This window comes from Dipodomys merriami, unplaced genomic scaffold (genome assembly GCF_024711535.1).
Source record: "Dipodomys merriami isolate MVZ:Mamm:240054 unplaced genomic scaffold, mDipMer1.0.p SCAF_16, whole genome shotgun sequence".
NCBI lineage: Eukaryota > Metazoa > Chordata > Mammalia > Rodentia > Heteromyidae > Dipodomys > Dipodomys merriami.
In genome coordinates, this window is record NW_027202937.1 from 1,547,867 (window position 1) to 1,669,762 (window position 121,896).

General features: G+C 43.7%; 5 protein-coding genes across 11 annotated transcripts in view; 2 read left to right on the top strand and 3 right to left on the bottom strand.

Moving 5' to 3' along the window:
• Positions 1–7,220, bottom strand: part of Ankrd66 (ankyrin repeat domain 66) — a 7,964-nt gene extending 744 nt beyond the window's left edge. Inside the window, exons 1-4 of the mRNA XM_070023341.1 lie at positions 7,169–7,220; positions 2,904–3,074; positions 1,527–1,755; positions 1–721 (exon numbers count right to left, since the gene is read on the bottom strand). The exon at positions 1–721 is cut by the window's left edge and continues 744 nt beyond it. Coding sequence (XP_069879442.1) covers positions 487–721; positions 1,527–1,755; positions 2,904–3,074; positions 7,169–7,181 — 648 coding nt within the window. The 5' untranslated portion in view covers positions 7,182–7,220 and the 3' untranslated portion in view covers positions 1–486. The remainder of the gene's footprint in view (positions 722–1,526; positions 1,756–2,903; positions 3,075–7,168) is intronic.
• Positions 7,221–12,794: 5,574 nt separating this feature from the next.
• On the top strand, positions 12,795–38,554 carry Pla2g7 (phospholipase A2 group VII). Of its 3 annotated transcripts, none has more exons than XM_070023588.1 (12): positions 12,795–12,898; positions 22,043–22,182; positions 26,808–26,929; positions 27,839–27,983; positions 28,904–28,997; positions 31,030–31,098; positions 31,746–31,869; positions 32,888–33,001; positions 34,163–34,254; positions 35,419–35,589; positions 37,753–37,901; positions 38,286–38,554. In XM_070023588.1, exons 2-12 carry the CDS (start codon positions 22,074–22,076, stop codon positions 38,396–38,398), a joined length of 1,302 nt encoding a protein of 433 aa, XP_069879689.1. In that variant the 5' UTR covers positions 12,795–12,898; positions 22,043–22,073; the 3' UTR covers positions 38,399–38,554. The 3 variants fall into 3 exon arrangements, with proteins under 3 accessions (XP_069879689.1, XP_069879690.1, XP_069879691.1); XM_070023589.1 differs by lacking the exon at positions 12,795–12,898 and adding an exon at positions 19,051–19,187; XM_070023590.1 differs by lacking the exons at positions 12,795–12,898; positions 22,043–22,182 and adding an exon at positions 23,826–23,908.
• Positions 38,555–40,537: 1,983 nt separating this feature from the next.
• On the bottom strand, positions 40,538–53,160 carry Tdrd6 (tudor domain containing 6). Its single transcript, XM_070023591.1, has 5 exons — positions 46,439–53,160; positions 44,959–45,083; positions 43,417–43,506; positions 41,764–41,824; positions 40,538–41,041 (listed from the first exon to the last, which is right to left on the bottom strand). The coding sequence occupies exons 1-5, from the start codon at positions 52,584–52,586 to the stop codon at positions 41,013–41,015; spliced, it is 6,453 nt and encodes a 2,150-aa protein (XP_069879692.1). The 5' UTR covers positions 52,587–53,160; the 3' UTR covers positions 40,538–41,012.
• A 4,062-nt stretch (positions 53,161–57,222) lies between these two features.
• On the bottom strand, positions 57,223–75,474 carry Slc25a27 (solute carrier family 25 member 27). 3 transcript variants are annotated; one of them, XM_070023592.1, is made up of 10 exons: positions 75,211–75,474; positions 72,847–73,038; positions 71,680–71,764; positions 70,426–70,548; positions 69,447–69,559; positions 67,933–67,980; positions 65,439–65,523; positions 63,344–63,436; positions 62,670–62,772; positions 57,230–58,736 (listed from the first exon to the last, which is right to left on the bottom strand). In XM_070023592.1, the coding sequence occupies exons 1-10, from the start codon at positions 75,314–75,316 to the stop codon at positions 58,692–58,694; spliced, it is 993 nt and encodes a 330-aa protein (XP_069879693.1). In that variant the 5' UTR covers positions 75,317–75,474; the 3' UTR covers positions 57,230–58,691. The 3 variants fall into 3 exon arrangements, with proteins under 3 accessions (XP_069879694.1, XP_069879693.1, XP_069879696.1); XM_070023593.1 differs by lacking the exon at positions 67,933–67,980 and having other exon boundaries at positions 57,223–61,053; XM_070023595.1 differs by lacking the exon at positions 67,933–67,980 and having other exon boundaries at positions 57,231–59,387.
• A 246-nt stretch (positions 75,475–75,720) lies between these two features.
• Positions 75,721–121,056, top strand: Cyp39a1 (cytochrome P450 family 39 subfamily A member 1). Of its 3 annotated transcripts, none has more exons than XM_070023596.1 (12): positions 75,728–76,074; positions 82,603–82,738; positions 83,679–83,853; positions 85,192–85,341; positions 86,483–86,576; positions 89,123–89,227; positions 93,693–93,783; positions 105,085–105,218; positions 106,972–107,067; positions 107,896–107,984; positions 119,534–119,621; positions 120,428–121,056. In XM_070023596.1, the coding sequence occupies exons 1-12, from the start codon at positions 75,892–75,894 to the stop codon at positions 120,497–120,499; spliced, it is 1,413 nt and encodes a 470-aa protein (XP_069879697.1). In that variant the 5' UTR covers positions 75,728–75,891; the 3' UTR covers positions 120,500–121,056. The 3 variants fall into 3 exon arrangements, with proteins under 3 accessions (XP_069879699.1, XP_069879697.1, XP_069879698.1); XM_070023597.1 differs by lacking the exon at positions 75,728–76,074 and adding an exon at positions 77,243–77,351; XM_070023598.1 differs by lacking the exon at positions 89,123–89,227 and having other exon boundaries at positions 75,721–76,074.
• The last annotated feature ends 840 nt before the right edge of the window (positions 121,057–121,896 follow it).

Here is a 121,896-nt window from a genome sequence, read left to right on the forward strand (position 1 = left end):
TGTGTTCCTAAGCCCAAAGGGGGGAAAATAGTTTGAAACTATGCTTTTGTTTTGTCATGGATTGAACTGATGATGCTCGGTTTCATACCACTTCGGATTCCTGTTGTTACTTACTATTTTCTCCCCAGCCCCTACCCAAGTTTCCTTAGCATCTTCTCTTGGATTGCTGACATTCTGCAATTGTGTGCGCGCTGAGGGGAGAGGGGGGAGGGGGAGGGGGGAGTGCTGATGGGGCAAATCCCCAGGGACCAGGCACAAGCAGCTGACCCGCTGGCTTTGTCCCCTCCTGGCTGTTCTGCATACTGCAGGTTTGAGCAACGAAGCACCTGCGTGTGTCTAGGAACACCCAGGGAAGATGCTCAAACTGAACTTCCGGTCCTGGGATGGGTCAGAGGCTTCTAAAGAGCCTCGAGATAAATTGTGGGAAGACCTAACCAGCTTTGCCGGATGGATGCCAGGCAAGGTCCTCAGCCAGAAAACACGGGTTCAAGTCCTGGGACTCCCTCTTCTCAGGCGCGTCTCCACGCCCTGGCGTGGCGGGGCCTGGCGGGGGCTTGGGCTTCTCTCGCTCTTCTTCTTCATGCGGTGGCGGCGGCGGCATGGGGAAGGAAGAGACAGCTCCAGCTCTCGCTTCTTGGTGTGCCAGTCTGCGTCCTGCTCATCCAGACGCAGCCCTGCGTGCTGAGCCTGGCTACGGTGGGCCTGGCACTCCCGCTCCGCCCTGGGAAGGGAGGGTTGGGGCTTCTCAGCACCGTGCCGGCCAGCCTGTCCTGGCGTGCTCTGCGTGCGCACGCACACTTGTGCACTGGAGAAGGAAGGTGGCCAAGTGTGCCCCCATCGCACAAGCTGCTTGGAAGTGGAGAAAAGCCATGGACCACGGGTGAATGAACACGTGGACGCAGAGGGTTTGAAGAAGGAGCAACTCATTAAAAAAATGTTTTATTATTATTTGTGTTGGTACTAGGTCTTGAACCCAGGGCCTGGGTACTGTTCTTAAGCGTTTGTGCTCAAGGCTGTTGCTCTATCATCTGAGCCACAGCTCCACTTCTGGCTTTTTGTGGTTCAATGGAGAAAAGAATCTCACAGGTGTTCCTGCCAGGGCTGGTTTCAAACTGTAATCCTCACTTCTCAGCCTCCTGAGTAGCTAGGATGACAAGGTCTGCTACCAGCTTCTGGCAAGAACAGCTCCTTCTTAAAGTGTTCATGTTCCTCAAGTGTAAAGTAGCCTATGTATTATTGGGAGGCTGTTTTGCTTTGTTTCCTTTTAATTGTAATTTTTCCTTTTTTTAATTTTTTGCTAGTCCTGGGACTTGAACTTGGGGCCTGAGCATGTCCCTGAGCATCTTTTGCTCAAGGCTGGTGCTCTACCACGTGAGCTACAGCGCCACTTCCAGCTTTTCTGCTTATGTGGTATGGAGGAATCGAACCCAGGGCTTCATGCATGCTAGGCAAGCACTCTACCACTGAGCCACCTTCCCAGCCCACCCCTCCCGTCCTTTTTTATTTTTTTATGCAGTGGAACTTACCTCTCCAGGAAGGCCACACAGGCTGTCTGCCCGTAGATCTGTGCAATCCTCTTGGGCGTGTCTCCAAAGAAGTCGGGGGCATCGATGGCAGCGTGCCATGCGTGCAGGGCTTTGAGCACGCTCAGGTGCCCCGCCTCCGCTGCGAAGTGAGCCGGAGTCCAGCCCACGTCCGTCACCAGGCAGGGTCTGGCTCCGTGCTCCAGCAGGAGGTGCGTCACCTCCATTTGTCCTTCAGTATACAAAGCAGACACAGAATGAGGTCAAGAGAAGAATGTCCCCGAGGGCTTAGCCTCGTCCACATGAAGAAGGAAGGAAATCGGCTTTCCGTGTCCTTCCAGCTTGCTATCATCGCCCCTCGGTCTTTTTATTGGGAGAGTCAATGCCCTACCTTCACTCTAAGAACCCCATCCCCACCCGAGATCTGAGCTCTCCACGAGCGTGTTGTAGTCCTTCCCAGGACATTGCTGTCCCCGGTCCTGTGTCCCAAAGTCAGCCCGGACATCTGCTCCAATCGTGGCCCATAGAAACACCAGTGAGCTCGTTCTTGGTTCTGCAGCCCCAATGTGGATGTCTTCAGAGCCATTGGGAACGCAGCCTACAGTATAAGCCCACGAGGTTTCCAGCCAGGTAGACTGAGTTTCATCTCCTGACAGCACCACGTACTAACAAGTGCTTGTTTCTTGGAAAATAAAGGACATGACCACGGACCCATCAAGTCCTAAAGGAGGGCATGTGACGTCACAGAGAAACACTGCACAGCGAGACAGCCAGTGCAGAGCAAAGCAGTTCAGAAAGGGTCATTTGAGCGTGCTACCAATTGCTTTGTACTAAGATTTCTGAAGGAAAATGAAATGTCCCAACTAAGTTTCCCACGGCGGATCTGGCTTGCGGCCGATCCATTCTCTCCCCAGGACAGAACACAGTTACAAAGCAGCATTGACTGTCAGCCTTTCTTCCTTAACATTCTTTGATGGCGCTGAATTGCCAAAACCCCTGACCAGCCAATCAGCTGCGGGTACCCCTGACACCCACGGACAGCCGGGCCTTGGTCAGGCCTGGGGGATTCAGAGAGAGAGATGAAGTTCCTCTCTTGGTCCAGATGAGGGCAGATGAGGGCCGATGATGATTAGGAATGAAGAGCCCGTTCTATATGCAGGACCTTATCTTACTGCATCCCCCTCTCAGGTGCCAGGGACAAACTGAGGCCTGGAGGCTCCCAAGGGCTCATCTGCAGTGCTGAGGCTGCAAGGGTGGGTGAGGAGGGACAGGGTCCACCCACGTTCCTTACGCCCGCCCCACACAGCCTGCAGACTGACGGACTCTCGTGAGCGGTGAACTCAAAGGGGTGAGCCCCCTCCCCCGGCATGCCCCACCCACCTTTGATTGCAGCCCAGTGAAGTGGGGTCCGGTCGTTCCAGTCGGTGTCCTTGTAGTTTGGGTCGCAGAGGCCTTTCTTCAAGATCTTTCTCACTGAGCTGCAGTCCCCGGCGGCCACCGCTTGGTGGAGCTTTGTCATGTCTGACAGCTTGGTCAGTTCTGTGACAGAATCTGTGCAAGAAACCCGCCACTTAGGAAACTCCATACACCCCTTCTTCCTAGCGAGAGCTCCCTGGGTTTCTGTGTCTGTGCTGTTCTTTCCTGCCTGGTGAATTCACATAGAAGGTGCCCTCGCGTGTGCTCTGCTAAGCGGGTGCTAGGAACCTCGCTCCTCTGTAGACCAAATGTCAGTCCTCTACCCCAAACTGCCCATGCACACACCCCTCCGCACGGAATTGTATCTAAACCCCAGACCAGCACTCTGCGTGCAGCTCAAACCACACTCTTGCACCAGCCCTGTTCCAACTTGGACGTTCTCATTGCATTTCCTGAAGTTCAGAATTCTGTCTTTCTCATCTGTACAATGACTTGATTATAGCCTCAGTCCTCCAGGTGGATTCGATGCTGTGAGAACATCCCTAGAGCCAGACAGCCAGAGAAGGAAGACAGAAGGGAATGAAGGAAGGAAGGAAGGAAGGAAGGAAGGAAGGAAGGAAGGAAGGAAGGAAGGAGCTAGGCACTGGTGGCTCATGCCTGTAATCTTAGCTACTCAGGAGGTTGAGATCCAAGGACCACAGTTCAAAACCAGCCCTGGGCAGGAAAGTCTGTGAGACTCTTATCTCCAATAAACCATCAGAAAACTGGAAGTGGCATTGTGGCTCAAGTGGTAGAGTGTTTGCCTTGAGCCAAAGAGCTCAGGGACAATGCCCAGGCCCAGAGTTTAAACCCCATGACCTACAAAATAGGAAGAGGAAGAGGAGGAGGAGGAGGAGGAGGAGGAGGAGGAGGAGGAGGAGGAGGAGGAGGAGGAGGAGGAGGAGGAGGAGGAGGAGGAGGAGGAGGAGGAGGAGGAGGAGGAAAGGAAGGAAGGAAGGAAGGAAGGAAGGAAGGAAGGAAAGAAAGAAAGAAAGAAAGAAAGAAAGAAAGAAAGAAAGAAGGAAGGAAAGAAGGAAAGAAGGAAGGAAGGAAGTCATCCAGTAAGACTGGGACATGAGAGGATCTTTTCTCTCTGAGTCGCAGGCTGGATCCCAAAGAGTAACTAAGGCGCAGTCTTGATGACTGACCATGGAAGATCCCAACACAGGCCACACCACATCTGTGGCAGGAGCCACACGACGTCCAGTGTCAACATTGCCAACCTGAGTGTCTAGACTAAAGGTGAATGGCCTTTGTCTCCACCCGGAGACAGCAGGTATTTTTTAGGCTGAGGCTATTACCTGGGAACTTCCAAACAACTTATATCACAAGAGGGATGATTCCTGTTCCACCCCTCCCCGCGGGCCTTGTCTCCACCTTCCTCCCCCCACCCCCCTCCAGCCCATGGCTTCCTCAAGGCAAAGAGGATAGACCTGGGGTGAGGTGGGGGGCCTGGTCAGGGAGGTGGTCAAGTTCATTCTGTGTTCTCGCACTGCCCGGGCCTCCGTGAGTCCTCTCCCCTCCTGGAGAGGTTTGTCAAGCCCCAGAGCGGCTAAGAACAGAGAACCCCGTGGCTGGAACTATGTGAACTCCACACAGTGTCCCTCTGACCAGTGATGCACTCTTCCTGAGTTTGAGATCCTTAACTGCTGTTACCATCAACACTCTAAGCAGTGACCTGGGGGTGACAAATGCAGGGGTGAAGAGAGTGAAGAGGGAAATTCACACGCCTCACAGTACCAACCTGTGGAGGCCCCAGACCCTTAGATGGTGATCTAAGGTTGCAAAGGTGGGAGCCGATTGGCTTGTACACCATGGTCTGTATGCAAACCAACCACTTTGTGCTTTGCTTAATGGCCGATTCGGATTTGGTGAGACCTGGGAACCTTCCTTAGTGATCGCAACTAGTTCATTCACCAGACTGCAAGATGCGGTATCTTTCTGAACAGAAAGCAGGGGTTCGATGGCAAAGAGGAGGAGTGGAACCTTGCACGAGACAGCAGTTGTTCTCATGAAAATTCATTGATGGATTTTTTTTTAATGAAGTAGCCTAGACCTGAATTCTAGGTGGATCAGACACCAGTTAATCATGGCTCATGGTTACATGTTCTGCAGGTACTAAGTTGGGTTACAGAGAAGACAGCATAGACCACTGTGCTTTCAAAATCTGCTTCAAGCCACGTGCTTGGTGGCTCACACCTGTAATCCTAGCTACACAGGAGACTGAGATCTGAGGATTGCAGTTCAAAGCCAGCCCGAGCAGGAAAGTCCATGGGACTCTTATCTCCAATAAACCAACACAAAACCGAAAGTGGTGCTGTGGCTTAAGTGGTAGAGCACTAGCCTTGAGCTGAAGAGCTGAGGGACAGCACCCAGGCCCAGAGTTCAAGCCCCATGACTGACATAAAACATTGCTTTGATACAAAGCCCTTATGCTGGAGTACTTGGTGGATTAGAAAATGGCAAACAAAAATACTAGTGTATCTAATCCACAGGTGCCATTAACCCTGCACAAATGTACAGCCATGTTTGCAATCACGTCTGGCAGGCATTCTGATTGTCTTCTATGTAAGTCTCTAAACATGTTTACCCTTAAACCAGCCCAATTTGTTCCACATGTGAGTCCACGCCAGTGATCTGGCACGACTTCCTGTGCATGAGTCATCATTCAAGTAGAAGCTGTCCTTGGGCAGTAAAATTATTTCCAGAGAAATTGAAACACTGACCCTAAATTTAAAAAACCAATAAATAGCAAAAGTTGGAGGACTTACACTTCCTGTTTTCAATAAGCAATTCAGCAGGAAAGGAATGGTGAGTGGCTGTAAGCCACAGATAGATGTCCACATGCAAAAGAATGAAACTGGACCTCTACCTCACAAAGAGATAGTCCTGTGTTTTCCTCTGTGTTATGATTTTGAATCTATCATCATCTATATTCTTCTTTTATTCCTATCTCTACCTATTTATATTTATCACTCTACCTATGTTCTGTCTATATTATCTATCTGCCCATCTGTCTATCTACCATCTATCTATCATCTCTCTAAGCAATTTGGCATGTTTTTCTAGGTTCTCAATTCTATTCTGTGGGTCTATATCTCTCTTCTTAGTCCCACAGCAGTCTTTATTCCTGTAGCTTTGTAGTAAGTTTTGACATTGGGAAATGGGGATATTCTATTAGAATGTGCATTCAAAAGAATGAAAATATCTATCCCTATGAAACATTGCACATATGACTAATGCTTATGATAGGTACAAAGTGAAAACACCTCAAATGTCAGTCAGTAGAGTCACAGATAAAATGCAGATTGCCCATGGCCAAGAATGTTATCTGGCCATCACAAGGAGTGAATTGCAACCCGGGCTTCCTGGACGGGTCTGAAAGCAGGCATGTGAGCAGAGCATCCTGTTTTCCTCCATGTAACAAGCCCACAGCAGCAAAGCATGGAGGCCAAAGGGGAATTATTCATTGCCTGGGCCTGGGGTGAGGGTGGACATTCAGAATGACAGCTGAGAAAACACAGGATTTATTTCTTGGATAATGAAATGTCTTAATATTACAATATAGGAGATAATGTTTGCACAACCCTAGAATGCCAAAACCCATGGAATTACACACTTCAAACGAATTCAGTTTTATAGTGAGCGAATTAACTCTAAATACAGCTGTTTTCAAACAATAAATGGGGAGGGATGATGGAACTTTGTCTCACAAACGGACACATGGAACTGAAACACCTATATGCCACCACTTAAAGCCAATGAAACACATTTTAAAATAAACAAATAACTTCAGTGGGGGTTTTTTGAATCAAAAAAAAAAGGAAAACTCTTTTTGCACAAGATGGATATAACTCATTAGCTTATTTTTTGAGGATTTTTTTTGGTGTGTTGGATTAGGTTTTTAATTCGAGACAAGGCTTCATTATATATTCCAAGCTGGTTTTGAACTTGCAAACTTCCTGCCTTCGCGTTGGAGTGCACGTGTCACTGACTGCTACCTTTAGTGAACTTGAGTGCAGCAGCGTTGTGCATTTGAGTAAGTGTGAATGAATTCTTGTCTTTTTTGCAAATGTATCTTGGTTTAAAAAGTAGGAATACAGGTCTTCAATAAACAAATACTAAATGTTTCATAGATATTACCATACCTGCGAGAGTCAACAGGAGAGGGGGAATCAGAAACTACTTACTAGGTTTTTCCATGGAGCTCTGTGCCTCCTTCCAGACTTAAGGACCAGGGTGGTGTTGTGCTCTCTCCATGGAAACTGACCCCGCCTTCCCCAGCACAAGCTGACCTATCAGCTTCAGCTTCCTCTGTGGCTGGTGTGTGTTGGGGAAGCAGGAAGGCTTGTTCCTCTGCCTCACAGGGAAACTCTTGAGCAATCCTGTCTTCTTTAGTCTAAATGTGGTGTCCCTTAACAGATGATAATGGCGATAAAGCCACACGGGTTGACATGTTTAATTGTGTGGGGGCAGGTACCGTTCTTTTCCCTACGATAGACACAAGAAAAGGGAGGGAGGTGTATTCAAGTCCTCTGGTGGATCGGGATGTTTTTATCTGCCCCGCTGTATTCAAATCCAAGTCACTTGGATTTGAAACATCATGGAAGCTAAGACTTCCTGCCTGGGAAATGATGGATTTCTAACCTCAATGTCTATGCAAGAGAAAATACAGCAACGTGGGCAGACGGGTACCTGAGAGCCCGAGCAGCTGAAGGTAATGGAGATTTGTTGAAGGGATGGAGAATGTGTGCAAGGGATGCCTTCTTGCACACGATATTGTTCTCAGCATGGTATTATTTCACCAGCACCAACTCCAGCCATGATTTGTAAGTGGTTTGCAGACATGGAAACTGAGACCCAGTCAATTTAAACAGTCACACTAATTTGCTCTACTTCTTGTTGAATGCTTGAGAGAGCTGATCCACCTCAGCTCTTTGATCTCTGGTATTCTAGAGAGTTCCCCGCATGTTGGAACTGAAAGACAAGAATCAAGTCCCTGCTGAGGTTTCCAGAACATTTGATCCCTTTAGTCTCTACTCACTTTTCAGAAGCTCTTCAAGGCCTGCCTCCTGAGCGAAGAGGACCATGGTTGATTGACATCTTGGACCATCTGTGACTGGGCTGGAGAGAGGGCTATGCTGATTCTAAGATTCCATTGTGGCTGCTGCAGCTATGTAGTGGTCTCCTGGGAGGCTTATGAAGTCTTGTTGAACAGAGTTAATGACTTCCAGGTAGGCCACGTTTCCTTTAAGGTGGTGTTTTGCTAGCAAAGTCTAGGAGCAGAGAAATAGCTATCCAGGAGGCTCCTTCCACCTCTGTGGGTGAGCTGCAGCCTGAAGATGGGTCTTTGTGGCTTTCTTACATACTGACTTTCAGATGGGCTTTACAGAAAGGTTCTATCTTCCTGCCTTGACCTCATCTTACCCCACTTCTGCCCAGTCACCTTGGCCCAGAGACTCTTTTTTATTTCCAGCCTTTCTTGTATACCACAAATACCCTGAATCAACTTCCCTGACGGAATATTCTCTTTGAGGAATGAAGCCACACACAAGAAAGATCATATCTCTCTTTACAAAGGCATTGACCTGTTTGAGGAGGTGAGCTATTCCACAAACTAAGTATAATGAAGATCCTGTTAAGCGTCCTCAGAGAAACATACATGGAAGCATATGTGTGTGTTCCAGACATCTTTCATTTGTCTCATCCAATCCACTCACTATTATCTCCGCCCCAAAGGCTGACCCGCACAGATATCCTTCATGAGCTCCAACACTTCTGCCTTCTAGTCAGGCCTAGATAATTTCCAGCGGGAGACTGAAGGGTCAATAAAGAATGGGATCGGAGTGTTCCCTTGGTTTCCTTCCTACCCGGCTGCCATGTTTGCTGGGGAGGCCATAGTTCTTGTCAGGTGGACTTTTCCATATTGTTACCCTTGCCAAGAGCCAGCCCTAGCGTCCTGTTCCTTCTCCTTCAAGCCCATGGGTGATGAGGCCTCTCAGAGATGCTGCACCGGGACTATTAGATTTCCTAAAGTTTGTTCCTACCTCTGACAAGAATCTCTTGTCATCAAGACAAACCAGTTCAAGTATGGTCCATGCTTCCTGGACTGGACCTGGACTGAAAAAGTAAGCATCTTACTAGCAGAAACAGATGCCAGCACATGAAGTCTTGAATGTTGGAATACAAACCCAGTGGAATATGGGATGCCTCCAGGAAAAAGTGGTTGGGGGCAGGTCCCGGGGAGACCGTAGTGCCACATCAGCATGACTGCACTTTGTCTTCCTAGTATACAATGGAAAACACCGACAAGTTTAGAAAAGAGGAAGTTATATGACTGCAAGTTCATCACTTTTGGAGAAGTACTTTTGCCACCAGACCTTAAGATGTAATCTGGGTTAAAGGACACTTGTGAATGTAACTTAAAAGACCGGACAAGCCAGGTGCTGGTGGCTCATGCCTATCATCCTAGCTACTCAGGAGGCTGAGATCTGAGGATCATGGTTCAAAGCTAGCCCAGGCAGGAAAGTCCCTGAGACTCAGCTCCAATAAACCACCAGAAAACCAGAAGTGGCGCTGTGGTTCAAGTGGTAGAGTGCTCTTGCATTGAGCTGAAGAGCTCAGAGACAGCACCCAGGCCCAGAGTTCAAGCCCCAAGAATGACAAAAACAATAAACAACAGCAACAAAAAAAAAACTGCACTTAATGTCCCTCAGAAAGTCCATTCCTTGGTATTTAGAACAGAGAAAAAAACATTACGAACATGAGCAAACATTCAACTAAGAATACCAGTGGCATACTATTTCAAAAATCATAACTCAAATTTCCACCATTAAGGAGAAATATTATATAGTTTTACAAGCAGATAGCATAGATGTGTATATATGAGCTTTGCAAGATTATTATAATACTATTAAATACTAATAGGACTTTATTAGTGGTTCTCATGTACAATCCTAGCTACTCAGGAGTCGAAGATCCAAAGGATTAGTGTTTGAATCCATCCCAGGAAGAAAAGTCCACTAGCCTCCAAAATAACCAGCCAAAACTTGGGATAGGGGTGTGCTCATGTGGTATAGGATGCCAGTCATGCAAGCAAGCTGAGCAAACACAAGACCCTGACTTCAAACCTCAACACTGAAAAAATAACCCTGAAGTGCATATCTACCTATACATTTATGTGGATGCTGCATTGAATTAGTAATTGAGCATTTTTTTTCCATCATGAATGTGTTTAAGGCATGCAAACAAAGCAGCGTTTTGTGACTATCCAGCATGAAGCTTGACCAGGTGGCCAGGTCCAGCGGGTATAAAGCTAACTCCAAAACCACTGCTTCTGCTTGTACACCTGAAGACAAAAAGCCATTGCTTTTAGCCCATGAAAAGAAACAATAGCGTATGAACATGCAGGTAAACCAGTTATATCCATATGCAGTGGAAATCAACCGTGGTTCATACTTGTCAGCTGCAGGGGACAGGATCATGGTTTGAGGCTAAACCACTGCAAAAAGTTTTGGAGACCCCAATCTCAACCAAAAGCTGGGTGTGGTGGTGTGCATCTGTCATCTCAGCTACTCAGAAAAGGAAATGGGAGGATCGTGAGTCAAGGCTGCTTTGCATGAATGCAAGACCCTGTCTGAAGAATAACTAGGAAGAAGTGCCTTGGGTTTCTCTCAGTCCATCTTTTTAAGACCTTGCTGCAAGGCCAAAGGAGAGCCTTGGAAATCCCTTTGGTAGAACACCACTGTGCACTCTAGAACGCTGCCATTCTGCAAATGTTGTAAGGTGACAATTCACAGAAACCACATCGTGAAAGGATGAATCTTGGAGTTATTTTATTACAGCCGTACCAGTCTGCGGATAGCCAATTGTTACAAAAGCCTGCAGCCCGCACACACACTTAACACTATTAGGAAACAGGCCAGAGAGGAAAGAAAGAGCAAAAACAATACCACCAAACCAATTCAGCTCCATGCAGAGCTGAAGTAGGACACCAAGGTGACTGGAGAAGAAGAGCCAGGAGACAGGAAACAGGACACAGGACAAGAACACAGAGACGTGAGGCATGGTGTGCAGGCATCTGTGTTGTTCCATGCCTAAATAGGGTCAGGCCAGGGGTCAGGGTCACAGGATGCCCCAGTCCCAGGTACTGGACTGACAGGTCCAGCCAAGTGCCCGCCCCTAGCTCTAGGGATCCAGACACGTCCATCACCTGGGAGGTGGGGTCTTCACCTTCCTCCACCATGAAGACAAGATGCCTGACCTTAAATGGACATAATCAGGTACCAGCAGAACTTTTCCATGTAGGGAAGATAGGCCTCAACCTTCTGCATAGGGTATACTTAGAGGCTACTCAGAGGCTACTGATTCACACCATTTAGGGAGCTCATCAACGGCTTCTCTGACCTCTAGGCTTTCCAGCACTGTGAGGAATTCCCTCCACCCAGCCAGAGGCACAGGATGGCTGTTCAGAAGTTACTTAGACTCAGCATTCTTACTTCATGACACTTTCTTTCACCAGGGAATCCAGGAAAATGTCATTAGGCTGAGCAGATGGAATTTTAAAATCTTTTAGTGGTACTGGGGTTTTGAACTCAGAGTCCTATGTCACCAAGCAGGTGTTCTACCACTTTAGGCACGCCCTTAGTCAGTTTTGCTTTTAATATTTTTTTCTAATAGAAGGTCACATTGTTGCCCAGACTAGCCTGGAATGTAAGCCTCTTATTTAAGCCTCCTGAGTAGCTAGGATGGCAGGTGTGAGTCACTGCACTGGGCCTATTTAAAGTTTTGTCCATTGCTAGGTTGAAACAAGTCATTGTTCTAAAGATATTAATATTGTATACCAAATAGGTTTATTTACTTTTTTATCAACTAGCTGTACAAAGGAGTTTCCGCTCCCAAAGGCAAGTTATGAGCACAGTGAATCTTAATCGATATCAGCCCGTCTTTCTCCCCCATCTCTCCCCATCCCATTCCTACCCTCACGTTCAGTAGCTCGATTTTTACACAGTGTACATTGGACACCATGACCTTTCCTCCCTCCATTCTTGTGTCCCCTTCCCCCACATGGTCGAGGCCCCGTGTTTCAGCTTGGATACCAAATATCAAATGAACTTTTCTGCCTTGTGGGCAATCCTCCAACTCCGAATCAGTGTTCAAGGTCAATGCACAATGGACCAAAATGCAGAATTGGCCAGGCCCTGTCAGATTGGAACTGTGCTCCTAGCGATTGAGCACAGAGGGATTGACTCCTGCCTTACTCCCCTAGGCCAGGCAAGACACCAGGATCACACGAACAGGCTTGACCACATGTCTGCCCAGCACATGTCTATCCACCATTTGCCTGTCCGCAGGGACACTGCCCTGGGCCCCCAGGAGACCATAGCTCCCCACCCCCCCTTTTTAATTTTCTGCTTCCTTGTGAAGGCCTATTAAGCCCATCCCAAAATCCAGTCCCTGGCACAACCTCCAAACCCACGGGGAAGTTCTGTGCCCCTCGCTGGCAGTAAACAGTCGTGGCCTGTGGACGATCGAGTCCAGCCTGTTCCTTTTTCCAGATTCTTCCATCTTCCTAGCTAAGCACGTTTTATGACTCCAAAGATCAAGAGTCAAGCAGCGAGGGGTGGGGGTGATGGATGCGGGTCTGTTGGGCGGGGTCAGAGCAGGACATTGGGGGCAGTGGGTGCGTCTGTGGCCAGTGACAGGGTCCTTGCGGGGAGGAGCAGCAGCAGCAGCAGCAGCAGCAGCGTCAGGCAGACTCCTCCCAGCCCCTCCTCGCAGGGGGCGGGGACGTGGGGCCTGGAGGCAGGTGCTCAGCCCCAGAGCCGCTGCCCTGCTCTTTGCAGAGAGCACTGGCCGGGGTGACAGTTGGTGACAGCTGGCTGAGCGTGTTCCATGCTCCTGGGGAGACTCCAGCTCAGGTGAGCGGGGCCGGGTGAGGGCAAGGCGGGGCCCCCCGGTCAGCCAGGGGCCTTCTCAGTGACAGATGGCCCACTTCCCCCCGCCGAACCAGGGCGGGTGGTGAGGCTCTGACCTAAAAGGAACTAAAGCTGTTCCCCTGCGCGCCTCCCTTGAAGAAAGCCGGTGAGAGCTACTCCTGAAGCAGAGTCATTATTGTTATTATTATTATTATATTTATTACTTTTAATGGCCAAATACCATTCTAGTTATTCTCTCTTGAGCCAAACGGGACTTGGAATGGTGGGGGCAGGGGTGGGGGAGGATGCAAACAAAAGCTCAGCAAACCCAGCAAACAGAGGATTGTCCACTTCACCACCTCCTGGAAGTTCTAATGGAAGAGTTTGGTGGTGGGATTGGTTTTGAAGCACTGGCTTTTTCCTTCAGGCTGGTGTTCTTAGTGTCAGGAAGGAAAGAGAGGTGTGTCCCGCCCATGCACAAGATCCTGTCACCTTGGGAGGGACAGGTCACCACATTAGTCGAGTTGCAAATTACCTTTGACCCAGATGAGCATTCTGAGCTGGGAGACTGGTGGGTGAGGAGGAGCTGGATAGTAAGTCCCCTGACACCTTTACAATCCCAGAGGCTGGGAACTGGCCCTGAACTCCGGGATGGGGGCATGTAGTCCATTTCCTTACCCAGACCCTCAGAAAGAGGCGAGACAGCTCACCCAAGTTAGCATCATCCAGCATGCCTGTTTGGGCACCTGGCACAGGGAAACTGAGGCTTGCCTTCCCCTGACCTCGGGGCACAGAGGCTGCTGCTGCTGCACATCAGATGCTCTCTGTGGAAGTGTCCCCAGGTCTCCCACACACACAAAGCTCCCTGCCCACAGAGCACGGAGCGTGAAGCTCAGAATCCTCAGTAAGCCAACCAGTCACGGTGAGAGAGCCACTAATGTGGTTCATCACCCCTTTCACGGTTGAGGAAAGCCTTTGGAGACGTCAGGGGCTGGTCCAGCAACCCAAGACATTTTGCTCTGTTCAGAGCCATGGAAACCTTCCAAGAGTGACCCTAACACGTGCGCCATCAGAATGCAGCGGCATCACAGGCAGAATCCTAGCTGGCTTGGTGAAGGAAGTTAAAGAGACTCGAGTAAAATGCAAAACTAGACTGTTTGAAACTGGAACTGGGGAAATGTGGGACTTTCTTTTTTCTTGAGTAGCTTGACTGTCGCCCTGGCTGTACAGCTGTCTGAGAGACCCGCAGGCTGATGACAGCCCTGGCCACAGGGCACTGATTTCCAGGGCGGGCTGTGCCTGTGGCATTGAACAGGGCAGTCTCCCCAAATGACGTATTCTCCCTCAGGAAAGACTGGAACCACTTCTGTTGACTGCTAAGCTTTTAAGAATCAGGGAAGCCGGGTGCCCGTGGCTCACACCTGTCATCCTAGCTACTAAGGAGGCTGAGATCTGAGGATCGAGGTTCAAAGCCAGCCCGGCCAGGAAAGTCTGTGAGACTCTTCAAGAAAAAAAAAAAACACCAGAAAACCAGAAGTGGCACTGTGGCTCAAGTGGTAGAGTGCTCACCTTGAGCTGAAGAGCTGAGGGATAGTGCCCAGGCCCAGCGTTCAAGTCCTACAACCAGCAAAAAAAAAAAAAAAAAAAAAAAAAACACACACACACACAAAAGAATCAGGGAAGCGTTTAAGGTTGTTTACCAACTAGAGTAGGGGTGACCTTCTCATGACTGGAGCGCCATGTGAGGCAAACCACTTCTCTTTTCTCATTTATTTTGACTTCTTTTTTTTTTTTTTTTTTTTGCTTGTCTTGGTTCTAGAACTCTGGGCCTGGGTGCTGTCCCTGAGCTTTTGTCCTCAAAGCTGGCGCTCTACCACTTGAGCCATAGCTCCACTTCTGGCTTTTTTTGTAGTTCAGTGGAGATAAGAGTCTCAGTCTTTCCTGCCCTCGATGGCTTCGAACCACAACCCTCGGATCTCAGCCTCCTGAATAGCTAGGATGACAGGCATGAGCCACCCCGATGCCTGTTGATTTTGACATTTTTACAAGGACAGGGTGGGTTCGTTTAGAAGAAATTAGGCCCTTCCTTATTTACGTTGTGTGCAAAGAAATGTCCCTTCTTTATGACTTAACAGCTTCTGGGTTGTTCCTTGCTAGATGCTACTAGCTATGTATGGATCGCTAGGCCAGAATTTGAGCTCCAGGTGGCCAGTCTGGTGAAAAGCATACCAGCACTTCTGTTTTGTCATACTGTGCTTTCGTGGGAAGGCCTCTGGGACGGGTTGGGACATCTGTAAGGGACAAGTTATGGAGCTTGGGGCCATCGGTTGATTTTGTTTGGTTCACGGAATGTTTTTGACTATTGATTTGGTTGATACTCCTTAACATTCAATGGTTATTACAGAGAAGTGTACTTTTCCAGCTTAAAAAAAAGTAAAACATAACAGTTTCCCTCGTGCCGAGATCTCATTCCTACATGGGAACAAACCATTGGAGGGGGCTCTTTCCCCCACTTTTGGATGACCCTGTCTGTCACAAGCCCACCAGTCCGTATTCTATACTGCAGAAGCCAGCGTGACTCCTTTAAATGGCCCAGATGGGGGCCAGGCATGGTGAGAGGTGTTTGCGATCCTGGCTATTCACGGGAGGATTATGGTCTGTCTCAGGCGGGTTTAGGCAGAATTGTGAAAACCAAAGGGGGGGGGATGTGGCTCCAGTGAGAGTACTTACTTAGCAAACACAAGCTGCTGGCTTTGAATCCTTACTACCACCATAAACAACACACGGAACAAAACGTTAGCTAGAAGGCTGGTCGACTTGGTTTTTAGCCTCAGGCTAGGACTGGTTAAGACTTTTCCATTTCTACGTCTTCCATTGCTCAGGTCCCTACTTTGGTACCTCTCTGCTTGTAGGCCCCAGATATGTAGTTTGCTTCTCTAGAATGTTCCTACATGTGGAATTTTCAATCTGGGCCAACATAGGCGGTGCTTGGGACTTTTGGTTCAGAACTCCGTCTGCCACACACCATGAGAGTTTTCCTCATCCTTTATCCGTGTGACTTATTGTATAGAACCTTCCTGCTTCTGGTGCTCGCTGGGTTCTTCTTTCTGTGTGACCTTTCATTGATTCAGCCCTTAAAGCCCCAAGTTAAATAAGATATGGCCTAATAGTTATAGCATGAAGCAATAGGCTTGCCTCTCGGTCTCTAAGATGCTGCATTTTGGGTTACATTGTCTAGGATGTCTTTGGGCTAGCTTCTTTTAGGATTTCTTTGTTCGTGGGCTTTTATAACAGAACTGATCCATGTATAGGCATTTGGCTAAAAGTGACTTTTCTTCCCCCAGATGGGTATTTGACAAGTATTGGTTGTCAACTTCTCATTGTTCCTTCACTTGGGGTGGGGCTAGTGCTACTGCCTTCTAGTGGGTGGAGCTGGGTGCCGTGCGGAATCTTACCATGCATAGGGTGGTCTCATGACCGGGGCTTCTCAGCTCAGAATATCCGTAGTGCCAAGACAGGACAGGCTAGATTCACATCCTTATTTAGCTTCTTCCTATCCCTGTGATCTGGGTCATGCGGTTTGCTTTCTCTGTCTCTGTTTTCCCATCTGTATATCAATGGGAATACATCATTTGTGTATTATAAATTGCTCATCATGGTGGCCTGGCACAGAATCAACTATTGTTACTGTTAACGGGCACACAAACAGGCTCTTTCCTTTGTAACTCACTATTCATCTTGGTTTGTCCATGAGACATTCAACAAGTGAACTGGTAAGGTCTGAGAGTCCACCCTTCCTCTCTCTCTCCTTCCCTCCCTTCCTTCCTCCTTCTCTCCCTCCTTTCCTTCCTTCTTCCTTCCTTCTCTCCTTCCTCCTTCCCTCCCTCCTTGTCTCCCTCCCTGTCTCCTTCCCTGTCTCCTTCCCTCCCTCCTTCCTTCCTTCCTTCTTTCTTCCTCCCTCCCTTCCTCCCTCCCTCCCTTCCTTCCTTCCTTCCTCCCTCCCTCCCTCCCTCTCTCTCTCTCTCTCTCTCTCTCTCTCTCTCTCTCTCTCTTTCTTTCTTTCTTTCTTTCTTTCTTTCTTTCTTTCTTTCTTTCTTTCTTTCTTCTTTCTTTCTTTCATCCACGTACTCTCCAGATCACAGATTATTTTATTACTTCAGATAAAAAGATAGTAAAATACATTAGAGAATCCCTTAAAATTCAACTCTAGAGTTATACACCACCTAGGTCTTTTGCATTGAATGTTAACCTAAACATGTCTAAACACTCGAAGGCCTGGGCTCACTGGCTGGGCACAGCTGAGGCTGTATTGAGTTGGCCTGTCTAGGCAGGAGGCTGGAAGCTAGAAGATGGAACCAGGGTGAAGCGAACTTGAGAACCTCCAACGTGGCAGCACACTGCTGAGAACTTTCTAGATAATCTTTACCCTCCACAGTCACACACTGGACACAGATAAGTTTCCCTTTCAAAACAGGAGCTAAAAAAATCACTTAAGCCAACACTTTGGGTGGTATGCCAGTAGTCACAAGTGAAGTAATTGACGTATAATAGACTCTATGGAAAGCCCAAATAGTATACTTTTTTTTAAGAAAGGCTAGGTCAAAACCCAACAATAAGCACCAGGAAAGGAATACACACAAGAGATGGGTGGAGTGAGGGGAGAGAGGTAGATGAATAATGGCAGAAGGAGGGAAGAATGTAGTCCAGATTTCATTGTCTATACCACCAAAGAAAGAAAAGTAAAGGGGGTGCGAATGTTGAAGGGTGGCACAAAGATGCATTCTATCCATAACCCTCTTTGTTATGTGGCACCTCCTTTGTACAACTACTTAAAGATAACAAAAACACTGAAAAGACACATTTTCCTTATAGCTTATAAGTACTTGTACTTGTAAATGACTGTTATTAAGGCATTTCCATGAGAGGAAACTGCTGCTGCTTTTTCTTTTGATGACCCTTTTTGTTCCCCCTGAGGTTGTGAAACAATTACACAAGAGTATTACAGATGTCACCCAAGTGGCAGGCGTAAATGACTCTGCAGATGTCACTGGGCCTTACAAATTGAAGGTGATGCAAGGTGCATCTGATCTTTACATGAAGGGATGAAAGAATGTTCGTAGAGTAGACATGATCTTTTCTCTCATTTCAGTCTTAGCAAACATGGAGTAGGATTTTTCTTTCCGTTGCTGCTGATGCTTTCAAGCGAATCACATCTCTTAGACAAAAAGGGCACCTCCTAGTCCAAGCTCCCATACAACCTGCCCTTTCTTCAGCCTTCCTGGCAGGATCCCATAGCGGTGTCTGAGCCTTCTTCTGACAAGTGAGGTGGCTTTGATGAATGACCCCATTACCAAAGCATTCTTCCTTTTACTGTCTAGGTATCTTCCTCCCTGCAGTCTATTTTGAGAGGAAATAAATATCTCTCCCTCATTAAACAAGGGTGTAGCTGCTCCAGCCTTTTCGTAGTCCACAGTTTCTGAACCTTAGCCTTGTGAACACGTAGAGGTATCTCTGAGCTGTGGTTTTGCATGGGCCATGTGGTGTTTCTCAACGTGGCTTTCCATGCAATATGATCACAAAGGCTTGTAAATCGTCACCTGAGGGGCTGGGATGTAGCTCAGTGGCATGGGTGAGGACTCCATCTTCAGCAGTGAAAGAAAAAAAAAACTCCTTTTGCATTTTCTTTTTGTACTTTCTTGTTCTAAGTGAGCGCACCAAGTCTCTACCAGACTTCTGAGAGTCTGCTTCTGAAACATAAATACAGTTCTAGTTAAGGCATAGCACTTGTTCAAGTAAAAGCCATGAATGTGTGGGAAGAGAACTATAATAATGAAAGATTTTTTTAACCTCATTATCTATCAGCATCAATCAGTTGGCCAAGGGAGATTCACTTTGATATGGCTCTGTATGCATTTGATGTACCTGGATCAGATTCGCCCTCCTTCTCCCCGCCCCTTTCTTCCTCTCCCCTTCCCAAATCAATCTCATCAAGCATCATTGTTCAATTTTCACATGGGCTCATAAAGTAGTTTTGACCAAAATTGTCCTTCTTCACCCTCTCCATTCACTCTCCCCTCCCACTAGTACCCTAACAGATCAGGGTGTGGGTAGGAGTTAAAGATGTGTGTGAATTGTTCCCCTGTGCTAGGTTGCTGAATGTTTGGTGCCCTCCCCTGCATCTCAATGAGAGCTGAAGGTCGAAGAGAACCTTGTCTCAGGAAGCCAACGACATGTGGCAGTGTAAAAGTCGTCGGTTGTTCGGAAAAGCAAGAAGCTCTGTTTCCATAATGAGGTGGGGGGGGATGTTTGGTTATATTTGATTGAAATATGTGATACTTTCCTGGGGGTGGGCAATTGCTTACAGGAAATCACAGGGGACAGTGAGACTGCTCATCCAGGAAAGAATGGTGGAGAAATGGATCCAAAACTAAGAGAATGTATTGATCAGGGATGCTTAAGAAGACAAAGGGTATGGGGACTCAGGAAAGAGATTGGATAAGAAAACAGTTTAAATGTTAAACAGTAATGTACACTAACTGCTTGACATCACCTTTTATCACCTGGTGTACGATTTTGTTCTATCTCCCAAATTTGATCTATACTTTTGCCTATACCTGTTTGCCCTATATGTGGCCTGATGAGTTTTCAACTGAGTACAATATTCAACAAGAGATACTTGGTGAATCTAGACACATATTTTTTGTTACAACTGAGAGAGAGAAGGACATACCAAGTAAATGTTAAAAATTAACCACCCAGGGGCTGGGAAGTTGGCTCAGTGGTAGAGTGCTTGCCTTGCATGCCTGAGGCCCTGGGTTCGATTCCTCAGCACCACATAAGCAAAAAGAAAAAGGCCGGAAGTGGTGTTGTGGCTCAAGTGGCAGAGCGCTAGCCTTGAGCTGAAGAGCTGAGGGACAGCGCCCAGGCCCAGAGTTCAGGCCCCACAAACAGACCCCACCCAAAAAATTAACCACCCATAATATAGTACCTTAAACATAAACTCTGTAAACATTCTGGGATTATAGTCATTTATGCTTTTTCCTGTGCTTGCAAATTACATACTTAAAATAAAAACAAGACTGTACTATGCTGTTTAAAAATATATGTTTCAAAAGGCTGAGTTCATTGATCCTGGCTCTAATTCATATCAATACTTCTTGGTATGCGAGATGAGATAAACTATAACAGTGATTGGCACACCGTAACTACTTAATAAGTGACTATTTTATCTCCTACCACCTTCTCTTTGTTTTTTAACTAGCCATGTGTTTGGATTCCAGAGATCTGAGTTGAAGGCGCCCTACTTCTTTGCTTTACACAAAGAGTAACTACTCGTGAGGGAAAATAAAACCACAGTGGACAAGTGGAGACCCTAGGAAACCATCCAAGTCTTCCCTCAGATCTCTATGATATTTCAGTGGGGAGTTTGCTGGCATTCCAGAGACATGTGTCATGCGGTCTTCTTTCTGATCTAAGACAATCTGATAGAAGTTTTGAAAAGTGTAAAGCTGGCAAAAAAAAAAAAAAAACACCAATAATTCACCCTATTTAAAAACATACCCCAGCAGTTTAGGCTGAGAGACAGTTCTTGACCACAACTGCTTGCTTCACTGTGAGATGCCCTGAGAAGGGCCTGGCTTCGCTGCCCTCCCTTCCTCCCTCCCCCACTCAGGGAGTCATGTTTCAGAGCAGAACTACCTCTCTTCCTACCTTTGCTGTTCACTGGGGCCTAAGAAAGGATGGCAGTCAGGATGGAGCATGTCCTACCTCTCCCAAACATAGAGGTCAAATCACAAGCCATGTTCCTCATGAGTAGACTCTCTATCCTCTCCCCTGCAGGGCTGGGTGGTGGAGACCATCCTCCCCTGCTCCTGCTGAACCTGGCAGTCAGAAGAAGGGGAATAGTCAAGGTGAATTATGGCCCTGGGGTCTGATTTCCAGGACATGAAAACACTCCTTTCTTTCAACCATCTTTTCCCAATGACATGAGATTCTTTTCCTCTCGAGAAAAACTTGTAGCGGCTCCTAGGAGACTGGTGTCTAGGAGATGTTGGGGAAAGTAAAAGATAACTATTTAGTACTGTTTAGGAGTGAGTACATGCTAAAGCCTCGGCCATTTACCCCAGCCTAGTAGGGAGTATTACCAGGTCACAGCTTGTTTTGACACCCTCTGGAAATATGTTTCTGGCAATCCAGACTATAAAGAAGACAGAACCTCTTTCTCCTCATTCAAGAAATACTTACTAGCACTTGCTATATGCCAGGACCTTTGCTCAGCAATGATCATAAAAAGGGCAGAGCACAGAAAGCCTGCCCCCACAGCCACCAGCGTGAGGAGGTAGGGGGCCTGCTAGATGTACGGGGGGGGGGGAACCTACAGTCAGACTGGGCCCAAGCAGGTGAGCCTCTGCTTTTTGCCAAGGTGGGTAGCGTCTTGTCTTTTGGTGCCATTTGAGCAGCCAGGCACAGAGAAGATTCCCTGGCTGGCTTTGGAGAAAGTGGGATGAGGGCTGCCTCCTGGTAGAACATATCTGTCCTGACCTGAGGCAGGGACCAGTGTGGGCCTGTGCACAATGAAAGAGAGTCAAAAGCCCTCACACTCACAAGTGCATGTCAGGCCCACGGTGACACTCGAGCACAACCAACAAGACCTGCCATCTGCGTTTTGGAAGTTGACCGCATAAATGATTTTAGGAATCCCCAGAAAAATTACAATATCATCAATACTAAAAGTAACTGCAGCCATAGCGATATAGTCACTGTATAATTATGATGGGAAAATGAGACCCTGTGTTAGTTGTCTCTATGGATATTTTGAAGATGATAGCGTATGATTGTCATACATCATTATTTTTTTTGATGCTCTTTTTAAATAACCAAACCAGACTGTTATGCAGTGAAGGCACCAGTGACAAAAACTTAATATAACTGTCTGAAAGGATCATTCGGTTGCTCTACAATCCAGTAGTGGAAAGGATTTCACCACTCTAGTACCCATCTAAAACCCACAGCAGAAAATGCACGTTCCATTTTCCCCCAGCTGTCACTGGGCTTTGCTGATTGGTCAGCCCATTAAGCCCTCTTATGGTTTGTTTTTTCTTTCTTTCTTTCTTTTCTTTTTTTAACTTTGGACCATCTGTTTTGAAGGTAAAGCCGAAATCTGTACTCAGCATCCAAGATGGCGCCACCCAAATTGCAAATGCTTTTCTACCTCTGCTGTTGCCTCTCACTGGCTCATCCTTTTTCCTGGCAAGACCTAAATCCTGTTGCCAGTTTCAAGCCATCAGGTAAGAGGTGGATCTGTTCAGAGCCTCCAACAACTGACTCCTTGCCAGGTTCCAAATGACCACAGAGATGTTGTATGGCTGGAACTATTAAGAAAGTCTTACAAAAAGATGCCCACAGAAGCCAGCTTGGTGGCTCAGAAGCTAATGAGATGGCATCTCAACCTCGGGCTAGATGTAATGATACATGCCTAGTCTCCTAGCTAAGGGGTAAATGCAGTAGCGGGGCACTGTGGCATCTGCCAATCATCCCCAGTGATACACAAGTAGGAGAATCCAAGTTTAGGACAGCTTGGGCATAAAGCAAGACTCTACTTTGAAAATAACCAGTGGAAGCCGGGTGCCGGTGGCTCATGCCTATAAGCCTAGCTACTCAGGAGGCTGAGATCTGAGGATCTTGGTTCAAAGCCAGCCCGGTCAGGAAAGTCCGTGAGACTCTTATCTCCAATAAACCACCAGAAAACTGGAAGTGGCACTGTAGCTCAAGTGGTAGAGCACTCGCCTTGAGCTAAAGAGCTGAGGGACAGTGCTCAGGCCCAGAGTTCAAGCCCCACGACCAACAAAAAAAAAAGAAAGAAAATAACCAGTGGGAAAAGGGGGTTGGAGGTGTGGCTCAAATGGTAGAGCACCCGCCTAGCAAACATGAGGTCCTTTTGGGTCAGTCTTCAGAAAGAAATACGAGTGGATTTTCTCCATCTCCTGGGTAGGGGAGAGGACCTTGTTCTTCTTTGTTTACACATGAAACTGAATTGTCTGTGTTCTTGTCATCACTAGCTACAGGATGGATCAGAATGAGGCGTTGTAAGAATCACTGGCATCTGACCTGGCAAGGCCTTGGTGCCCCCTCCCTGCCCCTCTCTGCCCTAGCCCACTCTGACCCAGGCTCAGTAACACAAAGGCTCTGGTGTTCGGCCCAAGGCAGTCTCTGACCTTCTCCATGAAGGGAGAGAAGTAGGTGTCCCAACCAATAGGATCTTGACCAATAGGCACAGTCTTGGCTAGTAGTACATGGTGGCTTGAAATGATAATCTGGGGTCTTGGCTCCAAAGAGAAACGATCTTTCCTACTTAGGAGCGGGGAGCTGCAGGGCACTGGTGGCTCATGCCTGTCATCCTAGCTACTCAGGAGGCTGAGATCTGAGGATCAAAGAAAGCCCGGGTAGGAAAGTTCGTGAAACTCTTACCTCCAATGAACCACCAGAAAACCAGAAGTAGTACTATGGCGCAAGTGGTAGAGTGTGAGTACTCGCTTTGAGCTGAAGAGCTGAGAGACAGCGCCCAGGCCCAGAGTTCAAGCCCCAGGACTAACAAACAAACAAAAAGAGTGGGGAGCTGTGGGGCCTACAAGTCTACAGGACTTCCTCTGTAACCTTGAGCTAAGGAAAGGAGAGGAAAGCATAGATTAGCTCAGGGGTAGTGGCTGGAGTTGGAAAGCCATCTCTAGACATGAACGTCTAAGGCCGGAACTCCAGAGATGATGGACTTGAGGTCATCAGGGACTGTGAGCTGGGCAAGGGGGAGAATGCTCATGGGAACAGGGATCTTCTGGGGTGACAGGAATGTTCTAGAAGTTCTAGAATGTTCTAGAAGAGAAGAACATTCTTGGGGTCACCAAGAAGGACCTTTACTGTGAAGACTGTTTTCCAGCGCGCTGTGAGCTCCTGCCCATCCCATAGCGCAGAGGCCCGTGATGCACGAACTTCCCTATCTCCTCTTCTACAGCGAGATGTGTGGGTGGACCGTGAGTGGTTTCATACTGCCTGCACCCACACAGCCGCACACCTGGGTAGAGGTAGTCGCCCTGGATCTGGTTGTTCAGGCTCAGTAGGTGACTCCTTACCTTAAAATTTACAAAAGGGATTGTGTAACTCAGGGTTACAGAGATTAATTTTTGCTCTGCTTCATGATTGGGGAAACGATTCATCAGTAGGAGGAGGCTGTATCTTATTGTGCACTTGCTCAGGAAATAGAGTCAGATCTCTCGATGCTTAGCAGTCAGTTAAGGCATTAGGATGCCTGGTTGATGAGGAGCTTGCAGTTAAGGAGCCTGGAGTCTAGTTGAGAGGATATTATCTTTCCCACCATCTTTTCAATGGACTGAAGATAGGTAGCACTGCTCATGATGGATGATTTAGTCTGTGGCCTGATTACGTCACCCTCTGCTTGTTGAGATTGCTACAGGGTGAACATTTCAAGATGTATTTTCTGTCCTTTTGTGGCTCTGAGTCTTGGGTGGGGAGACCCCCAGGCTTTGAAGAGCCGGGGCACCCCTACATTATTGGAGAGGCCCCATGGCCTCAGGAGAACTCACCTCTCACGTGGGAAGAGATCCGCTTGTGTGGGATAGTTCTGGAATCATTTCTAGAACGAGTGTCCCGAGGGGGCTACCATGGGGGTTTAGGATTCTTTTGTTGAGTTGTGAGAGCTGTCTGTATCTCCCCAGACCACTCATGTTTAGCCTCATCACGATTCCCTGTGGGTGGTGACATAAAATCTCACTGATGGCTTCTCAGAGGAGAGACAATCTCTCCTACTGTATCTGGGCAGTGACTTGACCTTTCCCCATTACAGCAACAAAGCCTGGCTCCATAGACAGTTTTGAATGGACGAGAAGGAGCCTCTTGTAAGTCTAAATAGATTCTGAAATGTTTACCTACTGGTGAAGTTTAAAAACAAAAGAAAGGCTCAGAGGAAATGCTTTGAATTTTGAATCTGCTCTGCTCCAGCTTAGATCTGCTAAAACTCCTCTAAGGAGTTCAGCATAAAATTTGGCTACTTAGAGTTAATTAGCCCTGGGGAAGGGGACAAATAATACCAGTGGCCTGCCTGGTCCAGGCCGTGTTCTGTGCTAGCTACTTGAGGTACACTACCGTTTTGTCCTTCCACTCATCTTGGAGGCTGGTCAGATGCTTCATTTCCACTTTACTAGGATGGTCAGTGACAGCCAGAACCAGAGCAGTCATCTGAACTGCCATCTGTCAGAGGGTCACCCTGCGTCTAAGGCCCAGGGGCCGTTCAGCTCACCCCACACCCTTTTTTTTGGAATGGTCTCCTATCATTAAACCCAGATTGGTGACCCGTGTGGCAGACCGAGTGAGCTGGAATTTCAGAATGATGTTTCTTCATGGTACTTTAGAATGGTGTGTCTTAAACGTTCATCTGAACCTTTTCTGATTCAATAGAATTAGATAAGGTCTCTAGAAGCCTTCCTTTTCAAGCCTCAGTTGTGCTCGTGATGCTGGCTCGCGCACCAGTGCTGAGGGGAGAGAGGCCCTACCTATCGAAAGCCTGCATTACTGGCACGTACTTCCCAGCTGAGTCCGAGTGGAGGATGTAAATAGGCTTGTTCCCATGACTCAGAACTTTCCTGAGCAATGTCCCATAGCAACCCAGGTGCCATGCCTGGCATAGTTCTTGGGGTCTGACGAGCAAAAATGTTATTGAAAAACACAGAAGTGTGTCCAGCAGAGTAACCCACTGCTAAAGGTCCAATAGAGAGAATGTATAGACAGGCTGCCTGTGCTAAGATTCTGAATAAATTGATCTTTGGACCTAACATCTTAACATAAAACATAGATTTCTGCTTTAGAAAGACAGAAGAAGCTCTACAGGTAAATGGGAGGGTATGGGCACTAGAGAGAGGAAAAGTCTCAGGAATGGTTGGATAAAAGGCTGCACAGGATGGTTTACGAAAAAGATCAAGACCGGTGGCATTTCGATTTGGTTCAGCTCATTTCTACAAACAATTATTGGGCCCTGACTAGGTGTTTGAAAGGGTCAAAATACAATTTGAATGGAATGATGAGAAAAGATTTTAACTGTTTATTGAAGAAACAGAGAGCCTTATGCTAGAGGATCAGAAGTGTACTGGGGAGAGAATTCTAGTTCAAAACGAATGCTAGGAATTAGCAGTTGGTTGAATGGAGGGACTCGGTGAGCCAAGAAGGAGATGGATATGATTGCCAGCTTTTTGGCAGGACGTATGAGACAGGAAATTCTGGACTTGCAGGTGGTGTGGCTAGAGGACAGAGATGAAGATGGCTATCTAGCTTCATTTTGGACATTGTTATGGGAAGGTCCACAGGGGTAGATGCCCACTGAGAAGCTGTCAGCACAGGTCTGCCTGATAAAATTCATGTTCAGGAAAAAACAAAACACAAAACCAGATTTAGAAAGTCACCTTTGACATATTCTAAATGGGAGTAAAAGGAGAGGGCAAGTGCTGGTTTTCAGCAGTAGTTCACGCTTGTAATCCTAGCTCCTCAGGAGGCCAAGATCTGAGGACCATGGTTCAAAGCCAGTCCAGGCAGGAAAGTTCCGTGAGACTCATGTCTCCAGTGAACCACCAGAAAACCGGAAGTGGCACTGTGGCTCCAAGTGGTAGAGCACCAGCCTTGAGTGAAAAAGCTCAGGGACAGTGCCCAGGCCCTGAGTTCAAGCCACATGACTAACCCCCCCAAAAAAAGGAAAGAAAGAGACAACAAGGCCCTTAGGTAGATGGTTAAGACATGGAAGAGTCTGAGCATTTACTTGGATCCCTTGGAAGTCCTTGAATGATAAAGCCTGAGGTATAATGGTGGGGAGGAGCCTCTGTATGTTTACCTGAGATAACCCTGACTTGTTTTTCAGTGTGGCTCTATAAAATACAAGCTCTGATGATGGCTGCAAGTTTTGGACATGCTAAAATTCCCAAAGGACATGGACCTTATCCCGTTGGTTGTACGGACTTGATGGTTGGTTACACCAATGAGGTAATGCTTGGGTTACTAGGAGTCCTCTTTATGAGTTATTGGGAAACACCAGCAGGTGAGAAAGCTTGCTTCCCTCCCCCCCATCTGAGAATGACTCTCCATTTGTAGAGCTCTACGTGAGGACTTGTGCTGACTGACTCACTCCCAAGTTCTTTATTGTCAACTGATTCATTTGCTTATGAACTGTTTTCTCTCCTTCCTTAATGGCTGAAACATGGCTGCCCATATCTCTCAAAAAGTAGAACCCAGAAATAATAATAATAATAATAATGTAGAAATAATAATAATAATAGTAATCATATATGATTCTAAAAGGGGGGCTTTGGGAAAGGCATCCAGAAGGAAGGCAAAAGTTGAAAGTGAATAGGGGAAGTGGCACTGTGGCTCAGTGGTAGAGCGCTTGCCTTGAGGTGAAGAGCTGAGGGACAGCGTCCAGGCCCAGAGTTCAAGCCCCATAACCGACAAAAAAAAAAAAAGAAAGAAAAGAAAGTGAAAAGGATCAAAGAATATTATATATGTATATATAATATATGTATATTTTACTGATGTATGTGTTTGAAAATAGCATAATAAGCCACTAAGTGGAAGGTAGGTGAGTCGAAAAAGAGTAATGCCAACAGGGTAAATTTGACCATTTGTACATTGTAGGTGCCTATATACATAGCACAATGAAACCCCTTTATACAGCAATAAATATACAATGCTAATCATTTTCAGAAGCATATTGCGATTTTTTTTGTCTTTTCTTTCATGACTATACTCATTTGATCACTACAGGGACTTGAAATATTTTCTTCTAGATCTTTTCATGAATTGACAGATTTGGGGGCTCACACCAATAAAACAGGAAAGCTATTGGCATGTAAGAAACAAGTGGACTAAAAGTACATTAAGTTCTTTCCTCAACAGAGTACCTTCTTGCGCTTATATTATCCATCTGAAGTTCATGGCCACTCTGACACCATTTGGATTCCAAATAAACAATATTTTGGGGGTCTTGCTAAATTTCTTGGAACAAAGGACTTCGTGGGTACAATGCTGTGGTACATCTATGGTAAGAAGTCATTGTTCTCTTCTGTCACGGGAACTAGTGTCTAAGAAAACCCTGGAAACAATGAGAATTGCAGAAAGTTAAGGCCAAAGTGGGTGTGCGCCCATCTCCACCTCTAAGATGAAAAGGGCTGTATTTGTCAAAGGCTCAGGCTACTTTGAGAGGATCAAGGGTCCTTGTTCTGCCTATTCTGATGTGACAAGAGTAGATGACAGTGTGAGACTGGCTCTAACATTTTTTAGGACTGTTTCTCTGCTCCCCCTTTCTGTATTCTATGGAGGAAGAAATCATGTGGTAAGCAGAGCTCTGGGTGAGACACCAAGAGAGAAAAACTCACTAGAGGGAGGGGGGTAAAATTGGGTGGGGGGAGGGGGGAGGCAGGGAAGGGAAGTGAAGGGTAAACAAAGGAGGAGGCTGCAATGCTTGGTAAGAAATGTATGCATTATCCTGCCCATGTAATTGTAGCCCCTCTGTACAGTATGTTCTCAAATAAAATAAAATACAATTAAAAAAAAAAAAACAAAAAAAAACAAAAAAAAAAAAAGAAAGGTTAGCCCTCTTTCTCCATCTAAACTTGGAGTTTAACAACATTTGATTTAAAGAAAAAAAAAAAAAAAAAAAAAAAAAAAAAACTCACTAGAAGCCATCCTAACTCCTCAGTTCCAAAACGGAGTCAAAGTTAATGTCTTACCCATAACATAAATGAAGAGTGTCAAAGTTAATGTCTTACCCATAAATGAAGAGATCACACTCTATCCCTTATCCCCAAAGGCTAAGCCTCTTTAACTAGCAATCTGATGTGTATTCATTGTTTAACAGGCCTAAATTGCAGTAATACAGACTCCTTATATGTTTAACCTGACCCTTGTGTAGGCCAGATGGGATCAGAAGTTACTAACTCACATTCCATTGTTGTTGTCTAGGTTCAACAAAAATTTCTGCCAAGTGGAATGCTCCTCTGAAAACTGGCAAAAAATATCCACTCATTGTGTTTTCTCATGGCCTGGGGGCATTCAGGTAATATCTGAGATGATGAATAGTTCTAGCCTCTAGCAATCAATGACTTGAGTACATTTTGTTTTTCCATAACACGACTCGAATTTTCCAGAATGTTGTGTTGGGCCTCTGTTCTCAGGTTCCTCAAGAATGGACTGTGGTCTACTGATGTATCCGTACTCTGTCTTGTTCCCCGTTTCTTGTTCATAAAGATGAGCGTCACAGTAGATGAGAGCAGATGTTACATGTTGCTTTTCCTTCTACCACTGTAATGACGTACACTCTTCAAAGCGTGCCCTGTGCAGCTTAGGTCTTCTGAGAAACAGACAACATGCACTCCTTTTGAAAACCACTCCTTGAAAGGAAAAGGGGAAAAATGGAGAGAGACTTCAGACCATAATTCAGTCTGGAAAAGAGATGGGGCAGGGAGAAGGATCAGGTAGTTTAAGGGTCTTTAATGACACAGAGCACTTCCTAAAAAGGCTGGGCCAGGCCAACAGAAGGAAGGCTTGACCCAGAGTCGCTTGTGCAAGAATTCACATCCAACAGGAATGAGTTTGTGGCAATAACTAAGCCATGTCAAGTCACCACTTAGCTTTCACCGGGGCACAGGGATGGATCTGCAGAGGCAGGATTTGGGCGAGACCTTTGGTAAGATGCATTCCCCATCGCCTGATAACTGAGATGCACACTTTCATAAAATCACATCTGCTCCATTTTCTCCTTCTGTCTTTTCAACTGCTTCTCCTTCCTCGTCTTCAAGGATTTTTAAAAACCTTTCAGGAAATGAAACGTAAACTTTCTGTTGGGAGGGAGTTGGGCAGCACTTTTAATAAAGAATTCTCCTCTTCTCTTTAATTGTGGTCTGCTCAGATATTGGATTTGTATTCGTCAATTAGAATCTGAGCGTCGATGCCAGCCTCAGGCCTATTTCTGTAAATAATGATTTTTATATTGGAAGCTATATCATTGCCTATGATTACTTTGGAGCTACCACAGCAGACTTAAATAGTTATGACAACGTATGACCCACAAAACTGGGAACAATTAGTTATTCTCTGGCTTTCCACCAAGGGTGGAATGCAAAACTTCGCAAACGATTTCTCTCTCCTGGAAAGGCCCTATGTATTTAGCAGTAGAAGCCGTGGTTCCTAGGTACCTCCTTCATATTCTTTCTAAACATTTCCTATTGAATCCATAATGTAAAAAAAAGGTGTACAGAGTGAAGACATGACAGATTCAATTGTTGGGCACGTGATTTTTAACCATTCCACACAATGCACACATTTCACCCTGGTTCCAAGGGGGTTATAAACGCTAAAGACCTATCAATTCCTTTGATCCTTTCCTGTGAGCATTGCCTTTTGATAGATTAAAGAGAGAGAAAGAGAGAGAGAGAGAGAGAGAGAGAGAGAGAGAGAGAGAGAGAGAGAGAGAGAGAGAGAGAGACCTTGCCTTATGTAAGAACCCCTGCTAATAAGTGCTAGAGCCAGGGTTCAAACTCAGGAATCAGATCGAACTCTTCTTCTCCTAATTGCTTACTTTCCTCTATGCTGCCTTCCTATGTGCATTGTCTTGTCAAAATCTTACAACCATTGTATAGGTAAGGCTTTATTCCTGGCCCCATTTTATAAGAGAGGACAAGAATTCAGTAATTACCCCCAAATCGTATAGATAGTAAGTGATGGAGAAAAGATATTATAAAGTCCAGCCCCTCAATGGCTATACTTGTCATCACGTGACCACGGTGGTCATTTTCGACCAGGTAACTGCTTGCTGAAAACTCTCAGGATGATTGTCAGCACCCCTCTATCCACTAGATGCCAGTGGTATTCTTCCCCAGATGCTGAGGATACTAACACTTAGAAACGTCGTCAAATATCCCTTAAAGAGTCAAGTCGTCCCCTTTTGAGATCCACCGCGTTCAGGGCTGTCCCCAGGACACAAGAACACAGTATGGACTGCATGTTTGCAGATTTCTTAGTGGATGCAGATTGCTAATTACGCTCGGAGGCGGGCCATTCACGCTTTCTTTGCTCTCTTCGTTTTTCAGGACGATTTACGCGGCCATTGGCACTGACCTGGCGTCTCACGGGTTCCTCGTGGCTGCCGTGGAGCACAGGTTAGCCCCCTGGGGCAGCCAGCCAGCTTCTTGAGTCGATTGCACGAAGGCAAATGCCCACAGCGGTGCTTCTCAGCATCATCACAGGCAGAAAAGCTGCTGGCGGATTTTACATGCTGATAAAAAAGAAAGGCGATCAAATCCCAGCGTCCAGGTTTCAGGGGAAAAAAAAAAAAAAAGCCCACATTTTCAGAGTATTCCCGGCATGCCATGGGTGGAATTTGCCAGGGCGATGCATGCACCAACTGGCTCCCGTAGTATTTCTTTATCAACAGTCCTGTGAGATGGTTATTGTTGGGTTTTGGTTGAAAGAGGCAGGAAATGAGGGGAAGATGAAGTCATTCCCCCATACACACAGCCAGACAGCTAGGAGATGACAAGAGCTGGAATTTGATTCCGGAGAATGTTCGACGTGGATGACATTACCTTCCAGAATTAATGACGGTGAATCAGCTTTTAGATGAGACTTCCTAAGGCCTTTTCCCTATAGATCCCTTGGTATCCTCTTTGATCAGAAAAAAATGCAGAATAGGAGAAGAAAAGGAAGGCCAAAGATCAGAGGAATGTTCAGTCCTGGATGGCGCTGAGCAAGGTAAGCAAGATAAAGAAGGAACACAGATAAGTAACTACCTTTCTTTGCACCGTAGGGACGGATCTGCATCTGCGACTTACTATTTTGAGGACCAACATGCTGCAGAGTTGGGAAATAAGACCTGGCTTTACTTTAAAACCCTAACCTGGGAGGAGGGAAAGATTATACGAAAGAAACAGGTACATACTCAGCTCCTGTGATAAAAGTGTCCTGAAAGAGTGCACAAAATGATGACATGCCTTCAGATCTCCTACTTTCTTTCCATTGCCAAAAATCTGTCCAAAGTGCCTCTGAAATCCCCTGAACAAAATGTATGGGTAGTGCTAACAAAGAGGCAAAGAAAAAGATCCTGGGAAATGCCAGCAAACAGAATTCTCTTGTAGAAGAGGACGTCTCACTTCAGAAGCTCAGAAGTAATAGAAAATAAGTGAAGAGGGCCCACCCTCTCCCCTAGCTGTCAAAAACAATATTAAAAAGGCTGAAGAGTGGTGGTATATACAGGAATAGCATTATTATTATAATGGACCTTAAAACCCAACAGCCTGTGTGGGAATTCAGGCTCCATTTTCAGTAGGGGTATTCTTGGATCAGTCAACTTCTCATGGTTTTATGTATTATAAAATAGTAATAATATAATAATAATAATAGTAATAATAATTGTGTATTATGGGACCATAAGAATAATTGAGAGACTGCTTTTTTGGGGGGGGGGGTCCGGTTGTGGGGCCTGAACTCTGGGCCTGGGCGCTGTCCCTCAGCTCTTCAGCTCATGGATAGCGCTCTACCACTTGAGCCACAGAGCCACTTCCAGCTTTTTTTCTTTTTGCTTATGTGATGCTGAGGAATCGAACCCAGGGCCTCAAGTATGCAAGGCAAGCGCTCTACCACTGAGCCACCTCCCCAGCACTGAGACTGCTTTATCTTGTGTTACTATGCCTACCCACATTTCATGGAGGTGGATATTCATACAGAAGATTCACTGGTGTGAATCTACAAAACTCTATGTTCATTTGAAATGAGGGGAACCAAAAGGGGTTATGTCAATAAACTGCTGTCACACAGCTGGAGCAGGCATTCAAATCCCTTCTCACTAAGACACTGCCAGGATGAAGCCAACCAGAGTCCTTCTCTGCAAGCAACATGCTGTATGTAAAACCTTTGGCTTTGGCTTCCCCCTTTTTCCAATCATCATGCTAGGTGCAGCAAAGAGCCAAGGAATGCTCCCGGGCTCTCAGCTTGATTCTTGACATCGACCAGGGAAAGCCAGTGAAGAATGAATTGGGTTTAGACTTCGATGTGAAACAACTGAAGGTGAGTTTGTTTTTAAGTCATTTTTCTTGTTTCTTTTTAATTGTTATTATAAAGGTGAAGTACTGAGAGGTCATGGTTTCGTAAGTCAGATAATGAGTATATTTCTTTTTAGACAATGTCACCCCTTCCCTCAGGCTCTCCTAGTTTTTGCCTCTCAGGTTTCTTTGACCTGTGCTTCTCTATTGTTATTTGAATTTTTGCTGTATTACAAGGTTCACCATGCAAAAATGGCTGTAACACACACATACACAAATGTAGGTGAAAAATACAATAGTAAAGGTGCATTACATTGAACTATAACTGAAATTGACAGCCATCAATTTTGAGTTAATCAAGCATATTTCATGTGGTTCAACTTCATTTAACAAGGGAACTATTCTAATTTCTTGAACAGCTTCTATAGGTTCTTAATCTTGATCTTGAAAAGCTGGCCAACACTTTGGACAGAATTGTGAATGGCTAGAAAGGCCTCAGCTAGAGTGGACGGGACTTGTGAGGACTCAGACGTGCTGGAGGATGGCTTGCAGGGGGCAGGGAGCACTAGCAGGACTCTGTGTTGGAGATGAGTTGATGGTCCACACTCCAGATGCAACCAAGAGTGTTGAGGAAAGGCAGGGCTGGAGGCATGGCTCACGCAGTAGAGTGCCCCAAAGGCCCTGAGTTCAAACCCTAGTGCTGCCCAAAAATAAAATTAAACCAGGCACTACAGCTGGTCTCCACGCCTCAGTACCTTACTGCCTTTGTCTAGCGTCCCTTTTGACTTGACCAACTCCTGCCTAATCCTCAAGATCCAAATCAGGCATCACCTCCTACAAAGCTTCATGGGCCCCAATATCCAGTTGGGGCCTGGTTTAACTATCTACCACGTGTGATCCTTGACTCCTCTCTATCCTACATGAGATGCCCTGTGTGTCTGCGTCGCTTTCCTTCCCGGCAGACAGGGCACTCGTGAAACGTTAGACCACAATGTCTGGCACAAAGACCGTGCTTGTTAAGTATTCATGTGATGAACAAACAAATCAACATAGTATATTTTTTTTTAGGAAATCAAGGTCCTTCACCATATCTGTGAAAAGCATAATTCATGTGGTTGACAAAATTGTTTATTCTTCTAACACAGTGTAAGACAGCTACGATTTCTTGTAATGCTTTTCTGCCTAGGATTCTATTGATAGGGATAAAATTGCAGTTGTCGGACATTCTTTTGGTGGAGCAACAGCTATTCAAGCTCTTAGTGAAGACCACAGATTCAGGTAAGGAAATTAGACAGAGAAGGCAAGGGAGTGAAAAATGATTGGAAGTGGGACAGGGTTGTACTTGTGGCAAATGATTTATTTTTAACATCAAATCCTTAATGAAGAAAGAATCTTTGCAGGCATAAAAGACAATCCAGTATTCTACATAACATTTCCTAGGCCAACATCATTTATTTCTTCTGCCATTAAAAAAAATTCCAGCCATATGAGTTTGCCTCTACCATTTATAGTCACCATTCAGTCACATATTTACTTGGACATTTATTTTTTGGTGTTTTGAGACAGGGTCTCATTATGTAGCCCACACTGGTTTAGAATTTATTTTGTAGCCCAGGTGGGCCTTGAACCTGTGATTCTCCTATCTCAGCTTCCAAAGGGCTGGAATTACTAGTGTGTTACCACATCCATTAGAAATATTTTATATATGAACCATCTGTAGCATAATGTGATAATAGTATTGCCATCTTATATTTTTCTAGACTTCAGGACAGTTTTGATTAGTTTCCCTCCCTCCATTTTTAAGATAGAGCTGGGTCTAAAATTACACAGTTGTTTGGACAGGAGTCAGGAGCAAATCCCAGTTTTTAACTTGCAGAAACATTTTTTTCTTGTTGAATGACTTCATGTTAGATTGGCAAGATCACATCAAATCAACAGTTAAAAGAAAAAAGTGGGATCATTTATAAAATTTCACCTTGAATCCTCTAAAAAGAGATAAATCTGTTTCTGTCATCAGATTGTCCAAAAGGTTAGGAAACATAGGCTAAACTTAAAAAAAGGAAATAAGCTATATATTTCAAATGATATGTTTCATATGTTTTTTTCCAACCCCTAGATAATTTTCAGGTAAAGAATCTATAGACATAACTATGGATATAAATATACTAAGGTTCGAGGTGCATTGTTACTCTGAATAGAATGGGTATAGTATGGAACGTCCCAAAGGTCTGGAAATGCTGAAGAAATGGTGTATTTATTACGTCCTCTAAAAATAATAATATCTCACATTGAAGTATAATACCTGAAACCTAGTGAGATAGTCCATAATAAGATTGGGGTGGTAGAAGGCCTTGCCTTGGTCATTGTGTAGCTATGCAGCTTTCTTGAATAATACATTTAATATTATTATTAACATTAATATCATTTAATGAATATCTGCAGATGTGGCATCGCACTTGACGCATGGATGTTTCCAGTGAGTGATGATCTGTATTCCAAAATCACACAGCCCCTCTTCTTCATCAACTCAGAACGATTCCAAACTTATAATGACACCAAGAAAATGAAAACATTCTTCCTGCCTGGCAAAGAAAGAAAGATTATTGCAATCAGGTAAGAATCAAAGACTTCCCAAACTTGAAACTTAGTGAACAATTTATAGATACCAATTGTCGCCATCACAGAATTGTTTAATTGGTTGTTGAGGCTTTCAGTAAGCACAATATAGATAATTGGAGTTTCATAAGTGCATTTAGACTTACTCCTTTTGAAGTAAAAATGCATTGAGTGGTGTTAACCCACAGAGCACATATTCTGGTAACTTAAATTTGCGTTTGGCTAGATGCTACATCTATCTAAACACCTGATTATACCTCCATGTGGGGAGGTGGTATAGGAGGAAGAGAAAGTCTAACATCATACATCAGTAGGCCACATTAGGAATTCTTAAAAGAAGAAAGTGAGGTCTGTTGTGTTTACCTACTGGGGAACAGCATGAGTTTCCAGATTCCCAATCCCCCCTGAGCAATAAAAATATGCTAATATCCTGGATATGAAAAGGAGTGGGAAAGTTTTCATCTTGCAACAAAACACAGCTGTGAACTCCTCTCTCTCCTGAGTGTATTTCTAGTGTATTTCGGAGGACAGAGTCTGGAAGCTGCGTGCCGCTCAGGCCCCTCTTCTCCTCAGTCTGCATTGTCAGCATGTGGCATTCCATGGTTTCAGTTACTCACAGTTAACCATTGCCAGGAAGTATCAGCTGGGAAAGTTCCAGAGATCTTCTTATACCACCTTGCTGCGGATGTGACCCATTTCTTTGTCCAGTGTGTCCACTCCATCTGCTACTTCATCTCAGTCAGTAGGCTGGTGGTAATAGAATGATGAGTATGATGGCACTTGGGTTTCATTAAGATTCTTTGAGGAGGGGGTGGTTAGAGAGAGAAGGAGAGAGATCACATGCATGTCACTTCTAGTATCTGATTGTTCTTTCATGTTGTTGTGCACGGTGGTGCACACCTGTAACTCTACCCGTGGGTAGGCAGGAGGATCGTGAATTTAAGACCAGCTTGGGCCACATCACACGCCCCATTTCAGAAACGCAAATTGTTCTATTTTATCAGTGGTTGCTGTTGTTAACCTCCCGAGCCTGCTTTGTAAATGTTATCGTGAAAGTCTACAGATAGAGGAACAGCGTGCTGGGTTGGGTTCTGTTATCTTGGATGTCCCCCAGTCCACTTGGATAAGACAGGTCTGCTGTTGTGCAGAAGAAATGCCCATGATTAGGTCTGAGAGTGGAGGAGTCTTTCCCATCTGAAAAGGATTGCTAGATGGCGGTAGACCTAGTCTTGTACGACAGAGAGAGTTCTGGAGAAGTGAGCAAGCATCAAGAAAGGACCTCATGTTAGCTTATTTTTTGGGGTCAGTCAAGGGGCTTGAACTCAGGGCCTGAGCTCTGTCCCTGAGCTTTTTCACTCCAGGCTAATGCTCTACCACTTTGAGTTTTTCTGGTGGTTAATTGATGAGTTTCATGGATTTTCCCTGCCTGGGCTGCCTTCAAACTGCAATCCTGAAATCTCAGTCTCCTGAGTTGCCTGGATTACAGGCGTGAGCCACAGGTATTCCCGGCTCTCCTGTTAGCTTTTGGTATCTGTGAACCCTACCCTTCCTTGTCATATTTTTTCTTTCTCAAGTTGGAAGGAAAAGCCTGTTTTTCTATCTCTTGACTCCTATTCACAACCAGTGTTTCGTTGTTGTTTTCAAATTAGTTTATCTGAGGGTCAAACCCAAATGCTTAAATCCCAAATGTGTCTACCTGCATCCCACACACATTTGTATTTTCCCCAATATGAAGTCAAGTGGTGACAGCGGCTCTGCACCCAGGACACACTCTCTCTCTCTCTCTCTCTCTCTCTCTCTCTCTCTCTCTCTCTCTCTCTCTCTCTCTCTCTCTCTCTCTCTCTCTCTCTCTCTCTCTCTCTCTCTCTCCCTCACTCCCTCCCTCCACCTACTGAGTTTGGAAGTAGTCTCACCTGCTACAAAGTTGGGATCCTTTCTTCTAAAATGAAGACACGAAGATGGATTGAGGATTTTTCCCCCTCTACAGAGACAATGAATGGTATTTTAGGAGCCCTAAACTAGGCTCTAAGAAGGTCAGTTCCAAGTGTTGTGTCCCTGACTTTCAGCTCATAGGCCAATTGGGCAAATAGATTTCCTGCATCTTAACTACAAGAATGATCTTATCAAGCAATATGAGTTGTGTCTTCCTTCCTCTTTTAGGGGTTCAGTGCATCAGAATTTTGCCGACTTCACTTTTGCAACGGGTAAAATCCTTGGGCAGAAACTTACATTGAAAGGCAACCTGGACTCAAATGTAGTGATGGACCTCAACAACAAAGCCTCCTTAGCATTCTTGCAAAAGTATTTAGGTAAGAGGGGGCGGGTGCTTCCGTGGCCTAAGCTGGTTGGTTCTCTCTCGTCCTCACTCAGCCTTGCTTTCCAGTGGAACAAGGCTGTAAACACAGTTTGAACACAAAAATCTGAGCAAGTGTTGCACTGCATGCGAGATATCGCAAGACGCCTTCTATTGTTAAGGTTAACAGGCTTCCTGGCTGGACTTTGTGTGGGGATGACAGCAGCAGGGTGAACCTCTGCTCTGCCCTTGGGACAGTTTACTTGGCCTCTACAATCCCTGCACTGTTTGTATCATTTGTGATTCTAGGGTGCCCCCTAGTGGCACCAAACTGTCTAATGCTGTCAAATCATTTTCATTCTTTTTTTTTTCATGTTTTTGTTTTGTTGTAATTTTATAGGACTTGAAAAAGACTTTGATCAATGGGACCCGCTGATGGAAGGAGATGATGTAAACCTTATTCCAGGCTTTCCACTTGACACAACCACCACCCAAGCCTCCATGGATAAATAGAATTTATTTTAAGGGGGGTGGGCAGGGAAGGAGGGAAGGGAGGAGAGTTAATTTTTTATCTTAAAAAGGCAAGCCGTATTAGAATAGTGATTGGGACTCAGGCTAAGATTTTTTTCTTTAACTGTAACAAATATACCAGCCCCAATTGTAATTTTACTAAGATGATCTTTTTTTTATATAGTACTAAAATTTAAAACTGCTTTTGTATGGCTTTAATAGGAGAGTTTATTAAAAAGATACAGTGCCAATGGTAAACAGTTGGGATGCTGCAAGATTCCTTAAAACATACCATACAGTTAGATGTTCTTATCTTTTGCTATTATGAACAGTACTGTTTTAATAATGTAATATTCCAGAATTGGGCAGTTTCTCTTTGACTTCTGGCCCTGGTAAGGAAAAGTGGATGAAGGCTAAGACTATTGGAGACAAGGCAGGGACAACTGAGCCAAGAAGTAATTCGTCTTCACTTCTAATGCTTTCTGCCACCCATCCAACAAAGGAGCCATTGGTGTTACAGGTAGCACAGGACATTCCAGAGATTCCAGTGGTGGTGTCACACAGTAGCAAATTAAGCAAACATTCAAGTAACACTTAATTTCATTTGCATTGTGTGTGTCTTGGTTCCTGGGGCCTGAACTCCAGGCAGGGTGCCATCTGAGTTTTTCTCAATGCTAATGCTCTACCCACTTCAGCCATGCCTCCACTTCCAGCTTTTTTTTTTTTTTTTTTAAACAGGTTAACTGGAAATAAGAGTCTCATGGCCATATCGCTCCAGGCTGGCTTTGAACTACAATCCTCAGATCTCAGCCTCCTGGGTATAGCCAGGATTATAGGCATGAGCCATCAATGTCTTACTCAACACTTTTTTTTTTTTTTTTTTTGCTGGTCCTGGGGCTTGAATTCAGGGCTTGGGCACTGTCCCTGGAGCTTCTTTTGCTCAAGGCTAGCAGACTACCACTCAAGCCACAGTGCCACTTCTGGCTTTTTCTGTGTAGGTAGTACTGAGGAATCGAACCCAGGGGTTCATGCATGCTAGGCAAGCACTCTACCACTAAACTACCTTCCCAGCCCTCAACTCTTTTTAATGGAAACACTTTTCCACTTCATGGAAGCAATATACCAAGTGTTTAAGGTTCTTACTTTTCACTACTTGGCATTAGGCATTAACATTTGACAGTGTTTCCTAGATTTGCACCTGTCCCCTTTTCCTGTTATCATCTGGCCAAACTTCTTACTGACTGATAAACTGATAAACATTCCAGTTGTATGTGTTTCCTTCAAGGGGACTTTTGCATTGGTTCATATTAAATGACATCGTGGGAGTTTCATCATGGTATTTCCAAGCATGCATGCAAGGCACTGTGCTCATATTTTCTCATCTAGTCTCCTTCCTTGGTCCCCGCCCCCCCCCTTCTACCCTTCCCCTTCGTGTCTCAAGTCCTAATCGGAGGTGGAATGCCTACTCTGTTTCAGGCCCATGCCACAAATTATTCCTGCCATCAACACTGCAGTAACGCTTTAACCATCAACATTTTACAGATGAGGAAAAGCAAGATTCAAAGGTATTTTCACACCCGTCTCAGTCACCAGTCTAGAAAGCACACGCACCTAAGGCAGGTGTCCAAAGCTAGGGGCTGTACAATTCTCATACCACAGGACATGCAAAAAGGCCCAGGCAATTTCTTTAACGTGTTTATAAAGCATCTAGTTTTTTTAACCTGTAAAAGAGGGGCAACATTACTATGCATGTCAGGGTGGATGGTAAAAATAGGAAAAAAAAGGTCTTTCAAGTCCAGCTGATACTCAAGAAGGCTGAGGCCTAAGGGTCATGGTTCAAAGCCAGCCTGGGCAGGAAAAGTCTGTGAGACTCTTAATCTCTTTTAGCCAGGACAAAAGCTGAAAGTGGGGGTATGGCTCATGTGGTAGAGCACCAGTCTGCAGCAGGAAAAGCTAAGAGACAAGAGCTCAAGGCCCATCACTGGACACAGGCACATACACGCACACACATACACACAATATTCATAATAAGTCCAGCCAGGTGACTAACATTTAATATTACTCTCCCACCCTCTCTCCACAATTACGGAGGAGGAAAGATGGAACAATTCGATAAAAATTAAATGAGGCCACCATGCCTTTTCAGATAAACTTTATTCAAATCTTGCGTTGTATTAGCATACTTCGAACTTCCAAACAGAATAGTAGTTAAATGTTTAACTAGACAGATATAAGGCAAAGCTTCAAAATCAAAACAAACAAACAAAAATCTGAACAAGCGACTGCTAACAAAACCACCCTCCTACGTAGCATCGCACTATGTACTTGTCCTGAACTTACATTTTTCCTATTCTAATGCAAATGCTATATCGAAAAGGTACCGATAATTTTTGGGGGGAAATGTAGTAATGTGTTAGCAAATTTGTTTTGCAAACTAAATCCTCCTGCATGTCCAGCAATCCCACTCTGAACACACTAGCAGGGCAACCTGAGACCAGCTTCGTTTCCAAAGATGGTGACTGGCAGTCACATGACCTCAGGGTTTCTCAAATACTCTTGGTCTAGGTAAGGTGTGTCTCCTTTCAGAGCAAATTCTGGTCCTGCCATGGGTCTGTAGTTAATCGAGGTCATCACCACACTCCTTTTCTGAAACAAGGAGAGAAAATCCTTAAGCTGAGAAAGAGACATGGAAACACGGAAATGATTTGCTCATTTCTGCGTAAATGTCTTCTGAATGAGGAAAGAGAGAGAGACCACGAGGCTCATCAGGGCAGAGAATGCTCCCCGGCCAACAACGGTTTTTCTTTTTAATGTTTTGGTTCTTGCACCATTCATATGGAGTTTCTTTAGATGAATATGAAATCAGCAGAGTCTCCATTTTTCAGGAATGAGGTTAGCAAGGGTGTCTCCTTCCCAGAACTAACTTTATTCTGAGTGGACCTCAATTCGAAAAACCAAAGAGCTGTTTACAAATGGTAATGTGCAATTCTTACAACATCTACAGATAAACTAAACTTTCAGAAATTCCCAAATATGAGCAGTGACATGTGCACATTATAACCTTAATTAAGGCTGATGAAAAACTCTGAAACTGTGCAAGTTAAGAATTTATCACTCATTCTTTTACTTTCAAGATTTCTTCAGCCAACGCAAATGTCTTCTGATGTAAGTTACAAGACATTACAAGACATCTTCCTCTGGGTTATTTATCTCCATAAGCTCATTTAAGCATTGTCTTTTTTTAATTTTTGGTACTACAAATGCTCAAGGAAATTAACAAATCATTTTGTTTGAGAGATTCGGGAAAATGGTATCTGTAAAACTTGGCCATTGTAGATGATACAATTTTGATAGAAAACTTGACTTACCTGTCATTGTGACATCTGGTGACAGGAAGTAATGATCTTTTCCCATTGTTTGGAAGACAGCCTGACAAAAGGAACCTTGGGATTATAATCAGTTTTTTAAACAGGGTAAGTACATTGCAATTTGAATCAGAAACAGCACTATAGACAAGCCAGAAAAAAGTATTCCCTTCACAAGTATGACAATCCTATTTCATAATGAAGAAACACTTCCTATATATTTTCTTTCTGGGCTTGGACGCTGTCCCTCAGCTCTTCAGCTCAAGGTGAGTGCTCTACCACTTGAGCCGAAGTGCCACTTCTGGCTTTATGTGGTGCTGAGGAATCGAACACAGGGCCTCATATATGCGAGGCAAGCACTCTACCACTGAGCCATCCTCCCAGCCCCATGCTATATATTTTCTAGTCTTCAAATACTCCTTTCTTTGAAACATCACCATTTCATAGTGGGCATTTCATACAGGGAGTTCAGTTTCCTTATCCAATTTTTGGGCTCCAGACCCCTGGCAACTTCAGTGTTTGGCCAGGGAATGAGGAATTTCCAAGGAATTGCTATTCAAATGTGGTCCAAGGTGAGCCACTTAACACTTAATGAAGAGGAATATATGTATTCTGCATAACTCCATATATCCTGCTTGATATAATGTAGGGAAAATGAAATATTTCAGATTAAAAAATTCTAAGAGATATAATAAGAAAGATACCCAGATCACAATGACTTGAAGTATCATGTCAGATATAATATCTCCTAATATTGGCTGGTGTGTGTGTGTGTGTGTGTGTGTGTGTGTGTGTGTGTGTGTGTGTGTGTGTGTGTGTGTGTGTGTGTGTGTGTGTGTGTGTGTGTGTGTGTGTGTGTGTGTGTGTGTGTGTGTGTGTGTGTGTGTGTGTGTGTGTGTGATTCCAGGGTTTGAGCTTGGAAGTTCATATTTGCTAACTCTACTCTCCCAGCCCTTTGGTGATTTTTGAGAGGTCCTTGCCTTATGCTCAGGCTGGCCTGGACTGTGGTCCTCCTATTTGTACATCGGTAGGATGACAGGTATGTGTCAGAGCCAGCCAGGCGGTCCCTAAAGCAGGATGACAGGCCTGGTGCCCAGCCAGCCATGGGTTACAGGGGAGCATCTGCCTCCCTGTGCAGCTAGGATGGTAAGCAACTCAGAACATTGACCATTTTGAGGGAAATTAAGTGGATAATTTATGAAAATGGATATTCTTAACAGCACCTTCAAATTAGACATGGGTCATTAACACCAAACAACTTTTCATTCATTAAGCTCAGAGTGAAAAAAAAATCAAGGAATACAACGTTACCATTTTGAATAAGACGTTATATCATTTTTCCCCAGATGACGCATGACACTAAAAAGTCCAGAGCACTGGTTTTGCTGCTCTTTTGCACTGGTTTTTGGTTTTGGTTTTGACACAGGAGAGCTTGCTAAAGAGTTCAGGCTGGCCTCTAACCTACCATGCTCCTGCTCAGCCTCTTGAAGGCTGGGATAACAGGCATGCGCTTCTGTGCCCAGCCCTGCTGTTTTCACATGCTGCTGTTAGAAACACAAGATTTTTTATTCCCACTTTGGGCTTTGGAAGGCTTGCTGCATCCCGTTTCAAAATGAAGACCACATGCTCACATTTGATTGTTTCCTAATTCCATACCTCAGACGGACCCTGGTCTAATTTGGGAATGCCATTCCAGACGTTCTCAGGGCTTACGATCTCCTCTATGCCATTTGAAAGATTCAGAACCTACCAGAAAAAACACAATAGTCAGCAAACCTGCCAAGCTCCTAAAACTGCCACTCATTTAAGCAGCATGCCAATCCTGAACATGAAACACTTTCACAGATACTTAAACCTTTAACTTTAGGATACATGAACCTTTAGCTTTAGCTCAATGCGCCTTCAGTTCAACTTGCATGTTCTGAGTGTGGATGCCTGATGATTAAAAATAAAATCAGCCAGGTGCCAGTGTCCCATGCTTATCATCCTAGCTATACAGGAGGCTGAGATATGAGGATTGCGGTCAAAGCCAGCCCAGGCAGGAAAAGTCCATGAGACTCTCATCTCCAATTAACCACCAAGAAGCCAGAAATGTTGCTGTGGCTTGAAGTGGTATAGTGCTAGCCTTGTACACAAAAGCTCAGGGGCAGCAACAAACAAAAATATCCTAATAAGCCTGGAGTTCAAGCCCCAGGACCAGCAAAAACTAACTAAACAAAATAAGAATCAAATTTAGGCCTCAGATGTTGCAAATGTCACAGAGCAAACACCTGTGAGCACACGAGCGTAGGACACTGCAGGGCGCACTTGCTCCTGCAATCCGCAGCCAGATGTCCATTCCCATGCTTAGAGGAACACAACACAGACACAAAGCTCGTCACAGGGCAGTGGTACGGAGGTGGTGACGACAACGGGAAATTTACAACACGATGCCAGCAAGGGCGTCCGAGACGGAGCAAGGACTCAAGTAAATGGTTAGAAACGGGAGTTGACCTCTTCATCAACAGGCATGGAACCCTGTCCAGTCACAACTGTGTTATTATTGAATGCCCCCCAAACAGCAAGGAGAACAATCTACACAGATATAAAAAGCCACCCACATACATTATATACAACATAGATGAGAAGCCAAACATCATGGTCTCCTTTAATACACAGAAGTAAACGTAACAAAGTAAGACCTAAGGCTGAAAAGGTAGGTAGAGACCCAGCCCAGGAGGACCTCCTGGGTCACATTAATGAGCCTAAATTTTATGTTCTAGATGAGTGTTCCTAACATTGTAATGAGGTGACGACGCAGATTCTAGAATCCTGCCCCCCTCCCACAAATTCTGAATCGGTAGGTAAAGCCAAGACCAAGGAATCTGTCATGTAAAGAAAACAGGCCAGGTGATTCTAATAAAGAAGTTTTCATATTATAGGAAAAACACAGCGAAAAGTGATTACACAGAAGAATGTGTATATAGATTTTTCTATCATAAACTTTGTACTAGCAGGATGGGCATTCAGCTGAAGGGAAACTAGAAGCAGTAAATCAAATAAAATGTTGTACCTGTAAAATGAGGGACTCAACAAATTACCAAAGGGAACAAGCAGGTATATAGCTATCAATCGTATTCTGTAGTCCTGTACATGTTAGTAAAATTCTTTAACAGCCCACGCGTGTTCATTGAGTTAAAGGCCTTAAATGGTTCTTACCCTTGTTCCTCCTTCGGCTATTTCCAAAATCTCACATTTGGACCATGTGTTTCTCAGACTCGACCACACAACACATTTGGATCCAACCGTAAATCCTTTCAGGGTGTAGGTGTTCTGTAGCTGAACTGCCAAATTCAATAGAGTAAAAGATATACAAGAAGACTATTTTCCTAATGGACTTGTTACTCCCATATAATCAATATTGTTTAATTCATACATCATCACAATGTTTTGATTTTTGTTTTAACTCCTTCCAGTGACCTGACCCCACATATTTGCTACCACTGTAGCAAATAGATTTGAGGATGGAAGTTTGAAGACAGCTTGGGAGGAAATTCCATGAGACTTTTATCTCCCCAATTCACCACAAAAAACTGAAAATGCAGCTGTGGCTCAAGTGGCAGAGTGCTAGCATTGAACAAAGAAAGCTCAGGGACAGCACCCAGGCCCTGAGTGCAAGCCCTAGGACCACTAAACACAAAAACTGATCATGAAAGACTACAAGTTAGCTATTTAATGTAACTCTCAAATCTTAAACAGCAAGTAAAATAGCCAAGAAAGCCAATATAGTAAATATTCTCCAAGTTTTATGAATTTTTTAGCTTTTGTTTGATGGATATAGGCTCCCTAAATTTATTTTTTTAAGTATTTCTAAATAAGTGGCAAGAAAGATTCCACTTGTCAATTTCTGTTGGCAGGATTGCTTGGCAAAGAGAATACTGTGTGTGTGTGTGTGTGTGTGTGTGTGTGTGTGTGTGTGTGTGTGTGTGTGTGTGTGTGTGTGTGTGTGTGTGTGTGTGTGTGTGTGTGTGTGTGTGTGTGTGTTTGCCAGTCCTGGGGCTTGAACTCAGAGCCTGGGCACTGTCCCTTAGCTTATTTAGCTCAATGCAAGCACTGTACCACTTGAGCCACAGTGCCACTTCCAGCTTTTTCTCTTATGTGGTACTGAGGAATTGAACCTAGGGCTTCATGCATGCTAGGCAAGCACTCTACCACAAGGTACCTTCCCAGCCCAAATGCTGTGTTTTTAAAACAGTTGTCTTTTTAAAGATGACTTCCCTCACTTTTTAAACATGATTACCTTTCGGTGACATAGATTCAAGCATTTTATGTTTTGGAAACAAAATGATTATTTCAGCATTTCATTCAGCATATATATATATGTATATATACACACGTGTATATATACATATATATACACATATACATATACACACATATGTGTATACATATATATATATACATGTATATATGTAATCAATGCATATATATATATATATATATATGCATTGATTACGCAAGCGTGACCTCTCCAAATACCCTATGTAAGATCCAAACTAGAGTCAGGTTTTCTGCTTTTAACCTAGCAATCAATTCCGGCAACTCCTCTCACAAGTAGTCTCCCTTTCTTTGAAATGCATAAGAACTTTCAAAGGACCTTAGGTGAAACTTAGGAGTGACCGGGAGCAAATCCACATACCTGAGATGTGATCTGGTGACCCGTGAATGTGCTTTCCTCCATCTCTGGCCTCCTCCTTGGAGAACAAAGGGGTCAGCGATGAGACGGCATTCCTGCCTTGATAGTTTGGAAACTCTTCTTCAAACAGACTCACGTTGGCGGGCTCTGAGACCTCACAGTTCTCCCTGCAATGGCACAAGGCCACGGGGTGCTGCTCATTATCAAAAGGTGCTGCACCGCTGGACTTCCTCCTGTCTTCCGCACATCTGGATTCTTGAACCTTCTGAGCAACTCTTGCCGACAAAGAAGTCAGGCTGTCCTCCAGAGACATCTGGGACAGGAGCAGTTCTAGTTCTGGTTGCTTCTCCACTTCGCCTTTGAGGGAAAGCGGCGCTGTGAATGGTTCCAGGGTGGCTTCTGGGTCATGTCCTGGGGACGGGGGCACCGTGGGTGGCCCCAGGCCTAGGTCCTCTTTCTCTTCATCGCCCACTAAGGAATGCTGTAGTTCAATGGGTTCCAGATCCAAGAATGCTTTGGATTCATCATCAGGGGAGAGCGGCACCTCCAGTGAATTCACTTCCAACAGCTCCTTCACCTCGCTAGCGAGGGGCGACGTGGTACTGAATCCTGCAATCAGGTACTTCTCGTCAAACTTGTCGGGGTCCCCCAAATGGCACTCCATGCCCCCCACTTCCAGCACCTCCGACGCCATGTTATCTTTGCAGGACTTTTCAAATGCTTCGAAAACGTTATCAGGGCCCAGGTCGTAGAATTTGCTTGGCTTGGTGTCGAGCACCTTCAGCTCTTTCTCACTTCTGTCGGCGAGTTCGTCCATCGGTGGCTCTGCATACGACACTTGCTCTTGTCCAGCTTTACTGCCTGGTTTCTGAGGTCCCACGTCAGGACTGGGGGCCCCCAAGCCTCCTTTGATCTCGGGGCCCTTTGTTTCGTAGCTCAGGTCACTCTTGGGAGTCCCCATCTTGGAATACTTCTTCATCTTCTCATTGATGCTCTCGCCTTTGCTTTTCAAGTCCACGATTGCTAAGGGGATATCGCACACGTCCCGCCGGACCTCCAGGATGGTCACTTCCAGCACATCCTGCGTGACTATTTCGTAAAAGTAGTCATTGCCCTCTTGAGGGCACGTGCCTTCTGAGATGTTAAACCCCGCCAGGCAGCAGGGGAAAGCTTGCATGGGCACCATCAACAGCTCGCAGGGAATGTTCCAGACGGCTTTGGGGTCCACGCAGTCCTCGATGTTTCCAAAGTCGACGAGCCTGACGGACAGGAAATCGTCTTCACAGATGCTCGTGATGAGGGCGCGGTAATAATGCCCGTCCTCCCTGTATTTGACTATACAGGGGTTGCCAATCTGAGGAGAGTGGATGCAATTCCTCCACTCCAGAATCTGCTTTCCAGCATTCTGAACTTCTGTTTCTAAGTACTGGAGTTCCTCAGTGTTTGCAAACTGACACCAGAAATACTCGGGCCCATCGATGACAGTGGCATAAGCTCTGACCACCTTCATCTGGGGATTATACCAGTTCAGAAATACTGAGGTGTCGATGTCGGATTTGTTGGCAGACTTTGAGCGGTCCCCTTTAATGATTGGCGTAGCCAGGCCCGCCCGGGGTTTTTCAATGGAAGCGTATCTGTTCACCACATCTTCTGCTATCATGCCTTGGTCATCAGTAAGAATCACTTCCCATCTGTCCTGGAATTTAATGAATTCACATCTTATTTGAGCTTCGTCAGTCCTCTGGGAAAAGTAAGATGTGATTTCCTTACAGTTGATGATGTCAGGGACACAAAGTCCTCTTAAAGAGCAGTGGACACACAGGCCTGGCAACAGCGCGTTCACCAGGTCAAGCCTGCCGGTTTTGTTGGCGTGAACCACAGACACGTTGCCATAGTCTATAAACTGCACTGAGAGGAAGTCGTTGGACTGCCGTTCCCGAACCACGGCACGATACCACAGGTTGTCTTCGGGGAACAAGGCACAGATGACATTCCCGCTTTGCAGAGGTGGCCCGGTGTAACACTGGGGGCGCGTCTGAGCATTATTTAGTCTCTCGGAAAGACGGTTGATTTCGGCTTCATCATCTATGAGCTGCACGTAGAAATCGGAGACGTTGTTCACGTGTGACACATACACCGTCGTTTTCAAGCCGGGCGAGATGGTCTTCTTCGGGAGCTCGCAAATTTTTCTAGGTAAATCTTTGTTCCCAGGGTCCCCTGCCCGTCTCTCTGCAAAGGTGCTCTCCACCCTTGACATCTGCGGAGGTGGTTCCTCAAAGATGTCTTTCTTGTCTCGTGCTAAGGGAAACCCTGGCTCGTTGGTGTGTTCCACAGGGTCCTGATATTGAGGGAATAAACTGGTCTTCGTGGGGCTCTGTAAACCCTTGAACTCCTTACACACGGAGATCATCTTAGGTTTGCACACGTCTCCGAACATCTCCATGCTGTGTAATCGGCTCTCTCCCGACTTACTTAGATACGCCGTAGGAGACAGCTTCACACTCTCGTGTTTGTCTTCCAGTGTTTCGGAGGTGAAGAACGCTTCACTTTCTTTCTGTGTTTTCTTTACCCCATTCTTACAACCCAGCAGCCCTAGCTTCTCATTGATGCCAGCATTGATTTGGATACTGTCATCATAGAGTTCTATAATCAGTCTTCCGTCGGGATCTTTCGCCACCACCAAGGCCTTCAGGGATTTGTCTAAAATGGTCTCTTGGAACCATGTTGTCACTTCTTCCGGAATGTGGCTGGGGATATCGGACAAGGAGCATTTGACGGCTTGCATGGGCAAGAGCAAAACGTCATACGCATCCCGGGGTATGGGCAGGAGGTTCTCGCTGGTTACGTAAATGTTCCCAAAATCCACAAAGAAGACTTTATTTGGATCCTTTTCTATGATCACCCCTCGGTACCAGTTGCTATCTGTGTACTTGGCAAGACACAGGTTCCCAGGGACCGAGGGAGACGTGTTCAGCTTCAGCAAAACTTCACTTAGCTGCGTGATGCTGTACGACAGCTGTTCCAAAACACCCGAGTTTCTCGCCAGCTGGAAGTAAAATGTCCAAGGGTCGTCGACGTGGGTTATGTACACGGCTTCTTCACTCCCGATTTTCAGATCGTGGGTGGAATAGTAGTAGGAATGGAGCTGTACAGAAGCTTCCAGAGGCTTCTGAAGCTTTACTGGCCTCGCGAGTCTCTTCTCTACCAAGAAATGGCAGGCGCTCTGAAAGGGAGTCAGCAAGTCCACGACATTGAACAGTTCTGCATCCTGGATGGACGCCAGAGCAAAGATGGTGCATTTTAACTCGAGGTTGTTCTGCCACGCATTGTCAACAAACCCGCTGAACGCTTGGACCGCCTTCTCGTCCCACACAAAGGGATTTTCCCCCGTTGGCTGGATTAAATTATAAAGGCTGCACCGGAAGGCCTGCGCTCTAACCGAGAGAAAGTCGTCGGCCATTAAGTACAGACTTCTCACAGACACGGTGTCTTTGTCCCCATAATCAATGAAGCTCACGCTGACGTGTTCTGAGGACGGAGCCCCGCAAATCAGTGCTCGTGACCATTTTCCAGTCTTTGCCCTCTTGGTCAAACAAGCAGGGGTGGTGGGTTGGTAAGGGGCCGGGGTGCTTTCACAATAAGCTTCAATATCACACATCAGAGTTCTAAACCTTTGCGTGTTCCTGGACAACTGACACCAGAAGGAGCTGGGGTTCTCCACGAAAGACACTTTCACTTCTACTGTGGTTCCCACCTCCAGTTCGCCTTTCCAAGAACAGTCCGACTTGGTGGTCAAGAAACTGGGGACCAGAGGGGATCCCTTCTCCTTGTCCAGTCCAACTTGTCCGGCCAAAACACTTGTCACCATGGTTGGGTCGCTGGGGGTTTCTAAGGCAGCGGTGGTGGCTTTATTTTCCACCTTGGCTCTCTGCTCTCCTGCCTTCGTGGCCGCAGTGGTTTTGGTATTCTCGGGGAGATACCCGCTGGCCAGGTGCCCTGGGGCTGGCCCGTTTCCTTTGGTCTCAAATTCCTGATACTTGGCATAGCCGGCCTGGGCAATCACCTTGCTAATGTTTTCCTCTCCGGTGCGAGATTCATCGAGAATCTCGATGATGTACTGGTGGTCCTGCTTGTCCAGGATGTGGATGACAAGTTCCTTGTGAAGGACTGTCTTCTTGAAAAAGGAGATGGCCTCCTGGCTCCAGCTCTTCCCCAGAGGCCAGATGTCGGCCAGGGCGCACCGGAGGGCCAGGACGGGCAGCTGCCTGAACTGCGGGAGCAGCATCCTCACGTCGTACCAGTCCACGGTCTCCGAGTTCCCCCGGTCCACAAGGAACACGTCCACGCTCTTGCCCTCCAGCTTGGTCACCAGGGCCCGGAAGTAGCCGTTTTCCTTCCACTTGACGCAGCAGAGGTCGTCGGGCTCGGGTTTCAGCACCACGCCGTCCAGCTTGCTGGCCGACGAGTAGAAGCTGCCCATCTTCCGGGCCAGCTTGTTGAAGGTGCCGCCGTGCTTCCGCAGCCGGATCCAGAACTCCGACGGGCTCCGGACGAACTCCACCTGCGCGTCGTAGAAGGCGTTCATCTTCAGCTTGATCACCTTCAGGGCCCGGGGGCAGGCGTCCTGGTGGTGGTCGTCCGGGGCCGGGGGCGGCGCGGGGAAGGCCGTCTCCGCGTCCTCCTCCTCCTCCTCGTCGTCCTCGTCGCCGTCCTCGTCGTCGTCGTCCTCGCCGCGCCCGTGGCCCCGCAGGAAGCGGTCGGCCAGGCAGCACGACTGCACCCCGAAGGCGCTGTTCAGGTTGAGGCCGTCCTCCCCGTACAGCGTGACGTAGTACACGTGCTCGAAGGCGCAGTAGAACTCGATCTTGGCGTTCACCGCCTGGCCCAGGATCAGGGCCTTCAGGTCGCCCACCTGGGAGCGCGACCAGCCCCGGCCGCAGTCCCAGAGCCCGTACAGGGCGCACGGGTAGGTGACCACGGGCATGCGGAAGTACTCGGGCAGCAGGTAGCGCAGGCTGCTGCCGCTCACCAGCTCCTTGCGCCCGTAGTCCACGTGCAGCACCTGGGCGCAGCGCTGGGGCCGGAAGGTCTCCAGCAGGAGCGCCCGGTACCAGCGCCCGTCCAGGCCGCACGAGGCGCACGGCGAGCCGGGCTTGTCCGGGCTCTCCTCGCGCTCCTCGCAGGGGGCTCCGCCTCCTCCTCCTCCTCCGCCCGCGCCGCCGCCGCCGCTTCCGCCGCCACCGCTTCCGCCGCCGCCGCCGCTGCTGTCGTCCCCGGTCGCCCGGGACGACGCCCGGTACACCTGCGCCATGCTCTCCGAGAGGCGGCGGATCTCCTGCGACAGGCTCCGCAGCTGGCAGTGGATGCGGTGCGGGTGGCACACCTGCGTGACCACTACGGGCTCCGTCACGCCCAGCTGCAGCTGCGGGTAGAAGTAATCCAGGCCGGGCGGCTCCTGCTTGGGCAGGACCCGCGGGAGGACCGGGGTGCCCGCGCCCTTGCCCACCGACACCAGGTAGCGCTTGAGCAGGAAGCAGAAGAGGCTGTCGGGCACCTGGCGCGCCAGGCCCAGCTCCTGCATCTGCTGGAAGACGGCGGGCACCTCCAGCAGGACCAGGCGGTAGGGGAGCAGCACGTCCATGACGCGGCCCCGCAGCTCCTGGCCCTGCAGGCCGCTCAGGAAGTCCACGGCGCCCGGCGCCCAGTGCTGCGGCTCGCCGCCGCCCGCGCCGCCGCCGCCCGCCGGCACCAGGCCGGCCAGCACGCAGCCCAGCACCTCCGACGGCAGGTGGAAGAACTCGCCGCGGCCCGGCGCCAGCGAGCCCGCGCCCGCCGCGATCGTGCGACCCTCATCCAGCAAGAAGACGCGGCTCTCCTGCGCCTGCCGGCTCACCACGCGGCAGCGGTGCCACAGCAGCCCCACCTGCACCAGGCACAGCTCGCCCGGGGCGGCCGGGGCGCCGCCCAGCGCCCAGGGCCCGCGCGTGGCCGCTGCCTCCTGGATCTCCCGGCTCAGCCGCACGTACTCCTCCCGCCGCTGGCCCACCAGGCCCCACAGCTGCACGGGGATCACCTCCGGGTGCACGTCCACGAAGGTCACCCGCAGGGTCAGCGACGCCCCGGGCGGCGGGAGCCCCGGCGTCCAGCTCATTGCTGCGCCCGAGTGTGCGTGTGCGTGGGGGGGAAGGGGCGGGACGCCCGGCCCGGAGCCGCCTGGGCGGGGGGGGGGGGTATGTGTGTGGTGGGGGGGTGGGGGGGCTCCGATCCGGGCTGGGGTTCCCGATCGGCGTGGGCGGGGGCGTCTCAGGTCGCTGCGTGGGCGGGGAGGGGGGTCACCGATCAGCGTAGAGGTCTCCGGTCACCGGCGGGGTCTCCGGTCACCGGCGGGGTCTCCCGGTGGTCAGGACGCGCGCCGACAACTGGTAAGACCCGGCACCCCACCAACGGCCCCCCGGTGCCAGCGCCGGCGGGGCCCGCGCGCGGCTCGGGCGGGCGGGGGTGACGGGCGACGCGGAGGCTCAGGGGTGGAGGCCCCGGGGCACGGGGCGCCCGGGAGGCCGCGGGGCGGGAGGGGAAGGGCACGACCTGCTTCTCCCCGACCCGGCGGGGAGACCCCGCCAGACAGTTGACCCTGCTGGGGTCCCTCCAACAAGTACCGAGGGAGCACTGCGTGCCAAGCACCGCGCTAGCCATTGGAGGAGTTCCCGTGAGAGGCGGGAACGAGCAAGGGAGGCGCCAACGGTGGGCGGCGCGTTCCCGTTCCCGGGCGTTGAGGCTGGAACCCTTCGCTGGGGGGAAGCGGGGTGTGGCGGGCGGGCGAGGGGCGGGCAGTGCGCCTGCGCCCCCGGGGCGGGCCGGCGGGGTGCACGGCGGGCCGCGCACTGATCTCACGCTGCCCGGCGCAGGGGTCTGGCTAGGGCGGGGGAGGGGGGGCACTGTCTGGCGAACCCGTGTCTGAGCCTCTGCAAAGTCCGGCCCGTCCCGGTCGCGCGTGGAGATACCCAACGCGAGCTGGGCGAATGAGTAGTGCCTCTCCTCCCCTTCCCCCCCCCGCCCCCCAGCCCTCCCTCAGCCCCCCGAAGATCCTGGAATCATGACAATATTTTCTGTCTCTCCGAAGTTTATTATTCTGGGCACCTCGAACAAGTGAAATCATAGAAGATGGTGCCCATTTTGGGCTTGGTTTATTTCACTCAGACTATTTTTAAGGCTCATCCTTATTGTACTACCCTTCCTTTCTCCCGGCACTAAAAGGAATAATGTGTGTGTCACATTTTAATCTAGTCATTTGTCAATAGACATTTGGGTGCTCTCTACATTTTGGCCATATGCACAACGCTGTTTTAAAAACTCCTATACACCCATCCCAGTTTGTGCTTTCAATGGTGTAAGTTAAATACTTGGAAGAAAAATTGCTGGATCATGATAATTATGTTTATTTTAGAAACCCCTGTGTTTTTTTTTAACAGCAGCCGCACCATCTAACTCCACCATCAGCAATGCTCAAATTCCAATTCCTGCAGTCTTTTCCTATCTATCTATATGGTAGCCATGTCACATGGTGTGAAGTGGTACTCCTGGAGTTTTGTGTCCATGTTCATAAGAGATACTTGTCTGAAGACACACACACACACACACACACACACACACACACACACACACACACACACACCTTCTGAATAAAAAAAACAATGAGAAATTAAAAGATGACTATGAGAAGAGAAAGAAAATTCTGAAAACAACAACAAAACAAACAGCAAATTGAGAGGACAGAGAGAAAAAAAAATGGTGCAAAACTATTGCTATTGAGAAATTTAAGGTCAGAAGGATTGCCAGCCATCCTGGTGGAGATGTAACAGAGGTACTGAAGACAACATAATCAAAGCTTGAGAAATGAGTAAGGCCCAGAAGTACAGACTATGATACCAGTTGCCTTTCAGTGCACGCTGCTGCCCATTGGAAAGCTGCCACCCTAAATGTAGTAAAGTCATAGAAATGTGTGGTTATTCACTTAAGGGAAAATGGAGAAGAGGTCCAAGAACAGAATCTTGAACTAAAACTCAAGGACTTGGCAGTGAAGAGGCAGCCGAGAGAGTAAACAAGGAACAATTTATAATTCCACGCAGAATGAGAGCCAGATGTTAGTTTCACAGAAATCCAAGTAAAACAAGAGGGCCCCAAGGTTGAAAGTCTCTCAACTTGACTCCTGTCTCAATTTCTCTCCTCCCTTCTCTGCCACGGGTATTCCTATCACTGCAACTATTAGTTACGCATCCTTTTCAGTCACAGAAAAGCTTGGGCCTTGGAGGTAGCCATAAAAATTATGACTAGAGCATCATCAGCCTTCTGGCTAGTATGAAATAAATATCTCAAACCTAAGTGCATTCCCATTTCTCGTGTAGTTATGAAAAGCAAAGAAAATGATTTTGTAAATCTCTAATTTTTAACAGCATCTTGAAACCACACCTGCAAAGAATTCTTGATACCAACAGATGTAGACATTTTAAAAAGATTTATTTTTGAAAGATCAGAATAGCAACTTTGTTTACTCACATATATTCCTGTTTGTTACCAGACATTTCCAGCAAACAGACCTCTTTCAGCATCTTCATCTGCTTTTCTCAAACCTCCAAAGTGTTTCCTGCTGCTGCAGACAATCACAGCAGCATGCTGGGGGTAAAGTATGGGGAGAGAAAAACAATCAGGCATGCTCCCAAATTCAGACATAATAACACGCTTGAGTGGGGAAAGTGCTCCCTGGTGTGGTATTCATGAAAGCCAACCACTGGTACAACTGCTATGCACACTTAGCTACTAACCCAATGTTCTGTTATTGAAAACTATCCAGTTCTAGGTTCTGAGGAAAAAGGATGAAACTGGTGAAGATGATACTTCTTAAAATTATTAAGGATATGCTTCACCACACACGGGCCTCTTCAAACGAAGGTAAGCATTTTGTATGATAAACAATTTAATGAAATCAGAAGTGTGATCTAATCTGATTCTTCTGAAGGTAGGAGAAGATCAAAACTCCTTAAAAAAGAAAAAACCAAACTAACTCCATTGAGCCAAGATGCCCGCAGATACCTTCTATGTGACTCCTAGTGAGGTTTAACAGGGATGAAAAGGGGCAACTTCCTCCTTGTTTGCAGACAGCCTGAATAGGGGAAGTAAGTGTACTTAGAGAAGCAACGCAGGCACTGAGAAGTGGGAGCTTAGCAAGCTTCTGAGACAGCCTGTGACTGTTTTAGAAATGAATGTAGGACAGGACCAGCCACTGAAAACAAACGCAGAAGGGTGATGTGGGCAGGTGAAGAGGCCAGGATGAACACTGCCTGAGCCACGTGTAGAGTTATCTCCAGGAAATAAGCAAACCAACCCACATGCAAGGAGCTCAGGGACGGGTCAGTGCCAAAAGGCAAAGGTCAGAAGAATGGGTGGGGTCAGGTCAAGAGGAAATGGGACTTGCCAGTAAAGACCACCTGAGAAGGAGCAAAACAGATTTCATGAGCCAGTCCAGCCATGTAAGTTTAGAGTATGAAGTCTAAACACACAAGGTTCAGATTTTATAGGTGATTCATAACATGAAGAAATGGCAATCCAGTGATAAAGGGACGCTATGCTCACTGAACTGCTCTGCTAAAAGTGAATGGAGCTCAAAAGAGAAAAACAGGTCTTTGGAATCCAAGTTGTTTTCCTTACACATTACCTGGCACCTAAGATAACATGTATTTGGTGTGATCTCCAGAGTCTTGGTAAGAACTGTTCTGAAAAGCTTTATAAAGACACATTAAATTGTAAATCCCTAGTACAGCTCTTTGCAGATGAGAAAGAGAAATTTTTTTTAAACGATGAATGAAAAAGAAAAACATTCTTTTAGTTAGATGCACTAATTATATAAAAAAGAAGAGAGAAATATATAAAACTAAAATAAATATATTCTTTCCAAAAAGGAAAACATTATTTAAGAGAAAATCAGTGAAAACAATAAACTTAAATGTTAAAAGAGCTACCCAAACTGAGCTGAAAAAAAAAAAGAGAGAAAAAAATACCACACAGGCCACTAATATAGTGAGATTGGAAGTGTTAAGCCCTTGAGTATGGACACAAAATTATAAAAAGAAGTCCTTTTATTTATTCACTGTGGACTGTTTTAGCTAGGACAAGAACATCCACATTGGCAAAAATAAAGCTAAATGCACCAGGGAGGTGTGAGGTAATGAGTGGGAGAATCTCTTTGATATACAGGAACTGGCCGGATTGTAGAAGGGTCTTCATGCTCAAGTCTCACAGGTAAGTGAAAGTATGATGACTCCATTATAAAACTTATGCTGGGCCGGGCGCCGGTGGCTCACGTCTGTAATCCTAGCTACTCAGAGGCTGAGATCTGAGGATCACAGTTCAAAGCCAGCCCAGGCAGGAAAGTCTCTTATAAGACTCTTATCTCCAATTAACCACCAGAAAACTGGGAGTGGCGCTGTGGCTCAAGTGGTAGAGCACTCACCTTGAGCTGAAGAGCTCAGGGACAGCGCCCAAGCCCAGAGTTCAAGCCTCATGACCAAAAAAAAAACAAAAAACAAAAACAAAACAAACAAACAAACAAAAAAACTTATGCTAGAAGCAACTCGGATTCATTGAAAATAGACGAGAAAAACTTTCATACAGAAAACTGTTTTTGGAAGACTATCCATCACCAGACTGGGTTGCTGTGAAGAAGACTCAAGACTTCCTCCCTACTGACTTCACACACCAGAACTTTAATGCTCCTGACAATCAGGACATCTGCCTTCTCGTCCTGCTGCTGTGCCAGCCCTCACCTGTACCAGCATCATCACCTGTACTTCTCAACACTGTTTCAGCCTTGGGCTCCTGACTTGCACTACATGATCCCAGTTATTTCACATGAAAAAATAAAAACCACTTACTCTACTTAATTCACACACCAAAGAACAGTGTTAGTACTTCCACAATGTTTTAATTCCACGTCCCCAAAAGAATAAAGCTAAGTCAAATTTTCATAGTTAAATGCGCATATATTTTGATCCAGTCTTAATTTAAAAAATTACAAACCATAGTAAACAAAAATCTCCCCCAAATGATTCAATACAGAACACTTGGGAACCAAAACACATAGGATACGGGAACTATATTTAACAAGTTCATCAGATTGACAAGTGTGATGGAAACATAGGGAACAAAACACTGGAAGAGATTAAACATCGCAATCTGCAACTAGAAAACAATAAGTCACTGCATATCGTTACATCTCATTAAGATATATTTAAAAGCGTACTTCCCCTCTGAAAGTGGCAGTGATGATACATTATGCACCCACAAAGCTCTTCTAAACATTTTTGTGCTAACATCACTCATGTCCATTATAACCAATTTGATTTGGTTAGCTTCAAGGTGTTTGTGGGCCTCAGCCTTCGTGTTTCCTACTTAATCTTTGCCGTCTTTACCCATAGTTACAGCCATCCATCTGGAAATAGCCTATCTAAGGCTTGGAGAGCAGGTAGTACGTAGGTGACTCTCTTAACTTTCTAGACCATGAAAAGGAGCTCAATGGAAAATTGAGGACATAATACCATGGGAAGTTGATACTCAATGTATTTCAAGCAAGGTGCTTTGTCAAACTGAAGAGTATTCAGGCTACTGACAGTCTAACATGTGAATTTCTCTCTCTCTCTCATCTTCAGTGTTAGGATATTAGAGAGGATACACATCAGTGTTGGATGGCTTCATGTAAGTCTTGCTTTAAAACTACTGAAAACCTGATGGTAGCTGAAAATCCTTTACAAGAGGCCCTATGCGGGTGAGTTTTGTTGCTGTTTGCTGTATCATTACTGGGACTTGAATGTGGGGCTCTGCACTCTTTCTTGGCTTTTTTTGCTCAAGGCTAGGGCTCTATTTCTGGAACTATGTTTCCATTTCTGCCTTTTGGCTCATTGATTGGCAAGAAGAGTCTCACAGACTTGTATTCCCAGGCTGTTTTCAAACCACGATCCTCAGATCTCAGCCTCCTAAGTAGCTAGGATTACAGGTATGTCTGGCCCACCCAGAGTACAGATAAATGTTAAATCAATGAAGTTGCAAGTCTTATTAAGATTCTTGTGAAGTGGTAACCAGTCCGAGCTGTAAGGGGACAGGGAACATGGCAAATGCTCTTCTGGTCTCATCAAGGAAAGTCATTAGCAGTGTGGCAGGGCACTGACCAGTGACTGTGGGTCTAGGGTGGGCACTGATGGCCTTTGCTTCATTCCTTGACATTCATCATCTCATCTTGACTTCTTCCAACCTCCTGGTAAGAAATTGTACATCAACTTCCTTGAACATAAGTGTACATTAACTTCCTGTAAGGAAACTAAAAATATTTTGATTCATGAATGTTCATTCGTTGCCCTTTAATTTACAATATGTACACTTGGATAGCAACAGAAAAGCGAATCGTCAAGCTTCGGTTTTAAATACTGACATACATACAGGTCAGATGTATTTCTTAAGCGCTATGGATATGTTCTTCTACATTCCTACTGTCTACTTAGATCGCATATGCTGGCTCCTTCCGGCTCTCCTCCTCTAAGCAGCCTCCTTAGCATAGAGTAGCAGGTCAAAGGGGCAGAAGTGCCCAGACTCCGTTCTTCTTTAGAAACCCAGTGCTGAGTGTCACTCCAGAGCCTTGTGATCACATTTGGATAAAAAGAGGAGTCAAAGAGGCCTTGGGTTTCCAGGGAAAAATAAAGTGCCGCCCCCTATAGATCACAGTCTGTGAGTAAGTTATCTTCCTAAAGAGGTAGAAATGATAGGGGCTGGGTGTTGCCGACGCCCATTTCAATAATACTGAACACCGCAGTGGGGAGGGCCGCAGTAAAGCTGCGGCTTAAAATGGACTGACTCCACTCATCTCTCTGATCTTTTCATAAGTAAGCCAGAACACCAATGACCAAGGGGTCTGAAAGATTAACCAAAAAGATTAGTGCACATTTCAAAGCGATTATGAATATCTACATGTATGCATATACATCAACACCTTTGAAAATGAGTAATTTTGAATCCATTTGTAAAGCACTTTATAATTTACAAAGCATTTTCATGATCTGTTTATCAAAAGTTTCTCTAAAAAAACCCCAAACCCACCAATTTACAATAAAAAATGCTATCCCCATTTTATAGATGAGGATACTTGAAGCTGAACAATAAAATACCACACGGTGAAGAGCTAGGCCGCAGGTTTCTTCTGTTCTCCATTCTTTCGGTGTTCTCACGGAAATATCTTGAGGCCTGACTTGTAGGCTAGGATTCTCTTGCATAGTTTGTACATGCAGTATGATAATTAGAGACTTACCAACTTGAAAGGAAGGAAAAGATTATTCTTTAAGAGTTAGGTCATTAAAATTCCAACACCTGATGTCTTCTAACATGTCTATAAAAATTCACATTAAATAGGGAAAAGAGCTTCCAGCTCAGAAAGGCTTAACCTTAACCAGAGTGATGCTGAGCTATCCCTAGGAATTACAAAAGATAGAAAAGATATAACCACTAAGATATGGACCAGGCAAAGGATGCTTTGAACCTAATTTTTAGCCTCTCTCCTTTAAGTTGCATATTTAGGAGAACATATCCTAGTCAGTTGATGTATGAAGACGTGTATATATAAGGGATATAAAGTTATAAAGGCACCACCTTCTTGTGCCAACAAAAATGAAGCAGCAAGAGGTCTTAGTTAAGAATGTGTGATGGGCCAGTGGCTCACCCCTGTAATCCTAGCTACCCAGGAAGCTGAGATCTGAGGATCATGGTGCTAGCCCAGGCAGACCAGTCCATGAGACTTTTTATCACCAATTAACTAGCAAAAAGCCATAAGCAGAGCTGTGGCTTAAGTGGCAGAGTACCATCTTTGAGCCCAAAAGCTGAACGACAGTACTCAAGCTCCGAGGAGTTCAAGCCCCAGGACTGGCAAACACACACACAAAGGACTATACAATCACTTCTAGTTCTCATGGACACATTCTTCGTGCTATGACAACATCACAGGAACAAAACCATAGGCACATCAGGTAAGAACTGGCCGGGGATGGAAGAAAGCAAAGTCATGCTACCTCTACCTGGTGGAACCGATTCTGGTGGAGTTTACTTAGGTTCAGAAGGGAGTTGATGAGGGGACCATACAGCCAAGGAGCACGGGTAGGAGAAGAGTGGATTTGCTGGGCCTCTGCACGGGACTGCATGTGGGCAGCCTGTGTAATCATTCCTTCCATACTGAGATGGTGCACAGGAACCCATGTGGTTAGCTCTACTTCTTTTGTCATGCTGTTCTGTGGGCTGGATACTTCAGAGGCTTCTTGGGTTGATGTTCTTAACTATGAAGTTTACAAGTAAGCTTTTCCTATTGTGATTCTGTGTGTACAGAGCAACTGTCTGATGATAACGTGGAGCTCGCTCCAGAGCTGACTTGAGGAGGCAGCAGCCAGGTTGAGGACATCACCATCTGGATATCCTGCCACGCGCCCTGAGCAACATGAACACGCCAGCTACTGCGGCCTACTCACCAGTCCCAGTGACTTGAGTGACTGGGAGCACTTTCGAGTCTGTATTCGTTTTCTGCACTTGGGCACATGCTGCAGTGGACCAACAAGGTAAGGACATACTGTGATCTTTTCTGGAGAGCCAGACTCTCTCTCTCTCTCTCTCTCTCTCTCTCTCTCTCTCTCTCTCTCTCTCTCTCTCTCTCTCTCTCTCTCTCTCTCTCTCTCTCTTTCTTTCTGTTGGTTGTGGGGCCTGAAATCTAGGCCTGGGCTCTGTCCCTGAGCTCTTCAGCTCAAGGTGAGCGCTCTACCACTTGAACCACAGTGCACTTCCGGCTTTTTCTGCTTATGTGGTGTGAGGAATTGAACCCAGGGCCTCATGCATGCAAAGCAAGCACTCTACCACTGAGCCATCCCGAGAGCCAGACATCACTAGGCAATGTCTTCTTCCTTTCCCGTAAGCCAGCCACAGGATCCTGACCTACTCAGCACACTACACTAGTGAGGAGCCTGCACTGAGGGCAACAGACCTGCAGTCGAGTTTCTAGCTCTGCCTTGACCTGTGAGATCTTGGACAAGTTTCTTAGAGTTGCTCTGGCTAAAACAAGACTTGCTTTACTCCCAAATCTTCTTCCTGAAAAGGATCCCCATTTGAGGAATTAATCACCAATGGTCAGGGACCGACTTAGTGCCCACCACCCTGGGGTTCATGTGGCCCTGCCTGTCTGGTCTCTGCCTTCTCCACCTCACCTTTGTCTCCTCCGGGTCTCCGTGTCCTGGCTTGTTGCGCTTCCCTCAGTTCACTGGACTTACCAGGCTCTCTGTCCATGCCCATCATCCTTCTATATTCTTAGAAAGTTTCTTTCTCCCCCATTTGCCTGCTAAGTCTTACCCATTCTTCAACTCTCGGTTCAAAAATCTTCTCCAGGGATGTTTTCTAAATTCCTTGGTGTAAACTACACTTATTTTTTCTATATATTTCCACAGCATCAGCCTCTTTCCATAACACTCTTCCTTTAACATTGCTGACCAAGGCTGAGCCCTTTAGTAAGGGACTTCATATGGAATATGTGCTGAATCAGATATACATGTGTATAATATTATGTCAATCTTTGATCATTTGAATTTCTAGGGTTATAACTCATGGTTCTTTCAAATATTGTTTAACTTACAAAAGACCTTATTTTAATAATAGTCTTTGGATAAGTCTGATATGCATTTTAGTTTAAAAAAAGTACTTGAACCACATAAGGATGATAAAATGCTTTCTTATAAAGCAGAGTTCTGTAATAGTAAGTATTAATAGGTAATGTAACATTTGTCATCAAACTAATAAATTTTAAAGCAGTAAAACTGTCATGGGAAAAATTTATACTGTGAAATCTGTCTCCCAGCCCAATCTATTGTATTTTAGAGAAACAGACTAGGAAAGATTTTACCATACCAAAATTCTACCCATGAGCTTTAGAATACCTGAGCAACTGCCAAGGCACTAAACTGATTTACTTTACCTTACTAGACCAAGGAATGCACCATGATTCTGAGGAGAGGTGAAAAAACACTAAAAAAACAAAAAGACATTCTAAAAAGAGAAGATGGAGCTTGATTTGGGGGAAGAACTATTCCACAAACCAGAAGAGGAAAATAGTGACAGATTGAAAGTAAATTAAATATAAAAGAAGCAAATTAGATAAAACAAACAACTTTACCATTCGCAGCCAAGATGGTAAAAAGCCTTTATATAGACTCAGGAAGCCTTCACCCTGAACAGCCTGAACCAAGCAGTCAGTTGATGACTTATACAGAAGTCCCCTGCAAAGATCAAAAGACCTCTGTTACATTCTCCCCTGTAATCAGAAAACAGTAAAATACTTCCTGCTTATTTAGGACAAGTTTATAAATACATATGCATGTAAACACACATATATGTACATATATGTATGTGCATATATATATATATATTAAGTAGTTTCATTTGAGCTTGAACTTTATTTTCAAGTTGACTCTATTCATTCCCACCCTTGTAGTATACTTTAGAATTCAGCCACCTGATCTCTTCTAGAGAGAACTCACTATTTTACATTAAATCAAACTCCCCATGTCACCTGAAAGCTTCTAAAGAAAGTACTCTAAATTCTCAGCAGAGTAAGCTTTCAAAAAGTCTATGAAAACACTCAGTAAAAACTCAATAAACACCTTATGTCTAAACAATATGATTGTTAATTATCTAATCAGATGATCCCTAGAGTAGAACCTTCCATTTGACAAAAAGCAAGTAATTACCTACAGCAGTTTCCTCACTGCACAAATACACTTCTATCAAGAATAATCACAAGGAAACATTTGTACAACACAATATTATTACAGCCATTAAGCTACCTACTTCCCTTGTTTGTCTCGAGGTTGATTCATTATTCGGCTTTTGATGACATCAGCTGGGGTTCCAAGAATAGAAGCTACCAGCCCAGAACATAAACTGTAGATGCAAATAAATGAAATTTAAAAGTAATATTTAGTTGCTACTAAATGTTAAGAAACAGCACTTAATATGACTAACGTGTCAGGGTGCCTGCCTAGCAATCAAGTTCAAAATCTTTATCCCCAGAAGAAAAAGATAGTATACTAAATATAATATTCAATATAATGCTGTTTTTGTTTGTTTGTTTTTCTTGAACTCTGGGCCTGGGAGCTGTCCCTAAGCTTCTTTGGCTTAAGGCTAGTGCTCGCCCACTTGAGCCACAATACCGCTTCCAGCTTGTTCTTTTTTTTGATCGGTTATGGGGCTTGAACTCTGGGCCTGAGTGCTGTCCCTCAGCTCTTCAGCTCAAGGCTAGGGCTCTACCACTTGAGCTACAGTGCCACTTCCAGTTTTCTGGTGGTTTATTGGAGGTAAAAGTTTCATGGACTTTCCTGGCCGGGCTGGCTTTGGACTCAGCCTCCTGAGTAGCTAGGATTACAGGCATGAACCATCGGCACCCGGCTACTTCCAGCTTTTTCTGAATAGTTCATTGGAGATGAGAGTCTCATGGACTTTCTTGCCTGGGCTGGCTTGGAAGCAGGATCCTCGGATCTCTACTTCCTGAGTAGCTAGGATGACAGGGGTGAGCCACCAGTGGCTGGCTTATAATGCTCTTCTTACATAACAGTTTCATCAGCCAAAAATTAATACTTAATTTAGTAAAGAGGTAGAAGAAAATTATAATAAAAATGTAACCCACAGTCACCAACTCTGTGCTGAGTCTACTCAGGCATCCTTCCAGCAGTGAAGGGGGCCTGTGGGGCCTACCCTCTTCTGGGGAGAGGCAAAGGAGAAACAAGTCATTCATTCCCAGTGCTGCTAAGTGCACTGAATAAAACCACACGGGGGGGGGGGGGGGGGAGGGGGGAAGGAGCCCTATGATAAGCACTGCAGGGGGTGGCAGTGGGGGAGTGACGGACAGGCAGGATGGGGCCTAGAGGCGACTGCAGGACTGAGCTAAGCAGGAGCAGCCCTGGAAGATGAGGATGCAAGCAAGACAGAACAGCACATGCCAAGGACTTAAAAGCACTAAATTGTGTGCTGTGTATTTGTTGTGTCTCCAACAAAACTGACTTGCTGCTGCTAATATACTTGTATTATTTAATATTACTAATTGTATTATTGAGTTATTAATACCATAGGATACACAGGTAGGGGCATCTCGGTGGCTCAGGGACCTAGAGTGTGAAAGTACCATCAGGAACTTCATGTCAAGGACAGTAGATTTTCTAGAAGGAACTCTTTCCAATGGAGAATCAGACAGCCGTATTACAGAGGTGCAGGTAAATCCCTCCCCGGAATGTCTTTCTTCTATCTGGGAAAAACCATGTTCCGTGCGTGCGTGCGTGCGTGCGTGCGTGCGTGCGTGTGTGTGTGTGTGTGTGTGTGTGTGTACTGAGCCTGGGCGCTTTCCCTAAGTGTTTTAGTTAATAAGAGTCTCATGAACTTTCTGCCTGGGCTGGCTTCAAACTGCAATCCTCAGGTCTCAGCCTCCTGAGTAGCTAGGATTATAGGTGTGAGCCACTGATGGCCAGATTCCCCTCCTTTTTATGCCCTTCCAAGTGGTCATTTTTTTTCTCCCTCTTCTGAACCCTGTAGTAAGCAAGTGACTTTAAAAAATGTACTGTCCAGTGTTTTCAGAGAACACCTGTCTGGTAGTCTCTGGCAGGGGCCCTTCGCGGTCCATTTCACACACAATTGTCGTGCTTAGTGGAGCACCATCATCACAACTCATTCCGGGATGGGACAGTATGGTTTAATCTAAATATCCTGCAATTTTTATCTGTTACCTCCATCTCATTGCAAACAAATGTTAAGAAAATTACTCTTCATGTATACACTATCATCCTTCTTTAGGGGTAATTGATACCACTAGGTTCCTGGTTGAAAGACCGTCAAAGTGAGCATTTAGGCCAAAAATGAAAGGAAAGATGATCCAGGAAAAAAAAAAGTCACTTACCTGGACAAGCCATGAGTCATGATATTTTCCTCAAGTGATGTATTCAACACTAAGTAGTGTTTCACTGTATCGTAAGTGGTTAAATCTGGCAAAGGAAAAAGAAGGTTTAAGTATTTGTTCACCCAACAGTGAAGAAAGATCTTTTGTGTTGAATATGAGTCTTGGAGCAGGAATGTGTCCGTGAATGAAAGATGGCATTCTTGTTTTCAAGCAGAGGAAACAGGGCTACACAGAGAGGGAGGAGCAGAAGAGGAGGAGACAGACATTTCATTGTATCATCTGAACGCTTCAACCCAGCTGTGTCTAAAATCAGCTTAACCCTCTTGGATTTCCGATTTCCAGTATTTGAATTGATGAATTCCTTTTTGAGTTTAAATTAGGCTGCCATGAGTTCCAGTCATGTATAAAGAAAACATCTTGACCAGGATTCCACAATCAGCTTTGTCATACTTTTTGTCATATTGTTTGTCAATGATAAGGAGGAGTTATTAGAGGGTTCTAAACAGCAAAGTTACATCACAGTGCTGGAGTTTTATAAAGATTACCCACAGTGAAGGAGAGGAAACCAGACTGGAATATGGCAATAAAGGACATATGATCAACTCATCAAATATCAGAGTGCTTACCATGTGCCTGATACTATTCTAAGTCTGGAGGAGAAATCCTGAATAAAGGGAGCAAAATTCCTGCTCTCCTACTCTCTCACAAAGTAAACTACAGATGGTATCATCTCCTGAAGTAAATCTCTGAAGACAAGTAAGATAAGAGGGAGCTGGAGGGGTAGAAGCATGGTACTGTTTTGAAATAGGGTGATCTGGGAGGGCATCTTGCAAAGCTGACATCTGAGCAGAGGCCTACAATATCCCTGTAAATGAAGAGAGAGTGTCCCAGGCAAAAGCAGAGCCTGTCAAGCAGGGGGTGTCAGAGGACCAGCCAGAGGTATGGTCAGGCAGGGTAGGCCCAGGATGGCAGAGGAGGTAGAGGGTAGGTGATTGGGCACCATGCTATTTTGAAGCATGCTTGCCACTGTTCTGTAGAGACTAGATGGTAGAGATACAAAGCGAATAGATAGGAGACCCTAGACATGATGATGACTTAGATAAAGGAGGTGTGGAGTCCTGCTCAGCTTCTGAATAAAATCTGAAGCCAGAACAAGCAGATTGCAGATAGAAGGAAACTGAATAAGGTTAAAAAGTTTTGGGTACAAACAACTTAAAGGGCAGAGTTGCCATTTATGGAGACGGAGATGAAAATTCAGTTTTTAAATAAGATGGCTGCAATGGTGCTCTTGGTAACCACACTTGTGAGGCACAGTGGAGGCAGACTGGCTGTGGGGACATATGGACCAGCCTTCTGTAATGGTCCAGTAGGAGGGGACAAATCCTAGGTGGCCAAAGAAGTAGCTCCAGGGATGGAGAGAAGTGCACGAACCTGAGCTAGGTCTGCAAGACAAAACTGACTAGACTAATTGGATATAAAGAGCAAGTCAAAGTGTCAAAACACCATACCTTGGGAAATGGAAAGAACCGAGCTATGAATAGACAATGATGCACCTTGATAAATTAGTGTGGTGAATCCATGATCACTGAGCATCTAAATGAAGATTCTAAGGAAGACAGAACTTGGGAGAGAAATCTAAGCAACAAGAGTTTGAAGTAGCACATTGAGAAACTACAAACAGCAAGATTCCTTGAAACCAAAATATCCACAAGCATAAAGCAGACACAGATGGACTGAAATAGATAAACAGACTGACTGACTTTGCTGTTTTAACTGGTACATTCTTGGAGCCTTAAAAAATAATACTTAACAATTTCTTAGGATCATGTTATTGGTCCTAAGATACCTTCAATAATTAATTCATTCATCACCTGTGTAATGAGAATACCGAGATGAATAAAAACATGGTCCTTGCCTTCAAGGGGCTGGTGGAAGATAGGGATGCATAGAAGACAATGAAAGGAAGTACAGAGTAATAGCAATACAGTGAACTACAGAAACACATGAGAGGACACCTGGCATCAGAGGACACAGAAGGGATTATGGGAGGTCCTGGCTTGTAGGGGCAGAGCATTAGGGATCTGTAAAAGAAAACTGCAGAAAGGAGGGGAATGAGGGAAAAAAGCACAGAAGTGAGCAGCAGCTTCATCTGTGCAGGAAGCAGAATCTGTACTATAACTCGCAAACTTTATACTTCACTCTTCCCAGCAGAAGCGTCGAAATCACTCAGTCTCTGAAAGCCCAGGACAAGTTTTGTAGACCATTTATGTCAGGTTCCAAATGTCCACTTTGTTATCTGAATAATGAGAAGCAAGGGCAGGATTTTAAGGGAATCAGTTACCTTTGGATTTGCATTTCAGATAAATCACTGTGGGTTGTGGCTACGCATGTGAGGATAGAGTTGGATGGGAGGTTGCTTTGTGGGCACAGAAGTAGGAAGTACCAGAGAAGGGGACGTGGAAGGATGGAGGTCAGGGGCACTGCTGGCACCTACCTCCCCAGGCCGTGCATGTGCGGGAGGTGACCGTTCTGAGATGAAACCCTAGGATGACAGGAGGGAGGCTTTCATTTCTGCTTCTTTTTTCTAAACAGGAAAGACCAGCTGCTGCTTCTTTTCTTTTCTATTACAGCAATATTTCCTATACTTCATTTCTCATGAAGATATTGTATTCATTCTGGTACTTCTCATGAAGGTGCTGTATTCATTCTGGTACGTGTGCATGACTGGTATGGTTCGTGTGTTTGTCTATCCATTACCTGTTAGGATATTTCAGTTGGATAGTGGGCTCTGGTTGACCTCTTGTTTTTATAAAATGTTATAACTATATGGATTTACTTTGCTTTGAAGACAGGATTTTGCTATGTAGCCCAGGCTGGCCTCAAACTCTTGATCCTTTTGCCTCAGCCTCCATAGCACTAGGATTACAAGTGTGCATCACTATGCCAGGCAACACAATCTACATTTTAATGTCACCAATTAGGTGTGTACTTAATTAAGACTGCTATGTCTTCTTAAAAAAGCCATTCACTGACATGTCACTTATTTAAAAATGCTTTCCTCCTTCTATTTTCCCCAAAGGGTCAGTGTCACTTATGCATTCACCAGTTGTATGTATTACCATGTCAGTAGTATGTATTACCATTCCAGTTTTATGTATTACCATGTCAGCAGTATGTATTACCAAACCAGTAGTATGTATTACCATGCCAATTACCATGCCAGTAGTACATATTACCATTCTGGTAATATTTCCTGAGTGAAAGTAATATTTAGTTTTAAATTTTTTATAGCTTTGTAGAGGTATAGATGACAAAATGTTTATATTTGTAACATATAAAAGGAAGATGGTCACTGAAAATGCAAAGTAAGGGGTAGGACTGTATTTCTGAAGTGTCAGTATAAGATGAACCACTTAGGAATAGGAACAAGTATAACTAGGGAGAAAATGAGGGCAGTCTGGATATAATAGCCCTCACATAATGACATCATATACCAGTTTTAATCTTTTTGTTGTTGTTGTTCCAAGACTGCAGCTTGAACTCAAGGCCTTACATCCTTGTTTGGCTTTTCCACTCAAAGCTAGTACTCCACCGACTGAGTCACAGTTCCACCTTAGGCTATTTTGCTGGTTGCCTGGAGGTTAGATTTGTCTGCCTGGGCTGGCTTCAAACTATGATCCTCATTATCTCAGCTTCCTGACTAACGAGAATTATAGGTGTGAGCCACTAGTGCCTGGCTTCAGTTTTAATGCTAATGCTAATGCAAGGTCTAGAGTAGAAAGAAGGCCTGAGAACAAGTTTGGTCTTTATCCTTACTGCCACAATTTGTCCACCTTAGGAAATGCTATTCACACCTTACTGCATACAGGTGAATGCTCTATGGAATTGCTCACTATCACATCAAAACACATGTGCCACCTGTCATCGATGTTATTACAAATCAAAAAGCATTTGTTTTTACAACTACAACAGCAATCAGAATTCAGAATTCAGTACAGTTTCTCTCACCTCCCATGTTCACCAGCGCTGCTCTCTGTATATTGGGAACCCAGCCAGCCCACAGCCCACGGATTCCTCCTTCAGCTAAGATTTTTGCAAATGCATGATGCACTCCACGGAATCTAAGGGAAATAATAACGAAGTTGAACACTCTTGGTATTCCGGTGGTGTATGTCAATGCAGTTGCATAACTTTCACTGATAGCTGCTATAATCTGAAGTAATATAAAACAATCCTATGTAGGAAGAATGCTATTAGATGAGGAAGTGGGAAGAAGTTTCAAGGTTGACCTTGTTAATTTTCTTTTTCATAGAAGCAAGTGGGGGAAAGCCAGGCGTGTGTAGCCTTCAGGGAAACCTTTAGAGGGAGCCTTTTCTAAAATGAAAATTCAGACAGTAAAAGTGGCTGCCACAATTCCAAGCCACAACAGCAATGATGGAGATCTTACAAGGGAAAATTTTAATGATCACTTGCAATAGGCCAAGAGTCTACCATCTAATTTGACAATTAAGTGGGGAGAAGCAGCAGAGTTACACATACAGTCACATTTCATCAGAAAAAGAAAAGGTCCAGCTTAGCTTTCCTCCTAATGTAACTTCTCCCCCACAGCCAACCTCCTCCTTCCATCCTGGGGCTTGAACTCAGGGCCTTGATTAAGCTATCCCTTAGCTTTTCTGCTCAAGGCTGCCACTCTACTACTGGAGCCACAGCTCTACTTCTGGCTTTTTGCTAGTTAGCTGAGACAAGTCTCTTAGATTTTCCTCACCCAGGCCGTCTTCTGCAATCCTTAGATCTCAGGTTCCTGAGTAGCCAGTTTATAGCTGTGAGCCACTGCTGCCCAGCTAAATATAACTTCTAAGCTAAAAGGATCAGTAGGGACACCTTTATGGATATTGGGTTATAAAAATAAGTCCATTAGGTAAATGTTCAAAACATGGTGTTGGCAAAAAGAAAAGGAAGTGTATCAAGTATTAACTGGAGAACTTACCTCAGTGGTTTTCCCTCAAGTTTCCGTTTTCCTTCCATTTGCATCTGAACCTTCACCAGGTCTGTTGGGTTGGCTAGAAATTGGCCAATCACACCAGCCATCATCCCTCCAATGACAGACTTCCTAGGATACATGTTTTAAAAATTGCCATTAATTCCAGATTTGTATAGTGAATCCATGGCAAGAAGGTAAGACAGATGCTGGGTAAAACACAAAGTGAAAATAAAGATAAAGCACAGAGAAAGTATGTGGTTTAGCTATTTACTGACAGGAAGGACCAAAGTTAAAATCTAAAGTGTCCAGCCTTACGTTACTGGAATCCAAAGAGACAGTTGCTTCAAAGACATAAACATCTGAGCTGACTATAGTTCAAATCTGAAGACAGGGTCATAAAAGCATAAGAGCACAGTTGTAATCAGCCTCATAGACAAAGGATAATAAACCAAAATTTAAAATCCCCTACTTTATAAGTTCCCCAAATGAATAGTATTTGAAAACATCTCTCTAAAACTCTTTTCATCTTATTCTCATCCTTCTCTTCTCCTAGCCAATAGTGAGCAAGAGGAGACTGGATAATTATTATTATAAGTTAGAGACTGGATAGAGGACCACACGTTAAAAATTTACAACAGGTAAGACTGCAGTAATTTAAATTTCCCTCAACAGATTGAAGATAATTTTAATGATTTTTCATAATTATTGGTGAGGTGAAATATTGTCTACATATTCAGGATGTTAGGAGAGATGTAAAACCTGAGGCTTGCCAAAGTCTACCAATACAGGGTATCTAAAATAGAGAAGAATGTCACACTATTATTAAAACATACACAAATACGTAATGGTATAGTTTATTTATACTCACCAAATCAAGCTAACAATACATTGAGTTATAAAATAATAGTAAAATAAAAAAATGGTTGATATTTACAAAAAATATGCTGTTAGAAATTTTAACATTAAAATGTTAAATGTGCATTAAGTTATGTAGATACATTATGTCTGTAAGGTGCAGACTCTTCTGCACCTTATTTGAATTTCTATTGTGATTATCTAAGTTTATTACAGTAATTTTACTTTTTAAAACATATGTATTTTATTGTAAAGATACTGTACAGAAGAGTTACAGTTACATGAGCAGGGTAATGATTACAGTAATTTTAATATGAACATAAAACTTTACTAAACCTAATAGATAAGACACTAAAACTTTTAGGGACCATAGCAAATTATTTTCAAAACAGAAACAAAACTTACCAAAGTGGGTAATGCTTATCTTCACTTTTGCCAAACACGACCTCTCGGAGATGCTCGTAGGTGACCATCCGACCGCCAGAGTACACTGGAAAACAGACCATTAAATGGGTGAGCTCATGCCTGTAATCCCAGCTACTCAGGAGGCTGGGGGGCTGAGGATTGTGGTTCAAAGCCAGCATGGGCAGGAAAATCCATGAGACCCATATCTCCAATTCACTACTGGAAAACAAAACTAAAACAGCTGAAAACAGAAGTGGTTCTCAAGTGGTAGAAAGCAAAAACATTGAATATAACACCCACACCCTACGTTCAAACTCAGTTTTAGCTTGCACATGCATGTGTGTGCGCATACACACACACACGCGCGCGCGCGCGCACACACACACACACGTTCAGGTCTTTGCTTAATAAGAGGACATGCTGGCCTGGCCTCGTTTCTCGCTCTAGCTGTGTCTTTCCCTCCTGCATCTCTGCACCTGAACATGGGCTTATTGATATTTCCTCTAAATGGGACACTTCTTTTTAAATCTCAAGACTTCACATGCCATTGTCTGAATCTTTCCAGAAAAGATTATCCCTTTTCTGTTTGTTCACTCATTACCCTTCCTCCCGCATTCTAGGCCCTCAGTGAATGTTCTAAGAGAGTGCTTACATACTAATGATCAACTTGCTCTCTTCTTGCTTATCCTTTCATCAGACCACAGTGGCTTTCTCCAGGCAGGTGTGTGTTTTTTTTTTTTTTTTTGTCTCAACTGCTCTGGTATGTAGTTTGGTACAAAACATTTTCACTGAACAAATGTATGGAACTGCACTGGAGAATTAACACATTCCCCTAAAATTTCTAATATGTGAAATAAATCTATGTGTATGTATGTGTATTTAAACAAGTTGCTCAATTTCTTCTATCAAAATTTTTATTGTTATAATAAAGGTGGTGTACAGCGAGGTTACAATTTCATAAGTAATAAATCTTAATGGTAAAATGGTGGTGAACAAAGTAGTTCATTACTTCAGTATTTTCCTATATATTTCTGAAAATTCAGAAAACTAACTGCAGTTGGCAAATTTTTTCCCCTTCTAATGATTTGTTGGACTTGGGAACAGAAAAGCAGAGGAGACAAACACTGAACTCGGAACAAACTTACCAGCTGGGATCAAGATAAATACCTACGTGTCTGTAAATGGCGGGTGTCACTCCTTGCCAAAGCTTTAGGAAGCCTTCCTCCTGGATGATGCCCACGGCTGTGAGCACCATGCCCCTGTAGGGCGCAGGTTGTCGCACACTCTCTCCGAGTCGAGCAAGGGCAGCTTCTCCTTGCATTTGGAGTCGAGTTTTTGTGAGATCCAGGGGAAAGGTTGCTAACAAAAGAAAAAATAGACAAGGGGTGGGGAGGGAGAAATCACAAGATTCAGAGAAACAAAGCAGATTTATAAAATCACAGGATCAGTATTTTCCTCACGATTCATGGTTCTCAAGTTTCGAAATACATCTAAGTAAGGGAAAATTAAAAATGCCCTAGACCCATTCCCATGTTTTCTGCAGCAGAACCATCAATTCCCACAGGCTCCCTGCACCAGAGTACCCCAGAAAGAGGCACCAGTGAAGAGTCAGAACATTCCATGGTGTGTGTGTGTGTGAATCCTTGCCTGGGAGGTTGAAGGAGGATCATCCTAAATTCCAGGCCAGTCTGGAATACAAATCCCTTGATGTTTGCAGAAATTTACATCTAAAATCTAGTCTTCAACTTTTGCTTTCCAAAGGGGATATTTAAAGTATATTCTGTGATATCCAATGGACTGCAGTTATGAATATATCAGCCAAGATGGATCCAACTTTAGAACCCTGTACCACATACTCTCAGGTACTACAATAAATGCATGATGAAGCCGAGTTCTACATTGTTAGGAACCTGGTGTTTCAGAAACAGAAGATGTAATGGAGTGTATGTCTTCTCTTATATGCAAGGGTGGAATGCTCAATATTCTTTCAATCAGGGCATAGATTAAGTGGTTTTTTACCAGCTCTGGTATGTTTTATGCACGGCCTACTCATGGCCTCCTTTATAAGCCTCAAATTCTGTTTACATTTTTAAATAGAGACAGCTCTTTCACATTAAAACAGTTAAGCTTCCCGATACGCATAAGAAAAATCAAGCTTATCATTATATCCAACGCAATGTCATACTATCATGTCATGAGGTCATGCTATCCTGACAAGTTCGTGGACACCACTAAGACTTGGCAATGACCACCACCTTTTTTGAAGAAAAAAAGAGACACTATTAAATCTTTCCAGTGGCCTTTGGAAAGGTTACTAACTTGCCAATCATTTCCTAAAACATAAATAAGCTTATGCACAGAGATGCTGACATAGGAACTTAAACATGGGAGATTCTAAGCAAAAAACTTTATAAAAACAATTCTGTTTTCATTCTGGTTACTTAGTATTTCAGGCTCCGACTCAGAGCTCGCTTACTGGAAATCCTTCCCACACCCTGGCTTTCCTCTTCGCTCATGTGCAGTCCTCCAATAATGTTCACCCTGGCTTTTTACAAGAGGAATGTTCCTGTACAAAGTCTTTTGAGACTTAATGAGAAACATTGATTACAAAACAAACTGGAAATAAGTCATTTGGCAATCAGATTTCAGAGTTCTTTAAAAGTTAACAGTTTATTTCAGTAAAATCAATGAAAAAAAAAAAAAAGAATTCCCCATCAGCTTAGAGAAAGAAAAAAAAAAAATAGAGCGGCCAAGGGGCCAGATGAGAAGAGTATAAACAACAGGTCATGACCACGTTCCCCCAACAGGCTAGAAATACAAAATAGATTTGTGTTATGACAGGACTGTTTTCAAATGACTAACACATCAGGGCTGTTACTTTTTAATTGTTTTAATGGGGTGGGGGGAGAAAATAAGGGTAAGTGAAAGCACAAAGTTAAAGTCTCACAGAGACCACGCACTCTCCCGGTGCAATAATTGGAAGAAATGCCACCTCCTCAGGCATAGGCCTCCTCAAGCCTGCTAGGTGGTCTCTGACTCATTCAGGAAGACTGTTCTTCCAAGCTCTTAGGAGATCACTAGCACGTTAACTCCAAATAACCACCAAAAGGCCGCAAGTGGAGCTGTGGCTCAAGTGGTAGAGCCCCACCTCGAGCGAAAAGGTCAAGGGACAGGCGCCCAGGTCGAGTCCAAGCGCCTCCTCCTCCCCCACCCCCCTCCCCCCTCCCCGCGGGCAGGGATGATGCCTCGGGCGGGCGGAGGGGCAGCTCAGGAAGCTCCTCAAAAGTAACCCATTGGGGCCCGAGAGCGCATCCCTCTCCCGGCAAGGCCCGCCTGGCCGCGGCCGGCCCAGGCCTCCCGCCGGGGCAGGGGGCTGGGGGAGGCCCCCGAGGCGGGGCCTGGCCCGGCTCTGCGGCCCGCACGCCCGCGCGGCCCTCCGGGGTGCTCGGGGCCCGGCCTGGCCCCACGGCCCGCCCATCACTCCCTCCGGGCGCCACACCGCGCCGCGGCCCTCGCGGGGACGGCGGGTACCTAGCTCGGCCACGGTGGCCGCGCAGCCCGACAGGAGGAACTTGCTGGCCCGCGGCCATCGCTGCGCGAGCGGCGGCCGCGCCCCCTCCTCCTCCGGGACCGACATCCAGCGGCAGGTCCGGACCGCAAATGCACCCCCGTTCTCGCCGGCGCCGCTCAGCGAAGGCGGTCCCTCCTCAGCCCGCCAGCGCCCGCAGAGGACCCATCTCCCGCGCTGGGCTCGGCTCCGCGCACCCCAGACACCGAGCGGGGCCCCGCCGCCCCGCACACCGCAGCCCAGACACAAAGCCGAGTCCAAGAGGCTTCTGGGAAATGTAGTCCTTCAGGCGCGGCGATGGCGCCGATTGGTCCGCAGAGAGACGCCCGTGGCCTCGCCACGCCCCGTCTCCATGGCAACCGCGTGCGAGCGCTTCCGCCCGCCCCGCTCAGCCCGGGACTTCTTTTTCTCTTTTTGCGAGGTTGGCAAACATTCCCGAGAGAGGTGTGGGGCGGAGACTTGGAAGCGAGGATGCCGAAGTGGCTTAAAAGTCGGGGCGGGGAAGAGGAGCTCCAAGTACGCGAGAGAAGTCGCGGCGAAAGTTGTGGCCGCAGGATCCGGACGCCCGGCGGCTGATCCCGAACCCGCGGCGGCGGCGGCGGCAGGGCCCGCACCGCGGGGCTTTCCCCAGCGTCTCCGGCGGCATGGAGCTGCTCTCCGCCGCCGTGGCGGCCGTGCTGGCGCTCGCGTGCGCGGTGCTGGGCTGGGTGCTCGGGCGCGGGCGCCCGCGCGACCCCCCGTGCGTCCGGGGCTGGCTGCCCTGGGTCGGAGCCGCAGCCGAGCTGGGCCGAGCGCCGCTCCAGTTCGTGGAGCGCGCGAGAGCGCAGGTAGGGGCGGCGCGGGGCGGGGGCCGGGCCCGCTGCCCGGACGCGCGGGCCCGATCGCGTCCGGACGGCCACGGGAGCCGACTCCACGCCGCGGCCGCCGCGCCTGCCTCGCTCCTCCCGCCAGCTTCCGACGGCAGCGCTGCTTTGCGGTCGTGGGATTCTCAGCGTCTACATATATCTATTATATTTATATTATATATGTCTATCATATATCTATTATATATATCCATTACACATATCTATTATGTTTATTATATATGTCTAATATAGCTATTATATCTATTATATATACCTACTATCTATTATATCTATTATATATGTCTATTATATCTATTATATCTTTTATTTCTATCTATTGTATATCTTATATCTATTATATCTATTACATATATCTATTTATTATCCATTACATATATCTATGATGTCTATTATATATCTATTATATATGTCTATTATATATCTATTCTATCTCTTCTATTATATATCTATTATTTCTATTACATATATCTATTATATTTATATTATATCTATTATATATCTAGTATATATCTAGTATATCTATTATATCTATTATATGTCTATCATAGATCTATTATATATATCTATTACATGTATCTATTATGTCTATTATATAGATCTATTATATCTGTTATATATCTATTATATCTATTATATACCTATTATATCTATTGTATCTTTTATTTCTATCTATTGTATATCTTATATCCATCATATCTATTATATATCTATTATGCGTATTACATATATCTATTATATCTGTCTATTATATCTATATTATATCCATCTATTCTAGTATATATGTCTATTATATATTATATATATCTATTACATATATCTATTATATCCATTACATATATCTATTATGTCTATTATATATCTAGTATATCTATTATAATGTCTATTATATATCTATTATATCTTTTATTTCTATTATATATCTATTATCTATTATATATATCTATTATATATCTAGTATATCTATTATATCTATCTATTATATCTGTTATATGTCTATTATGTATCTATTATATATATTATATATATTATATCTATCATACATATCTATTATATATATTCTTTCCTTTTGCAACTATTTATTGAGATGAAGTGGCTACAAATGTTTCTCAACATGGTGGCATCATTCTTCGTCAAAGTCACCAATGCATTTTCACCTCCCCAGGGACAGTCGACGTCAGCTTCCATCTGCAAAGTGGATGCACTCCACGAACTTTCACCAGACTCTTCCTTCCTCTCCGGTGAGGGGGTGCATTTCTTCCCTTTGGCTTGGTGTCAGCTGCTCCCTCTTTCTCTCTCATTCCCTCCCTCCCATTGCCGCCCCCTTGAGTTGCTCAGTTCATTTTCCTCAAATGTCCACTGCAGCTGATGGGCCCCTGCGCTGCATTTTTTCACCCCTTCTCCCCCCCCCCCCCCAGCTTCCCTCAGATGTGCAAGTGTACACACCATATCTGAGGTAAGGACTACAGAGTCATCTGCAAATGACACATTAAGAAGAGGTCCCTTGTTGCCTTGTCTCTGGGGTTCTTTTCAGTCTATCTATTGTTTTATGCACACATGAAGAAGGGCCTTGGGTATGACAAATCTGGTTGAAAGACCAACCTCTTCTGCTTTCACTGCATATGGGTTAAACATCTACATATTAACTCAATTTTAGTAATACATGGAAAGACAGACATTTAGTAAGATTTTAATTTCTGAGAAATGAGTAATACATATTCAGTTGGAGCCAACTGCAGGATTTTAGAGAAATTCTCACAAATTCCATCTTGTCTTATTTAGGGATTTTTTTTTATTGTTATAGAGGATATCTCCCCCCCCCCCACATTATACCCTCCAGAGTGTAGAAATCGTTGTAACATTTTTTTTTTTGTCCTTAAAGCATCTTTCAATAAAGGTCATCATTTTAGAGAACACTTTTAACTCTTTAGCTTTTGTTCAGTTATGAGTAAGGGTTAGCCACCAAGATTTGGTTGCTTTAATAAATTTGTGTGATGTTATCATCATCATCATTATATGTCATATTTCAGTATGTTTTATGCTGACCTCTCTCTCAATGTAGGTTCCTATCTGGTTACATATATAGTAGTCTTAAAAGCATTGTTGACTATTTTCTTGCAAAATCTCTGATCCCAATTTGGTTAGTAAAAAAAAGTGGAGAACCCTAATGAGAACTCAGATGAAAGCGAGAGCTACTGAGAATCTCTCTCGAGAAATAAAATATTGTGGAATTCACAGGTGTATTATTTTGGTTTTCTCTATGCACTTAAAAATGTGCACCACAAAGGTGAAATGATACTATCATAGCTCTTTGAGTGCTCTTAACCTTGACACATAACGTGAATAATTTCCCCATGCCATTAAGTATTTTTCTGAACCTCATTTTTAATTGCTATGCTTCATATGAGGGTTCTGTTGCTTTTGTACGTGATAAAAAATTATACTGTTGAGCAAAGAGTTAAATATCTTTTTTTTTCTGACACTCCAGTTCATTGTTTGATGTTTGAGTGCTAAGAATGTTTGGACTTCCCTCTACCACCACCCTGGATAGGATTCTAAGAAAGGATGAGCAGGCCCTAACTTTGGTATCAGGGCAATATCTAAAACCACAGGAGTGCTTCAAGCCTCAGGTGGTAATGACCACCCCAAGCTAGGCTTCACACTAGGCTAGTTTTTTCTGTAAACACACACACACACAGACACACACACACACAAAGAGAAAGAGAGAGAGAGAGTATTAGGAAGAGGGGGGAAGGTGGAGGGAGGGGGGAGGGAGAGACAGAGACAGAGAGCACTGCCAAGTCTCCTTTTGGCTTTAACTCAAGGTCTAGCTCTAGCCCAGACTGGTCTCCTTCAGTCTTCTGTCTCAGTCTTGAGTGCTGGGATTACCAATGGAAACCATTACACTTGATCCCCAGTCTGCTTTCTTGAGCCAGTTTTAGAGAAGCATAGGATGAGGGGCAGCATGTTCTCAGTAAGTCCTGTTTGTGTAGGTCATAATTTCATTTCTCTGGAGGTAATCTTTGAAGACTCTCTAGTCCTTAAAGATTTGGATGGGAGAATCAGTCTACTTTTTCAACAGTAGCTACAACAGATCGTATTTAGCAGCCTCGATTGAGGGGTGGCTCATAAATGGCAGCCGGACAAGACTCTGCATATGGCATAGGAAATGTTCAAGGAACGGCTTCCAAACCTCCATCGTGAGCACCCCTTCCAGTGTCTTCTGCCCTTGGAGAAGGCAAGAAAGAGAACACTTTGATGACTGCAAAAATCTTCCCTTCATAAGTTTCATCTTTGACTGGGTTATGCATTGATAGCATTTTTCAAAATTCTGTGTTTTGTGCCTGTTCTGGGGCTTGAACTCAGGGCCTTGTGATCAGGCTTGGCTGTTTTGGCTCAAGCATTCTTACTGATGTGGTGGAGGACATAAAGATGGACTACCATATTTGACTTGGGTTATGTAAAATGGACTACCATATTTGACTTGGGTTATGTAAAATGGATAATGAATGATTTTTAAGAATGAATGATTTTAACTCATTACTTTAGCTAGTAACTAATTGTAACTCTGTAACTCCCTAACTCTGCCACTCTAACTCTGCTTCTGCTGTTTTCTGAGCAGTGGGAGCCCTAACCCAGCAGGCCATCACCACCCTTTGTTCTGTTCCCCTGCTTCCCACAAGCAAAACCCAGAAATTTAAACTTAAGGTGTGCATTTCTTGTAACAATCATTGGCTAAAACCAACACCCAGCCTCCCGCTTTCCCTGCCCTAGCCCCAAGTGTTTAAAAGCTGATGTGGGCTGGCACTCTGGGCTGTTTCCTGGCCAGGTGCGGTCCTGGCGCATCAGCACTTTTCGCTCAATAAAATCTTTTACATTTTCACGGAGGACTGAGTGGTCTCACTGCCCCTCCCCACTACATTACCACTTGAGCCACAGCTCCATGTGGTTCATTGGAAATAAGAGACTCAAAAGTCTTTCCTGTGCAGGCTGGCTTTGAACTGGGGTTCTCAGATCTCAGGACTCCTGAGCAGCTAGGATTACAGGCATGAGCCATCTAGTACCTGGCAATTTTAAAATTTTGAAGATAAAAATGCTACAGTGAAAAATCCCCCTGACCTCGTTCTCCCTTCTACTAGACCAGCAGCACTTGGTTAGGAATGGGACCCGGTGCAGTGGTCCACTAGCACTCTAATTCCTGTTGTATTTATAGTTTCTTTAACCTTGTACCATCAAGTGCAGCTCTAGATCTTATTTCTCATCATTTATAAGCAAAATGCATTCCACTATTCACATTGTTCTTTGGCTTTTGTGTGTGTGTGTGTGTGTGTGTGTGTGTGTGTGTGTGTGTGCTCATCTTAGGGCATGAATCACAGTTTTTTTGTCAAATGTGATTTAACATCTTTGCAAAACAATCTGTTATAGAACTCCTAATTCCTTTACTAAAAGATGTGTGGACATAGCTGACGTCAGTACCTTCCCCATCACCTGTTTCTATGTACCACCTTGTATAATCATTTCCTCTCCTGTTTCAGAAGAAACTGTTTGTGGGCTTACCCTGTTGTGTGTGTGTGTGTGTGTGTGTGTGTGTGTGTGTGTGTGTTTAAGACAGTCTTGCTACACAGTGGGAACTGGCCTGGAATCCTCAATCTTTTTGCCTAAGCCTCTGAAGACTTGAGATGACAGGTATGCCACCCCTGGCACTCATAATTTAGAATGGGAGATGGGTGGCAGGATGCTACTTGTGTGGTTAGCTTTTCATCTGGACAGTGGGCTCTCTTGCTTTTTTGGCCCATGTCCTTGGATAAAGAGAGCTACTTAATGGAGAGACACTCTAAGTAGGGAGCAGTGGGAAACCTCGACCCACAGTAAGGGACCGAGACTTTCAGTCCAATAACTTGCAGAAAACCGAATCCAGTCACCCAGTGGGCCAGCTTTGGCAGCCATCCTTACCTCTGGTGAATTTTCAGAAGACTATCTTTAGAACAGAAACACCCATGTTGCAAAACCTGTTTGGTAAGGGCTCCCTCCCACTCTGTACTTTGACACTGAGATGGAGGATTTCCTGACATTGAGATGGAGGATTTCCTGACATTGAGATGGAGGATTTCCTTAGTATTCTTCAGTTTTATTTTTTGTGCCGGGATTGAATTCAGGACCTTACATCTTCTAGTCAAATAAAGCACTAGTGAGCTACAACTCCTTTACTTCAATCTAATGTCATGGTTTCTACTTCTTTAAAGCACAAAGCTTTGAAATCTCTAGCCTTCTGACTTCAGAATTTGTCGGTAAGAGATAAGAGATAAGTAACTAACTAAAATTATGTATGATTATTTACAATTCAATGAAAGTATTTTGAACCAGTGTTTGATATTGCACTAAACTAGCCTGGAGTCGTGGCTCTTTCCTCTAATACAAGCTACGCAGAAGCTGACATCTAGAGGATCATAGTTTAAGGTCAAGGTAGGCAGAAAAGTTCTGTAGACTTTATCTCCAATGTGACCAGCAAAAAGCAGAAGTGGAGGCATGGCTCAAGTGGTAGAGCACCAACTTAGGAGGCTCAAGGCCATTAGTTCAAACTCCAGTATTAGAGGAAGTGAGAGAGAGAGAGAGGGAGAGAGAGGGAAGGAGGGGGGAGGAAAGAAGGAAGGAAGGAAGAAAGGGAGGGTGGTAGGGAAGGAGGGGGAGGGGGAAGGGAAGAAGGAAGGGAGGGAGGGAGGGAAGAAAGGAAGGGGGGAAGGGAAGAAGGAAGGGAGGAAGAGAGGGAAGGAAGGAAAACTTAAGAAAGAAAATCTTGCTAAACCAAATTAGAAATTGTTGGAGATAATAGATTATTCCTCCAAAAAGGTCATAGATCTTCTGACCTAGCCCTAGAATATGTCTATAGGTTACAGGGAATGATCTAAGAGAGAAGGAAAATTAATGATAGCAGAGAAAGAAGGCCCCTGCTATAATTATTCTTTCATTCTCCCTCCCTCTTCCCCCTCTCCCCTCCATACTGGTACGGGTGGCTTGAACTCAGAGCCTGGGCATTGTCCCTGAGCTCTTTTGCTCAAAGCTAGTGCTTTACCTCTTGAATCACAGCTCCACTTCCAGCATTTTTTGTTTAGTTGGAGATAAAAGTCTCAGGGACTTTTCCTGCCTGACTGGCTTCAAACCATGATCTTCAGATCTCAGTCTCCTTGATTGATAGGATTATAGGTGTGAGCCACCAGTGCCCAGTAATGATTATTTCTTAATAATTATTTTATACTGTAAGAAGGGATGATGTGAGTAAATAACAGCTGTATTTTAATAGATACATCAGGATAGAATAAATTAGAATTTATGGGTGAAAGCAATAAAAATTTATAATGATTACCAGATATAATAATTTTTATCTTGGCTATAACTTTGGCATTGATATTCTTGGGAAAAAATTCTTAAATATAGCCTATGGTTTAGAAATATTTTTTAATGTAGTAACCTGGGTTTATGTATTTTTTTTTTCAGTGTGGACCAGTGTTCACTGTCTTTGCTATGGGAACCCGAATGACTTTTGTTACTGAAGAAGAGGGAATTAATGTCTTCCTAAACTCCAAACATGTAAACTTTGAACTAGCAGTACAAAAACCCGTCTATTGTACAGGTAACAATAGCTTTTCAGATAGTTCTTGGAAGTTCAACCAGTAGACTCCAAAAGTGGCTCTAGGTAAAATTCACATCCTGATTATTTCAATTCTTGAGGTAGAACTAGTATGAGAAAATAGTCCATAAAGTCTTGATCATTGAAAAGCAAATTATTAGTAGCCTAACAATTCAGATTTCATTTGGACATTTGACAGAATAAGTGGTCACATTTTGATTTCTTTTTTTTTTTTTTTAAACTTAGGAATCTATAACAAAACTCTGTTTTGCAGCAGTGTATACTATGTTGAATTATATGTGTCACCCTTCTTCCAGAAAATAGAATTCCTTTGCTTACTTAGCTCTTTATTACAGCCTTTACTGACATATCCTCTGCCCCCCCCCCCCCCGAGCTTGTAAGGTGATGACCTTCTTACAAATTCTCCATCTAAGTCAGAGGTCTCTGGATTGTCCAGGAGCCAGCTTCCCTTGCCCAGAGCTCCACTTCTTCCCAGGCTACAAACACAAGTCTCTATTATTTATAAATTTGTTAACATGCCATTTTTATTGGGTGCAGTTTTTAAAAAAGAATAATAAAGAAATAACTAAATGAAATTTCAAAACAAAACTTGAAATCCCAGTGCATCAATGGCATGGCTCAGGTGCTGCACAGAAGATGTCAGTCAGCCCTATCTTATTGTCATTTGTGTTCATCTCGTTTTGTGATCAACTGACTATTTTACTGCAGTAACTTTTGTCAAACTCATCCCTTAAAACGAATTGCTAGACTTTTACTGTCTCACAGTGAGGGTTGAGTCCTTGTCTACTTTGATTTGCAAGGGATTATTTTATGTACCAAAAGGACCTTGATTAACAGTCTCTACTGACCAAACAATAGACATATTGACTGTATATTTCAAGAAATTGTTTCTTATTTTGAAAACAATTTTCTCTATTTACAGCATCAATTCCAAAGAATATCTTTTTCACCCTGCATGAAAAATTATATATTAAAATGAAAGGGAAAATGGGCCCATTCAACGTACATCAGTTTACTGGGAAGCTGATAGATGAATTACATGAGCAACTCGGAAATTTAGGTTCTCATGGGACTATGGACCTCAACAACTTAGTAAGGTAAATAGGGAAACAGATGCTTTAGTATGATTTCATCTTGAAGTTTTCAATTAAAAAAAGAAGAAATTTGAACCAGTCTGTTAGGTTTCAAAAATGATTTGGTGGATAATTTTCTACCTAACTAGGCTATTGAGAGAATAGTAGACAAACACAGTCACAACTCAATGTACATCTGTAAAAATGGGATCAGGTAACTTGGGGGGGATGGAAGGGGTTGGGAGAGATGGAGGAGAATAATGGAAGTGGTGACATTGATGGAAGACATGCATTATAGTCGTGGAGACATGTTTTATTGTATCTCCTTGGCCATTCTCCATATCAACTTATTTCTAATAATTGTCATACATCTGCCATTCAATGGAATTTGTGACTCTTAGGATTGAATGACATAGAGGACAGAGGAGAAAGAGGAGAGGACAGAGTCATTAAGTAGGTCACAGGTGCTCAGGAGATGTTGGTGAGACTTCAGGCATCTATGAAGGGAAGTTCCAAGAGATAGGAGAGAGGAGAAGAGCTAAAGAAGGAGTTGGTTATTCTCTGGAGATTTCTGGAAAAGTTAATGGCTGGCCATGGGAGCCATGAGAGAAATTATCTATGTACATAAAGAGATTTGGAAAATTGAATTACTTGCCTTGCCGCCACAGAGTAATCCTGAGACACTACAGACAATTTGACAATCATGACTCAACATAGAATGACCGAACATTTTATTAGAGGTCTGGGGAAGGTGATGCAAAACAAAAATACCAACTGAACTTAAACTTTTACTAAAGCATGCCTAGTATCTGCAATAAAGTAAAGCAAATGTCTGGACAGATAAGAAAATCTTCAGGAGATGCTAAAGGAATGCTAAACGTTTGTGACAATCAACTATCTTTAATATTGTTGTTCTAAATATGCCACATTTTATTTACACACAGTAAAAAATTATTAATGGTCTTCTTTCAGTCTCCAGTAATTTAGCTGTGTGGGAGCCTGTGAGCACTTAGGAAGTGCGGTAGTCAATATGGACTCAGTTCTGTATTTACTTTTTGCTCCCAAAGGCACGGGAGTCTCAGAGGTGTTACTATTTTCCTAAGAAATACTTATGAATTATTCCCTGAAGAGTTTAATATGCTTGCTTCAAAGGGACTTTAATCTTCAGATAAATAAGAACACCATTTCAGTTATCCCCTTATTGTATCTTGACCATAGCAGATACTGAAATTCTTTTTCGAAAGCATGTGTCACGCACCGTCTGCTCCTGGCACATCACTGTTAAATACCGCCCTCTTTTGCATCTATCTTGTGCCTTTGTGATCAGTGGGTCTGACTAATGGTGTGTGTCTCTCTTTGCAGGGCTCTCCTTTACCCAGCCACAATGAATACAGTCTTTAATAAAGGTTTGATTCCCACAGACAAAGGAGAACTCCAAGAGTTCTACCAGCATTTTGAGACATATGATGAAGGCTTTGAGTATGGATCCCAGATGCCAGAATGGCTCCTGAGGTAGAGTTGTTTTTCTATAGTTGATTTTTTGATGATGCTTTCTCTGGGCAACTTGGTCACCCTCTCATTCTCCTTTTAAAGTGGAATAACAGTAGTTGATGAGGGAGAGAAGCTATTTCTATGACCTGTATTCCTTTTTTGATGGAGCTTGGGGTAGGGGATGAAAGTTTTACTATGCAGTCCAGGCTGGCTTTGAATTTGCTAGCTTTCTACTTCAACTTCTGAATGTTAGACATGTATCACTACATGTTCTGTGACATCTTTGTTTTATTGAGGTATGTGTACAAATTGATAGAGAAACACGAACATCTTCCTTTTTCCTTTTTTGGTGAGCAAATATAAAAAAGAAAGAAAGGGGAAAGGAGGTGAGGGAAAAGAAGAGGATGGGGAGGGGAGAGAGGAGACAAGAGGAGAAGAAAAGAAAGAAGGAGAAAGGGTAGAAGAGAGAGGGGAGGAGAAGAGGGGAGGGAAAAGGGGAAGAGGAACAGGAGGAGAGGAGAGGGGAGGAAAGAGGAGAGAGACTAGATGAAGATTTAGGGCTATAATCATATTGATGTAGCTTGGATCATGCTAAATCAAGTGTGACCACTCGTAGCCACATCCTCTTTGAGGAGAAACAAGGTGTGGTCAGTCGTATTTCTTTCTCTAGGTCCTGAAACAAGGCACTCATCCCCTTGATGAGGACATCCCCTCTACTACCCCTCCCATCATCCTGACATTTCCATGCAGCCCCCCCCCCACCCCCATACTATCACCTTAGGGACTAGGGATTTCAACACTGGAATTTGGAGAAACACAGATACTTAGGCCATCATTGGATACAGTGGCAACTGGCTTAACCCAGCAGTTGGTCCCTGTGATGGCTTTTCCACCTCTGTTACTTGAAACAGCCCACAGTGAAAGCAGTGATTTTTAAAATTCAATGTGAACTAAATGGAAATTCAAACACTGACTTGTAAAAAATGTTTGTTTTATTTCTCCTCGTCCTCATGGACTAATAATTCAGAAGGCAGACCTCTTATGAAAATTCTACCCGAAAATGAAGAAATGCTGTAATTCCAGAATCACTTTTCAGTACCATGGTTTGTTACTCCTAACAGGGTTTGAATTAAAATCTACACATATGTTTTTTTGCATGCAGAAACTGGTCAAAATCCAAAAAGTGGCTTCTTGAAGTCCTGGAGAAAAATATTACACACATAAAAGCATACAAGTCTGAAAAAGACAATTCTGTGGCAAGTATCCCTTAGCTTCTTCTGCTAAAATATGTGTGATGAAGATAGTAACCAAGTTCAGTTACTGGAAACATTTTTTTTACTACAATGCATGTATTTATTGGATGGTGTTTTTTTTGTCAAGTGCTGATGGTTTGCATGGTAGATGAGGGCCAGGCTTTTGTTATGCATGCTTTAGAGATAGACATTTTGTTTCGCTTCATTTTCCTAAGGGTGATAGTTCTTGAAAAAATAGCATTTCTTTTTTTAAAAATTATTTTTGATTGCAAAGGTATGTACGGAAGTTTTACAGTTTCATAGTAAGGAAATAAGTACAATTCTTGTCAAACAGTGCCCCTCCCTCATTTTCTCCTGCTTTCCCTTCCTCCACAACTGCCCCCCCCAGTTGTAAAATTCATTTTCAACATAGTGTCTTGTGAATATTGCTTTGAATTGGTTTACCTTGTCCTTGGTCTCACCATTTCTGTGATTCCCCTTCCCATCCCCAAATCAGATAAACATATACAAGACAAAGGGTACTGAAATAAAAATAGTGACAACAGGGAGTAAACCAAAGGAAAAATAAATAAAAAAGAAATAACTGTTTACAGTACACTTAAAAGAACCTCTTGTTTCCATGTCTTGTAATTCATTTTGATTAACATCATTTTATAAGGTCATATGTACATAGCTATTGTGATTCTGTGCTAGAACTATCCTAGACACATACTAGTTATTACAAATGAGGGAGACCATGTGACCTATGTTTCTTTGGGTCTGGCTTAGTTCACGTAAGAAGATTTTTTCCAAGCAGTTGTTAAAATGTGATCTGTATGAGAGCACACACACACACACACATGCACATGCACATGCACACACGCATGCGCAAACATATATACACACATACCACAAAAAGTAAATAGCCAAAGCAATCCTTGAGCAAAAACAACAGAGCTGAAAGTATTACAATACCTGACTTCAGATTACATTTCAGAGCCATAATAACAAAAACAGCACTATGTATATTGGTATGGTAGGAAAACTGGATATCCACATGTGGAAGCCTGAAACTTGATCCCTTCCTCTCACCTTATTAAAAAGTAAATTCAAAATAGAGCAAAAACTTCCATGGAAGAACTGAAACTTTGAAACTACTTGAGGAAAATGTAGAAGAAACACTTCAAGGTCTAAGTAATAGGCAATGACTTTCTGACTAGAATTCTGATAGCATAGGAAATAAGAGAAAGAATTTACAAATGGAGCGACATCAAATTAAAAAGCCACAGCAGAGCAAAAACAATCATTACCAGAGTGAAGAGACAGCCTAATGCTTGATAGGAAATGTACTCATTACCTTGCTCATGTAACTGTAACCCTTCTATACAGTATTTTTACAATAAAAAACATAAAAAGAAAAAAAAATGGGAAACGATCTCTGCTGGCTGCTCAGCTGACAAGGGATTAATATCAAGCATATATTAAACAAAAAAGCAATTAAAAACAAAGAGAAATAACCTAGTTCCTATATGGACAATGAAACAAACAGTTTCAAATGAAGGAATATATAAACATCCAGTATGTTCAACATCTTCATGCATAAAGGAAATGCAACTCAAAATACATTCCCATTCCAAGCCAGGTATCAGTGGGCTCCTTCCTGTAATCCTAGCAACTCAGGAGGCTAAGATCTGATGATTGAGGTTCAAAGCCAGCCCAGACAGGAAAGTCTAAAAGACTAGGACCGATGAACCACCAAAAAGTGGGAAGTGTTGTTGTGGGCTCAAGTGGTAGAATACTAGCCTTGCATGAAAAAGCTAAGGGATAGTGCCCAGGCCCCAAGTTCAAGTACCAGAACTGGCGCGCGCGCACGCACGCACACACACACACACACACACACACACACACACACACACACACACACACACACACACACACTCTACATTCACATTCCATTGTACCTCAGTCACTCTTGATGGCTAAAGAATAACAACACAAAAAAACCAAATGTTAGTGAGAATGTGGGAAAATGGTACATTTATCTACTATTTATGGGAAAGTAAATAGTACAGCCACTCTGGAAATCAGTATAGAGGTTCCTTACAAGACTAAAAGTGGAGCTACCATATGATCCTGGTCTTCTGCTCTTGGTCTCAATATCTGTCAGCCCCATGGATCTTCCAGGGCTGACTAGGCCAGGGCCCTGCCCTCTCTCCTGGTTCTTGTGCATTTCCCAAGAGCCTGGCACGAAGTCAAGGCGCACTAGGTCAAGGTAGACAGCCTTCCTCAATGGTTTGGGTGTGTGAGTAGCTTCCCTTCCCCCCTAGGACTGCCAAACAAGCTCTCAAGTGTAGAGATCCTTTAGCATGCTTCAAATGACAAGCCCAGGAAATGGCAGAAATAGAATCGTGCATTATGTCCTCGTTTTGGTAGTATTGGAGTATGAAATTTGGGTCTTGCACTTACAAGGATATCTTCTGGAGTGAAGAAAAAATGTGTGTTCTCTTATGTATGAATATCAATCTTTGTCACATGGCCGTAGCTTGACAATATTTATTCCCTTTAAACAGACGATAATGCAGGCTATACAGGATGTTTTAGAAATGGAAAAAAGTGAACTAATTCCTAATTATAAGCTCTTAATGCTGTGGGCCTCTCTCTCTAACGCTGTTCCCGTAAGTACATGATGAAGTACGTGCTGTGTGTCTCTCTAATGTACTTGTGTTGCTTCTCTTTTCTTTTCACTCCCCCCTTTTCTCCACTTCTTACACTTCTTATGAGGAAGAAAAAGAATTAAGTAGTGAGATAATAAACAAGGTTGCTCTGACCAGGTTCTGAAGAAGGCAGGGCAGAGCTGCAATAAGTCCTGAAAGGTAGCCTGTGACAGGCTGAGGGCAAAGCCGGCCCTTTGCAGGGGCTTAGGGGAACTGGGCACTGGGCACAGGTCAGTGTTGGTGAGGTCAGGTGAGTAAAGGTTGGCCTCAGCTTTTTTTTTTTTTTTTTTGGTTGGTCATGGGGCTTGAACTCTGGGCCTGGGCGCTGACCCTCAGCTCTTGAGCTCAAGGCTAGCCCTCTACCACTTGACCCACAGCGCCACTTCCAGTTTTCTGGTGGTTAATTGGAGATAAGATTCTCACGGACTTTCCTGGCTGGCTTTGAACCGTGATCCTCAGCTCTCAGCCTCCTGAGTAGCTAGGATTACAGGCATGAGCCATCACTGCCCTGCTGGCCTCGGCTTTTTACTGGGAAAGAGAGCAAGCAAATGGATACTTACAGACAGTATTAGGCTTAAATCTGGACATCTGCAGCCATAGGCATAGAGTCTGATGGTAGTAGCTTGAACTCTAGTGGTTAAAAAGAGAGGAAAGAGAAGAAGACAGAGACAGACAGACAGACAGACATATGTAACTCCTAATACATGGTAGCCTTTTTTTTCCTAAAAACGTTATGTGATGATTCCACAACACAAACCCAGCTGGTGACCATAGGCATGAGCCTCACCCCCTCCTCCCACCCCAGAACTCATCTTCCAGTGCTCCACCACCATTTCTTTCCCTGTGTTTTCTTGGTCCTGCAAGCTGGAATAGATTAATATTGGAACTTACAATATATGTAAAGTGAGCAGAGAAACTGATGTTTTTAATGATTTATTTTTGAGACAAGGTCTCCCTATATAGTCCAAATAGACCCTGGACCCATGATCCTCTTGTCTCAGCCTCCCTAGTAATATGGTTACAAATGTACAGGCTGCACGCTGTAAAATTGCTTTGTTTTTGTTTTGTTTTTAAAGCTATCATGCGGTAGATTAGAAGCAGGAGGTAAGAGCCATGCAATTTGTCCACTACTACCTGTCCAATCTATTCCGGCTTCCCGGAAGGAAGGTTCAAAGGAAGCAAGCTGCCCCTTATGTTATCTGAAATCCAAGGATAATCCTTGTGATCTACAAGCAGAAAGACATTTAATCCATCTCCCATTAAATATTCCACTTCTCTTCCTACAAATAGAAATAAGGAAGCTGTTTCCAGTATCACTCAATTTTCCATCATCTTTCTGAAGGCCTTAGCAACTAAAGGATTTCCAAGTCCTGAATTCCTAGCATCCTTTTACCCATTGTGAAATTTATTGGGCTGATGGCTGAGCTGGAAATTTGGGCTTCTTGGCTGCAAAGTTGTGCTTCTCGTGAGAATATATATTTTATCCGGGATTATCCAGTAAAAGCAGTGTAATTCCTTCTCCTGCTTTGTAGACCATGGTTACTCTGAATTTTTTTCTAAATAATGGGTCTTAGAAACCGATTAAGCTACAGCAAAGCATTCAAGCAAACATCAAAACAACTCCCCAAACAACAACAAAACAGACGCTTTTTGTCAGAGCATTAATTTCCAACATCTCATTAAATAGGTCCCCTGGAAGAAAAGCACACAGAGCACCATTGAACCGACAAAGAGCAAGTCAGTTCTTTGCAATTTGTTCCTGGCACTGGTCTGAAAGGATGTTAATCATCCATCTCAGAAAGTGGTGTCTGACAATTAGTGGAGGTCCTGTCTTGCGGGCTCTTACTGGCACTGATGTGTGAGCTGAGTCCTCGGACAGACCAGCGAGCGAGATCCAGAGCCTGTCTCCAGCACTGGCAGACCGTGGGCTAGTCACTTAACCCCACCCAGTCTCAGTGTCCTCATGTGTAAAACGGGGCTCATGCTACTGCAGATGGATGTGAAGAATATACTGGGAGACATGGGGAATGCCTAACAGTACCTGGCACATCAGTGGTCCAGGAACGTTGGTTTTCAAATGATTACCCTGGCTCAATCGCTGATGACTTCCTACTTTTTTATTTGCTGGTCCTGGGACTTGCACTCTGGGACCTGGATGTCATCCTTGAGCAAATTTTGCTCAAGTCTAGCACTCTACCACTTAAGCCACAGCTCCATTTCCAGCTTTTTCTGTGATTAACTCGAGATAAGAGTCACCCAGAGTTGTGCCCTGCATGGCTTCAAACTGTGATCCTCGCATCTCATTTTCCTGAGTAGCTAGGATTATAGGCATGAGCCAGGCCCTGGCCCATGGTTGCTTTCAGTGGCTCATTATGAGTAAATAGAAGCCAGGTGCCGGTGGGTCACGCCCGTAATCCCAGCTACTCAGGAGACTAAGATCTCAGGATTTGCAGATCAAAGCCAGCCAGGACAGGAAAGTTCAGGAGACTCTTATCTCCAATTAACTACCCAAAATCCAGAATCAGAGCTGTGGCTCAAGTGGTAGAACACCGGCATTGAGCACAAAATTCAGAGACAGCTCCAAGGCCCTGAGTTCAAGGACTAGCCCACGCATGCGCACGCGCGCACACACACACACACACACACTCACACTCACACTCACACACACAGTCCTGCCTGGCTTTTATGACAGCTCAGTTCTGCTAAGAGAACTGCTGAAGCCCACCAGAGGTGTCCCTGGGAGGTATGCCCTGGGAGGGGCTCAGGTCACATTAGCTCCCCTTGCCAACTTTGCAGTCAGCCTCAAAGCCCATGGGGCTCAGATCACAGACAAGCTGGGGCCCTGCCCCCTCTCCTCTCGAAAAATACCAGTTAGTAATCACAGGAACAGTAAACACAATTACACAACTGCAGAGACTCTTCCTGCGTATCAATTTATTATTACATAACACATTTTATTCACTCTTGACTTTCTTCTATATACTTTTAATTTTCAAAAGGTACCTTTTGGAAGAGTGAAAAATACTGTTTTACAGGAAAAATCTGTTTTTTGTCTTTTTAAAAAAAGCATAGCCATTTGTAGTTAAACAAATCCTACGAATTTGCCATACATCAGCACTCAAATTGAGCAAATATGTCTAAGTACAATTTGACACAGGAAACTGAGTCCTCCTCTTGTGTAAATGAAGTCTGTCCCCTGTGGCTAGGATTTTCCCCAGCACAACTCTGCTCCTCTGAATAAGATGAACGGAGTGTGGAGTGACTGTGAATCAAGTTCAGGGAGTTAGTTAGCTGTGTGGATGGAAGGAGAAAAGTCCCCCCCCCCCCCTCCGGGAGGGAGGACAGCAAGCATTGTCCTGTGAAGATGAGCTAGATAAACTTGAGGGCAAATCTTACCTAATCTGGACGACGTCCCAGTAAGATGGCTTCTGGGATAGCAGAGGCTTGGTTCTCCTGTTCATCGGTTTCTGTGAACATGCCATTACCAATGTCACATCAGCTAGAGGAAAGCAATGACCAGATTGCTTCTGGCCCACGTAAACCAGTGTGCTCAAACAATTGATCTACCACTTTTGACCACAGAGGGGAGTGCTGGGATTTTTGTATTGTTGCTTTATAAAACAGAGAAAAATGAGGCAACATGAAGTTATATCAAGTGTTGTCTGAGTCATTTTAAGGCTGATTCACAATGTATTTTGTAATAGAAAACGAGAAGCAAACCACTGCTGCTTTTTAATGATCTTATATAGATTGCTATACTATGTAATCTAAGAACAGAAGCAAAAAAAATCTACTTGAGATGTATAGCTGTATACTTTTATCTTTAAATACCCTATTAAAGAAAGATAATAAAATAATATTGGTAGAGAAAGGATATGAAAATGTAGTATAGTATTTAGGAATGAAATGTGTCTATTTTCAAGTAGAATTCTCTTCCACTTTATGAGATTTTAGGTATGGTTTTTCTGGATTTAAAATTACCATTTTAATATGCAGAAAGTAAAATTTTCTGATGCATCTGTATTTTAAGAATTAATTTTTAAAAAATATGTTAGCTTGAACTTAAAACTCTTGTCATAAAATTTTGCTTCTAAATATTGAATATGTGCCTGCTTACATAGTATTTTCCTTGCTTATTATTAGTATTTTATCTGGTTTATTAGTTTAAGAAAAGCCCATTATTGTTACCTTAATGAAGTTATTTTAACCTATATAAAAAATATAGTAAGCCTATCCTGACAGAATGAAACTATAAATTTAACTTCTTAGAGGTACATAACACCTCTTTTCTTAAAATCTAGATGGTTCCCAAGGTGCTCCTCACTAACATACTTTGATTAATGAAAACATTGTCCTTATTTTTTGTTTATGTCTCATACTAATTATGCACTTGTCAGTAATTTTGTTGTATGCTTTTCTTTTTGAGATTGCATTTTGGACCTTCGCCTTTGTCCTGTCACAGCCTGACATCCACAGGGCCATCAAGGAGGACATAGCATCTGTGTTCGGCTCAGCAGGTAGTAAACAGAGTACATTTACATAATTGATGACATGTCTTATAATCCAGGCTGGCCATGAAGGCTTTTGAGTTTTGATCTGGACTATCTCAAAATGCCATGCTTCAGTCATGGTCCCCAGGATGCTAACTCCAGCTGGAGTTTCATGGAACCTTTAGGAGGTGGTGGAGGGCCTCGGGTTATTGGGGTGTGTGTCCTTGGGTTTGCTGGGAACCTGCCTGCTGCCGCTGAGGCGAGCAGTTCAATCTGCCAGCTGTTCCTGGCCGATGCTATGGGTCACACCCATTAGAGGCCCAAAGCAGTGGATCTGCACAGGCGGGGCCTGAACCTCCAAAACTCTGAGTCAAAATAGTCCTTCCTTTCCTCTTTATATGTGAATTACGTGGGTATTTTGTTATAGTGAGGGAAAGTTGATTAACGTAACTGCAAACATAAATACCTGTCTTTGACAGAAACTCAATGTCAGTCATTCAAATGGCAATGTAATTTGTTGTGTGTTTCAGGATATAAAATGATTAGATAGAATCCTAATTATAATGAAGCACCTCTGAGGCTGTTTAGTTCTTATTGTCTAACTTACACATATATAGGTATGTGTGTGCGTGTGCATGTGTGTATATATATACACATACACACACATATATACATAAAATGTTTTTCCCTAATATATTGGCCCTCTTACATCAGTGGACCAGCAAGTACACAGTTTTGGAATTGGGAGATTCAGATGTAAGTAATGTGGTGCACATTGCATGTATCACAACAGTATTGTGGGTTTGGAAGTCAGGCAAGGTTTGTCATCAAAGATATATGACAAAAAAAAACATTTCCCTTACTGTGGTTGAAGACTTAGGGATTTAGAAGCTACAGATAAGCTAGGTTCTGGTGGTTCAAGCCTATAATCCTAGCTACTCAGAAGGATGAGATTTGAGGATTATATCAGCTCAGGCAGAAAAGTCTCTGCTACTCTTATCCAGCAAAAAGACAAAGTTGGGAGTGTGGCTCAAGTGGTAGGGAACTAGCCTTGAGTGAAAAAGCCAAGCAGGAGTGTGAAGTCTTGACATCAAGCTCCAGTACCCAAACAATAAATAAATAAAATGTACCTAAAAAATAGCGCAGAGTTGGGACCCTCTCTGTAGATGAATCAGGGCAAGGATTTGAAAGTAGCCGGGAGCTAAAGAAGCAGGTATGTATACCAAGAGCTGGTAGAGGTCAAAACCAGCAGACATGATCCCATAATTCTCTAACATCACTGTCACCAGAGCCATTCGTGTTGAAGGGATTTGTCCCTTTTTCCAGAGCAAGATGTGAGCATATTTTTAACAAACAGGTGTCGGCTTTGAGAGGATATCTAAAGAGGAGAACACGCCAGGGCCTCTGCCCCGCTGAGACCTTTTTCTTTGCTCTTGACCTTCACACACACTGTCCTTCCTTTTTCTTTCCTTTTTTCTTTAGGTCTGAGACCAGGACTTGAACTTGGTACCTGGTGAATTTTGGTCATTGGCTCATGCTCTACCAACCGAGCCATGCCTCCAACCCCAAACCCTTCCTGTTTTCATGGTCTCCTTGTTTCCTGGTTTTCGGGCTTCCCTTTTCCCCTGACTCTGTGCTCTTGCAGGTGAAGTCCGCTGGACGTGTATCTCTGACACCCGGGGAGATGTGACTTTGCTCCTTCTCCCTGTCAGCTCACCATCACGGAGGCATGTGACCTTCCTTTCTCATGGCTCCCGCACACGCCAGGAGCCGGGCCCTGTCACCTCTGCCTTTGTCACCTCTGCCTTTGTCACCTCTGCCTTTTCTGTTCCTTCCTATCACACGTCAGTCTGGTTTCTCTACATTTTTCATGTAGACACTGTTCTTTTCTCGGAGTGTTTTATTGAGAGTTATGCAAGCATTGGATCATCTTTTCTATTTTTGTTCCTATTTTGAAAATGCTGAAGTAGAAAGTCTTAGTCTGGTCAAGAGCTATCAGGATACCGCAAGACAAAACATTCAGAATCAATAAATACACTGACCTGTGACATTGGGGGACTTCTAGATCAAGATTTGTTTTACATTTCATTTGCCCACTGTTGTCTTGTTTATATATTATAAATTATATGATGTCCTTTATTCTTTTGGAAAAAATGTGTTATTAATTCAGAAGAAGGTTCCGTTTTATCTTCTGGTGAATGGAGAAATTGAAAACCTCTCTTTTAATATAGGAGAGTAATAATTGTGAAAATAACATGAGATTATTTTTCTCAAAAGAGGATCTTACAGGATTGACAGTGACACTGGACTTCCTTTGAAATGACAGAAAGGAATTGGGGGTACATTTTTTTTTGGGTCCGGTCGTGGGGCCTGAACTCTGGGCCTGGGCGCTGTCCCTCAGCTCTTCAGCTCAAGGCTAGTGCTCTACCACTTGAGCCACAGCGCCACTTCCGGCTTTATTCTTTTTGCTTATGTGGTGCTGAGGAATCGAACCCAGGGCCTCAGGCATGCAAGGCAAGCGCTCTACCACTGAGCCCCCTTCCCAGCCCCATGGGGGGTACATTTTATGGGCACCTGTAGGAGTGGTGGAAGGAGGGAGGGACTGCCAGGCTTTCTGTTCATCTTCTCACTTGTGTGTTGTAACAACCTCTTATAAACCATGTTGCAGTCTCCGCTGTCTATCAATCCCTCCTTATCACTGTCTCTTTCATACTCTGTTGTGAATGTCAGTCCGAAGCAATGGAGCAAAGCCCACTTCTAAAAGGTTATTGCTTAGAATTCTTCAATAGGAATGTATATCTTTTGATAATAAAAAAATTATCCTAAGTCCCTTAGATGCTCAAAAGTCCTATCTGTCTCCAGAAAAGTTGTAAGAACTAGAGTTGGAAGCTCAGAAATGACCACAGAGCTTGGACAACGCTGGCGTCCGGCTGGGGGAAGGGGGTGCCGGCTGGGGGGGGTGCCTGCAGCAGCTGGGCTCTCCCTGTGGTTCCTAGGCCTCAGTGTCCATCTCTGAAGTTCATGGACCATCTCTCAATTGTTATTCACCAAAAGTATTTTTAACCGCTTTCTAGGACTTTCTTTTCACTTTATACGTCTCCATTTTATTCATTTAACTGGTATTTTTCTTGTATCAATGTAGTAGTTTGGGGCAGTACCTACATTGAGGAAACAGTATCATGTTATTAAAACTCTCTTTAAAAAAGAAACAAACTAGGCTGGACACACTGGCTCACACCTGTAATCCTAGCTACTAAGAAGGCTGAAGTCTGAGGATCACAGTTCAAAGCCAGCCTGAGCAGGAAAGTCTGTGTGTCTCTTAGCTCCAATTAATCACTAGAAATCTGGAAGTGGAGTTGTGGTTCAAATGGTAGAGCTCCAGCTTTGAGCAAAAGAAGCTCAGGGACAGTGCCTACTAGACCCTCAATTCAGGCCTCAGGACTGGTACCAAAAAATAAAAATAAAATAAAACACCTAATTTTTAAAAAACTGTCACATTCCTGGGTGGGAACTTTTATTATTGGGAAAATGCCAACTCCTTTAAAGTTACTATACATTTAAGTAATTATGATAAAAAAAATTCTAATGAGGCTTTTTTACATAAATTACCAAAATGATGTGCTTTCTTGTAGAAGAATAATTATGGTTTAAAAAATATATAAAAACATAAATTAGTAAGATTAGATATTACTGAAAAACAACTATGACGAAAGAATACAGAGGGGGCGGGAAGGTAGCTCAGTGGTCAGAGCGCTTGCCTTGCATGCGTGAGACCCTGGGTTTGATTCCTCAGCACCATATAAGCAGAAAAAAGCTGGAAGTGGCTCAAATGGTAGAGCGCTAGCCTTGAGCTGAAGAGCTGAGAGACAGCGCCCAGGCCCAGAGTTCAAGCCCCATGACCAACCAAAAAAAAAAACAAAACATATATATATATAGAGAGAGAGAAAGAGTAGGACTGGGAAATACAGTACCACTATTTTGTTTATTGCCACCAAAAAAACACATTTATAATGTTTACTTTCAAAAATAAAAATAGTGGGGAAATTTCTATCCAGCTTTTACATTCTTTGAAATACATCCCAATTTGCCTGTATTTGCAATAAGTTAATAATATTCTAGGAACCAACAGTAAGTAAAAAGAATCTACACAAGAGCATTTATAAGGAAGAGCAATCAATCAATGCTTAACTTCCCTGTACCAGCTACTGCTTCATAGTCTTTCATCTACTCTCATTCTCCCCTTCTTGATTTTTTTTGGTCTGTTGGGGGCGGGGTGGCTTCAACTCTGGACCTCTGTTCTTCAGCTCAAGGCTAGCATTCTATCACTTGAACCACAGCGCCACTTCTGGCCTTTTCTGTTTATGTGGTACTGAGGAATTGAACCCAGGGCCTCATGCATGCTAGGCGAGCACTCTAGTATGAGCACTTTCCCAGCTTCGTCCTTCTTGAATTTTTTATTTTCCATAAGCTCGACCTGGATACTAATAAGCTGTATCAGTGCTTTACAAGAAAAGAAAAAGCTGAAATAATAGGGAAGCAATATGGAATCCTGACGTTTCATCAAGTTTTGGGAAGGTTTCGAGTCTCAACATGGAAAGCATCTACTTTGCCTCCAATGCTAGCTAGCACAAGCCTTGTTTTCAAGAAGGCTGGAAACATATTACGGTTTTCATTTTATCCTCATCTCTGGAGCTTCCCTGAGAGGCCCTTCCTCCACTGTTCTTTCCCTCACATTTGAGAAGACTCAGAATGAGGCAACAAGCTAGATCTCATCTCTAGGAATCCGCTTGAATCTTCCTTTAATGCATGGATTCATTTTAGTATTAAAATCTGTTTGGTTTCTAGCTAGTTTAAATGTACAGGACTGTTTTTATTCTGTGTCTTAAGTGACAAAAATCAAGACTTTACTCCTTCCTAGGTAAAGAAGGATGTAGAGGTTTGCTGATGTCCCAGGTCTGTGGTTTCTGCTACCGGAGGAAGGACCAGCCCAAAGCATCAGCTGCCACACAAGGGAAATCCTGCGTGTTCATTTTGTTGAACAATTAATTCCCTCACGATCTGTCCTCTGCTTAAGCAACTTCACTCTGTGACCTTGTTTACTCACTAATTATTTTGGCATTTCTTCTCTCGCTCTCCTTGCCAGTCTCCGCATCGCAAGGTGTTATAAGCCCCTGCTATCAGATGTCAGTCCTCAGAAGTTGGGGGGAATGCAGGACGTGTGAGGAGAGAGAAGGCCCCCGGGGTCATCATCCAAAGTTAAAATGGGTTTGAAAGTCTGAAAGATCAGTTTCACTGCATTTCTTTTCAAAGTTAAGTCAACTGTGTAAAGAGTTTTATCACTCTACCCCTGAAGGAGACACGTGGACAAACCTTCATTTCGACCTGTAACCAGACCATTCTCAAGTCACTGTGTCAGCACTGCTTGACAGACAAAACTCGCTGAAGATGGAATGATTTCCAGGGAATGTTTATTCACTATCTTCCCTGTGGGATGTGTTCACCTTTCTTAATGAATATATGTTTCTTGTGAGAAGCAAAGAGTCATTTAGAAAAAAGGATCTGGGGATATTTTTGCAACAAAGTCAGATACATGATTTAAAAAGTGGACTTCTTGAACATTTCATATGTTGAAATTGTTAAAGTTCCTCAAATGAAAAGAGGGCTGTAAGAGCCACCCTGTTCCCTTTTATTTATTACTTAATTTTAGCTTTGTCTCTTCTCTCCTTTTTTTAGGGGATTACCTTGAGGGACTGGCTTGAGCAATAAGCTACAAAACTAAACCTCTTCTAGCTCTTACTCTCTGACAGCAGTCTGTTTCTACTTTAATGTGTTTGTATGGAAGTTACAGACATACACTATTTTTCAAAGCTGTTGTATGCTTTCTAGAAATGAGAATTCAGCATAAATAGTAACTTGTTATTACTTGCCTGCACTTTGTAAAGAAATGGTTATTACAACATTAAGGAAGTAGACTTCTGGACCATCCCTGGGAAGGAGTTGTTGCTGAAAGTTATAACCTCAGCGTGTTTGTTTTCCAAAGGTCATCTCATGTATTTTTATCCAGTTTGCTCTTCAAGGGCACTGTGACCTTTTGTATATACTTCAACTGTAAATATTTTAAACAAACCCTCCCTATGAATGTGGAAGAACAAGCTCTGTGGAGAAACGCTCACCTTATTACAGAACAAACAGGAAGGAGGATCTGTGCTTCCAACAGTAAAGAAAGAAGCAGTGGACTGTGCTTTTTAAACCTGAGAGAGCTCGTACCAGTTGCTTGTCCCCATCTTTTCCCATCCCCCTGCCTTTCATTCCCAGGTAGCACAGGGCTTCCTGACTGTTGAAGACCAATTTGCAGTCACTTCCCAATTTATGTCCTTGAATTAATGTCTCGGAAGATAGGGATGACTCCACAGATGCCTACTATTCCCCGATTTTTCTGCCAAAACAAGGATGATTTCACAGGGGCAATAGATTCTTTGATGGATTTATTAAGGTCATATATATGTGTGTGTCTGTGTGTGTATAAGAAAAAAGGGCTGGAAAGACTTAAAGAAGAAAGCAGATGAGACATTTCTCCAAGTAGGACTTCCTTTGGTGATTTCTATTTGACTCATGTTTCTTAAGTCCACGGAATCATGTTTGTGTGATTAACTTCGGAAGTGGTTCTTTTCTTTTCTGCCCCATACTCCAGGCTTACTTAAAATTCTAGCCACAGACAAGGGAACGGATGCACTGATGCGTAAACCCTCTCCTCAGACACTTAATTCATGCTTACGTATATGTACGTGTGGTTTTGTGTCCAGGAACCTGTGAGGCAGTGACCGTGTTGTTCTTCCTTTCTCCCCTTGGGAGGAACAGTGTGGCGTCTTAGCCGGTGTGCAGTCTGTCGGCCTGCACCTGACACAGGTGCAGGAGTGCTAGATGCTCTGTCACTTGGAAGCTTGTCTCCTTGGACACATTAACCTCTCAGAGACTGGATTAGCTACCAGGTATAAAGGAAAGGGTGTACAAATCTGTGACATTAGATGAGGAATCAATTAGTGGTACTCTGGTCCCACCTCCTACCGTTTCCAAGTTTGGAGTAGTAGCATCTAATGTATCAAAATAGAGCAGGCACTGGTGGCTCATACTTGTGATCCTAGCTACTCAAGCTGAGATCTGAGGATCGTGGTTCAAAGCCAGCCTAGGTAGGAAGGTCTGTGAGAACCTTCACTTTAATTAACTACCAAAAAACAAAAAACAAAACACCTGGAAGTGGAGCTGTGGTTCAAGTGATAGAGTTCTAGCCTTGAGCAAAAATGGTCAGGAACTGTGCCCAGGCCCAGAGTTGTAGCCCCAGGACTGATACACAAACAACATGATATTGAGTGAATTCGTGGCTGAAATAATAAAGCTTCAATATCTTCTTCATATGCTTCATAATCTGTAGCTCCTGCCTTAAGCTATGTGTGTCATTATGACTGTGTAATCCCAACTATTTTTTGATATTTCTGGATATAAGGATCATCCTTTGTTTACTTTGGTTTCAGATCTCCTAAGGTTTGGATTTATTGCATTTATGCCAAGTTAAACAGATGGTTTCTAAATTTTACCTCAGAACACCCATGGCTTCTTTCTGAGCCCGCGTTCTGTAGCTGTCCTGGTCGTGGGTAGGGTCTTGCCCTTCCGATGATTACCTTGGCATTCTTCCAATGCAGCCTTCTAAATTTAGATCACAGCTCTGCGAGAACAAACCACAGATGTGCAGCAAAATATGCACAGTGTAGGGCTGGAGCCATTTCTCAGAGTTCTCTAAAAAGGCTTTATCCTAGAGGTGTTTGAAAACTTGGTATATTTCCCTTATTTCTCTTTGGTCCAAGTGTACTATTTTATTTTTCCCACATCTCACTGGGATTTGACAAATTAAAAATGTTTGATCGAAACACTTTATTTTCTAAGTTCATACTATGTCTCTCATACACATGTAGGTCATAGTTTTAAATATTTTCAACTAAAAACAAGCTTTCATTTCTGGCTTGTTTGATATAGTGCAAAGTGTTTGGTGCTTTACAATTGGTTTAACAAGAATACTTAATATTTACTATATATCCCTATTGATCCCAAGCAGAAAAGTACTTATTCTCTGTACCCTTTAGCTAAAATGAATGATGCTCTAATATAGATTCTCTACATGGAGACAAAATAGAGAAAGTTGGGTGTTATTTTTGTTACTTTTTTTGTTTGTTTTAATGGTTTTTGAAAAGCAAGATTTATGATCTGAACTGTAGGTTAGCACTAACTTATTTGTGGCATCCATTTGTCAAGGGCTCTGGCCGGCTCTAGTCTGAGCCTCACGCCAGATTTCCAGAAATCTTCAGTAAATATTCCTTCTTTTTTCCCCCCTCATTTTAATTTACTGTAGCTGTAGGAAAATAACGAGGCCTAGGCTATGGCAGGTGACTGGTGAAGGAGGAATGGGAGGAATGGGGGAACAATTTTTCAGTCCCTTCTAGCTGCAAAGTATTTTTCCTTTTTTCTTTCTTGTTCTATAGATGGATAGACAGAGATGGTGTCTCATAGACCTTTCTGTCTTGGTTGGCTTCAGACTGCAACGTGCTGGACATCAGCCTTTTGAGTAGCTAGGATTACAGGAATGAGCCACTGGTGCCTTGCTTACTTAGCATATAGAAAAGGTAAAATGGCAGGTTTAGTTTGTTCAGTTATGAAAAATGGCTGCTCTGGCCAAATAGTTTTAGCTATCTAGAGCTATCTTACTTGTTTTCAGTTCAAATAAACACATTCATATGTGTGGATCTCCAATTTGAATTCTAATTTGTCAGAGATGTGGACAAATATGGAAACAGATATGTGGTTGGTGAGCAAGACTAGTAGATAAGTAGACCAAATAAGACATGTCTGCAGAAAGCATGTCTTTTTTTTTAATTTTTGTTTTTGGTTTGGCTTTCAAGAGCTTCTCCCTTAGGTACCATGTGTTATCTAATTGCTCTTTAGTGTGGTACCCAAGAGATGTCTTACCTCTGGGGAAAATGCAGCAGATTAAAACCAGGATGGCTGAGAAGCAAAATCTGCTGTTATAAAGGGAAGGAACGGAGCATTGGCTAAGGGACGTAGGGGAGGAGAAGAGAAGCAGACTGCAGCGTTTTCTTAGCTCTCTTTTGGAAAAAAAAAGAATTTACATTAGGAAACTGATTTTCTTCACTTATCTGCATCTCTGTGCATGCTCAGTGTGTAAATATAACTTGAAGATCATTATAGTGCTTGTATTATAAACAAAGATATTTTTTCCCTTGAGAAGTAGTCTATAGTTTTCTTGTAAAATAACCACATTATACAGAGTGGCTATGAGAAGCATACTTGACTTGATTACATGACACAAGCAGTGAAAATCACTCAGAATGTAAAGTTCTTATAAAATGCAAATACTGTAAATACAGTCTGATTTTTGAGCAGTGAAAGGCACAGAGGAACAAACCCAGCAGTTCATCCTTTTTATGTCTCCTGATAATGGGTAAACTTGATGTGTTGTACAAGGCAAGATAGTAAACATGTTAGACTATGCAATGTACATTCTCAGCAATTTCACTGTGCCATTGTAACGCAAAAACAGACACATAAAAATAACAAAAATAAATGCTCTTATTGGAAAGAAAATATTTACAAGTACACTGTGACCTAATTTAGCAGGTTGGGTATACTTTGCCAATCCATGCCCGTATCTACGGTCTAATATGAGGTGAACAATACATGGAGGCTCACCAGCGCCCCCCAAAGGAATATTGTCACAGCCAATCAGATACAAATAGGACATTTGTGGCTATACACATAATGTTATTTAGCTCCTTTCTGAAATCTTGGCAATTAAAAAAATTTCAAAACAAAACAAAACTGGGTGAGGTGGCATGTGTCTATAATCCCAACACTCAAAAGGCAGAGACTGAAGGATTGTGTTTCAGGCAACTATTCTACATAGTGACACTGCCTCAAAAAACCAACTGTTCTCCTCCCCCTCCCCCCCCCCCCCGCCTACAGATATCAAAGAAAACCCATAAAGGAATAAGAAAGGAAAATATAGTATATCATCATGTATCTTTTCACACTTTTTCCTGTTGTGTTCTTTTTTTTATTGTGAAAATACTGTACAGAGGGGTTACAATTACATGGGCAAGATAATGAGTACATTTCTTATCAAGCATTGTAGCTTCCTCCTTTGTTTCCCCTTCCCATCCCTTCCCATCCTTCCCCTGCCCCCCCAACCCTCCTCCCCCCTCTCCCCCCAAAGTTGTAAAGTTCATTTTCGACATAACGACTTGTACATCTCATTGTTGCAATGGGTCCACCTGTATCCCTATTTAAACAATTTGTTTTTTCCCTTCTCCTTCACAAATTATACCAACATCAAATACACAGGGTTTATACCATGGGGGAGGGACGTACAAAGCAACAAAGAAATCATCTTATAAATGTGTTAGAAACAATCCCATGAAAGAAAAAAAACATTTGAATACATATCTTAGGGTTCATTTATTTCCCTAACATCAACTTATCTGACCTTTTCTGCTTGACTCAGACATATACTAGTTATTGCAAATAAGGGAAACCATGGGACCTATGTTTCTTTGGGCCTGGCTTACTTCACTTAATATGATTTTTTACAAGTCTTTCCATTTCCTAACAAATGGGGCCATATCATTCTTTCTGATGGAGGCATAGAATTCCATTGTGTATATATACCACATTTTCTTGATCCATTCATCTACTGAGAGGCATCTGGGTTGGTTCCATATCTTAGCTATGGTAAATAATGCTGTAATAAACATAGTCGTGCTGGTAGCTTTAGTGTGGTCTTGTTTGTGATCATTTGGGTAAGTGCCCAAAAGTGGGATTGCTGGGTCATAGGGGAGCTCTATATGGGTCTTTTGAGGAACCTCCACACTGCTTTCCAAAGTGGTTGAACAAGTTTACACTCCCACCAACAATGCAGTAAGGTTTTCTTCTGTCCACATCCCCTCCAGCATCTGTTGTTATTAGAGTTCTTGATTATAGCCATTCTAACTGGGGTACATGTTGTGTTCTTGATGCCAGATTTTTATTGCTTTTATTGTTGTTGTTTAGTAGAATGAGATTAGGGGAATTACACACCTTCTTCACAGGGACTGCCTTGGCCATCTGATAGTTAGGGATGTCACAGGAAAGAAGCAAGTGGAGGTTAGAGCAGCGTAGTCCTGTCCACCATTGGAACATTTAACTGTCAGTGAGCACCCAGGGAAACCACTTGCTGACCTCTTTAGTCCATGTTTTCTTTATTCATTGAAATGTTTCTCTTTACAGGTAAAGATAAGATGAAAGTCACAGAGGATGAATTAAAGAACCTCCCTCTCATTAAGTGGTGTGTCTTGGAAGCCATTCGTTTAAGAGCCCCTGGTGTCCTTGCTAGAAAAGTAGTGAAGCCGGTTAACATTATGGTAAATTCTTGATTTCATTTTCAAGGAATCAGCTGTCCAGGACGGGGCACCTGCTTGGGCAGAGATTGGGAGGATGTATGGTTCAAAGAATATGCTTTGAGATTTTTCAAATTTGGGGGGGGGAAATCAGGGGGAGTACACTTTATTATTATTATTATTATCTTTAAATAATGGTACAAAGGACATTTAACAAAGCAGTTTGTGAATACAAGATATCCTGATCAATGTCATTCCCCATCCCACCCCCTTCCTCTCTCTCATTAATTTTGTAGGATGCACATTGGGACTCTGGCCTGCATTTTCCTCCTCTTCTCCTCTTCATTCCTCCTGCCCCTTTCCCCTTGAGCTCACCTCACCCCTTTTGAGTACCCACTTCCTAAAAAAAATACTCTTGTCTTTTAAACTGTTTTTAAACAACCTAGACCAAGTTGGCTTGTGGTCAAGAGCTAGGAGGAGACGTCATATACTTTGGGCCTCCTCCTACAGATGCTTTGCCTTAGGCCTTTTCTGCTCCTGTCAGGACTCCACATTCCTGTATCCCCTTGGCACCTTCTTGAGTTGCAACAAGGAGCCCTGACATCCATGAGAAGCCCAGCTCCACAGGAGCAGGTGAAGCTCTCTTGCCTCATAGCGCCCCTGAGACGTAGGCTGACCACGGTCAAGTCTTTACAGTTTTACCATGCAGAGCGGCCGGAGCTTCCCTGTGCTAGTGATCCGTGTTTCTGGTGCTGCCAGTGTTTGGTCTCCCTCTTGATCCCTCTTTTCATTCGTTATATAAATAAAGTCAGGCCTGTTTAGACTGTGCCTGGCGAGGGCTTGCCTGCTCCGAGCGTTTCTTTGATTGGACGGCCCTTTCTGCCATTCACAGGTCTGCAGCAGGGGACTTCCCTGTTGTCGTCCCCCTGTTGGTTCTGTCCCTGAGGCTCCTGCTTGGAGCAGCTTTTTCCCTGGTGGTCTCGGGGGATGTGGGCTGCAGCAGGCCAAAGCCTTTAAGTCATGATCACAGATCACCAGCAACTGAAGTGGAGCTGAGGGAGATCTTCCCAGAGTTGTCTTCTATCTCCACCCTCACACATATATCAGAGACCTCTGTGGTGACTTTAGAGGTAACCAGCCCACCAGTCTCTTTCTCCGTAGGAGAGTGCCTGGGGAGACCTCACTCTTCCTAGTATGGGAGCTGATGCTCTCTAGCTCTCCTGGGAAGGATGGTGTCAGGCCTGCTGCTAGTCACTGAGACCCCAAGCTCAAACCCAAACAAATGAACATATCGCATTGGCTTCTCCCCACCCCCCAACTTCCTAACTGGTTGTCTTTAAGGTCTTGCTGCTTCAATATTCAATGCTGGACTTAAAAAGAAAGTGAGGAGAGAATCCAGAGCTGCTCCCTTGATACTGATACGGGGTCCCCGGGGACACAACACCCCTGTCCTCTTCCTCAGTGCCCCTGCCCCTGCCTTGGACCTAGAGATTCCCGCTTCATGAGGTAGTAGAGATCCATCATGGCTTCTGTCCAGAACGCTTGCTGAAAACCCCAACACCTAGCATCAGAGCTGCATCAGAAACGACGTCACTAGTTCTAGAAATTTTCACATTTATCTACTATTCCCCTCTCTTGCCAGGTACACATGAGCAGGTAACTAAAAATCAGGAGGATAAACCAGTCATTGCTCCAGTTGGCAATAGAAATGATTTGTCAAAGGAAACTTTTCCCAAGATTTCAAACCAATGACTCGGAACTGGTTTTTCTATTATAGAATTTCACCATCCCTCCTGGGGACCTCTTGATGGTGTCTCCGTTTTGGCTACATAGAAATCCAAAGTATTTCCCTGAACCTGAGCTGTTCAAACCCGTAAGTGATCTTCTTCAATGCACATAATTGTTTATTTTGATTTTTTTTTCCGGGAGTCTGAATTAGTGAATTAACTAGGACTATCTCACTAAGGACCCATATTAATCAGGTAACTTGGAACAAAGTTGGCTGCAGTGTACAGCTTAGATTTGCAAGGCAAACAGCACAGCCTTCATACATCAGGTAGAACATAGCCCTAATTTGGAAGAAAGTTCTGGTTTAATTTCAGGGAAGGCATGGTTTTTATAGGAGACTTATTTTGTATTCCTCTGACAATTTCTGTTTCTGTTTTCCTCCAAGGTGAATACAAAAAAAAAGTAAACTGATGAATTGCAATTTTATTTTATTAGGAATTTGGCCAGTTGGGTTGAAAAGAATCATCAGAGTTAACTTTGTTCATTCTCTGTCTTTGAATAAAACGATGACCACTGGCATCTGGATGTACTCACTTTAAAACCTACACTTTCTCAACGAGGCCCGGCTGTCCATGTCTTACTATTAAGTTTATTACCAAGAGTAATTTTATGATGGAGCCTGAGACCTTATTATAAATATGCTTCCTCTCTGTAGGTTAATTCTGTGGTTGATTTACCTTACCATTTACATTTACCACTTAGCAAAATTCTCTTTATGCATTTTTATTTATAAATTCATGTTCCCAAACTACAATTGTGCCTGATATTAATAACAGGTTGGAAAAAAATTATCAACAACCTTGCAATTTTATATGCAAGGATTAGCTGTACAAAGTCGTTTTTAGCCTAGAGAAATAAAGTAAAGCTCATTTCTATAAGGCTGATTAGGGGGAAAAATGTTTTCTTCCCACAGGAACGTTGGAGAAAGGCAAATTTAGAGAAGCATGCTTTCTTGGACGGGTTCATTGGATTTGGAGGCGGGAAGTTCCAGTGTCCTGGAAGGTCAGAAAGATGGGATCACACTCCCCCAGATCGGGCAGAGAGATGGTATCTCACAGAGGAAGGCACAGGCTGAGCCTGCCTTTTCCCTGCTGTTAAACTACAGGGGTGTGTGGGGAGAGCAGAGTTCATGTGATGATCAGTTGTGTTGGGGGCACTTTGTGAGAAGAGACCTCATCCAAGGAAATACTGAACCTGTAGATGCTGGAGAAAATCAGGCCTTCTGTAGTTTAAATATTCAGTTACCAAAAATGGGTCATTAGACATGGTTTGATTGCTACTTACTTTTTTTTTTTTTTTGTGGATCAGTTGTGGGGCTTGATCTTGGGGCCTGGGCACTGTCCCTGAGCTCTTATGCTCAAGGCTAGCACTCCCCCACTTTGAGTCACAGCGCCATTTCTGTTTTCTAGTGGTTAATTGGAGATAAGAGTCTCATGGACTTTCCTGCCTGAATTGGCTTGGAACCATGATCTTCAGATCTCAGCCTCCTGGGGAGCTAGGATTACAGGCATGAGCCACGGCTCCAGGCAATTACTTGCTTTTTAAAAGCAAAGGTCAATTCATGTTTTTCAATTACAGAGTTAGCATCGACGGCTGCTGGGGTTATAGTGGGCATGTCTGACTTGACCATAGCTACACCTCACTCTCAGGTTCTTTATACCTGCTCGGTTAAATCAGTCTGGCAGCCAGGAACCCTCTTCAGCGTGATGTCCTGTTCAAGGGCAGAGGTCTATTACTCAATGGAAGCTTTGTTCAGAGACAAGAATTTGAGCATGTCCTTGGTGCCAGGCCCTCTACCAGCATCAGAAGGAGCACATGGGAGAAGGGATGTGATCCCCACTTCCTAGAGTTTACAATCTTCACTAAACAAATCTCATTTCTTCTTTGAAAAGATCCCATTGGAGCAGGTTGATACTTATTGTAACAGAATCTCACTCAGCAAATGAGACTGGTTGAAATGATCAATGAAATGATTTATAAAACCTTAAAAATTCTGGTTTACAGTCCTAACTACTCCAGAAGCTGAGTTCTGAGGATCACAGTTCAGAGGAGCACAGGTTTATAGTTCAAGGCCAACCTGGGAAGAAAAGTCCATTTTGAACTAAACAGCAAAACAAGGGCAGATTGGAGTTGTGGCTCAAGTAGGAGAGCAACATCTGGGGCCAAAGGGGTGAGCCAGTGCAGAGGCCTTCAGTTGAGTCACCAGTGTCCCCCCCCTCTCTCTCACACACACATACAAATTTCCTTATACTTCACAAATGATAATTTCTTAATTTAAAAAGTGAATCATATTCATCTTTAGAATAGTAATCCCAGTTCATGTTTACTATTATGACTGCTGGCACACATTCTGTTCCTCCTTTTGGTATATTAGGGTATTGGTATGCCAACATTTTAACTAATATTGGCACTGTGACCTAATCAATAGTATGTTGTTGTTTTTTTTATAGAAATTCTATTCTCAGGGTTATATCCTGGGAAATCCACAGGCTTAGGACAGGAGTAATTCATATCATCAGTTCTTGTAAGATGTCAACTTAGAGGGAGCAAAGAGGACAGAGAATCCATACATAACTAGAAGGAACTCAGGGACCAAGCGCTGCACTGAGAGCTTGGAGTAGAGAAAGTATAGCTGGTCAGGCCAATCCTCAGTGACTTCATGGGGAAAATAGACGTTAAGCTTAAAAACCATGTAGTAAAGAGAATGCACCAATGGTCATCAACCACAGAATATGTGGCTTAGGGACTTGTGGTTTTCCTGAGGCCCAGGGCAGATTGCAGATAGACTGAAAAGGGGCATTCGCTCAGTTGAGACGGCACTTTAATACCAGTTTATCATTTGTGCACAGATCACAAGATCTTAATAATACAGTATTAAGTGGTTTAGAGCAGAATCGATTGTTGTAGAAGGCTATTCTAGTTGTAAAGTTATGTTAAAAGTCATGAGAGACATAAGATACTAAAAATCAGGATCAATTAAGGAAAAAGATTGGAGGTAAACTGTAGCTTTGAATCCAAGTGGCTGAAGATGGTGGAAACAGATGAATCAGCAGCAGGAGAGAGTTTGACATTGGGATATTATATTTCCTGTTAGGAACTCTGAGGCTGAAGTGTGTTAAAACGTAGATCACAAACCCCCAAATCTTTGGGACACGTGTGAGGGCTGAATATATCTGACTTATTTAGAATGCCTCATTACCTCAAGTTTCCCATTTCATTTCTGTTTCAATCCATTCTTAATTTCTCTGTCACCTATTTTAAACAGACAACTCATACAACATTTTCTTTTTCAAGAGAGCTAAAATGAACACTGGAGAAGTGCATGAGTTCATTTGGACCACATATTCCAAGATAGATCTTTCCACTAAGAAATTTAAGCCCACAAATCCTAATATAAACACCAGAAAATTACACCCATTTCTAATTGGTGTAGCAAGAGCCAACTTATTTTCTCATGTACCAAAAACTCAATGAGTCAGACGAAGTTGTTTGTAATATAGCCCAGACTCAGACTTGATCAAGGAACACACAATCGTATGGCCTTGCAGCTGTCACCCCTGGAATTGAGGCAGGCCACCGGGCTTGTGTAAGAGACACTTGCAGAAGGAAACCGGCTCTGCTGGTTTAGCAGAGTCTATACTGGGTACTGCCATTGGCTGCCAACTAAAATCAGAATGGAAGAACTGTACTTCCTTTTCCTAACAGAGGGGTCGCTAAAAGAGGTTTGTAGGAGGAGCCTTTGTGAGGCCCTGCCCTGTTTCCAGTAAGTCTATGGCTGTAGATATCTAGGGCTTTACTGGAAAACAACCAGGAGAAAGCAGCATGAATTATTGGACTTCTTCATAACAGTTCAGAATGGACAGTCTCATCTTCAACTATGATGCCGAAATAGAGGAGAACAAATAGGAGGTTTCCAGTTAAAGAATATCTGAGAACCAATGACGGGGCACAAAAGGGTGTGTTTCCTGGAGCCCACCTCCCTAGAGTGGCCTCAAAGCCCACGGCTGGGTTTATATTGGATCCCTGCAAGGGATGTGCTTGTGGAGTTGATATGGGCTGAATTCCAGTGTGAAATAATAGCCCCGATCTTCAGCAAGATTTACTGACTCATAAAGGAAAATAATGCTTGGATAAGAAGACAGTATGGTAAAAAGTAAGGTTGTAACATTGGAGAAGTAAAAGTGAATCAAGGTTCCTTGAGAATAGAAACTCTGTGTGTGTGTGTGTGTGTGTGTGTGTGTGTGTGCGTGTGCGCGCGCGCACGCGTGATATCTCCTAGGGCATCGCTTGGCTACAAAGTCATAGACTATATCAATTTATTAGCAAAATTGCACAATGGTTAGAAAATTAATTAAAAATGACTACAACTATTAAATTAATAGTATATTCTGTTTTTCTATAAGTCATTTTGTTCTATGTTTGCTTGTTCCAGCAAGCAAATATTCTTGAGGGCCAAGTATATACGATATGTTTACTCTTTGATTTAATAACTGTGTTGAATGTAAGCAACATGTCAAGGTAGAGTTCTAGGAGTGGTGTTACAAAGTAAATCAGATTAACCCCCTTCCCTGAGGGAGGTCATATTGGAACTCGAGTCACTTTGTTAAAATTGGGGAAGAGTCAAAGGCACAAAGCAAACTTTAATAGCTTAGCTTGGATTGTGGTTGGAGAGATCAGACAAAGCAACAGGGAAAGAGAACCTCCTTAACACAAGATGGTGCATGAGAAAGCCAGGTGACTCATAAGCAAAATACTGCCCCTAGCTGTGTGGAGGGATGGAGCCTGGAAACCATCTTGGACTGGATAAGTAGCACAAAAGAAGGCATATCTTCCTGAGAGTACAGTAATATCAACTTCAAAGACAGAAAAGAAGTCAAGTGCTCACTGGAGGACGATGTGACCCTATGTTAATATGGAGGCCTGTATCTGGAATGTGTGATAGTCCAAGCACATTTGTTTTTGTGTTATAGATCATGGCGTTTGGGTGGAGATATCTTACATGGCCACTACCCCACAGGCTTGTCTTTGAGAAAAGCTATCAGTGGCTTTCTCCCTTTTGAAATTATAAATAGCCAATTGCTTTGGAGAAGTGAGCTGAGTCAAATCCCCATGGATTTAAATGACAGAGTGAAAATCCAATTTATTCTGAGAAATGTGTTTCATGCACTGGATGCCTTCCGCAACTCCGCTTTCTAAATGAACATGTTTACTTGTAAAAATATGTTCTTACAGTCTTACTAAGTATATACACGTCCTTGAAAAGGTCTATTTAAAGGGTTAGGAATGAGAGTGGCTGAAGGGTGAATGTGGTTTAATTCCACGACTCTTAGCCAGGCTGCCCAAATCCTGTATTAATTTTAAGCCATGCCTCTCTCTTCTTACTGCTTTGCTAGGGAGCAATGACTCACTCAAAAGAGCACAGAAACCATTGGTGAAATTGCAGTCATTATTTTCCTGGCCATTTCATTTTGACATTTCATTATGAGGCTAAGATTTGAGTCTGTCAAGAACAGAAGAAGCAATTCAAGAGTGATGATTTTGGTTTTTTGGTATTCAGTTGAAAGTGCCTCTAAAATATGTTTCCAACTAGACATGTTCTATTCCAAGCAAAATTTCAGAAAGCATCCTTTCTCCTTTTATTTACAAAACAGCTCCCCAGACTCTCTGTGGGGCATAGAATAGCTGGACAGGGACTTGGAAGGTGGCTCAAGTGGTAGAGTGCTAGCCTTGAGGGGAAGAGCTGGGGGACAGTGTCCAGGTTCGGCTGGACAGGGTATTGGTATACTTCTGGCTGGGTGTCCTCTTTTCCCCAATGCCAGCACCGTGAACTTTCTCACCTCATCCATTTGAGTGTCTTCTCTTTAATAGGTTGGATATGTCTTCTGTTCACAAAGGGTTTCATTCCTTACCAAAGAGGACTGAAATGGAAAGCATACATTTGCCCATTGGCTATTATTTGCCAATCACCTAATGCCTTCTCATTTTCTAGAAGTCGTGATTTTCACCTGGGGATCCGTGGACTGTGGGCTGCTACCTTCCCCCAGCTTAGCTCTGGTGAGGTGGACTACTGCTCCCCAACCCAACTCCACTCCTTCTTTCTCCATAATAGTAGGTTTAGGTGTTGGCAGATGTTTTAAGCAGGACAATTAACTACCAGGGTTTCTATTGAGTTTTTCTGGGTCAAAAATAGTCATTTCCTCTAGGATGTGAATAAAGAGGCACTTAGACCCAGAAACTAGTGGTAGCTATTTTGAGATTCTTTTAAGAGCCATGTTAGAATGAAGTTTATAACATGGAATGAAGAACAGAAGGAAACTGCTGAGGAGAGTTCTGCCCGAGGCCAGCCCCAGCTCTTGGATTTGTTAGCTTTACAGAATAATTCATAGCCTGGTGTGGTAGTCACAACTTGAGGTGTTAGCTACTCTGGAAGCTGATTGTGGTTTGAGTCACAAAGTTCCCAAGACTTGATGACAGCTGACAAAAAGTCTGATGCAGGAGCACACACTTGTCATCCCAGCTACACAGGAAGTTTAAGTGAAATTACAGTCCGAGTCATTCTGGACAAAAGGGAGTCCTTATTTGAAAGTAAATAATGCAAAAACAAAAAAAGATTAGAGAATGGCCCAATCATTAGAGTATTTGTTATCAAGCACAAGGCCCTGAGATAAAACAACAGTACTGAAAAAAAAGCAATTTATTTTCTTTAACTTTCCTTAAAGTCAGTCTGTAAGTTTTGAAAGAGGGGATAGCTTTGTCAAATGTATAGGTATCATTGCAAGGCCATGAGAACATGAAAACAAAAACAAGGAAACATGACACCACCAAAAAAAACACACACAAGAAATTTTCAATAATCAACCCCAAAGAAATTAAATCAAGATCTATGAGTTTCCTAAACAATAATTTCAAGTAATTGTCCTAAGGGAGGTCAATAAGATACGAGAGAACTCAGAGGCAAGTCACCCTCACCAGTCAGAGTAACTACCTGACTAGGAGGAGAACACTAACAGAGACGGACATGTGGAGTGAGAAATAAAATAGAGTCTCAACAGTGGATTTAGCCAAACAGGAAAACTGGTGTGAACTAGAAAACAGGTCATGTGAAACTGTTTAGTCTCAGGAGAAAAAAGGAAAGAACAAAGAAAACCCACGAGATGCAAAGGCCACTATAAATTAGATATTTATATATCTACCTACCTAATCTATCCATATGTGTGTACATTTATATGCATTGTGGATATTTACATATATGCACATATATGATATAGTCTCTATAGACACAGATCTCTAAATACATGTATCTAGTATATATTAGAATTTCCATGCAAATATGTATATGCTGTATGTATATACATTTGTAGATATATGTGCATATATACATACAAATACTAGACATATTTTATACATATGCATATATTCGATAGTGATAAGAGAAGGTAGAGAGAATGGGGGGGGGCGGTTATTTAAAGGAAACTTCCCAAACTTTGGGGACAGGTGTACACCCAAGCCTATAAAATGGTTTCACCAAAAGAGGATTTTCCCCCAAGATATAGCATAGTCAAATTATCAAATGGCAATGACATAAAATCTAATAGTGTGAAAGAAAAGTGGCAGATCCCACACAAGGGAACCAGTGGCATATTTTTTCAGCACTCATCTTGCAGACATTAGGTGGGAACAGGATGACAGATTCAAAGTAATGAAATAATACTTTACCTGCCGGGACTGTCCTTCAGAAATGGAGGTGAGGTCACACCTCTGAAAGTCAAAGAAGACCTGGGGGAGCTCACCAACTATACACCTATGTGAACAGAAACGTTGAATTGGAGTTCTTTAGGAGAAGTGAATGGATGCTAATTATAAACAGGAGCACATACGACTGTATCACATTTAATGGAAATATCTGCCAACATGTAGCCAAATGTGTAACTAAACTCAGCATGCTTTTCTGTAGTTATGGTAAATCATTTAACGGTAGTAAAATTACTTCAACCATAAAACTTAAGTGACCACACCTGCACGATTCTTCTACGCCCAGGCCTCTCACATAGGGAACTCGGGTGACATGGTTCAGGGAGGTACGCCATCCCAAGCCCTCCAGGGAATTCTGATGCACACTAAAGCTGCAGAGCTGCCGTGGGTCTAGATGGCTTTGCCTCCTGCTGCCTGATTGATTTTATCTTCTTAAAGGATTTCTTAGGAGGATGAGGCTGTGGGGAAAGGGCCTTCTCTTGAGCAGGAATGGCCATACTTCAATGCATGGTCCCAGAGACACGGTGCTGTGTGCAGCCTTCTCTAAATGCCAGAGCAGGATTGTTCTGTTTTCATAAGCTGCAGCAGATAGCAACCAGAAGAATACATTGCAGAGCTCTGGCTCTAGGAAACAGGAGCAATGTTCCAGCCCATGTTGGCCTTGCCCACAATCACTTCTAGGAGGGATCAAGAAATCAAGAATGCTATCTCTTCCTCTGTCTCTATCTCTGTCTCTGTCTCTCTCTCTCTTTTCTCTCTCTCTCCTCTCTCTCTGTTTCTCTCTCTCTCTGATTTAGTGTCAAAAGCATAATGTCCATAATAGAAGGCACTATTTTCTCCAGTCCCAGCATTCCTTCAGGACTTTCTATCGCTCTAGCACTATTCCCATTTTCCTACCCTTTCATGTTCATTCCCTCCAGCCTTATCACCTCAGCACTGGGGGGCTCTTTCCTGTCTTCTTCCTAGATCCCTTGTCCACTCTCTTCTCTCAGCCCATATGCTTGTATTTCCTGCTTGTCATTGTCGTTCTCTTCTTACAAATGACTATCGCCTGCCCATCAAACTCTTCAGCCCCAAACTCCAGCTCCCCTTACAACACCTCGGAATGCCCTCCGGGAGTGCCCTCCCTCCAGGGTTCTCTACTGCCCCTAATCAGAGCGTCCACACCCCTCACTCAACATGGCTGCTTAAAGCCTGCCCTTCCCTCGAGGTCTAGCTCAAGTTTCACCTTCCCACAGTCCAGTCACTGTGCTTTTTCCAGACTAGAATTCCGTTGTGTGTTGTTTCCCCCTGTACCTTATATTCTTACCTTCAGTGGCCCATTTGTTCATTCCGTGCCAAGTGCTTTACAGGACTCTGGATTCTCATTGCCTGTCCAGTGTTCTTCTAATAAGTATTTACAAGAGGGGAAAACATGTGAGCTCTGAGGACTTAAGGAATCTTCAACGTGTTTATAGTTCAGTGAATTTTATGTGTGGATGTTGTTCTTGTAAATGTAAAAAATCTGTTAGAAATAATATGCCTTGTTATTGTCATTGTTTTGATATTTGAAACATTAAAAAACATGCTTAGCATGAACATAGCTCAGCTTGCTTCTGCAGCGCTTCTATAAAAATACAGATTTATGAGGCACTTTTCTTTGACATTAGAGGTTTTAATGTCACAGATGAACAATTTCTGGCATTTTATGCTTTTGAAGAAAATTTGGCAACCTAGTAAAAGCTTAACAAACTATTTTTACTTTTGTCATTGCCAAAATAATAACTTTTGTGGGTAATTGAGATAATTCTACTAGAATATGCATATATTTGAGTTGGGAGGCACTAAGATCTTAGCATGTTATTATTACTACATTATTAATTTATCTTTTCTCCTTATCTAAGATACCAAAACATCATGTTAATACTAACCCTAGCATATACTTAATAAATATATACTTAATAAACATATACTTAATAAATAGCATTAAAAATAGAAGAAGAAAAATATTAAAAGCTCACTAATTGATGAAAAGTCAGACTTTTAAACTTGATCTCTAAGAAGAGTCTTGTGTGTACATGCACGAGTGTGTGTGTGTGTGTGTGTGTGTGCGTGCGTGCGTGCCTGGGGGCTGGGTACTGACTCTGGGCCTGGTGCTCACTTGGTAAGCTCTCCATCCCTCTGTGCACACACCTCGCTCCTATTTCTGTCATTTTTCAAGAATACTATAGAGCCGAGACCCTTGTCCATTGTATGGCTAGTGAAGATCTCCCAATCCGTGGGCTTTCTATTGATCTTGCTAGCTATGTCATTTGCCCTGCAGAAGCTCTGCAACCTTATGCAATCCCATTTGTCCAACCTTTCTTTGATTTGTTGTGTTTCCGGGTCTCTATTAAGAAAATTTCAGCCTGCGCCAAGGAGACCTAGGGTTTCTCCTATTCCATCCTGTAATGTTTTCAGAGTGTCTGCTTTGACTCCGAGGTCTTTGATCCATTTGGAGTTGATTCTGGTGCAGGGTGATATATAAGGATCTAGCTTTAGTTTTCTACATGTAGTTAACCAATTTTGCCAGCACCATTTACTGAAGAGGCTGTCTTTCTTCCATTCTATTTTTTTAGCTCCCTTATCAAAGATTAGATGGCTATAGGTCTGTAGGTTCATTTCTGGGTTTTCAATTCTATTCCATTGGTCCTGAGGTCTGTTCTTGTGCCAGTACCAAGTTGTTTTGATTACTATGGCTTTATAGTAGAGTTTGAAATTTGGTATTGATATTCCTCCAGCAGTGTTCTTTCCATTGAGGAGCATTTTTGCTATTCAGGGTCTTTTATTGTTCCATATGAATTTTTGGATTGCCTCTTCTATTTCCTTGAAGAATGAGGTTGGAATTTTGATAGGTATCGCATTGAATTTGTAGATAGCCTTGGGAAGTATTGCCATTTTCACGATATTAATCTTTCCAATCCAGGAGCATGGCAGTTTTTCCCATTTTCTAAGTTCTGTTTTGATTTCCTTTTTCAAGTTTTTAAAGTTTTCATCGATAAGAAATGTACTCACTATCTTGCCCATGTAATTGTAACCCCTCTGTACAGTATTTTCACAATAAAAAAAGAATACTATAAAGCCTAAAATTAGGAAGATGTGCATTCCATCTGGTAATGGAAATGTTTTTCCTCTGAGATTCTTTCAATAGGTACTTTTCTGCATAAAAGTTTTTATTTGCTTGTGATACTGGGGTTTGAACTCAGGGCCACCTAGTTGACTACCAAGTGCTCTACTAGAGACATGCCCGCAGTCCTTTCTGCTTGGGTTAGTTTGAAATACGGTTCTGATTTTGTCAGAGCCTGCCTGGACCTCATCACCCACCCACCCACCCCAGCATTTTTTTAAATTGAGGTTGGTCTCACTTTTTTGCCTAGGCTGCCTATAAAATGTTTTATAACATTTGATAAAATGTCTTACTACATTTTATATCAATGGAAGACTTGGTGCCCACTTAAACAGGGAGGTGCTCAGAAGGATTCTCTCAGTGATGACTTCCAGTTTTCTGGTCCATTGCACTAACTGTATTCATTAAGGACTATGATTCCCTAAAGGGTTTGCCTGCCCAGTGTGATCAAAGGAAAGATAATGTCATCATATTCACCTTTTTTTCAGTTCTTGTAAGTTTCCATTTGTATCTTAGAAAGAAGAGAACAGACTTACATATGATTACCTAATTTCAAATAAATGAAAAATCAACATATTGTATGTATGATGTGTGCAAATATTTTGTCAGCAGGGGATACATGATTCCAAAAGGTTGGAAATTCTCTTTTTTAAATTTTATTGTAAAGATGATGTACAGAAAGGTTACAGTTACATAAGTCATGTAATGCGTACATTTCCTCCCTCATTCTCTCCCAGTTTTTCCCCTCCTAAGACCCCCTCCCCCTGAGTTTGTATAGTTAATTTCCAACATAGTGTCTAGTGGGTTTCATTGCTGAATTGGCTCATCCTTGTCCCAACATTTTCTGTGCTTCCCCTTCCCCTCCCTAAATCAGATAAACTTATATACAAGACAAAGGGTACAGACCCTAAAAACAGTGATAGAAAGGAGTAAACAAAAGAAACAGAGAAAAAGGAGAAGATAGAAGAACCGCAGATGGTACAATAAAAAACGTCTTGCTTCCATATCTTGGAGTCCATTTTGATAATGTATCATTTTATATGATCGTGTGCACGTGGTGATTGAGGCCTTGCCATCCTCTCCGAAGAACACCCTCTTTTGTTCTCACTGTGTGAATGTTTGGAGATTCCTGAGACAGGAAAGAATGGATTCGGAGCTTCTGAGGAATTTGATACGCTTCTACAACATACAGACAAGTATTTCTGAACTGGGGCCGGATTCAGTAGAACTTTCTGCAATCATGGAAATGCTTGAGATACATTCCTTATGGTAGCTGGTAGCCACGTGGGACTATCCGACATTTGAAATCTGTAACTGAGAAACTGAACTTTCTCATTTTTAAAAATTCTTTAAAGGTTTGAGTTGAAATAGCCACATGTAGCTGATAGCTATAGTGTTCAAAAGCACAGATCTTAAACTTCCAGGTTTTGTTTTTGTTTTTGTTTTGACTGCTTTCCCTGGCTAAGCATTTTAGATATCTAAAGCAGTCCAGCCATCACAGTGGCCCTCTGGAATATGTGGTATTAAGAAAGAAAATGGTGACATCGTACCCTGTGGTTTTTCAATAATAAATGATTATGAGAAATAGCGTATTTGCTCTGATGTATGTATACTTTCTGGATATATTCTGATGTTGTACATTGTCTACTTTCAGGTGGTTCGCTCTGTTAGAGATTGAAATATGCCTTATTTTAATGTTATATAAATATGACTGTTATCTCCTGGACCCATTACCAAAACAGGTGAGTTCAGAGTTTTGGATCTCAGCATGACTTCCAGATTGAAGACACATTAAACCCCGAGGTTTAAGTGATGGGCACAGTTTTAAAAGGATCTAGGAACCTTACAATTCATTCTGTCAAAACCCTCAGGAATCTCTTTGCTCTGGAGCGCACTCAGTGACCTCCTGGGCCCACACTTGAAAACCCAAACTGTATCTACCTTCTGATTCCTCATTACCTCCAGGTCTTCAGGCTGTTTGAATAGATTGCTTGTCCTTTTGAAATCCTTAAGCGTCAGAAATCTTTCTGTATTCTTACCAATATGCTGACCTCCCTTCATCCACACACATAATGTTCAGACCTGTCCTAATTAGGGAGATCAGCCACATACAGAATCCACAAAAATGTCACTCTGGAAAATCATGACCACAAGTACCTTGTAATTGTGATAGCTGAGTGCATCTAGGATCTGTACCATACATGTACCATTGAGAACGCCATAAAAAATTGATTATGAAAAGCTTGTCTCAGACAGGTACAAAGAGATTTACTTAATGTCTTTAGCCAGATAATGTGAAGCACAGTAGGCAGGCCAGACCATAGGCTTGGGAGGGGTAAAATAGTAAGGAGATTGTTGTTAGAACAATGCATTTCCCTCCTTTTCTGCTCTTTGTGTGCAGGACTAAAGTCGATTCTCAATGTTATGGGACATTCCAGCATTCAAAACCCCCAATCTGCATCTTTCAGAGAATCTAGGCTAGTTAGTTCTAATGCTCTTGGCTTACATCTCTTCACTTGTATATTTCTTCTGCATTTCTTGTTTCCAGAGTGATCTCCATCTGGTAGGTGTCCCCAAGCCAGAAGGGCAGTGTCGAATTGAGTATAGGAAGAGGATCTGATGTCACTGGGGTCCTGGGGTCCTGGGCCTCTGGAGGAGCAATGCCACGCCACCTGCTAATTCTGCAGCACCCTGACCTGAAACACCCAAGGGGTCCACGTGCCTCATGGCTTCAAGACCAGGAATCCATCATCACACCCACTGAGTATGCAGAGGCCCGATTACAGGATAAAAGCAAAAGTTAAGCAGGTGAAATTTGGTTTCATACAGGACTGTGCTAGACCATCTTGTAACAGGTTATCTGCGAAATTCTTAGTTCACAAATTCACTGTGAAAGCAATATAATTAAATTGTTTTGAAAACAGTATAATATCTCAGACCCTAAACATGAAATGATCATTTCTAATGGTTTTCTACATTTTAAATGTGATTCTTCAACTTGGGGTTGGGGTTCTTGGTCTCTGTTACTAGAATGTTTCATTGCAATCGTGTCTGATGTTAAAAGCATGCTAAGGCCTGTAAGGCCAGGGATCATGTCTGACATTTGTCCACACTTCCTTATGACCAGGACAACCTCTTCTCTAAAGGGAATATTTAATAAATGTATGCTGATTGGTATATTGATTTGTATTTTAATTAAGGCAGAAGCTCTCAACTCAAAGTATTTATAATTATAGTTTGACAGAAATAATATTTTTGCCAATGTGTAGAAACACTATATAACACAGGGTCAAGGCAAATGACTTAATTTAATCTCTTAAGAGTTCCAACGATGAAATATTTTCCTTCATTCACAATGTGCTGGTACATGCATGATGTCCTCTGAGCTTTATCTCAGAGGACCGGACTTGAGTCATCTCTTTCCTACCAACATACAAATAACTCCCTAGGAGAAAATGAAGTGCTCGTAAGGTTCTGAACTCTTCCATATGATATATTGACTTGGCTGCTTGGCTAGTAGCTCATAGCTCAGCTTAGCAGGATTGGGGGTCTCATTGTTGAAGGGGACTAAGAAAGTAACTTAGAAAATGCCCCCAACAGCTTTGAGATTTGTAAAACACACGAAAGCTCCTACTAAATATAGCAGCTATAATTCAAAGGAAGGTGTGACTTCCCAAACAGCCAGAGCCCACAATGAAGCACTGTTTGTATGTAATATCCAGCTATGCAGAGTTACTGTTTACCTGCCTTTTCTTGCTTTGTAAGGATGAAGGGTAGCTGACAAGTCTACACTTTAACAAAGAATGGAAACACAGGAGATCTGTAGATCTTTGGAATGATACATACTTCTGAGCACTATCCATGCAAGTCCCACATTCTTTTTATTTTCTTAGCCTGAGGCTCTATATCATCTATAAGACAATACATCCTCATGTATTAACTAGAATTTCCTGAACGCAGACTTGTGTACAGACTTGTGTACAGAAAGATAGATAGCTTCTTTGGTGGATACCGCCA

Excerpts from the sequence above, each read along its gene's own strand:
- Pla2g7 (XM_070023588.1), top strand. The coding sequence starts at position 22,074 with ATGGCGCCACCCAAATTGCAAATGCTTTTCTACCTCTGCTGTTGCCTC. Across the intron at positions 28,998-31,029 it reads CATGGCCTGGGGGCATTCAG|GACGATTTACGCGGCCATTG; the intron begins GTAATATCTGAG and ends TTCGTTTTTCAG. Across the intron at positions 31,099-31,745 it reads GTGGCTGCCGTGGAGCACAG|GGACGGATCTGCATCTGCGA; the intron begins GTTAGCCCCCTG and ends TTTGCACCGTAG.
- Tdrd6 (XM_070023591.1), bottom strand. The coding sequence starts at position 52,586 with ATGAGCTGGACGCCGGGGCTCCCGCCGCCCGGGGCGTCGCTGACCCTG. Across the intron at positions 43,507-44,958 it reads TAGCCGAAGGAGGAACAAGG|GTTCTGAATCTTTCAAATGG; the intron begins GTAAGAACCATT and ends TTTTTCTGGTAG. Across the intron at positions 41,042-41,763 it reads ACCAGATGTCACAATGACAG|AAAAGGAGTGTGGTGATGAC; the intron begins GTAAGTCAAGTT and ends TCCTTGTTTCAG.
- Slc25a27 (XM_070023592.1), bottom strand. The coding sequence starts at position 75,316 with ATGTCGGTCCCGGAGGAGGAGGGGGCGCGGCCGCCGCTCGCGCAGCGA. Across the intron at positions 67,981-69,446 it reads AGCGCTGGTGAACATGGGAG|GGTTTCATCTCAGAACGGTC; the intron begins GTGAGAGAAACT and ends CTGTCATCCTAG. Across the intron at positions 65,524-67,932 it reads CACATGCACGGCCTGGGGAG|ATTTAACCACTTACGATACA; the intron begins GTAGGTGCCAGC and ends TTCCTTTGCCAG.
- Cyp39a1 (XM_070023596.1), top strand. The coding sequence starts at position 75,892 with ATGGAGCTGCTCTCCGCCGCCGTGGCGGCCGTGCTGGCGCTCGCGTGC. Across the intron at positions 93,784-105,084 it reads ATCTGTGTTCGGCTCAGCAG|GTAAAGATAAGATGAAAGTC; the intron begins GTAGTAAACAGA and ends TTCTCTTTACAG. Across the intron at positions 119,622-120,427 it reads TGGACCCATTACCAAAACAG|AGTGATCTCCATCTGGTAGG; the intron begins GTGAGTTCAGAG and ends TCTTGTTTCCAG.